The 144,179-nt window shown below is 39.5% G+C and overlaps 4 protein-coding genes and 1 non-coding gene across 7 annotated transcripts; 2 read left to right on the top strand and 3 right to left on the bottom strand.

The window, feature by feature from the left end:
• Nucleotides 1-17,109: 17,109 nt before the first annotated feature.
• On the bottom strand, nucleotides 17,110-17,216 carry LOC115810996 (U6 spliceosomal RNA). The gene has a single exon (XR_004025257.1). It is a non-coding gene; the product is annotated as a U6 spliceosomal RNA (small nuclear RNA).
• A 57,059-nt stretch (nucleotides 17,217-74,275) lies between these two features.
• Nucleotides 74,276-79,688, top strand: erlec1 (endoplasmic reticulum lectin 1). 3 transcript variants are annotated; one of them, XM_030771688.1, is made up of 14 exons: nucleotides 74,276-74,561; nucleotides 74,841-74,945; nucleotides 75,053-75,133; nucleotides 75,372-75,449; nucleotides 76,048-76,111; nucleotides 76,221-76,253; nucleotides 76,388-76,619; nucleotides 76,961-77,099; nucleotides 77,409-77,570; nucleotides 77,664-77,723; nucleotides 77,861-77,985; nucleotides 78,266-78,343; nucleotides 78,452-78,527; nucleotides 78,658-79,688. In XM_030771688.1, exons 1-14 carry the CDS (start codon nucleotides 74,418-74,420, stop codon nucleotides 78,727-78,729), a joined length of 1,449 nt encoding a protein of 482 aa, XP_030627548.1. In that variant the 5' UTR covers nucleotides 74,276-74,417; the 3' UTR covers nucleotides 78,730-79,688. The 3 variants fall into 3 exon arrangements, with proteins under 3 accessions (XP_030627548.1, XP_030627547.1, XP_030627546.1); XM_030771687.1 differs by having other exon boundaries at nucleotides 76,215-76,252; nucleotides 76,396-76,619; XM_030771686.1 differs by having other exon boundaries at nucleotides 76,215-76,273; nucleotides 76,396-76,619; nucleotides 78,658-79,687.
• An 853-nt stretch (nucleotides 79,689-80,541) lies between these two features.
• Nucleotides 80,542-82,200, bottom strand: gpr75 (G protein-coupled receptor 75). The gene has a single exon (XM_030773063.1). The coding sequence runs from the start codon at nucleotides 82,198-82,200 to the stop codon at nucleotides 80,542-80,544; it is 1,659 nt and encodes a 552-aa protein (XP_030628923.1).
• A 3,209-nt stretch (nucleotides 82,201-85,409) lies between these two features.
• psme4a (proteasome activator subunit 4a) lies at nucleotides 85,410-108,157 on the bottom strand. The gene is made up of 47 exons (XM_030771750.1): nucleotides 107,961-108,157; nucleotides 105,927-106,067; nucleotides 105,235-105,351; nucleotides 103,382-103,426; nucleotides 101,961-102,110; nucleotides 101,752-101,815; nucleotides 101,535-101,609; nucleotides 101,058-101,180; nucleotides 100,849-100,941; nucleotides 99,299-99,564; nucleotides 98,851-99,037; nucleotides 98,464-98,553; nucleotides 98,258-98,322; nucleotides 97,934-98,084; nucleotides 97,702-97,800; nucleotides 97,524-97,593; nucleotides 97,369-97,436; nucleotides 97,059-97,274; nucleotides 96,009-96,166; nucleotides 95,559-95,654; nucleotides 95,317-95,372; nucleotides 95,068-95,124; nucleotides 94,888-94,943; nucleotides 94,521-94,619; nucleotides 94,346-94,408; nucleotides 94,143-94,238; nucleotides 93,708-93,839; nucleotides 93,194-93,403; nucleotides 92,944-93,080; nucleotides 92,721-92,774; nucleotides 92,454-92,583; nucleotides 92,209-92,290; nucleotides 91,796-91,949; nucleotides 91,264-91,333; nucleotides 90,907-91,032; nucleotides 90,488-90,640; nucleotides 90,235-90,339; nucleotides 89,924-90,015; nucleotides 89,649-89,780; nucleotides 89,211-89,419; nucleotides 88,996-89,081; nucleotides 88,721-88,849; nucleotides 88,343-88,498; nucleotides 86,285-86,447; nucleotides 86,005-86,138; nucleotides 85,751-85,899; nucleotides 85,410-85,586 (listed from the first exon to the last, which is right to left on the bottom strand). The coding sequence occupies exons 1-46, from the start codon at nucleotides 108,155-108,157 to the stop codon at nucleotides 85,765-85,767; spliced, it is 5,487 nt and encodes a 1,828-aa protein (XP_030627610.1). The 3' UTR covers nucleotides 85,410-85,586; nucleotides 85,751-85,764.
• Nucleotides 108,158-109,978: 1,821 nt separating this feature from the next.
• Nucleotides 109,979-142,646, top strand: wdr27 (WD repeat domain 27). Its single transcript, XM_030772262.1, has 23 exons — nucleotides 109,979-110,170; nucleotides 110,266-110,410; nucleotides 110,706-110,830; nucleotides 111,135-111,248; nucleotides 111,666-111,717; nucleotides 111,808-111,878; nucleotides 111,993-112,119; nucleotides 113,776-113,862; nucleotides 113,981-114,045; nucleotides 114,573-114,706; nucleotides 115,265-115,338; nucleotides 120,333-120,417; nucleotides 120,984-121,055; nucleotides 121,161-121,270; nucleotides 121,599-121,688; nucleotides 122,950-123,071; nucleotides 124,389-124,522; nucleotides 125,639-125,736; nucleotides 126,567-126,688; nucleotides 130,967-131,064; nucleotides 138,576-138,678; nucleotides 142,118-142,216; nucleotides 142,629-142,646. The coding sequence occupies exons 1-23, from the start codon at nucleotides 109,979-109,981 to the stop codon at nucleotides 142,644-142,646; spliced, it is 2,337 nt and encodes a 778-aa protein (XP_030628122.1).
• The last annotated feature ends 1,533 nt before the right edge of the window (nucleotides 142,647-144,179 follow it).

The following is a 144,179-nucleotide window of genomic DNA, read 5'->3' as shown; positions in this document are numbered from 1 at the left end:
ATCCTCTTTCTGATGAACACTACACTATGTCCATAGCCTAGAGCTCCTTCATTTTCATCTGTCTTTATGTAAGAAACTCTTTTATCTTTTACAGACCTGAAATATTTAACAATGTTCATCTTGGGTTAGATTACGAACCTCTCTGCATCAGTGCTATCGCAGAAACATTAAGTATTCATTAAGCCACGTCTGCAGGAGGCAGCCTCAGTTCGATTGTTTAAGGAGAAAACAGAGCAGAAAATATCAGAGGTTTATGGTCCATCGTTGTGTTATAGTGGCTCTGTCACTTACATTGTGTTCTGCCCTCTGCTTTCTTTTCCCGTTATGGCTTGAATGATCAGTTAAAGCTCAATTTCTATGATCTTGGTATTACAAAATTGCAAGTGAACCCCATGCGATAGCAAAAAGTCAGTTGTTCTGAATGCTTCAGAAATATGTACGTCATCTTCAATGCAAACATAGTCTTTAAACTAATGGTCATAAAATGATTTCAGTTTATGCAAGACGATAATGTCTTTCAATGTAAGGTCATATTGCATTCCACAAACACACAATTCACTGAGAAAGAAAATTGTATTTGTTTCAAATGTACTGGAGAATTTTTAAGAATTTTAAGACTGCACTTAGGATTTATACCTGGATTTGAAAATGTTCTGTAGCAATTTCATATTTCAAGAATGTGAACCAATAAGACAGTAGCACTCTTCACACAGCTATTTGATTCAATCTCTTTACCTTGCAGGACCTTACACAGCACCACACACATTCTATTAGTTAGTCATGACATAAAACAACTTGGGTAGCTATCTTGGCAGCCCTCTTCTGTAAGTTATGTTGCCCTTCGCTCCACAAAGATAGCTTCAGGAGGTATTAAAGAAAGATAGATATGTTGGAATGGGGAGCAGTATTTCACAGGAAGACTTTGGGAGCCATGCGTGAGAGAGGAAAGCGCTTGAAGAGGGACCTCGCACTTTGGATTGTTTCAAATGGGCAGAGGGCTGCAATCCATCCTCTGAATGTTCTTCTCCCTGCACACATATGCCAAGTGAGGGCTTGAGTGATGACCCTGGCTCTGACAGTTAAGTGCCTGTAAGGTATAGCCTGGTGGAGCTTCCATGGATGACAAACAAAGGCAAGTTGCTTTAGGTTGTGGGCTAAGGAATGAGTGACAGAGGTTGACTCCTCACTCTTAAAGACTCTGGGGCAACTCAAAGCAACAAAACTGTTGTTAAAATCTTCTTTTTTTCATACACACATATACAGTACAAAATAGAAGGTGCTACTCATGGACAGGTATATACACTCAAAAAAAAGAAACACTGACTTTAATTAAATTTATTTTGTCAACCGGTTCCATAAAATTGTATTAGGTTAGTTAACAGCAAATGTTGAGGTCATCTAACTTAATGAACTTGCATTACAGTAACACAATGATTTTGAATTGAGCCACTACAAAAAAATTAATTCTGATCAACAAGAGATATTTAAGCTTACCCAAATGAAGTCAGTTATGTTATATGGACTTAAAGAATATATTTACAGGCTACATATTTAACATTTAACAAAACGAAGACCAACAGCAACTTTCATTCATTTTCAAAGCCACTCAACCTGATTAGGGTCACGGGGTGCTGGAGCCTATCCCAGTGTTCATTGGGCAAAAGGTGGGGAAACACCCTGGACAGGTCACCAGTCCATCACAGGTCAGATGCACAGACAAACACAGGGGTGAGTTAGTATCTCCAATTCACCTGACTTAAATGTCTTTGAGGGGAAACCAGAGCTCCTTGAGGAAACCCACACAGACTCAACACAGTAATAACCCTGGCCCCATGGCATGGAATTGAACCCAGGATCTTCTTGCTGTGAGGCAACCGCACTAACCACTGCACCGTTGCATGCCCCTGACAATGTCTTGTCCGGCAAATTTACTCAGGGAAAATTTGGCGGGAAGCAATCAAGTGGCCTTGCGCATGTGCAATCTCAAGCGTTGCATTACTGCCACTGGATGTAAGAAGTATCTCAATCCTAATTCACTTAACTTACATGTTTTGTCATTAAACAACACATTCATATTTTGTACAGAAAACAAGAGAAACAATTACACGTACTTCATTAGAAAACAATATTTTAACTTAACAAATGCATGTATTTTAGGTAAACTGAAACTAAAAAAAATTATATAAAATGCACAATCCACCTCATTCACTCTTTTGAGTGCTGCAAATGTTAATGTCAGTCTGGAAGGGGAAGCTGTCAGGCTATTAAATGGAGTATGGCAGATACTGTGGATGTAGGAAGCGTCTCTGATGAGCGCTTTGAATTCATTTTTAATCAAACTTTTGAGGCTTGGTAGCTGCACAGGACACAAACTGAGTTGATATGAGGTAGGCGCTGTCACTGTGCTCAGGCTAAGGGTGCTGAAAGCTGTCCTTTAGATGATAAAGAGAGAGAGCTGCTTTGCACACAGGCAAGATTACTCTCAAGGACAGAGATTAAACCGAAGCCTGTGTCACTGAGATCAGAAAATTGGTTGGGAGGGGAATGCATCCACATGCACACAGCCTACATTCACACACATATAGTCAAATATATCAACAGCTTTACACACAAAAAAAAACACCAACTATTTTTATGAATGATAATAGTTTGTATATTTCACAACCTCGGTATATCCATGCACCACAGAACTGATTATCGCTATAAGGGTCCAAGTGACACAGCTGCTGAGACTCTAATGACAGTGATCTATTGTGACTGTTGATCATTCAAAGTTTCATTTGTTTGTTTGTCTCTTTCTGTTGGCTAAAACTGTTGGGAGCTATAAAATTTGGCAGATATGTTTAAAATCTGTCCCCTTCAAATGAAACCAACTGCTGGCACAAAATTTAATTTTCCTTAGTTTCTAATTCATGAATCATGGTATTTTGTTCATCACATTATGTGTCTTCAGACATGTTCATCCTTGAAATCCAGTGAACTCCTTATTATGAAAATGTCTATAAAGCTTTGGTCATTTGTTCAATGAATTTCACATTTTGCACTGTGGTATGCATGCCTCTAACATAGCCTGGAAACATTGTCATCACAGATATGTGAACTGACAGTTGAAAATTCCAAAACTGGCATGAATCTGTTGGGCCTTTTGAAGAAGAAGAAGAAGAAGAAGAAGAAGAAATGTAAACATCAAAATCATCGTCATAGTGTTGTTGTTCCTGCAGGACAATATAACCAAACTTTCTTTTTTCCTCACGTCAACACATTTCCGCTCATTGAGAACATCCTGAGCACCTGACAGTGACAGAGGACATAGAGAGAACAACAGCATTCCTCTAACCCGCATTCCACTCGAGGCTCCCCATTGTCTCCTCTTCTCCTGACAGTAGAACTGCTATGTTACACAGTTCTTTTAGATACCTGAGATTAAAACAGATCGCTATATTGTCATGTGTTGCTATGTAAACTTAATCATGCTGTTTTCATCAGAAATGTTTCAAAGAAAGCACATATTGCTTTTTTTTTTTTTTACATTATTACCTTTAATAAATCACTAGTTTCCTTTTGTCATTGTCCAGAGCAGCCAAACAAAGAAGCTCCAATCAAGCCAGATGAATCAGTATTCTGTGTACATGCACCATGTTGAGTGAGTTTTCCCACTGGAGGAAGTCAACAATTAAACTTACTTGTTTGATTTGTTCCACTACCTTCCTCCTCTCATTCTATTGGTATCTATCAGAGCAGAAACCTTTAATTAATTTATGGTTGACTGCTTTGTTACAGCCATGCTGACAAGTTGAGACAAAAAGAGTTTTGATGTTGAATATGTAAACAGAAGCAGAACTAAGATTTTTTCAAAGAAAAAAATGCAAACAGAGTAAACAAATTAAGGTGGGCAAATGCTAGCTTTGACATCTGGCAGAGGGGGCCTGTATGAATGTGAAATAAGAATATCCAGAGGAATTATTCCATCTGTATTCCTGGGAGGGAGCAGGAGTCCTTGTATTAAATCAGAGGTTCTGGCTGAGGACAGATCTCCAGGCATTAGAAGCATTGTAAACAAAAAATATAATAGTCGTTTACTCCAACTTGGCTATACCTGCAACACTACTCTTCCCTAGGGGGCCACCCAAACTTTCAGTTATGTTCTATGAGTTCACTCACAAAAATCACTGTGGTTTGATAATATCCATTTTGATCTGTTTTGAGAAATACAACATATTTGTGGGTATTTTCTGTTGATTTGGCTGGGTGAAATAGCTGCATGTACAGTGAAATATAGTAAAAGCTTATGTGTTCCATCTTTATTAGGTTGAAACAAATCATTAGCCAAGACTTAACAAGTTTTGGAGTGATCACAGAAATGTGCATTATCGGTTGGTGCACAACTAGCTTGAGTTCTTCAGCCTTTGAAGAGAAAACACACAGCTTTGAGTAAGAGTGACATTCCAATCTTTTTCTTGCCACTTAACAGTGGTAAGTGGTAGGCCTGTAATATTTCCCATGATAATTATTGTATAAGTGACCTGAACATACCTTTTCTGTCTGACATGTTTACTACAGCTGGTAAAAAGAGAGAAAGAGAGCAACGTTTGTTGTTTTATTGAAATTACATTTTCATTAGTGGGAAGCAAAGCATTCTGTGGACCAGCCTAGAGTTTGTCTCCACAAAGGCATAGAACTTGCCTCACAAAGCAAAAATAACAGGGGAACCATTTTGATGTATTCTGTATTAATATCTACATTTGTAACTAGCCCTCAGGAAAGAAGTGTTTGTTTTGTTTGTCAGGAAATACTAATAATGCAAGGACTAGAAAGGAATTCTAGGGGGAAGGAAATAATGAGATTCATTAACGAACTTCTGTCACTCCCTCAGTTCTTCTCTTGGATTTTCATATGACTAAAATCCTTTATACAAATTTAACATTTATGAGATTTTCTAAATTCAGATTAATTTATCATAAAATCTTATTTAATTAACAAACTGAAAAAAAAGATGACAGACAATTGGTTGGTTGCCATTCCTTGGAGTAGGACCTGGCTCCGTCATCATGGTAATAGGTCCAGAGCAATACACTGTATGAGTACCTGCGTGCTTGACTGATTTCTTCTGAATGTTATGCCAAAACACACAAAAAAATAAGGTTTTAAAAAATCAAATTGTGTATCATGGAATGTACATTATTTATATGTATCTCCATTGTGGTGTATAAACTGAGTAAAATTTCAGATACATACTGAAGGCATGTTCTAAAAATACTTCTCATGACATTTTGATCAAGTTGATGGTGGGTTTATGAGCCACAAGTTTCCTACCAGGCTTTCATATGATATATAGATTCCAATTTAGCTCTTATGTTAAAGTGCTGCAGGAATGAACTGGTCTATAATTACGGTGCCATTGTATGTGAAAGAAATGACAGACAGCATTGAAGATCCAAAGCTGATGTGATATATATTGTCATGCCAATGGTATGAGGAAAATCTGGTTAATGGTTCACTGTGAATATTAGACTTAATACTAATATCACTTTGTTGTAACCATAACATTATTTTGGAACCTGAACCCAGTGAAATTACAGATATTCTGAAAAACTCTATTTATAGCTCAACACTCTGAACACTGAACCTAGAAATTATTCAGAATAACTCTTCATTAGCCGTACATATAATAAATAACATCATTAATGTAGCAAGTACAATAAAACTCTTCGAATTCAATACCGCTAGCTAACTAAGTTCCTGGACCACCACATTCAGTATGAATACGAACGTACACGATTATTACAATGATCAAATTCAAACGGTACAGAATGAATCTAATGTTGAATAAATTGGAAACCAGGTGGAACTAAGGCACATCCGCTATGCACACACATAAAACAGCATCTAAACTACTAACAAGAAGACAAACAACTAACGGTAGACAATAACAATATCCTCGTTACCTAAAGTATGTATGCATGAACAACTATGCGAATATGAGCCATTACTCACGAAGAGGCACGCTTAACCAAAAGAACTATCTGAGTGATGTTCTAGTGGAGTTACTTACACACACAAAAGTAGTGAGGGAAGGAGAGTAAGGGGATGAGGAAGAGGAAGAGCAGGCCCAGCCACGTTCAGGTAGGAGAAACCAGAGTTACCGAGGTTGGCAGTAGAAGACCGTGAGCGAGACTTCATGTCGGTGCCGGGAAAGTCTTTTAGCGTCGCAGATGTTCCGTAGTGGTGAGGCTGGGCTGATTCTTCGCGGAGACAAGCAGGACAGAAGCTGAACCTTAGCATAGTTGAACTGTAGGATAGTAGGGAGTCTGGCATTTTATTTGTTTTCCGGGGGGGGGTTTGCTGCTTTCCTTTTGGGGGTGTCTCTGCCTGAAAGGAGGAGACACTCCTTGGAATTTGGGAAGTATTAATTTGAGCTCGGTTTAAATAATTTTACATAACTTTTTCCCATTAAAGAATAGCAAAATTACATCCATATACTCGTATCTGCCGCATTTTATGCTCCCGAACAAGACCAAATATGGTTTCTTTAGCATTAAAAACAGCACAGTTACACCGATGGTCATACAATTAGCTGCTCATGACTTGGCTCCTGGCTATTTTTAAGTTTTACCGCGTATTTATGACTATACGAACAGTTATGACTCGATATGTGTATTTAATTGATAGTATCATATGGTTAGTTTCATTTTTCTTTTGTTCTACATAGTTTGTGCCCAAGTGGAGCAATGCAGATGGGGCCTGTGACATGGTCTGAATTCCATTCTCACAGGGAAACTAACCTCCCGAGGTGATCTAGTCTCCCTCGCAATTAAACGTTATTAGCATTTGACCAAATGGTCTGGACGTTGCTCTAAAACATCGAGCCTGGCGTCTGTTAGGTGTTACAGCGAGTGGTTTCTGCTTTGGTGTGCACTGGTCCTGAACACAGGGAGGCCTAGGCCATAAAGACAGAACTGGGATCAAAGGGGATAGGGATAGAGAGGCAGAGTGAGAGTGATAGAAATAGATAAGGAAGGGTGAAAAAGAGGGAGAGAGTTTATACAACTGCAACTTTAATTACTAAGGAACACTTAAGGTTAACAAATGTCCTTTTCTTTCTGAAAGCTGCACAGTGTCCGCCCAACAATATATATGTACCTGTGTGTGTATGCAAGCGGCATGTAGGGATTTTGATAGAGAAAGCCCAGCAATACTTTCCATGGTAATGACATGCAGTTATCGGTAGTGTGGTGCAAAAGTTAGGCTACGGTGATACGTTTCACCTGTTGAAATGCGGGCCAGTTCTCAAAAGGCACCAAGGCAATAGTGGCTCCGCACTGGCATCGTCATCAGCACCGGCACCAGCACCATCCTAGTGGAAAAGAGATAAGTGAGTGTTGTGTTAGCAGTTAACCATGCAGTTTTAGCATAGTATTGGGTAGAAAAAGTTCTCACTTTATTGCTGTTTTTTTGCGCTATGGCAATATCTGGTGTCTGTCTCCCTTTCTCTTCAATATGAAGTTGCTCAAATGGCAACTTAACAAAATTGTTTTGCAATGAAAAATCCATGTCTTACTACTACAGTGATCTCTGACCATCTACTCACTCTCTGGCTGAAATTCAGTTTATTAGCTGCTCATGTCAGACGGTCATGATTTGCATTTCTGATCTGATTGGTGTGAAGACAATTTACTGTATGTTTTCATGGAAGCCAAACATTCGTGGGCTTCCTCTACGCGCCAACTGGGCATTTTTTCTGTTTCACAGTCCAGTCAGAGTATTACAACACTCAATGGTGATTGGCAACCCCCCCCCCCCCAAAAAAAATGTGAGAGGAGGCCAAGTGGGCGTGAACCAAGTCTGGCTTCCCTTCGGCTGCATGAAATGTACATGCAAGCCTACTGTAAAGCGTGAAATGTACAAAGATATGACATTAAAAAGCTTTCCTGTCACCATAGTCACTATACAAATAATAGGTAGACTACATAATAAATTGGAATATAATCACATGAAAAGTTTCATTAAAATTTATTTCACTTGTTTTTATTGTTATAGAGATTTTCATGTCTCAAGTCATTTAATCCTGAGTAAGCCTGGCTTCCCCTGGCTTCCGCTAGGAGTTGCGACTGTCTGTGTGTGTGTCTGTGTGTGTACATGTCTGTGTGTGTGTGTGTGTCTGCATGTGCATGTGTTCATGCATATGTGCATGCATTGTTTTAATTCTATTTTTTCCCTGTTTCTCACCAGTTTAAAATGGTTCCGTTATCTATGGTCTCTAGTGGGTCTCACACACATCTGACAGCCAGCTCAGTCAAGGTGAGTCACACTATCACATGTTTCCTCCAACACAGGTAAAACATACCATGTTGTCTTTTCACACTGTGACCTGTCTGAAAGTATGAAACCATGTGACCTGTTAGGAGGACAGTGCTTTTCAGTCAATGATGTCCATAACCACACAGGCATCAGGCTGCTACTGACGGTCAGTGAGCAGAGAGTTAGAGGGAGAGTGAACCAAAACATACACACCCCAGCCTGGAGTGTACCCTTGGATGTATTAAACACATAAACAAGGTAGAAGAGATGTTTCCCTGTTTGACGATTAGAAAACATGAATGATTAAGATACAGTTTGGACTGTTGATTGAACTGTAATTGTAGTTGTTCTGTGTTCATTTATGACACTCCACAGTGTTACCAAGCAAATCCTTTTCAAATCCTTCAGGTCCTGTGTCAGAGCACAACTCTAATGACATTTGACAAACACGTCTAAGGAACCTGACTGTAATCAAGGTTTACACGGAGAGGAATTAGTTTTAAAACATTGACATGCATATCGTTACTCAGGCTGGACACCAGATGACCTGGAATGACAGAAAAAATCAAGAAGCTTCATATGTTTCATGGTTTGATTTGAACTAAAAATGCTTTTATGGGTTGTTGACCTAGTTTCTCTGTATTAACACAACCTGCTCAGATCAGTTATGTACTGAAACCTAAAATACTATGCTCTTGTTACAAGTAAGAAGCAACACCATATGTTCTTTACTTTGCAAAAAATAAAAAATAAAATAAAGGACTCATACATTGAGTTAGGAGAACAGTATTATAAACAGGAACATGTTTACCTTTAATTAAGACACTTAAGTCCAGACTGTTCTCCTCTCCTACATGCTGTTAACCAAACACACAATTCTCCTTATTATTTTCATCTTTTCTTTTTAAAAAATCTTATTTATTTTAATAAGGCTAAAAATAGCTCATTTTATATGACCTGATATAAAACTTATGTTATATCTTAAAACAAACCTTAGAAGGCATAGGATGTTCTTTCATTAAGCATAGTCATTAGTTCTCTAAGGGGGATAAAAAAAAAAACTTTTGGAATTATTCATGAGCGACACAATATGCTACCATATGAACTGTCTGTGCCAGGCAAACTGAGCAACACAGCAGTATTTGTCTTTGAGTTCTGTAAAACAAAGTGTGATACTACACTAGACAAGTGTAGGAGTAAAAATGTTGTGTTGTGCATTATGATTTGATGCCCTTGGTGTACGATAGCATGGTATGACACGGTTTGACAATAATAATATCAGTGATGACAACAACAACCTTCAAAGTCTTCAAGTTTAATTCGACAAGGATTAAGACTAGTCTTGTACTAAATAAAATTTTCAATCTCTGAATAGAATGCAGTTTATAGAATGAACAGAATGCAGCTCTTTGTTACTCTCTCTACAGCTATTTTTATGCATTTGTTTTCATTTTAATTTGTTTTGTTTTCCTACGAGTATACCAAGTACGAGTACAGCTGTTTTGTTTTCTACGAGTATAGCAAACAAAGTTCACCAAACACAAGTATTTGTCATGATTGTGTCTGAGTGCAGAAAACAAACCTTGGAGAGCATTGTGGAGGGTTTAAACTGAAAGAGAGTGAAACTTCAACAGAGGACAGATTGTCTTACAGTATTCAGCACTTTTGGGCCTCTCAGAGCACACAAGCTAACACCACTTTAGACAGCCTGCTGGGAACCAGCATCACAGAGGCTTCTGCCCTTCCATTCAGACACTGTGTTTCCCAACTGTGTTTGCAGTTTGGATTTAGACAATACTGCAAGCCTCGTGTGTTATGGGAATCCCTTGGATATGAATTCCGTCATTAGAGTTGGTTTACAAAAGGACCTCATGCGGAGAGAACGGGAATAGAGGCGACGTCTTGGAGAAGGACCTTGAAACTGACAGTTATCGTCACGGCTCCTGTATGCTCTCTCCCATGCCGTCTTTAAAAACTCGATCTGTATGCAGGTGGCCGTGTGCGTCCTCAGAATAATCAAAGACCACAGAGGACTGAGGGGGTCACTCAGAGACCTAACTCAGACAGGAGAAAAATGAAAGGTATGGAAATGCACTTACACTGAGAGCGGAATGTAAAATTTACACAGAATTACACCATGGTATCTCAGCATAGCAATACTCTCTATTGGAGAATTCAATAATCATTTTCAGCTAAGATTCATTCATTTTCTAAAAATGAATGCCTATCTGGAGCCTATTCCAGTGTTCATTGCGCAAAAGGCAGGGAAACACCCTGGAAAGGTCGTCAGTCCATCGCAGGGCAGACACACAGACAAACACATTCACACACAAGGGCAAGTTAGTATCTCCAATTCCCCTGACTTAAATGTCTTTGGACTGTGGGAGGAAACCAAAGCTCTCCAGAGGAAACATACATAGACATGGGGAGAAACTCCACACAGAAAGGACCCTGACTGCCCAAACCCAGGACCTTCTTTCTGCAGGGCGACAGTGCTACCCATTGCGCCAAGGTGCTGCCCATTTTCAGCTACGATGAACAATATAATTATTATGAATTCATTTGAGGTTAATGATGAATGTTAAGATGTGTCTATAGACATATCCGGTAGAAGAGAGTTGTTGGCTTTTAAATGGACAATTCTCAGTGAGTATTTCGCTGCGAAGTTTCATTGATACTGTAAGCTGTAGACAAGACACAATGTATAACCACAGGTCAGGTTACAGTGTCACTCCTGCTGTTAAGCTACTGCTGTTGTTTAATGACATTAAAGGAGCAGCAAGGAAAACATTTGCAGATTCACATTTCCAGAAAGGTCATTCAGCCCCACGGAACCTGCAAAGCCAAGCACATACAGAGCCCTGCTGTCAGAAGAGAGAGAGAGAGAGAGACGGAGAGGGGGAGAGAGACAGTCAGAGAGGGAGAGAGAGAGAGAGAGATAGAGAGAGACATGCCATGTGAAGAGTTAGTGACTATTGCAGACTTTTATATTCATCAGTCTTTAATGATGTCATTGAGGAATCATCCAATGTGGTTAATGTCATTACTTTCTGAGAAGGGCAAAGTTGAACCACTGGTGAATGTTAATATTGTGACATCTAGTGGTAAGCGGTTGATGGACAGCCTATCACTGCACATCATATGCTTCGATGACTTTCAAGGTTTCTCCTCAGTTTTCTGTTTTCATGATCATCAAAGCTCAAACCTAAGCGATATGATGGCTCAGAAATGGAATTTGTCTCCCTTGTACAGGTTTTGTTCAAATTCACATGCTGACTTCTGTTTAGAGACCTATACTTTTTCTGAGATTGCCTGATTTTTTCATGAAAACCGCTCATCGCCCATTAAATTTAATAAGCGCTCGGTAACCAGACAAAAAAAAACACCTACTGACTTTTTTAACAAAGTGAATTGACATGAGAGAGATAATGAGGTCTAGTGACCACGCCAAAAGCCGCCTCTTTCTTCAGTCAGAGCCATTGTTCTTTCCGTCTCTCTCCCTCTCCGTCTCCGTCTCCCTCTCTTTCTCTTTCTGTCTCTCTCTCTCTCTCTCTCTCTCTCTCTCGCTCTCTCTCTTTCTGTCTCTCTCTCTGACTGCCTCATCAGACCTTTATCATTTGTCAATTATACATCAATTAGGTTTTATTGTATCATAAATGTTTAAATAGCAGCTCTGTGAATGTCTCGAAATGCCACAAATGCACAAACGGACTGAGACAATACAGGGCAATAACTACTCCGTCAGCGGAACTGAATTAGGGGGAAAAATGTGTAAGATCCTCCGGGGATTACTTTTACAAGCATGCCATCACCATTCTCCCTTCTTTGTAAAGGCTTTAAGGATGTCATCTCCCAAAGGACATTTTCTTGCGCAGAAACTCTGTTTTAATCACAAAGGCTTGCAGTGAAAGTTTATGAGGGGGAGAAAATGAATAATTAACATTTAAATGCACTGATGAGCTTCTGTGTCTTCTCTCCCAAAGCTTTTTTTTCTCTCTGTGGTCTTGTTCCAGAAGCTCTGAGAGAGCCACCTCTCCAGACACAAGCTGATCCGACTGCTGCGTCTCCAGGTGATCTCAGACCAGCCTGTCACTGGGTGATGTGTCATAACGGTTCACGTTTAGTCCATTTTTTTTTTTTTCATAATCTGGAAACACAAACACGGCGTTTATATAACGCTGAAGAGTCTTGCTGAGTCTTGTGCTGTGAATTGTGCTGTAAAATGTGAAAACAAGGTCACCTGAAATTAGATCAGTGCATACTGGAGTTCGGAGCCACAGGAAGACTTGACAAAGCCTGGAGCAACAATCCACCACTCATACAGAGCTTCATTTCTTTTTCCTTTAGCTCTCTATAATAGAGCAATATCTTCTGGAGAGCCCTTTATTGTCTGTGTGTGTGGTTATTTTTATTTTTTATTTTTTTGGTTTGTTTGTTTTTTGTTTTTGTTTATTTATTTATTTATTTTTGATTTCACTCCTGCTAGCATTTTGAGTGGATGCTCATGAGAACCAAATTGCCAGGTCTTGTTTTGCTGTTTAATCTGCATACAACGTAATCACTCTTTCCGTGCTACATCTCTCATTTCTTTAACACTATTAAAAACCATCTGTGCAATTTTACTGAGGCACAAGTGAGCAATTACTTTTCTCCTGGGCTGAAAGTCTAATGAATTACTCTTCATCGGGGTTATTTTCACTCTTCATTCTTCTTTAGATCTTTATTTCTCGCTGGAGTCAAATACGCAGGGTTTTTCTGCATTCAAGCGGAGCTGCATATACCGTTCCCACCCCCATCATCAAAGCCACGGGGTATCTTCAACCCTCGAACCAGAAAAAAAGCCCACCATCCGTGTGTCTACCCCTCAGGCTCCTGCTCTGACAGCCAGAGAGGTGAACCAAGCATCGCTCTAATTGTCTCCATCTATTTTTTTTTTTCATCCTCATATTACTGTATATTAATTAGGCAAGTCTGGCCTCATTTATAGAAAGGTTATCATCTGAAAAACAGTAACTTAATTAGCTAATGAAAACATCTAGGCATTTGAGAAGTTTTATGTTACCATTCCAGGTTATTGGAAAGTGAAATGAGGAGACATGCAGCAGCATTTGTGCAGATGATGTAGTGTGTCACAGGCATGCTGTAAGCTAGAGCTGACTCTAAACACCAAGTAAGAACAATTCATGTTGTTTTAGGACAAAACAGCTTTTTTTTTTTTTGGCTGTTAAAACTGTTAAACTGGTAAAACATATTAGTAAATGCAATTCTCAATGTGTGTGTGTGTGTGTGTGTGTGTGTCTGTGTGTGTGTGTGTGTGTGTATGTGCGTGTGTACATGTGCATATATGCATACATTGTGTGTGTGTGTGAATGAGTGAGGTTTGTACTTATTTTTGCTACTTCATGAGGACATTTTATAGAGAGCACATCATTCTGGGGGCTACGCTACACCGGGAACAGTTTGTCTAACTGAGGTCAAAATTATGGTCTTTAGTATTGTTTTTGTTTGTTTGTTTGTTTGTTTGTTTTCTATTGTATTGCATTGCATTTTATTATTGCATTGTTTTTTTTATTTCTATTTATATTGTTGTAAAACTAAATGCATGAAAGTGTTTTTGGTTAGGTTAGGGTTAGGGTCAGTGTTTAGGATTAAGTTGTTATTCTTTACTTTTGTTATAATGGAAGTCAATGGAGGGTCCCCCAGAAATTAGAATTCAAGATGTGCCTGCATGTGTGTGTGTGTGTGTGTGTGTGTATGAGCACTCTATGAATTGCACTGTCAGTCCATTATACTGTCTGCACTCCACAGAAATTGGAGAGATTGAATGAGTCTGCTGAAGAGGTCGTTTGCCCCAGTGCTGACTATCTTGAGCAAAGAAGAGAAGAATGCTAATTTGCACTTTTTTTTGGCAGGGCATCTTCAGTGTAAAGTGTTATGCTTTTCATTGATGCCCATAAACTGCATGGCTCATTGTCTGAGCCTTGGGGAGTGCTCCGGGAGGAGCAGGGTACTGAATCTGCTATGGAGTGATGAGAGGCAGATTAATTCTTTATGTTCCTCCTCAAGATTGGCCAGGGGGAGTCCAGGAGGACAGCCCTAGTTTACATGGTGTTATATTGAAGCGCACACAGTCAGAAGAAGGAGTCACAAATAACCCCCTAAACCATACAATATTCAGTTGTGTTACTTCAGGAGACATGCTAACATCTTTTTGAAAGACATAAATGCCAGTTTTTTTTGTGGGTAGTGGGTAAACTCCACACCCCATGACAGATTAGCTGACAGATTTTGATGTGCTGTGTATAGAGAAATATAGGAGAAGCGGAGGGAGAAGGGATAGTAAGAGGAGGAGAAGGAGGACTGAGAATAGTGCGCAGAGGGGGCAACAGAGGTGATGGTGCAGGAGACGTATTTTTAGAGCCTGCAGTCCTGAGGCGCGAGCCGTTCCATGACAGAATCCGGGGCGTCTGGGAAGGAAGAGCCAAAGAAGGAGAGCCACGTCCACAGACCTTTGGTCATCCCTCTTGATGAGACCTGACACCTGCTGTCTGCAGGGGAGTTTCACACAGGACACAAGTCGAGAGGAGCAGGTCAGAGCCTCACCCGTCGACGGAAAATAGGAGGATATTGGTGTGGGTGTATTATGGGAAAGGGTACACTGAATACAGTAGTTTAAGACTGTGATAGAGAGATTTGGAGAAAGAGAGAGAGAGAGTATGAGAGAGAGAGAGAGAGGGAGAGAGAGAGAGTATGAGAGAGAGAGAGAGAGAGAGAGAGAGAGAGGGGGGAAAACAGAGGCACCAGAATCCTGCGTGGGAATGTTCCACCTCACAGAGAGAGATCACTAGGGGCTAGGAGACTGCCTGCAGAACCTACTGTTACTATGACAACATCAGAGGATGGTTAATCTCCCTCCAACCCTTATCTGCTTTCTCCTGTCACACCAAATATCAATAATGTAATATCTCTTTGAAATATTCCAGTCTGAGTTCAATAGCAGGATCTCTTCAATAAAACCGCACCTTTATACTTAAGTAACTGAGAAAACGTCAGACGATAATTTATCTCGACATGGCTACTTGACTGACCCAGGGGTTCATGTGGTAGTTTAGTCAAAGTCGTCAGCAAACGATAAATCTTTTATCACTTTACTTTGGCTGAATCACCAGACAAAATTTGTTTCATTCTAATTTATTGTTTAATCTAAATAATATAACACATTGGAGGTGTTACCACTTGGGGGTGTTACCAGCAGTCATGTCATGTGACACATGCTCAGTCATTTTTCTAAGAAATGCAGTACTTAAAGTTAATGGTGAAAGGTAGGGGAGACAAAACAGGTTGTATTAAATGCATTAGGCAGTGGGGATGATGTAAACTTGTGCTGTGGTGTAAAAAGATATTTTTAACTCTGGAATTGGTGACCATCTGTTCACATTCCCTTAGCACTGTGGGAGAGCTATGAGGTGGCAAGAATTGGGGTGAGAGAGAGAGAAAGAGAGAGAGAGAGAGAGAGAGGGGGAGAGAGAGAGAAACAGAGCAGCGACATTATTTCATAAACAGATATTTTATAGACTTCACATTTATCCACAATTTTTCGTACTTTGTTTACGGAAATGCCTCATATTATAATAATAATGTGTCAACATTTTGGTACAGATAAACTTCTTATATTATTTTCCGTCAAGTCCACAAAAATTGAAAAATTAGGCTTGAAATGTCAACAGGTATAGAAAATCAGGAGGGATTTTTTTTTCTCTCTCTGGTTTCATGGGGTCTGTGCACCACAGCCTGTAGGTGCACTGACCCCGGGGAACAGAGATTCTGGTGGTAATTTCATACCAGTGAAAATGAACAAATCAGTGTGCCTTTGTTTAAGTTGAATATGCCTCACTTATTACATTCAGGGTATCGAATTGTACAAGTTCTTTCCATGCTAGCTGTTAGAGTGGCTTATTATGCGGTAATTATGCATGGACTACAGATGGACTCAAACAACACACTGGCATTTTTTCAGTGATCCTGATCAAATCGATTTTTCTTGATGGTCAGCAGTTTCCATTTCAACTATGTTTTACTCAGAGGTAGGCAAGATAGATTACTGCTTGATCAAGACTGATATTCCAGAAATCATACTGACCTCTCTCTCTCTCTCTCTCTCTCTCTCTCTCTCTCTCTCCTCTCTCTCTTTTTTACTCTCTCTCTTTCTCTTTCTCCCTCTCCCGCTCCCTCTCTCTCGTTCTCTCTCTCTCTCTCTCCCTCCCTCTCTCTCTTTCTCTTTCTCTCTCTTTGTCTCTCTCGTTTAGAGGGGTTTTTTTCTTTTTTCATGCAACATAGATTCTTGTAGAGTAGTCTGAGGTGAAGGAGTACACATCAACAATTTAGATTTATGATGCATATGGACAAATTTTAATCCTGCTCATGAAAAAGTCTTCATTGTGACAGGGGATTAGTTAGTAACTGATGATCAGCAGTCAGAGAGCACAACAAAAGCAGACACTGAGCTGGACTGCACACAAAGGGTTAAGAAGTCTTGTGGTTGTGAAGATTCAATTCAGTAAATCAGTAAATGTGCAAAACAACTAAACAAAACAATGACTTAGCTCTGTACAATTTTTAATGAGCAATTATCTCCTCAGTTGCTCCTGGATAGACTGTTGCTAAGCAAACTCAAGGACATTTAAAATAGCACAGAATACACTAGGTTTTGTCCAGTCAATATTTTCTTTTCTTTTTTTTATAACTTTATTTTTATTAAATTAACAATCAATAATAATCCATCCCATACATTACGTTTACCAAAAAAAAAAAAAAAATGAGGAACGCTTCATGAATTTGCGTGTCATCCTTGCGCAGAGGCCATGCTAATCTTCTCTGTATCTTTCCAATTATAGTATATGTGCAGCCAAAGCGAGCACCCAATCATTATTTTCTGATGGGAATACATACTGAGGAAACGTCTAGGAAAGAATACAAGCTAATTGTCAGGCCCCACTAACACATGAAATACAAAGTTTATATTACTGCTAAACAAAACATATCACGTAAAGAACATGGTACTGATTGATCGAAAGTTAATGTAATATAGCCGCACATAAGACCAAAATGTTGTATTGTAACTCATTCATGACAAATATCCAGAAAACCAGAAGTAAATGTTTTAAATGAATGAACCATTCCTATTTTGACTGCTTGATGATAATAAGCAGAAATGAATTTTTCTCTCAGCACACTCAAGGCCATCCGCCTTGTGCCGTGATGTCATTTTCTGTTTGACAGTTTGCGGTGAACTCCTCGTGGGTTTGAAATTACATCGTGCGAGGCGATGCGAGCCACAAGAATATTGCTTAATTGTATTAGAAAATGATATCCTTAGGAGCGGGTGACGTCAGTTTGAGTGGTCATTTATCGAGTACGACCATCTGGAGCCCAATGATTAGTGCATCATAACCTCAGAAGAGATTCTCAGCAATCGTGGCCAATTAGGCCTCTCGGGACGTGTTATGCTGCACCAGAAGCACAGTGCCAGCTGAGCCTCCAGTGAGCCCGGATCAATACCAGACAAACACCACAAATTATGTTTTGATTGAGAGACTTTTGTCACCGTCCTCTCTGCTTTTCTGACTCCTACGCACCAATCCTTGTTATAGTGCCAACAACAGTATAAAACTAAAAATCTGAACTTTTTATTGTTGGTGTTGGTGTTTTTTCTTTGCCAAAAAACTATACTTCTTTCTGCCTTTTTTTATGAAGATTTGAAAAGATTTTTGTACCAGATGTCCAAAGAAACACAGGACCAAGATAGCTCCATGCTCAAGGAGCTGCATATATATATAGATATATATATATGATATTCCAACAGTGTAGCCTGTAATAAAGTTGTTATCATTTATTTGTTTTCTATATTAAGCCTTCAGGGTAAATATCCTATCTGTCTATTTCAGAAGAATCCAAAGTAGTACATTACTGAGAGGAATTCTGTGGAAGTCAGGCATCATATGCAAGACATTCTTCAAACAACTGTTCATTTTAAAAGAGTTCTCATCTCACCTCAGCTAAAAAAGATGCACAAACGAAATATTTAATTTAATAGCTTACAGGGCTATGCTTTGCCTAGCCGTTGACATTTTTGCTGCAGAGAAGTTCAAATTGATTTAGGGAAACCATCTAAGAGACTTGTTTAATGTCAGTGAGGGAAAAATAAACAAATGAAATGAGCAGCAGACCCAACGTCATGATACACTTTCTGTCTTCTTGCAATCTTCCTCCGCGTCTCTTTAATGTCAAATGTCAGCCTTGTAAAACACATACAGATATATAACTAAGTGCTTAACTCTTGACCAGGACTTCTCTTTGGCTGAGAAGGATGCTATAATGTCCCCACGATATCAATGAACTTAGAGACACATATTTGGAGTGCGTGATCTATGGGCATCAACAATGCCGAGTCAGTTTTATTGCTCTTACACACTAGATAACAGCGTTCGAGGACAAACAGCGGCTCCTCTCTAATAGCATGTACATATGCATCAAATGCTCTGCTGGAAGGCAGCCCGTCGGCTAAAGGAGGAACATTAATCTTGGTTAAATTCCCCGTGAAGGACCAGGCTAGGCTGTCCTCACACTTTCTGCTCAGACTGCAGACCTTGGAGGGAAGGGGGGCTTTGCATCCCACCCCCACCCCCCCCGTGATTTAAGCCTTTGGTTTTTTGTTTGTTTGTTTGTTTGTTTGTTTGTTTGTTTGGCCCGGTCTATTTCTCATTTGCACAGTCAAGTTTTCACTTATTTGTTTATTGACATAAGAGTCTGTTCTAGATCAGACTACAAGGAATACAAGACTAGTCTATTATCTTAAAGCCACCATACACTGAATCAATAATTTAGATCGATATATGGACCTCTTTGTGAAAGTGGGGAGTACGATATTGAAAATTATGCGTAAACATACAACCTTGTGCTATGCATACACAATCTACATTGGTTATCCTGAGAAGAGAAGAAAGTGCCTTTGGTGATTCTAGTAATTATGTTATAATTACAAATTCATTTTGAAAGTAGAAATCAATAAGAACATATACTAAGACACCATACAACAGTAGTTGGCCTTGCTCATCATTTTCACATATTTAATACAATTAGCATCATGAGTCAAAATGTTTGTGTACTGAAATTATTTTAATGGGTTTTTCTAGAATCTTGGTTTCGCTGGCCTACAGGGTAATCCTCACAATTATGTGCACCCTTGGCATTTTAATATGGGGTCTAGGTATTGTCGAAAGGACGGTAACTATTTTTGAGTTCCGGCCAAAATCAGTAATATGGATTACTTCATCACATGACTAGGTTTCTTCTGATGTATGATTGCTGTTTATTGATGCAAGCTGTTTCCCCTGCTATGTCTTGTCTAGACACTGAGAATTGGGCTTATTAAAACAGAATTTATGAGATGCTCTACACACACACACAGCGTAATCAGCATTAAAGCAGATTTTGAACATGTTCTTGGTTAAATAATGTGTAAAGAGACGTGAGATTCACAACACTTTGATGTAGGGACTATTACATCTCTTTCATCTTTTGTGTGTAATGATGAAAAACAGAGAGAAAATAACTTCTCAACACCTCTATACAACAACAGAAAGCAAACATCAGAGAGCAAGTGAGTGGTAAGATTTTCATTGGGAATGACACCATCATATAAATACAGTGTCGAATCAGAAATTAAGATGAAAAAGTATGGATGGAAATACAGCAAAGGCACCTGAACAGTTTGTCACACAGAAACACCCCCCCCTCCCCACCACCACCACAACCACCACCACACACACGTGCACACAGATACACATGTACGCACACACAGACACACACTCATACACACACGTGTCCCATGACTCACACACACATACCCACACACTCATACATGCACATATATGCACACACACGCACACATACATGCACATGAGCACACACCCTGTGGTAGAATGGTAAAAGCTAAGAGAGAACCTTTTAGGGTTAACCTGGAGAAATGATGGACATGTGTAACAGGGCTGTAAATTTGCCAGCTTGTGTCTCTGATAAATAATTCTTGCATGAGAGAGTTCTCCTAAAGCAGGCACAGACTATATTACTCTGCTATTCCCCAAAGCCCCTGCTCAGGAGGGGCTCTCTATCAAAACACACCACACATTCCTCTCACACCTTGTTAGTTTTCATTTGCATAACGTGGTTGCTGTAATTAATAAAACATTTGTGCAATTGCTCCAGTAATTCTGTCTCACAACATCACGCTAATGATGGATGCCCCTGCTAATGGCACTTGTAATTTATATAGCAATCACTATTGTCATGTTTTTAATCTTTCCTGTCTAGAGAATCTGTTCTCTTTCCTGAGAGATTAAAATAATATTTGATCTCTGGGCTACAAAGTTTTTTTTTTTTTGTTTGTTTGTTTGTTTTAAGACACAATTTTTATTTCCTATACAAAAATCTGGAAACATGAATTCTACCATTAATATCTTTGATGACATTTCTAGATGCAGCTCTAGTAAGCAGTTCTTCATAGCATTGCCCAACCACTGTTGGGGTGGACAGCATTACTATAAGATCATTTACTGGATAAATATGCTCATTTTAATACAGTACTGTGAAGTAATGAATTAGGTCATTTGCTTTCTGTGAGAATATTGCTCAGTTCTCTCGAAAGGTTTTTCTGGTAAATATGTTTAAAACAGGAAACAAATGTTGGTCATATCACTCTATTCATTATCAAAATGCAGATTACTATAACTGAACCAAGGGTCTAATTCAATCAAACTGACATAAAAGTGCTGCACTGACGAAAGTAAGTAAGCTTATACAACAGTTACGGCAAATTTAAAAAAAAAAAAAGAGGTTTGATTTTCCCATTTCACAATGTTTTCCAAAGATGAAGTAAGCAAATTTTGACCACTTCTTAATGCTAAAGTCATTGAACAATGATGCTTAATGGCTTATTATTATGTTCTGGGCTCTATAGCAGCTTGTTTGAGTATGGGACTACAGGCAATTGAGTCAGCAAAGAAAGGTACTTCCCTTCTTATTGTAGGTACGTCAGGATGATCTAAATAAATAAATAAAATCACCATACTCCCCTCTGTAAAATGATCATCCCATTACATCTTGTGCCTTTCCAAAACCATACTCACATTTCACGTCAGTGTTCTTAGTCGATATATTCAGCACTGTTTAAATATTGGAAGGTACGTGAACCGAGAATGTGTAAATGTTTCAGAAGCATAGTTGTTCTCTACTGAAAAAAAAGACTTTTTACATTCTTGTCTTACTATGTGTCCTGACCCATTAAAGACAGCAGCGACTGTTGGTTAATGAAGTGTTGTCGTGTCTGAGGCTCTGGGTGAAATATTCACCTAAAAACAGAGATGGATTTGTCAATCTTAGTTTAAGGTGATCTCTAGCTCAAATTAGCAGACTCCCTCTTCATCTCCACAGAAAATGAGACATCTGTAAGGTTTGATTCCACTGCCACTTCTCCTCAGGTTACAAAATGTCCCTTCTCGTACAGAATTGTGGACTATTTTGAATATTACTCTATATTTATGTGTAAACAGAGGTGTTTACAAAAAGGACAGAGTTTAGGACTTATGCAAAATTTCGAGAAATTATGCAAAGAAAAGCTCTGATCACCATGGAAAATGGTTGACTACAGTAGTTATCAGTCACAGGTTTCTAGCACAAGCGTTGTCACAGGGGCATGTGCATTCTTAAAGCTATGGTCTTTGTATAGTACAGGCATATGGTCAACACAGGTCCTTCCTGACACTTAGTAGCTGAAATGACAGAGTTTGAGAGGACTTCTGACATGTTTGTGTTTGCCAGCTGTCAGGGGTTTTTTTTCTCTCTCTCTTTCTTTTTTACAGGCAAATCTGCATAAATATGATTTTGGATTAGATCTGATTATGGTAGATTAGCACACTTTATCATGGTGAAAGAGCCCAGGATTAATACATACAATAGTTGTCTACATATGCTGAATGCAAAAAGAGAGAAAAATACCAGAAGATACAATTCAAGTAAAATAATCAGCTCATGAAAGTGATTGTGCAGGAGGGGACTGCTTTTTGTATGAATTCGTTTGGATGTGTTTGACCAGTGAAGAGGCAAATCACACTGCCTCTTTGAATTTCTAATGACTGTAATGGATTGGTATGAAAAGAATTATATGAGTGTTTCACCACAACCATTCCTCAACAGCTAATTCAAATTCTGTGGGAGTCAAAGTATTGCTTGCATTTAAATAAATGACTCAAATTCCAAAGTCATACATATTTTTATTCCTTTTGATTTGGTTACACAAGCAATGTTTTCTTGAGTCAAGATTGAATCACTGGACAAATGAACTTATTCATCAAAAGAGGGATATAATATGTTTAAATGCTGCCTTATCATCATTTTGTTGTTAAAATCAGGAGACAAAATTCTGCATCAAACAATTTCCTCAGGCTCTCAGTTGGGAGGTTTTGTTGTTAATGTTTGATTCTGTTTTAAAATATCACTTTCAAACTTGTTGCTGAGTATAAGTACAAGGTCTGACATATTCTCTCATTGCTTTAAATGTGTAAAGAAATCATACATGTTATACACTCACTAATTGTTTGATATAAACCTCTTAAAACTAAATATAAAAGTGTCAGGGAACCATTCAAAACTAGGAACCTACAGTTAAGTAGTCATGTCTTTGTAACAGTCGCTGTTCCTGCTTTTGTTTCTATCGCAACAAAAGTTAGAGGTACTTTCACACCTTGTATCTTTGAGTAATGAAATGTTCCTTTTTTACTGCAGATGTTTGGAGTTGAGGGTATGCATGGAGTGTTCATTGCTATTCAAGAGAATTTTGCTGAGTGAAGTAGCACAGCATAACAATGAGACCAATTAAGCTGCCATGTTTGGGCTAATCAACCCAAATGCAAGTCAAGAGTATCGTTCTCTCTTGACTACAGCAAAGTTGTTGACTGGACACTTAAGTTGGTACTTTCTTTGGAGACTTAATGTACAATTTCAGAGGAAGACAAGAAAAAGTATGAGGAGTTCATTTTCCCCCAATACCCTACATTATCATCACAAAACTATTTCATAAAATGTGGATTATTTTAAAGATGTTTAAAATCAGGCATTTTGTTGGTGCTATGAAAGTTACAGTCCCTTAGTATTTCAAAATCCTTATAGTTCACCTTATTTGATGTGACATTTTAATGGTTATTTTTCCTAAAATGTATTTATATGATTAGGAATGATATCTATAACTTAATTACATGTAATTACACAGTAACAACCTAGTAATAATCCATGGCGCTTGATGGTCCTTGTGCTAGGTCCCAGTTGAGCTCTGGTCTGTAAAGTCTGGGTACACAAATGAGGCTTTTTTAAATATGTTCGTTATTGCTGGAATATTCCATATTGGGTTATTTCAAGTGTAAAAATATGGACTACAAAGAGGTATCTATATGCAGAAATTTTTTTTTTTTTTTCTGAACATAAATAGGACACAGTAAATGATAGTTCAGAGATTACACAACATAAAATCCTCTATTACTTTTCTTTTGTTTGTCTTCTAGTGACCTTTTTACTATCCATTTGTGTTATTCAGTCAACCATGCAAATTCTATACTTCGAGTGTAATGTGCACCATTCATGATCATTATCAGGATATTGATGTGCCTAGGTTGTGCCGGGTTGCTGGATTTTGTGTGTATGTAAGTGCATGCATGCATGTGTGTGTGTGTGTGTGTGTGTGTTTGAGAGTAGTTGTGTATGGAATTGTGTGTACACATAACTCTGTGTGTGTGCGTGTGTGTGTGTGTGTGTGTGTGTGTGTGAAATGAAAATGATGTTTGCTCCTTTATAGAGGTAACACATGGATTTGAGTTTGTGTGGTGGTATGGACAGTGGAGAGATTATTAGTTTGAAGCTCAGATCATCAAGCTACATAGAGATTTCAGAATATTGTACAAGAGACATAGAAATTTATTTAAGTTCAGTGGTTCAGGGAGGCAAACATACTGTAGCTCTAACAGGCACTTCAATCATAAAAGTATGTTACTACATGTCATTTCAATGAGCCTGAGGAAAAAAGAAAACTATAAAGGTCACTGCTTCTAAAAAGCAGTCTAACAGAAGGAGAGAGAGAGAGAGAGAGAGAGAGAGAGAGAGAGAGAGAGAGTTTGAATAGATTGGCTGGTAGTTTTAGCTTTGACAGAAGCATGCTGGCCTGCCATTTAAAAGCCAATGAGCTTGGCCGGTAATCCCTGTGAAAGCTTTGCGTCTGATCCCTTGGCTGCGGCCACTATTGATTCCCTGTTTTATTGTTCTTTGATTTCCATTTTGGTTATTTAACGAGAGGATGATGGATTGGTGACCTTCAGCAGCATGCTTGCCACTGCTTTGGCATTTTCCAGAATCCTGAGTGTGAGGGCCAGACCTCCGCTGTCCGGAGGCTCCATTCAATTTCTGTCATCTAAATATAGAGAATGAAACTCTGAATCCTGAGAAACCCAGTTACCGTTCACATGCCTACACGTAAAAAGACGAGAACTCATCCCAAATTACCAGCGCCACCTTTTAATACACTATCAAGTTTTAGAAGGACCAGCTGACATGGGCTTGTGTTGTAACTCTAAAGAGATTTATTAACTCGAGGGGTTCAGATTCCTATTGGCCTTATGTCCTTTCCTCCAGGAAAGCAATTAACTTTTTCATAAGTGTGACAAATTATGCATCACCATAGTGAAAATACTGGCCTGTCTGAGGGAACAACCTCACTGGACCGAAGATAGTTATTTTAATTAAAAGGCCTGCCAACATGCTACATCAATCTGCACCTACTCCCGGTACGTCTCTAATGGTGAAGATTTGTCATGTGATTGGTGAGGAACACCTATCAATAAAATATTTGTTTAAGAATGTATTGACGTAGATATTTATCAAACCAATAATAAAATATAGTATATCAAAGGGATGCGATTGTCAATGCACTTGTAATTTTGACCAAAAAGAATGGACATAGCTGGTGGATAAATGTTAATGAAGTGTTTCTTCTAGTTATGTATGTGCTCTCTTATGTAAAGGAATGAGTTTTTTTTTTCTATTGAACACTCATCAGACAAACAGAGTGATAAACGAATGACTTGCCTAGCATGATACACAGAGTGATACACAAACGATGAACAAATGATATGGCCAGAGTGATAAACAGATTGACAAACGAATGAAATGACCAGAGTGATAAAAAGAGTGATACACTAATGATATGACCAGGCCCATGATTTGTTTACCAGATTATCTATATCCATAGAGCCTCTGGAGCTGCTTCGTTAAGGGTAAAGGGAGAAAAATGAGTCGTGAGTACCTGCGTGAAAGGTCTAATAAAGAAGGGATGATTAGAAAAATGTTACGCTCTAGCAGTTTTCCCACTGAATTAGGACCCTGGAGCATAAGGACTAATCCAGGAGGTTCAGAGGGTATGAGCAAAGAGATTAGTTAGACAGGGGGGCACATCCCCCCCTCCATGTTTGATATTCCTGTCTTGTTGCGTTGCAGTGTCTTGAAGAGTCAGCAACAATGTTTCAGGTTTAATCGAGAAAGATAATGGAAGAAATGTGCCTCGGTCCAACAGTTTGGTAACAAACTGTCCCTGCGTTGGCCAGCAGTCTGGTATTAATAATTTCAACCAGTGGGTGATTACTCTTCTGCCCAGGGAAACAATTTTCTGCTCAAAGGCACGTGTTGGAATGGCATGTACTGATGTGCTATTAGAAGTGCATTATGGAACAGACAGTCATGACAAATATGTGGCACAGACGTGAGTTTAGATCATTCAAATTTTTTTTCTTTCTCCTACAGTACCACTGAAACTAAAATAATCATTTATACTCAAGGGTAATAAGTAACAGTGATATCTAGTCAGAGAAGTGATTTCTTGTCATTGTCCACCATCAAATGGAAGACTATGAGATACAGATTGGAATGGGGACAAAGAAATATATTAACGTCAACAAACACCCAAAAGATCATATGTTTGGTGTGTTCTTTGTCAGCCTTTCTGTGTTTCAGGACTTTTAATATGTCATATTGTGAAGAGTGAGCATGTTCATGTGATCATCAGTCAAATCTTCACAGTATGCAGTTTTTTAACTTTAATCATCAAACGCCTGTATGTTGATAAATGCACATCATCATCCTCTCTTCTTGTAGAATGTCAGTTGAAGGGTAGATATTACAGTTTTTTAATGCTAAACCATGCCTTTATTTCCTCACTGATTGTTCCCTGTGCTTGAATACACCTAAAGATACAGATCCAGTAGACAGTAGATCCATTGGATACTTTGAAAGTCAGCGATGATAAGACCAACCATAGATCTACAGAGAAATGAGTGACACACACTTTGAGGAAATGAACAGGACTGAATATCTCCATACGGAATCCGTTCCCAGTGGATGCAGAAGAGCAAGGGCCTTTTTTAAACTCAAATAAATGTAGGTTAGGTAAAATGGAAAGTACACGACAAAGATTCTTCGCTTTCCTTCCAGATCACATGGTTGAAAGTTTTATAAGTGCAGACAGAGAAAGAAAAAAAAAAAAGAGGACAAAATTTAGCGAAGGAAAGCAATTTAAATTTCATTTATAGAGATTCCAGAGTCTATACACAGTAAATCTCTTCATTTGGCATGCATATGTAAAATGCTTTTAGACCATCACCGCTCTATTTCCCTTACTAAAGCTGAGACAGGGGAAAAATGTGCTGTCAATCTTCAGACTTTATGCCAGTGTGATGATGGTGACTCAAAGCTCCATCGCTTTGCTCCTCAAAGACTCCTTTCATATGGCAGTTTTCAAAGTTCTCATCTTCTCCAAAACAGCAGAGAGAGAGAATGTCAAATGCATTAAACATACACCTTTCAAGTTACAAAGTCAAAGGTAAAGTGAGATATCAAGCAAATTCAAAGCTATTTCTCTATATGATTTTATAGGCATCTGCAAACTGTAATCACACAGATAACCCCACAAAGTCTTGATCGACATCCATCTTACAGGACAGGTCAGATGAAGTTTTAAAGCTTTTGACGAGGATTGGAAATATGGACTTCAATGCAATTCATCACACACCAAAGGCGAGAGAAGATTCCTTTGGTTGCGTTTCAGTTGATGAATTAATTACTCCTTGTCAAATTGGCAGACTTAAATCTGTGTTCAACCCAATCAGAATTTAAGATTGTCATCCAATGACTGCAGGGCTGATTTTGCCGGTAAAGATGCTTTGGAAAGATACATTTTAGAGCCAAGTTTGTGTAGCCAGCAAAACAGTTTTACCATAGTCACTAAAAGATTCGACCAAATGTTTAGAATTCATCTTCTGAGAGTCCGAGCAAAACTTATCTTTTCATTTTTCATGTTCACTTTATACTCTCTACCTTCTGAGTGCTTTTACCCTATGCACCTTTGGAGAGCATCACAGTGTGTACTCTGTCACATTTGATTACCACTGAGAAGAGAAAGAGCAACAACATACGAACCCTATAAGTAACGGATGATTGAGATGTTCAAAGGACCATTCTGCCTCACAGCTTCCTGTTTTGACCTGCCAACTGATGAAAGAGATCCAAAACACAGAGGTATATCATGGGTCTCTTCTCTCCACAAGCCTGCTGATTAGCTGAAACAGTAGCATCATCACTCTTTCAGGATAAAGTGACCTGAGAGCAAGCAGAACACACTCTCAGTGTTATACACAGCAACAGTCCCTTGAAGAAAGTTTTGAAATGTTTTAAGTTTTAAATGTGGTTCAATGTTTTTTTGTTTTTTTTTAACATTTTGAAACAAATTTGGGTGTTGATCACTGTCCCATGTGTATATATATATATATATATATATATATATATATATATATATATATATATATATATATATATATTCTATACTTGGTACTTTGTCTTTTTTTCTCTTTTGTTTCCTTTTTTGTTTGTTTCTTTTGTTTTGTTTTGTTTAGATTTATTTACTAATGTATTATTATTGTTAATAGGGAGACATTTCATCAGTCTTTGTCTTTTATAAATCATAATACAACGTAACTAAGATTATTTCTCATTTAGCCCTTTGTTTTATATATAGAACTTTCCAGATTTCACCACAGTGATTTAACATTAACTTGACATACGGATAAAGCCAGTTAAAAGGACAGTCTTTTATGAGAAAGCTGTCGGTGGTCTCCATCTAATGTTGAAATTACATATTTGAAGTATTCAACTTTTGATTAAGTCATAGAACGTCATTTTAATAATCTCTCTTTCTCTCTTTTTCCACACTATACACTTGACCCCTGCATGTGGCGCACAGGAAAATTGCAGCAATAGCTGCTCCTATAAAATTGCTATGTACATGACACTGGTTCTACCCAAACGTGTGCGATGTGCGATTTCTCACAGATTTCTCCAAAGCACCGGTATGGGGGTTCTGACTGGAAAAAAGAGGGGTTACTTGTTCTAATTGCATTTCAGATATTATAGAATGAGATAGAAACTGTAACGTAAGGAAAATTATAACTCCAGTGTTAAACAGTGCAGAAGTGCTCTTGAGAAAACCCTTACCTCAATAATTTGTTCAACCCATACTGGTACAGAGTACCTAAGATGTTCTTGGAGTGTTCTTACAAAAGAGAAATTGGTTCCCAGTGGGTCTTCCTTGGTTAAATTAAGGTTAAAAAAGAACAAAATGAAGCTGTTTTGACATCTTGCAGAGCTCTATTGTCAGTCGTGTTACCACAACGATGCCACTCTGGGTTTCATTAAGCTGTCAAGCGTTACTGCCTTAATTACTCAGTGGGGATTTTCAGATATTACTCTGAAAACGTGGCTACTTTTGTTAAGGATGAGTTCATGTGTCCACGTATGGTGTTGATCATCCTCGTTCAAAAATGAGCACACATTTCTTTTTTTTCCACATAAATTTCAAATGCAGAGTATAGTAATGTGAATATATCTCTTGTCTTGTACAGTGGTCCTCATTCTGTTACTAACCCAGTGGTGTCTAAATGCCCAATGTCTAAAAAAAAAAACCAACACTGGACTTTCAGACAGGACCTTTTCTCTCATGTTCGTTTTGCACAGCATCAGTGTCAGAGCCTAATGCCAACAAGTAACGTTTAGTACCTCTGGCATCTCTTTATTCCGCGTGGCCGCGTGCACAGCCCTCCTGCATGTTTCTCCGCTGCCCTGACTTGGCCAGGCCTGCATTGGCTGTAAAAGCTGGTCTTTGCCAGTGGCACTCTCTCTTCATGTCACTCCACTTAAACAGATAAAGGTTAGCAGTGTGCAAAGAAGCATCCACAAAGACGTTTTGTACACGTATAGGGCAGCTGCAGCAGCCTCAGGATCTGACAGGAGAAGAAAAAAATTAATATGAAAAAATTGACTGGGAGGGGGTTTTTTTTCCCCTCATTTTGACTATATTAATGTGGTCTCTAACATGCAGAGTAAAAACAAGTTGAAACCTTGCACAAATTAAACAAGGACTCAAGGCTCTCTTGGAATGGTTTAAGAATGAAGTCTTATTTTGTCAATGGTGGCAGTCGCATATTATAGTTTTTTTCCAGCGTTACAACTCTTTTGTTTTAATCATACTCACAGAACCCAGTACAACTCCAGGAGGTTATTGCTCTCTGCCTTTAGAGCACATGTGGTAACAATGTCAGTCAATGCAACAGTTTATGACAGCAGCTTCAGCAAAGTACAGCAGGTTAAAGACATGTCACATGTAGACTTCACATCACATCTTTTGTTCTTTTTTTTCCCATTTTCAGTAAGATCAAAAGATCTCTCTCTCTCTCTCTCTCTCTCTCTCTCTCTCTCTCTCTGTAGCGTGCATTCAAGACTTGAAATATTGTGAAACGTGAAATATCTTAACTTATTGTATAGCTGTCTTAACAAAAAAAAAAAAAATAGATAGATCATATTTCAATATCTTGATATATTTTTATTTTCTCAAATTGATCCTGGACTCAAAATAGAATTTTATTTTTCTGGATTTCACTTTTGCAAGATTTGGTTAAGTTTACTTTTAGTAAATCAGATCAGATGCTTAGAAAAGACAACCTAAGTTATGGCACGGTCTAGTAATAGAGTAACAGGACATTTTGGTTGACATAATACTTTAGGGTAAAATTTAGGTCTGTTCATTTCTCTGAATGAGCAAGGTCTTTTAAAGGGCTAAGATGTGCACTGGCCATGAAGCTGCTGTTTTGTTTCTAGTCACCAGGACTCTCACTTTCAGGTGGTCCTCTAACGGAGGGTCAGAGTAGCATTTGTTGTCCTTCTCCTCATTCCTAGTCCCTCATGTCTCCTCTCTTGGCTCTACCAGCTCAAAGTTTTGAAAAGCTCTCAGAGCCCCAGCCTTACTGGGGCCTTCATGGCACAAATAAAAAAAGGAAATAATATATATGAACACATATACACAGACGGATTGGGGACCTCCCAGTCTTCCACACACGTTGAATACAGAGGCTAACCTAACTGCCTGGAAAATATCCTCTATGTAAATGTTTTGTCACTTTTATATCTGAACACTTGATTGAGACTACTTTATTTATTTATCTTTGTATGTATTCATTTATTTATTTTTCTTCCCACTGTTATGAGCAGAGTGAAATTCTGTTTTAGGACAGAACCTCACAAGGAGCACAATTTTAAAGGTCTCATAAATACAAAATATGAGTGCATGTATGTGACTGTGTGCATGTTTGTGTGTGTGTGTGTGTGTGCGTGTCTATGTATATGTATGTGTTTTACAGTAAAAGACTCAATCTACTGACTACCCTGGCTCCTTACAGTCTCATTACATGAGGGTTCATAGCTGATAGCCTCCATGTCTGCTGTTTAAGTGTAAGTCGGGACAAACTGGCCAGACTGCTGCTGTCTCAGCTACTCAGACCGAGCCTCTGGTCTGAGTCAGGGAACTATCTGTGCTGATCCTCTGTGTTATCCACGCTTTCACCAAAACCCTAGTCAAAAACATGCCTCGGACAAGACATGAGAAAAGGAATCAAATCCATGTTGCTCAGTTAAAAAACTCTTGCTCATTCTTTTAGACAACAGGCTATATGAAGTAATCCTTTTCAGATCTGTTGGAGACAGTCTGTCTGTGTGTGCTGTGACGCAGTGTTGTAAACGAAGTGCCGCAAAAAAAAAAAAAGGGTGCAGCAATGACGACAAATTTAAATTTAAAAAGCTCTCAAAATACATTCAGATTGAGAAAATATCCACAAATTTCAAGCAAACCTGCACAAATCATACAGATGGAATGACCTGCATGGACACATTAGATCACAAAAGAGCAGGGATATTAGATTTGGGATATTTGCATTTGCTATTAAATCAACTATAGTGCGGATTTGACTTAGCAGGAAATATTTTATAACATCAACTTCTGAAAACTAATCTGTGTTTATATTTTTCCTTGCTGCACAGAAATACCAAAATACCCCACTGACACAGGAAATCTATGATAACTAAGCTTCCAGTTCCTGTAAATATCCTGTGCTTAGAGTCCATTATATATACATCTTTTTCATTTAAAGATTAATGCTAATGATGATGAGATCGAGAAGTGGGGTAAGAACGAGTCATTTAGATGGGGCTTAGGCTGAATGTACTGACAGGCAATAAACGACAGATCTTCATTTTGTGGGAAGGTGTCTTTAGCTCTGAAAAGTGTTAAAGCTTGTGTGCAGGTGTCACCTGCAACACACAAGTTTAACTGGGCTCCCAATTAAACACAGCACTAACACAATAAAAACGCTGTTCCAATTAAAGTGAACAATCTCTCTCCCTGCTTGAAGTTTTGATGACTTTGCAAGAATTTGGAAGCAAATGAACAAAGAAGAGTGTATGAATTATTTTTGTGCTTTCTTTAACTTTCTGTAACTTTGTAAGAAGAAGAAGAAGAATAGATTTTCACTGAACCCCTGTGACCCAGATTTCACTTTACCACAGAGTATATTGATACAATTAAAACACACATTAAAAATAAAGCAGTAGTTTTAAAGCCAAATTAAGTACACAGTTATTATACCTCTCTGCTTTCTTCAGTGGATTCACTACAGCAATATTACTCTTAACCATTTTCTACCTTTTTAAAATACATATTTACAATCAGTTAAATATTCAGAATCACTTGATGGTTCATTTAACATGTTACAATTGTATGTACAGAATGCATTTGAAAAAAAAAAACAAAAAAAGATCACACACACAATTTGTTTTATAATTCTCAGCGCGTCTGAGAGAATCCAAGAAAACAAAAAAAGAATTCAGAAAAACATCAGTGAAAATGAGATGGCTGGTGTTGTTTGGGTAATGAAGTTTGTGTTTGTGGTTAACAAAGCAGTCAGACCTGTCAGATGGTTGGCCCACATACATGGGTATACTCCCCTGGATGTTGCGTAAGGTATGCCTGAACCAGCATTGTGTCTGATTAGGTCTCGCTGTGGTTCAATGCCAACTGACAGCAGTCCTAGGGGGTGGCTCCACACCCTTCCTTCTTTTTTATGGATGTGGCCAGCGGAGCTGGGCTGCTTTCATCATCCATGCTCTTCACATCTACCATCTCTGCACATTAGGATCAAGTTCAGGAGCACCTCTAGCTGTGTAGCCGTTTGCTCTCTGAATGTCAGATCTCAAGCAGAGAGAGAGAGAGAGAGAGAGAGAGAGAGGCAAAGGTAGAGAAATACAGGGAGAGACACAGAGAGATACAAAGAGATGTTCAAAGAGATGTTTCAGTTTAAGTAGTTTTCCTTTAATTAATCCATGTGTTGGTTTCAGATACAACATATATTATATATAACGAGCGTTTTGCCATGTAGTAAGATTGTCCTACAAAGTAATTGCGAAGTGATATACAAATTATGATACAATACAGAAAGAAATCATTAAATGTCAATAAGACACCTAATACATATACATCATATACATGCATATGAGATCCAGGTAATAAGTAAGCCATTGGACAATAAGAAAGAAGTAATGGGCCCTTCAGAGTTTTCCCAAACAAGAAAAAAAGCACCTCCACCTTAGTCTTTCTCCATCACATGGCTCACAGTGACACCAGGCCCTGCTGGGAGCATTAGTGGGCAACCCTAAAGGACCCCATGGGGTGTATAACAAACATTCCTGATTTATTCCTGATTGCCAATCAGAACGCCTCTGCCATCTCTGCTTTATCGGCCAAGGTAGAGAGCTCAGAGCCTGCTGTTCTGAGCTGCCTGCACACCACCAGGACACTGTGCTCATATGATTATGCGTCCACACTTATTTCCACGGTAACAGAAGTCAGACAGGTAATGTCATTAGCAACCAATTGTGTAGGGAAGTAGCACATCAAGATTTTTGTCGAGCCATGCCAATGAGACGGTTCATTTTCACAAATCATCATGGATTCTCTCTCTTTTTTTTTTTTTTTGAACGACAGTCTAAGGTAATTCTGATTAAAGTTGCTACGCCACTCAGGCATTCCTTTGTTTCCTCTTTTCTTTCTTCTCTCAGTTCTTCATTTGGTCGTGATAGTATATTGTTCAGTGTGAGCTATTGTGAAGGTGCTGCAGATTCAGGGAGAGGCATTTACTCACTAATTATGTCCTCCCACATGTTGGTGCAGCATAGAGCAACCTGTCTGTCATATCCCCACCTGTTATGGCAGAGGAGATCGCTGGCATTTATGCTCGTGCTCAGCTCATTAGTTTGTCCAGTAGATTTGTATCTGTTAGTAGCTGTTTCAAAACATCATACGTATACACACAAAGTGGCTAAAACATCACACTCATACACACACACACTTCCTTTTTTCAGAAAGTTCTTAATCTATTTTAAATTTTGAACATCAGATTAGTCACAAAATATCTCAGACTCTAACAAATCTTTTGGATCACCCAAGCACAAATTCGTTTTTGTATCACAATTAGTCAATCAGCTTTTTTTTTCCTTCGATCTATCTGTTGATACATCATAAATGTTCTGAGCTCAATTATAGATATAGTTTAATTTTCCACATAAAAGGATTAAATTATGCTTTCCCATACAGGCCTCTGCATGAAAGATTGTGAACTCGTTTATTCAAGCAGTTTCTCCCACTGAACACAAATATGTGGATTCTCTCAGCACAAACAGGCTGCGAAAGAGCCAAAATCTGTCTAAAATTATGGATAAACTCATTCAGTGAGAAGGGATTATTTTAAACAATGAACAGTGAACAGAGTAAAATCTTAACAGAATTACTGGACTTTGAAACAGCAAAGGATCCTATTTTAGTAAATCACTAACAAAACAACAATTAGCAATTAAATTATTTGCTCATGTATTTCAATGACAGAGTGATGCTGGCAGTCTGAGGTTGTACTGAAACAATGAAAGAGCAGAGAAATACTATGATCTCTCTCTGTTTCTCTCTCTCTCTCTCTCTCTCTCTCTCTGTCTCAACCTCCTTTCTTTCTTTCTTCTCTTACTTTCACAGTCTGCTGAGATCAGAACTCATCCTCTTATCTATGTTATCATTCAAAAAACGTATCCAGCGAAAGGAATATACGTTATTCCTCTTCACACAGGGGGGCTCTGTAAAAAAAAAACTCCATTGTCCATAAACAGCATAGTGTGCATAGTGTAGTATCCAGCTATATATTTTCTTCTGCAGTGCTGATCAGTGGGAATCTTGGAAAAGGGCATGTTACTTCACACCAACACATGTGAGGCAAACATATATCTAACTACATTAAAAGGTGCAGAATGTTTACACCTTGACAGTAGATACCATAGATTACACAACACTATAAATAATGGACCATAGAGAGACCACTAACCACTTGTGGAAAATATCTAGGAACTGGTCTGTTTGAGATTGTGTTGCATATCAGAGAAATAAAAAGATTCGATCAAAATAAGTCCCATGGAAATCTTTTTCACTGCTGATATTTCTGTACCTCCACACACAGCAGTTTCCCAAAAAATGTGTCCTGGTGCTACTGAAGTAGACTGAAGCCATGAGGGGGAGAGGTAGGGGAGACGTGTGCGTAAAAGCAGACCAAAGTACATATGCCTTCATTTACTTGGTACTATACATTTATGACTTAGTTGTGACATATTTGTGATTCAAACATGACATACTTATAACCAGCTGGCTCAACAGAAACATGAAATGTGGAATGCAGAGGCCAAAGAGTAACCAGTCTATACCTTTGGAGACAATCAGAACTGTTACATAAAATGAATTATACAACAATACTGCCTATGAAAAGAATAAAGAGGAAGAACTCATACACATTGTAATGTGAAGCATGGTGCTGCTTTACTTTGACCAATCATGGTCTTGTTGAGTTAGTTTTGAAATTACTGTTAATTTTATAGACTGATCATTATTTCTGTGCATATCTCAACAAATGATAAAAAATTATCTTCACTTTATCTTCATGTTTAAAAAACTAAAAATTCTAAATCAAAATTGCTGCACTGGGCACTAAGCTCCATCAGTAAAACTTAAGTGATGACTAGCCTCAAAATTCAACAGCTCCTGCAGTATACTGATCTCTAATTGTGCCCAGAATTAGTCCTCTCTATGCCAAATGGTCCATCCACTAGATGATTAGACTAGATGTTTAGGAAACACTAGCAACTGATAAGCCTAAATACACAAGGAAATTTCAGGAAAAAGCTGGGGCTTTGCACTTCAAAATCTTTATAAATCTTACAGTGTTACCAACCTCTGTTCTAGGAATTCACCATCTGGTATTCATTATGGGTTCCTTTAATCCATTACAATTAGAGTAGCATTTTCACACTACAGTGGAACTTTACAATTCACATCATATGAGCACTCTAATAGGTCATTTAGGGATGTACTACCTTGGCCCCACAGTAGCCAGTTACAGATCTCAGATCTCAAAAATTCAGAAATGTGCTGCAGAGCAGAATCAGCATTTGAACAAAAGCCATACTTGGACCTGTGCTGGGGTGGTGGAGGCCTCTTGCAACATATGTTTTTTGTAGATGATTCATTCTAAGATTTGTATGTCATGTATTTGCAGGTTTTGACTTTAAATAAGATGATTCTAGCTTGCAAATGTGTTAAGTACTATGCTCAAATGTATCGAAGATGTAATTGAAGGCCTATATGTCTGATGAATGTAGCTTTTAGTAACTTTGTAATTATGTAATTTAGTCTCTGTGAATTTAGTCTTTGTGAAAAGAGGATTTCGGTGTGAAAGAAGGTAGTCACAGGAGGCAGCCATGAGAACAATAATGTCAAAGGAAGTGTGAATGCATGAAGTCATGTGAACTACAATGTCAGAAAAATTCGGATGTAGTCATGAGAACAATGACGTCTTGTAGAATGACCAGAGCAAACTGGTTATTATTCACCTCGGGTTATAATTCACCTCGGGGAGCTTCAATTTCTGAAAAATAAAACCAACATTTTCAAATCCATTTTTTCTCACATTTTGAGTGAACACGTGTACCTTCAGTGTCAATAAGCCAGATATGACTGCTAACAACCTGTCTGATTATGCTGAATTTTCACCACCTCCTCTGGCTTGGACACTTGGTCTACAACTTTGTCATAAAGGGCCTGGGTTTTCTGTCATATGACTTCAGGGCAGATTCACACCATTAGCCAGAACCCCAGGTCCCTGCCCAAACATTACTAAGTCCCCCACTCTGCTTGTGTGGAGTCCTCCCCGCTGGCGAAAACAGGAGGGTGTCCTTCCTTCTCAGCCTCATTGAGTCCTCAGCTTTTCCATCAATCAGATGTTGGTAATAAACTTTTCAACCTCACTGGGTCCAATATCAGGAAACAAACAGCAGATGGTGAAAGGAAATCCCCAGTGCTCTCATTCCTGCCCCAGTCTTTTTATATACACACTCAAGTACACTCAGATACACTTAGAGCTCGGCTGGCAGGACCTGCTTATATATGCTGAACTGTACACATGAGTACAAACTCTCTTCTGCTATGACCACATAAATACCAATAAGGTCAGTATTTTAAGGGGATGTTCAATGAGCTTGTTTCATTTTCAAATTTTAGCACCACTTACAACCACAATGATACTGTATTGTGCTAATATGTTGTCATGAACTGAAAGGAGACTTTATGCAAGTGCAGCCAATCTTTATTGTCATCCATATCATTTTCCAAATATGTGGTTCCTAAACAGGCAAGGTCTGATACACAATAAACTTGCTACTGAGGGCTAGGCAAAGTCGAGAATAAGCGAAGGTCGATACACTGCAGAGCTAACAGAATGAACAGGGCTAACAGGGTAATGAGGAACAAGGCTAACAGGAAACAAGGCTAACAAGGACCGAGGACTGAGGACCAAGGAAAACTAAGCAACAAGGAAGAAGAGGCGAGGAACAAGAAGCATGGCATGGTATGGCTCAGTACGCACAGCTAGTGTAAGACTTCACCAAGGAACAAAGGAAAACACAGGGGTATATATACACACACACACAACAAGGGAACAAAACTGGGGGTACTGCACACAATAATGAACCTACAAGGTGGTCAGGCCATCAGATCCAACTTGGTCCTGATTTGCCAGGAGACAGGGAAGTGGAGATAGAGACCTGACTTATGTGAAGTTGTGCATGTTAAAAAAAAAAGATGGAATAACATAATATTCTTCAAGTGAACTTGCTGTTAATCTGAATTCACCTCATTCAGGGTGTGACTCTGTGTGGGGTAGATGTTTTATCTACTAGATGTATTATCTGTTTTAAGATAAAGATTTGACTCAATTTCTATGCATGTCAATTTCTTACAATTGCCTAGTAACATGAATGATGAAATTCACTATTACCTTTATCTGTGTCATCACCATTCCAAAGAGATCATGAATCGATATAATGTTCAACATTAGGCGATTATTGCTCATTTCTATAGCCAGAGATCATTCTAAAAAGGTACCATCAGTTGAAAACATATTAGTTTACGTCTTAAACATAGTAGTTTAAGATTAGCATGAACGATTTCAGTTGTACTTTTGGTACTATTTATGTTGTATTTATATTGTCAGACATGTCTAAACTCTCTCTTTTGACAATGCAGGTTTAAATACCTCAGCTCAATCTAACTTTCTTTCCTCGATTAATTCTTACTGCCTATAAAACCCTACATTCTGCTGTCATTTCCCATATGGTAAAAAGAATAACAGAGAAAGCCATTAGATTTGATAGACTAAGGAGAAATGAGACATTTTGGGAGATTTTGCAACTACTTATAAGGGACAGTTAGCAGACCGCTGTGAGCAGTTACTTTCATTAACCACTCATTAAGAAGAATAAAAGCACTGGAACCAATAGTAACCAACGCCGTAACAGTAGTGCTACCTCTGACATTTGATTTAACAAAGAATTTCAATGTTGTCAGTACCTTATCATGTTAGAGTACTATAGAATACTATAAGCAGGTTTTTAGTTTTGTTAATGTAAGATTGTAAGACTGTTGTTGACAGCGTCAGCTTGTAAGTGAACAGTATATGTTGTTTTCTTATGAATGTATTCAATTCATAAATTATGCAGCATATCTTCTTGGAGGCCATGTGTGTTCACATATTTCTACCAACATAGGACTTCATTGGCCCAGTGCATTATCATACATTTTGATAACGAAGGATTTTCCATCTGTTAATCTATTGCACTGTATTGTACAGGGATATGGAGGCTTCTCACATAATAACAACATTCGTGTGACTATGTTGGAACTAAGCGCTGTCCATCTGAAGATTACTGTATTGTACATGGACCCAACATTCGCAGCAGCTTGTCCATGTCTGGCAAAAGCACATTCAAAGTGATGAATTATTCATTTAGGTGGACAAATATGTCATCCTGACAAGAGCTTGTAGGGGAAATATCATGTAAAACTCAACAGTGCTGATATGTGTTCCCCTGATATGCACACAGAAAAAAAGAAGGGAAAAACACCTGACAATCTGTTGTATGGAGACTGTATGGAGACCGTATGGCAACATTGTCAATATGATCCTTCATCCCTATACAACAGTGGAGAAAGATTAAAAAAAAAATTCCCTAACGAAGTCCAACATCTGGCGTAACATGACAACAACATGTATAGGTCCGAGTGAAGGAATTATGCACTCATAACCGAAACTGTCAAGCTTTTTTGAATATGAGCGAAAAAAACGTCTTTTGAAGGAAAATCCTCATGTGTGTATTGTTGTGGGAAAAAAAAAACCCTTGATTAGTGATTGACTGACTGTATGAATATAACAACAAGACATCTCAGGATATGAAAGCATCTGGCCAGGCAATGTGTTTATCTGGAAATAGGCCCATGGCACTGACTTCATATTCATCTCCCCAAGTGAAGCTGGTTTACTGGAGCGCTAGAGTCAGAAATATGGACACAACATTGAAACACTTATTCATGGAAGAGTGGTCTCATCTCTTCAGTAACAGCACATTCAGTGTAAAATCTATACAGTAAAAATTACAGTCAGTCTATCCAATATATTGGTTCTACTTTAAGATTCTTTTGATTCTTTTTTCTTTTATTTGTTAGGTTTCAATTCAGAGTATTTTAGGTAATTGGTTGACATAATGTAAAATTACTAATTAAATCTAAACATAGCTACAGACTCACTTCAGGTCAACATAGATTACTTTTAAGTAAGATGACATATAATTTAAACTAACAATCATGTTTCAATTTGGATTTGACAAAGGCAAATTGTACCACCATGTCTTCACACTATAATTTTAAGCATGCTTGAAAAATAAGGCTCCAGTTTCCTTATTAATAAATCTTATTAATAAAATGGGTGTCAGTGTTGGGGTAATTACTCAAAAAAAGTAATTAGTTACAAGTACCAATTACTTTTTTAAATTGTAATGGGATTACTTGTTACTCTTTTTGAAAAGTAATTACACTACTCATTACTTTACTTTTGAGTTACTCTCTAAAACTACAAATTCCCCAATTTACCACATAAAAATACAAGGACAAACATCATAGTCCTTTCATTATTTTCAATGCAACAGCCTAGTGCAAAGTATGAACACAGTTTAGGCATGTCTTACCAGCCTACACAGTAAAAATGATTCATTGTATACAGTGGATAACTACCAGTAGTTTCCACCAGTAGAAGTGTAAATTTCATTAAATATTTACCGATTATAGATCAGAGCAACATATTCTATGGGCAAATGCCGTAAATAGTGCCCAATTCATTCATTTTCCCAGTAGGGTACCGGAGCCCATCCCAGCGCTCATTGGGCAAAGGCAGGGAAACACCCTGGACAGGTCACTTGTCCATCACAGACAAACACATTCACACCTAGGAGCAATTTAGTATCTCCAATTCATCTAACTTACATGTCTTTAGACTGTGGAATCAAACCCAAGACCTTGCTGCTGTGAGGCAACAGCGCTACCCACTGTGCCACTGATTGTGCACAATGTTTGTGAAATCTTTTTTCTCAAATCTTTCAGTGCAGAAAATAGACAGATTTCTCAGCAAACCAAACATTAACAAACATGAATTACAGTACATAATTATAGCTTTACCTGACACTCCTGCTTTGAATGTATCATTAATATATACAAAATATTTAAATATCTAATTACATGTTAAATGCACAGTTTAGCAACATAAGAGCATACAGCTCAAAAACATGTTTTTCAGTGATTATTGAGCTGAACAGCCGATATCAGACAACCATTCGACCGACAGCATACACCTTACACTGTCTTAACCTTTTCCTTAAGAAGGGATCCACCTAAAATGCCACTCTGAACAACTGATTTCAGCGCCCATTCTGGTCTTTTCTCCTCTGCATCATCTTTTCCGTGCGCACTCTCAGCCTACCAATGGACTAACTCTGCCTGACTTCACCTTATTCATCTTATGGCATTCATGAGCACTTAGTCTAGCAAGCTGGACAATAGATTCTGCATGGGCCAAGTTCATTTATCAGGAAGCTATTTGGTTATTATGAGAATCAATAAGAGAATGATTCCTGACTGTTTGAATAGTCTCCTGTCACTAATGGGATCTGTGAAGAACACACATCCAAAGCCGATTGGCCCTTGTGCTAACATCCCTGGCATCACCGCATTTAAAGATTCACCCATATCCCCATGAACTAGCTTTTAAGTGTGAACTGCAAAGCTATACAGGCATACAGATTTTTTTTTCCTGTGGAAGTGGGGAGGTTTTAAGATGACTAAGCATGCACTCCAGAGTTTGCAGTAAGACTGACACCACTGTCAACATGCTCTGTAGGGCGTCACTGGGACTACTGAATAATGAAATGCCCAGGCCTGAGGACACAGACATGCAGTAATCCTGCCATACCTCATGTTCATAAAAACCCCAGCGTGCAATACAAATCCAGGCCTGTATTCATCCAGAGTTACTCCCCGCCTCCGCACTGAAAGTGAGGCTTCAAAGTAAAATCGCTACCAACTCAAGGTAGGTTTTAAGAGTTCTTAAAGCATTTTATGCCCACTTTGAATGTGCAGCAAAATTTGCAGTTTTTCTAAATAAATGTCTTCAATATCTTAATCTTTACTTTTTTCTCAGATAGGATATTCAAAGCTCTGAAATCGGCTTTTGGCATTGACAAATTTCACATGTTTTGTCCAAATATTAAGACGTTACATTGACAGGACAGAGATCCAGTTTTTTTTTCTTTCTTTCTTTTTTGTCCCACTGCCAGTAATCACTACATAAGCTTGGAGCTTGGTAGAGAGTTGATTTTCTGGATGTTGATGAAGGTCTGTTCTCTCTAATTAAATATATCACAAATTGTCCACCTTCTCTGTCGGATCTATAGTTTTCAAATAATGGCCTATCATTGTATAACTGAGAGGAGTCTTGCCCTTAATCAGAGTGCTTAGAGATTGCCATCTCCCAGCCACTAGGCCAATACTCAAGTACATAGAATGCATTGTGAGGTATCCTGTGTGTGTGTGTGTGTTGAATTTATATTTTGAATTTTTACCTATTTTCACTCAGCTTTCTATGTCCAGTTTCATGTACTATCCTAAGTCCGTGCAGTTGCACAGCCCCTGTGCTAATTAAGGAGGGTGAGGACTAGCACATGTGTCCTCTGATACCTGTGAAGCGAGCCACGCCTCTTTTTCACCCACCAGTTTACACGTCTCACCTGGAGGACCTATAAAAGTACAGACAATTAGACACTCCAAATTAGCCAAAAAAGAGTTAAAACAATACAAGACAAATCATAATGTTTATGAATAGCTTTTATCCCAAATGTAAAAGCAGGCGCAAGAAATTGTGTTATTCTCAGCATATGCAAATTTTGCTACATTCCGGACAGATTTCTTACATCGATCAGTGAACAAACATATAGATCATCCAGAGGCAGTCATCTTTTTTAAAGTGTGGAGCTTGTGAAACTACTTTGTCAGATCCTTGTGTTGGGAAACAGATGACTCAGGGAGTCCCTGGAGAGATGCAGCAGTGAACAGCATGAAAAAAGATGCAACATTAACCCCTCCACATGGACAGGTCTGAGAGACATGATGGATGTAGGCCCAGGGTCTTTTCCACAGTTGGGCTGCACAACACCTACTCAATGATGGTACCACTGACAGGACTACTACACACATCTTTGTTCTTCCAGATCAGCATTTCCCAAAACAGCAGAGAGAGCAGTCATACAGTGACAATGCACTATACTATGACAAGATGAAAAGATGCTGTAGGTTTTATAAAATAAACTAATGCTTTATCACCAAAACCAAAGACAACATAAAGATTTCATGCAACCTCAGCTTTTCGCAGGCAACTCTTTAACACTGCAAACAAAGTACTACTGAAACAAAAAGATGAATTGCATCTGTTGCATATCATGTACCGTTAAAACTGAAAAAGGTAACAGAAAGCTAGCTGCCCTATGTTCTGAAAGCACTCACTGCTTTGCTACACAAGTATTACGTTATTGTGTATCATCATTAGGGTTGATGGAAAAGTTGTGAGGAGGGTCTTGCCATGTAGTTTTGTATGGAGAGTAAAAATAGCTCACTCTCATGAACTGATTTTGCTGCTGACAGTGAGCTAAAAACACAGTGCCTCTCTAACACCTCTCTGTTCTTGGGAGAGATGTCATTTCTGTGCCATTTCTGTGTCATTTCCCAGTTCTCTGAAGTCTCTCTGTACTTGTGACATTGTGAAAACTTGACCAGTATTGATTCTGCGTCCCATTCTGTGTTTCACTCTGTCACATGAACATACCATGGCCCTCCAGGGCCATAGCTCTGTGGGGTTTTTTTCCCCCTTTCTTTCTTTTGTGTACTGTTTTGTTTTATATTTGCAAATATGGGTGAAAGTGGCAGAATTAAAAAGAGGACATAGACCTCTCACTTGAGTGAAAACTTCTGCCTACTTAGTCGTGTGGCTGAAAACTGGCAGAGTACTGTGCACTGAAAAAATATTTAAGTAAATTTACAGTGAAATTCATACAGAAATCAGCTGTCTTGCTTAAACATAGTAGATTGCTGGAATATGGGAGAACAAGATCAAGCTCATTGTCAAAGTAGTTAAAACATGTTTTCATAGTAATGTACTGTTATTAGCAGAGCATATTGGGAAATCTAAGAGTGATTTACTAACCACACAAGCTTTAAGAACATACCGTGGTGCAGCCGAAAAGACACTAACCCACCACCACAGAAACCAGGGATTGAATCTCGGTTGCAGTGCTTCTGCTCGATCACAGAGAGATGGTGCTGGGAGCACAGCATGAAGCTCCCCAGAAAAGGCCTCTGCGTTCTAGGGAAAAGACTTGGTGGGTGACCCCACATGAATCAAAGGTGACAACGACTACATAAGGCCTACATGTGGTAATCTACAAGCTCACCAATCATCTTGAGGATTGTGTAAATGACAAGGAATAGTAAAACAAGGGATTTGGCCACAACTACATGGACAAAAATAAAATTTTGCATTAACATGGGGGACTGTTATACTTCAATGATACATCAAAAGAACGGAAACAAATACAGTAATTAGCTGTACTGTACAAATACAGTAATGTATTGTAATTTTATGACACAGAACAAAAACTGTAAATAACCAATATGTTGCTGTCAAAAGTGCTGCTAGTAAATTAATACTGTTTTTACAGTGTTATTTTTTACAGTGCATATTTCAACTCTATCATATAATTTTGGTTCTGTGTGAATCTAACTTTATAAATAAATGTTGGGGGTGTCACGTGAGAATACTGGCACTTGCAGTGAGCCTGTGGTGTCTTCTGTAGCGTTAAAAGCCTCTATACTGGATCAGACAGGATCCCTGACTACCAGACTTTCTCTCTGAGGAGTAACATAGTTGCTTATCTATTCCTGTGTTTTCCAAAGTTCAGTCACTTCATGTTTTATTAGCAGGCGAGATAAGGCAATGTCTCGATCGGTCCTGACAGCCCTGTGATCGGGATCCAGCAGTCTGCTTTTTCCAGAAGTAGACATAGCTTCCAGCGTCTGGAGTTAGGAAGACTTACAACAGAGTTTCCTCTCTCTATTTTTTCCTCTCTCTCTCTCTCTCTCTCTCTCTCACACACACACACACACACAGAGTCCCTTTCTTTCTCTCCCGCAACCTGTTTTTCAATCTCCCTGACCTCCTGCCAATGGCATGTTTTATTTATTCTAACCAGGTTTTCTCTCTCTTGTCTTAGTTTCAAAAAAGCAGTGCTTTCAGTGTATCTTTCTTTTTATAACTGGCATGGGTAAACTTTCCTGAAAAAATGTACTATTGTACTGCTGTTGCATTGATTTTTGAGGTTGTTGATCTGGCTGTTTACTAGCTTGATATGTTTTGTGTTGTTTTTTAGCACTGGAAAAACAAACCTTAAAAACTTTTCTGCAGTCACCAGAGGTCTTTGTCTTCCTGATTGTAGTCTTTCAGAAGATGGTGATTCATAATGGTCATCCCCTGGTAGGACACCTCAATTTTCACTCCAGCTTTCTCTTATATGAACCTCTTGTATGCAGGGGTTTAACAACACATGGAAAAAAAAACACTTTAACCTGAAATATTAATCAGGAAAAAATAGTGACTGAGTTCAGAATGTCACCAAGGAGTGAAAATTTCTTATCACACGATGCCATTGTGTATTATTTTGCTTTTGCAGGTTTGGAGGGCTCTCACGCTGTTCTCATAAGAATAAGAAAAGGAGCAAAATAAGACCAATGAAAGTCCCTCTGTGAAGATGAATTCGGTTGTGGAACCTTCATTAATTCATGAAAGGTGAGTGATCGATCACTTGTGTCATTGATGAATATTGTCAACCAAATGGTCCCTCTCTTAATGACTCCTACTCATGTATGTTTTAAGTTAAAAAGAAAATCAGAAACACAGCTGTGGTTATGTACACTCACAGAGAGTGGTCAAGGGAAAATAATAACACTTTTTAAATTAAATCAATAAACTGCAACATAAAACTAAAACAACAAATAGCAGATGAGTTTAGAACAAAGAAATTTCACATAATCTGAAAGCATTGTGGGAACAGAGATTAGTATTTAGTTTATCCAAGTCATGAGATCTGATGCCGTGCTATAGCAGCGGCCAGCTGGATAGAAAAACCTGTTCTCTGATATAAACTCTTAGTTCTCTTGGTTCATTTAATGTGTTGATAGATGTTATGGACTGTCTAATAACCGCTTATGAAATCTAATATGACTAGCAGCAGACAATGTAATGTCGCTACATAGATGAGTTTTTAACGTGATTTCTTATTGTTTTAAATTAATCATTTTTAGCGATGTTTTCATATCCAAGAGACAGACGCTTTTAAAAATGGGTACAGAAACAACACAATCAGGAAAGCAGGAATGTTTGACTCATTTTATAACTGTGTTATGTGGAGGCATCATCTCTCTCCCCCTTTTGCAGCGCAAACACTGCAACCATTGTATATTCATAGTCTCTCTTTATTCAATCTCCTCCAGGACACAGAGCAGAGAAAAGTTCAAGTCAAAATCAGATAGAGAGGGAATGAATTTATTTGTTTGCCAGGCTCAGTGTGATTTACAATATAAGCGTCTTGCTGTGGAATTGATAGTGGAGATGCGAATGCATAGACAAAGGGGACGAGATAAGTCCCTGAGAAGAATTTATGATAAATTGGCGCCAGTCGGGAAAAGGGAAAGTCTCAATCAAATATATAACCACGCTCCCTCTTCAGGGCCAGAGGCTTGCAGTCAGTCAAGGATAAGACACTGCCATAACTTTTTTGTTTATACACTGGCCTTGGCAGCCGGTCAGTTGTTTAAAATCAATTGGATATGGGAAGGAGAAGCAAAAGACAAACATTATGATCCTCAGTAGATAAATCAGTTCCTCAAAAATTGGTGCTCATTATGTCTAATTTATTTTTGCACGTCAAGACGCAAAGAAGTAAGCAGCACTTTCTATCTTTTGGGTTTTGGTTCGTGGTCACATAGAGGTTTAAAAGTGAATAATTTAGTGGTGACATTGTTTGTATTTGGAGTCCAAAGCTGATGCTTTAGCATCAGAGGGGTAGAGCAAGTCTCGGTACCCAGTCAGTCTAGCCATTGTTGCCCGAGGCCTGCTATCATTGACTGATGATGGATTTGCACTGATACATTGATTACTGCTCTGCACTTGCTGCCTGGTACTACAGAGGGTACAAGATGGACTCTGAAAATAGGAAAATACTTTGTGAAAGTTTAAAGGAATACTTTCTGGAGGAAGTCACATGTATGGCCTTTAGAGGACACATGGAAAGTTTCACACCCTTAATACTTTTTTGCCCCCTTTTTCTTTCTCTACATCTCTCTCTCTCTCTCTCTCTCTCTCTCTGGACTCCCACTGGACTGCCTTTGTTACATCCTAAGGCAGACCAACATATTGACAAAGGCTTGTTGAGCACAGGTTAGGTCAAAGAGGCAAAGGACTGCTTCTTTCTCTTTTAAAACTGTTGGCAATTCAGATATGATTCTTGAACTTTGAAACTGTTGGTTAAGCAAGTATTGAAGACATGACATCACTTCAGTGGAAAAATGAATGCAGATTTGCATTAACATTAATATTTGGAAAATTAAAACAAGAAAGTATGACAATAATTATACAGAGACAAAGCTTAAGTCAACTCTGACTAAAATTCCAAACATATTAGAGGCGTTACTTTTAGGTAGAATAAGATCATTTGATAATCTTTTTATTCTTTTCCAACTAAAACTTAACCCAGCATAATGCAACAAAATTTAACATGTGGTGTTTTAAAAGGGCATAGCTACAGACTGTGGCCTGTGGCTTGTGTCTTGATACAGTCTCAGTAAAGATCTTGAGCAATTGTTTGTCTAATGCTCCTGACTGACCATATTTCATGAGGTTTAGGTCAAGGTAATTTGTCCTGAACCATTGTACTAATGTATTGTGTGGTGGATGTTATTGGATTTGGTGGCTTTCAGGGCTCTGTAATGTTATTCTCTTGGTGTATAGGGTCACCAGTTTAGCTGATGTGGTCTTTTTTTGCCTCTACAGGTTCATTCATCTTCTTCTGATATCTCTCGCTCCACTCTCTTCCTCTCCTTTCACCAGCTTCATCTACAACATATGATCAACTTACCGTCTCTCCTAGAACACCTTTACCCAGCATGTAACTCATGTCCTTTTGTGCTTTCCTTTGGAAATGCAGCTCTTTTTCGTGTATTTATTTATTTATTTTTTACTTGATGTAAATAAGTTGGTTGTGGTGTGGTGTGGTTTTGACTTCATCTAGCTTTTGCCACAGTTTAATATGTAGCTAAAATGTCGGCAGTGTGGACATTTTTTAAATTGGGAAACGAAAACAGTCGAGCATTTTGCGAGGCGGTAGTAACAGGACTGCGTTCAATAGGCTATAACCACTTTGATATGGCACCTAAAAAATAAACACTCAGCGGAATACAGTGAGCTCACTCGGGTAACTCAGGCAAAGGCTGCTCCGAAGCAACATACATGGGAGGATACTTTTAAAAGGAGAGAAATTTCTCATACAGCGACGAGGTCGAAAAGATTACCGAAAGGGTAACTGAATTTATCGTTTTGTATCACCAGCCCATCGCTGTGGTAGCGAATACAGAGATGAGTTCAAATTCGGCAAACTCAGGGCATTGGGCTTTCTTTTCATTTTTTAATTTGAGCGTTTTTAGGTCAGCATACTCCGACGACACTAATCCTCAAGGCTACTAATAACAACCAAGGTATCATTTCAAAATTTAAACATCTAATGCTGTATGTGATGTATGCGAGTTAGCCTAAACTAACAACCACAGAGAGCACAGTCGCTTAAGTAACGCAAAGGATTGATAAGCATACAAGAAAGAGACTTTCAGAAAAGGTATCAAAGAAACTGACGGACAAGTTAACCACTTGAATTATTGTAAGAAGATTAAATAAAAACACTTACATATATTTTCTGGAATAACTCCCTGGGCACACATCTTCCTTAGTCCAGCGTCCATGTTTATTTGCCGAGACCTCCTCAGTCCATTTGTGTGTGTTCGCAAACGTTTGCAGTGAACTCAAAGCAAACGTAAAACTGTTTGAAAATGTTCGCGAACGTTTGCCTTTCTTTGCTAATTTGAACGCAGCTCAGCTTTTTGCGGTCTTTTTTGGATCTTTTGGAGCCACAGTGCGCCTTATCCTCTCGACATTTCAGACACTTCTCTACCGGAGCTTTACAAAAAGTTTTGTTATTTTGTTAAAAAAAAAAAAAAAAACTCGGTTGTCGAGTATACACAATTAATTGATTTTAATAACTTTTATGTACGTGAAGTGTTCACTGTGCGGCTGTATTATCTAGGAAAATGCAAGTATCAGATCGGGACTTAGTATCGGCAGATACTCAATATTAAACGACTCGGATCGGGATGGGGGGCATCCCTAATACACACACACACACACACACACACACACACACACACATATATAGTATGTTCCTGAAATCAGTGTAAAACGATTCATTGCCGCTGCATTTACAGTGATCAAAAATGGCTTTGCTTGACTGTAGGAGTGAAACAGTTTTTTTTTAGCTTCTGTCGGTTGGATGATATCTAATTAAGTCATGAACGTTTAGAGATGGTTTAAGTTGATCGGGGCGTGGTATTGATTTGAGCTGGACGTTGACAAATTGATTGTATTTTGGTGATGTCAAGAGTGAATTGTGCACTATTGAAGAGATGGTGAGGTAGATTTCCCCTGCAAGACTCTGAAACTGAGAAGGCAAAATTTCTTGATGAGTAAAGTATGGACTGGTGGAGGGTTTGATGAGAATTGAATTCTAATGCTGTCATATTTCATTTTAGAAATTAATCAGTAGTCTCGTACTGAAAGTATTTTATTCACTACAGGCACTGGATCAATGAGAAATAAAAACAGCAAAGATTCAACTATCTCAAGGACAAAGCATTAGTTATGAATCTCCTCTGCTACATTCTCTGGGCAGGGTCGTCTCTTGTGAATACAATGATAGTTCAAAGTTAGGCTGTCATTTTATTCAGTGATTCAGCATATGGGTGCTGTAGCCGGCGGTGAGGGTAAGACTTCTTTTCGTATCCCCTCATACAGGTTTAGGTTGAAACAAAGGTTGCTTCATGCCGCGTTGGGTTCAGGAACTGAGCAATACCATAAACTAACATGAGAAGTGACCAACCACCTCTGTTTTTGTAAAGGCAAAACATAATCCGTCTCACTGACCTTTACATTCTATTACACCCCACACACACAGTGCCAAAGGGCAAGGGATCTAAAAGACCCAGCCATAGGATTTCATTAGGGAGTTAATGATAATCTGTCATGGTCTGTGGGGCAAATCCATAATCTGGAGACTGATAAACGTGTCTTCGACCACTACGATGATTGCCATAAAGAAATTTCAGTAATCTTAGTTGGCTGAAATATTTAGGCACATTATAATGGTAAATTTGGCTGAAGTAATACTATTACTAAAAGATAAATTCAGTAGTACAAGTGTGAAAAATGTATTACTGTTTTGAGGATAGTAATAGTAGTTCTCATTTTACATTTATTTACTCTTCATTAATGATACAACATTTAAGTTATGCATTGGGGTTATGTGTTAGGTTACCGTGTGCATCTCACCTGAGTCACTCCGCCTTTTTTTCACATGGTAGCTAAATGAAAATGTGAGTGTTGGTCCAAACGTTCATGATAGGTTTGCAGTCATTATGTGAGGTCAGCATTTGCCTCACGTACCTGACCATGGAGCTCACACAAGCTTGGAACGTGATTAGCCTAAGTACAAAGGCTGCTGTGCACACGCAGCCCAATATAGAGTAAAGGAGAAAAGCCAGGCCGGCATGTCTATGTGCCATACTGACACAAAACTGATACAGATGTACTGCCTGAGCTTCTCAGTACTAGCACTGTTCATATCACACTTAACACAGACAATGAAAAGTACCTGTGACATCAATGCTCAGTTTGGGAAGCCCAATTTGAATAATTTTGTGTGATTTTAAATCGTCTTTTTGATTCATCCTTAACTTTTTGACATAGTGTCTATTCTCAGATAAATTAAACGTGCTGTAGAAAGAGTGTTGATAGATATAGGATCAGGTCCTCATGTGTTCTCATGAATTAGACAAGGAAGAAGTCATTATCTCCATCAATATGAAATCATTTGAGGACTTCCCTTTCTGACTAAGCGTAGGTATGAGCATTAGGCATTTGATAAGGTGCAGATTTTTGTTCACCTGGGAGTGGTGGTAATCATTGGCTGCAAACTAGCTTTAGAGGGTTTGAATCATCCTTTGTTACTGATTCGACTAAACTGAAAGCGTGCAAGTTGGTTTCTAGAAATTTCTGCATGACTAGATTGTTTTTATTACGTTCTTGTTTGTGTACTGCGAAAGCAGTGAATGTGGGCTATTACCATCCCCCTACTAAAAGCCCCTTCAGTAAGGACATGAAATGAAATGCCATGCAGGGTACTTGAGATAAGCTCTTGAAAATAATGATATCTGTCAAGAACCCGGACAATAAGCCACTGGCTCAGGCTTTCAGCAGTAAGAGAAAACACAAGACAGTTAACACTGCAGATAGCTGATTATTATTTTTTTTGCAAGAGAACGGTCCTATCAAGAACAGCAGTTGCTACGTATGCAGATGTCAGTGCAGGTACAAAATAATGTCTGTCCAAATCTCGACAGTGTTTACAATATACCTAACATTTAGACCAGGGAGAGCAGGAAAAGTAGTATAAATGGAACATGAAATTGAAGATGACAGCAAATGTTTATTTTACATTGACTCCAGTCCTGGGATTTCTCTGACCCCACAATAGATACTGCCCCAATTTCCTGAAGTTCCCAAACAAATAAACTTTTCCTTGGATTTTCATCTGAGAGCATATTTGTGATGTACACTACATTTGGAATGCTCTGAGGTAGTTCAGTCTGCTTAATCCAGTTTGCATATTTTAAAACCAAGTCTTATTGACTGGATAACCCAATCTATGTGAACACACAAATGTAATGTGCATAATAGAGAAATGTGTGATCCACATTTAAGATGAATTATCTTGAGAAGCATTTACTAATAGTTCTGTTTGATTTGCTGAATGGCTTTGCATCAAACCATTAATTTGCAATGTTTAGGTCACACTAAAAAAAAAATAAAAAATTATACAAAGGGTTTCTACTGTATTAATCACACTTTTAACATTTTGAAAACCTAGATTCATTGGCTGTGTCTCCTCCTGTTATACGGTACAAATGGATTTAAATAAATAAATGAATAAATTAAATATAAAAAAATAAAAAGTTATGAGCGCTACGGTTTCATTTGTGATACCAAGCAGTTGTTTGTTTTGTCTCTCTATTTCAGTTCTAAGGCATGTCATTAGGGAAACTTATGTCAAATGTAGATGCAGCCTATTGATTTTTCAGTTATGCAATGTTTATTTTGCTTATGCAACATGCTGGAGGTGGACTTAATGAAAGTGCACACTGAAAGACTCAGTAATCAGTTTTAAACACCAGGAATGAATAGTGGCACCTCTAAAACCTACTGACCCATCAGAAACTAAACAGGTATTTACATGTTGAGCGTGTTGTGTGTCTAGTGCTTTTTCTGAAATAAGAACACCACAGTTGAGCTGTCTTGAGGACCTCAGCGGGATAGCTTAGCTACAGCAGTGACTCACAGACATTAGTCTGCACAACCATCTATTCTACTGACGGCCCACCTCTCTCTCTCTCTCTCTCTCTCTCTCTCTCTCTCTTTCTTTCTCTGTCTCTATCTCTCTCCCCCTATCTCTGTCTGTCTCTCCATTCTATTTAATCTCATACACCTTGTCTATATTACAGTGTGTAAGGGCCCTCTGCTGCACACACACATTCCATCACAAAGCTGCATATCAGACATCAGCTCTATAAGACACTCCAGCAACACAATAACCATAACACTGCCATAAATTCACCAAACTGATAGTTTTCTGAGTAGAGGTTCCACACTGTTACAGGCTCACTTGGCATATATCTGTCACGAGACACCTCTTTAGTAGGGAAGGAAATAGGAAAGGATAGCAGCCTATTCTTACCAGCGCTTTGACAACATGATTAAACAGAAAGAGAAAGCATACCTCAGGGTAGCATTTAGAGGAGCTATCTCCCATCATGCATTAGGAAGCATTAAATGCTGCATGCTAATGATGTCATTTGTCAGGAAATGATGATTGCTTGGGATGCCTGAGGACACCAGCAGATGTTGACTGGGTTTGTGGCAGCAGGTGAGAGATGCTCAGATACGCTACACAAAGGTTCTTTCTCCTCGTTTCAGCTCACAATCCAAAATAAGAATTGCTAGATAATTAAAGGCAAGCACAAGCTTTAAGAGCCAACAACTATATGAAGTTCTTGCATTTTCATTTGCAGTTTTGACATTTATTTCTGTCTTTTTTTTTTTTAGAAGCTGCAAAAATCTTTTGCTCTAATATCGCTATATGTGTGTGTGTGTGTGTGTGGGTGTGTGTGTGTTTGTAACTTTGATCTACCATGTGATCTACAGGATAAGCCAGCTCAAATTAAAGAGGAGCATCAGCCTGTGTCATTTATGGAAGGGGCTTTGTTTCATGTGATACCTCATTAAAAGAATGGTTGATTTATAAAATCAACTTCTATGAAACCTACAGAAACACCATACCTCCACAACTACATTTGGTGTGAATGTATTTTAAGGTTACAGCAAAGCGGAAACTTGAATTTGCAAGTCAAAATAAGAACTCAAAATTTGAACTTAGCGCCAGTGGGGCATTTTTTATGCACTTTTCAATCACCACACAAAAAGTGCCATTCAAAGAGTTTTAAACCATAAACACTGAGGTATAAAGCAATGCCAAAGAAACCTATTAGATAAAATTGTGTCTGTCCATAATCCCTTTTCCTTGCTTTTCTGTTGTATTGCTTTCTTAGTGAGGCTGTGACCTTAAAAGTCGTCTTTCACTTTTTTTGTTCTGTACCATTCTCAAGATGTATGATGAGCTCTCCATTTAATAGATTCTGTTTTGAAGGGCACCTGAGTTAAAAATGTGAATATAGTCCATTGAGGAAAGAAGGACATATGGAGACTTAAGGTGCAAATGAGATGAATTCTTTGGAACTTAGAGAGAGAGACACAGAGAGGTATATTCATGAAATGTACATCAATTATTTATAGATTTCTAATGTCAGGGCAGTGTTCAGTATGGGTAGAGAGGGTATTTGAATTTTTACCAAAGGGACACTGCAGTCCCTCTCTGGTGTTTCTGACTTATCTGTCCACTATGTTGTTCACTTTTCATATGAGTTTAAAGACAAGACACAAAAAGTTGGATATTAAAGGGACAAGAGGCAGACTTGAATTTAAAAATTAATATATAAATGAAAAAAAAGAAACATTTCAAAAGTGATTTGTTTGAGAGGATAAATATTTACTCTTGGCCGGACCATTTCTTGTAGAGGCTCAATAGCTTTTTTTTTCTTTAGGGACAAATGTCTGTGATGCACAGTCTGAATTATCATTGCTTCATCTTACAGCTTTGTTCATTTTTCAACAATATGGCTCAGATGGTCAAACAGAGAGCTATGAAGATTTGTTCATATCAGAGGCTTCCCTGCATGTCACTCACTCACAAGATTCGTCCATTTTACCTGGCAAGGCTAAGAAACTATTTCCTAAATTGAAAGCTGAAACCAATGAGCTGGGAAAAGTAGATCACCACTGAAGTGTTTGAATTACTTTGCCTGGTCTAATAAAAGCATCTTGCAAGCAGAGTAAATTTAATTATGTCAGTCAGAGTGGACCAATGAATTCTGCAAGGAAATTACTGAAATCCTAGGGTGAGGAATGGACTACCGAATGCTTTTGAAGATTATAAAGAGTATTTTCCCCTACGTGTATTTTGCTATTTCTATCACTAGTGTTTCAACAGTTACCTCTCCTATTAATAGAACTGTATTTAGTTGGCAAAATGATCTCAAAGGTTGGAGGTCTACAAACCTCTGTGAAGGATAATCCTACGGCACCTTTAACCGCGGTGGGCCTCACAGAGTGGTAGGGGAATGCTGGAATTTTGTCAGTGGACAGGTTCAGAGACATATTCCCTGCAAAGGCTTTCTATGTAAAATGACTGAAAATAGGAGTCAAGGATTAGACATGATTGAGAAATATCTGAACTGACTACACTTGTACTTTTACCCATTTTATTTTACACCTTTGTCACCAAGCTCCAAGTCCCTTTTGTCAATATAGTACGCTACATGTTCCCTTAACAAAGTTATTCACTTCCCACACACTGCCTGGAGACACATTTGTTCACATTCTTGAAGGACAATATTCTCAGCCCTCTGAGCACCATGTCGTGACGTTGGTGAATGAAACGCCGTAAGAATACCTTCCATCTCTCTACCTTAACAGATCTTTTTTATTGAATTTCTGATTTCATCCAACAATCTGGAAATTGTCTTGAGAGAATCAAAAGGACTTTCCAGCCACTTTCCATTGTGAACCCATAAAAGTAGTTCAGTGTTGTGAGGAGTCCATAGAATAATCTTAATTTTATCAGTGCTTTCAAAATAGGGAAAAAAAAAAAACCACATTCATGTCTCGATATGCAGAGATACGTTTCTGACAGCCGGCATCCATCAAAAGGTCACCTTTTGCTGGCTTTAATAAATTGCTTTGTCCTCATATTTTTGTTGTGGTTGCTTTTGGGTGGATTGTGTTCTCTTTCACTGGTCACCTCTAACAGAAGTTTCAGAATGGCTAAAGATGATTTCATAAACCTCATACACACTCAAATTATATGCTTTAAAAGCACATTTATTAGGTACGTATGACAATTCTTAAGTTCTTAAGTATTAAGAATGATAGGGGATGTTAATGCAGGTAACTGTTTGTTATTGCAAAATATGACTCACAATTATATCTTTAAATCAAATAGTTAGCAGAATGCGCCTTCACATTACTTAATCCTACAAACTTGATCTTTTGTTTCCTCTTCTCATAGGACTCTCTGTGTCTTCTGACCAGGAACACTTTAATGTTCAAAGTCTTTATTTGGCTGTCTGCTTCTCCTGGACACAAAATGATTTTTGGAGATGACATGTGGGATACAGTTAAAATGCGTTTACAGTGTGCATGGCCGGAGACTGCCAAATCATAAAAGAAAACAGCTAGCCTACTGTCACGCTGGTGGTGTGGTGCAGGACCCAAGTGCAAAGACACGATGATGGTGACAAAACGGAGGACTTTACTGACAAAATAATGAAAATACAAGTGCAAAACAGAAACTCAACCGATAACAAAAAGGTGCAGCATAACAGTGTGCTCAAAACACAAACAACGATAGACCAGAGACAAGGGAAACACAAGGGCTTAAATACAAGAGGAAAACTAAACAGGGCAAACATGATTGGATAAAATTAACAAGGGGGGGACGAGGTTAATAATGAGACAAACAGGAACAGGTGACAGACACAGAACAGGCACACAAAGACATGTCAAACTAAAAGTCCAAAATGGAGGCGCAGGCTGTGACACCTACATGTGTTTCTCAAGTTGGAAAATTTCTCAAAATGCAAAAAATCTCAGAGTGAAAGAAAACACAGTGCTTCCAGTAAGAGAAATAGTACCTGCAGTTAATTTACTGAACACGAAGTCTCTCTTTAAGGTCCATAGTGTTTCTACGGTCATTATTTTACGAATAAGATAATAACAAAGTGTCATGTTTAAAGCATAGCCTGTAATTCCAAAATCAGATACTACTTTGTAGTTTGGATATAGAATCTATGTAAGAAAAAACACGGTAACAAAATGTGTGATGAAACTTGGGAAGGGTGCTTGAGTGCAGGGAGCAGATGCCAGTGTTGTATGGACCAATAATGGTTGCCCAGTGCACTCTTTTTCTCATATTTTCTCCCAAAGACAGTGTGACTCCAATTTCACCATCTCAGTCTCTCTTTGACTTTTACAGTTGTAAATGTACTTTAGATTGACGTGCCTAGCAACCTGAGACCCACAATCCAATTGAACAGAATACAAAAATGGTCATAAATAATGTACTGGATCCAATTCTAAAACTGAGGATCATTTGCAATGGTGCCATCACTTTGTTGCAGATGCTCTGTCAATCATTTGATATAGTCATCTCAGTGAAGACAGGGGTTTGTTTTTTTCCCCCTTCCTTGCTGGCCTCACCCTCATCTCTCAGGACTTTTGATGAGGATGAATCGTCTGTCACCCAATCTTAATTGACAATTTATTCTATTTTCCAGCTTGAGGTAAACAAATCAAGCACGTCAGTCAATGCCTCCTCATTTGACAGATGTCAAACGTTAAAACATAAGACAGGAATCATTTCCACCAATCCTTTCTTTGACACAGCGGTTGTCAGTTTTGTCCTTCCATTTCACCCATCCTAGGTGAATTTGAAATCACTTAAAGAAGGACAATTGCATGGAAAAGAATGATGTTTTAACGGGTTTATCCATCCTCTGTCCGAGACATATGTTCACCTTAAACATCCAATACAAATAGCTGAGCCCATCAAACATGTTTAGCAGCCGTTAGCTCTGTCCACAGCGGTCTCCCTCATGCTGTGCCGTACCATGTGGCTCTGGCCTGCTGACAGCTGGTAGCCTGAGGAAGAGCATTCAGTGATTGTCATTACTAAGCCTAAGTTTCCAGCCCTGTCCATACCAGATTTAAAGAGCCAGCACCTTCCTCTCATAAATCTACAGGAAACTTCCCAGTCCCAGAGACAAAAGGAAATGCTGTTGAGATAAAACCAAACCAATCAAATATTGACTACTCATTCATCATAATAACAGCCAGTGATTACAGTGTAATAGTCCAATAAGAGAAAAAGGAAAGAGTATTGTACAACGTGGTGAAGTGATTAGACAGGAAGTGGAAAACCTGTATCTGCAAAGATTTGCCATATCTACTTCACTGAAAACATAGCAGAAAAGTAATTCTATACAAGTGTGAATATGCTATCGGTTTTTTTTATATATATAAAAAGCTATGTTTAAATTTTTGGACATATTTGCTGACACTTTTTACTTTGTTTCAACATTATATGGGCTAATTTGCTAGCTGTAGGACCACTGTATAACTAATCAAGATGAAAGTTCTGAGTGCAAGTTCATTCCGTTTCAAAGGCTCTCACTCATCCCTGCCGCACTGTCCTATGTTCACCAGGTGGCTATTTCTGTGACACAGGGTACCACATAGCCAGGTGAGAGGGCTTAGGCTGAAGAGTGGGTTTATTCTTCTCATTAACTAACTCAACCAGGGTTTTCATATCTGTGTCTGATATTCAAATGCTCATTAGGGCCTTCATAAGCTCAATTAGGTATGTTTGAGTAATGTTAAAGCAAAACCCAGTGTCTTCATAGAATATCATCCACCATTATTTAGGGAAGGACAGTGTACAAAGTCTCAGTACTCATCAGCTGCATCCCTGGCTGGTTCTCCCATAAATTTAATGAAAAACTCTAATGAAGTCAGAATCAGAGAGGTTTGTAGAAAGGTTATTGATGACAGATTGCTGAAACAGCAGTTTGTTGATCTTCATCTCTCTTCACTCTTTGAGTTATCAATGCCTCTGAAGCCTCTTTAGAGACAATGTATGGACAAAACTTGTCTGATTACATATCTGACTGATGTACATTAATGATTAATTCACCTGCAGCTTCCTGGAAGTCCCTTGAAGTCATAGTTGAGTCATGGTGCTTAAAATGCACCTGAGAATAAAAATCTACAAGTTATTGCATACAGACACTTCTTTCAAAGAGCTGTGCATCTAACTGATGTACGAGGCAATGAACTGACTGAACCTGGGGAAATTTTGTTTCTCTTTTGTTTCCCCAGTGAGGACAGCAGTGCCATCCATAGGAAAACTGATAAGGTTGCCATGCAGAACTTGATCAGTGCTTTCCAAAAGTTCTCTTTCAGTGACTTGTACAAGGCTTGTGAATCCAGTTCAACAAAGTCTGACACCATATTGACTATATGCATGTACAAGCCCGTAGTGTGATCTTCTCAATAAAGATGATAATACATGAGCTGAAGAATTTGAAAATAGATATGAATTTGGCTTTCTTTTCTTTAGCAAACTGACACAATCTGAAATCACAACTGGACAGATCTGTTTAAAGAGCCAACTGTTGCAGGATTTCAGTCATTAAGTTTAATCAGGGAAGTCATCTCGCTAAAAGCTAACCTTTCCTTTGTTACAGTGCATGCCTCTTTAAATGGGCTGTATCTCGATGAAGATTAGCAGTCATTTCTACAGTCCTTTTAGGGAAGTGCTTGACTCCTTTTCATCCTCCCTACTTCACCAGCCCTATTTTGCGCTAGGCTGATGCAATACTTATAAATCTTATTCTGCATTTTCTTTTGAACTTGCCAACTTACAGCTAAATGAACTGGTGCCTTTTGAGAAAGCAGGAGATACTTTGCAGGAGATACTCTTTGCAGATGAGAGCTCTTGCACTCTTTCCACTCTCCCAGTTGATTATGTGTTCAATTTGTTGGATGATTTGTTGCCACTGCATTGACTTCATGCCCCTGGCCTTGGTCCTTGGTCATCCAAGTCCATCTTTGTCCCACACAGCAGCAGGTCCGGCACCAGCAGTTAACATTGAATTGACTTGGTCAGAGGAAAAATTCAAATACGACGCACTGCTAGAAGTAGCAGAACTAATATTGGTATCATTTTAAACTTTAAAATGAAAAATCATTTCTTTTTTTTTTTGTAAACAAATGGAATGTTAAGTTTGCTTTGCCGTTTTATATAAACCAGCTCCTGCTGAGAAAAAGATCAAGATCAAAGCAAAGACTTGACTGATTCTTCCCTCTCAATTTCACAAATTTTCAACAAGCTGAAATAGCGTCTTGCTTAACCCCCTGGAGGAGCTGTACAAAATGTATGTTAAATAAACAGGGGAAATGGTTAGTTTCCAACAGTCAATCCAGAGTTTGACTTTTGTTGCATTGGGCGCTGCCCAGTGGGGGTTGGGTGGTGGCAGAGTCCCCTCAAACACCCATAGTTCAAACCATGGGTTAGGATATAGCTCATTTGTTTAAATAAATCTAGTGACCAGCATTGAGAGATTCCTAATGCTAAGCCCTTTTCATAATTCAGCAGGAAGTGACAGAGCAACAGCCTGACATGAAAGGGGTGTTGAAACGGAGTGCTCCTCTTCAGCTCTAAGAAAAACAGCTGTGTTTCACATTATTGATATGTCTCCAGGATGTACTTTCAGTATTGCCAGGGAGGTTAATACCATCTTCTGTACCATCACAAATTAGTGGAAACATTAGTGATGGTACAGAGGATTGCTTTGGTATTGCTAAGGGATCTTTTGGCTTTTTCACTTACTCTCATCTTCATATTTATGCCTCCATTATGCATGCACCCCAAAGTAAGTACAACTGAAATATTTAAAAAAATACAGAAACCATGTAAATATTTCAATACATTTATGTTTAATTTCCAAAATTAATTTTTAAAGAATTTTACTATTTAAATTTTTTAAACACTTTCAATATTGTAAACTCTCTCTCTCTGCTCACACACACACAAACACACACACCTGGCCTCGTGGAGATCCATATCTAGATACTCAACCAGAGTTAGATAGCAGTCAAAGAGATTTAGATGTATTCAGTGCACATTTCGATTTCTGACATATCACTGTTTTTAGATTTAGAGACATAGCTTCGTGTTCTCAGACCTGAGGTCATGCATTTATTTTTAGAAAATATATATCTTCTCTTGGCATCAGAACCTTATTTTCTGTTTTTGTTTGTTGTTATTCAGATGTTATTTTGAACATTACAAAAAGTGTTATATCAATGCAGGGGTCTGTTATGTGGATGCCGACAGGTTGCAAGTGTTCATATGTGTGTATGTTTGTTCTCTGTGTGTGTGTGTGTGTGTGTGTGTGTGTGTGTGTGTGTGTGTGTTTGTGTACATCTCTATACTTTCATGTGTAAACTGGTCAGAGTGTGTTTTGGGAGGGGTTAATGATGAAAGCGTTGAATCAGCAGATCACTGGTTAGGACAGGAGGGCCAGCTGGCATGTATGGGGCTGCCAGGCTCCACACGTGCAGATTCCACACAGCTCCCCTGCTGCTTCTGCTTTCAGCTCTAAGGTACAGGGTCAGGGAGTGGACCAGATCCACTGGTGCCTACTTCTCCATGCCAGCAGCCTCCCGGCTCCACGGACAGCCGGATGGGAGGAGTAGTTTGATGGTGCACTCATCTGAGTCCCCATGCTGGACTGTAGAAGGACAACATGGCTAAAAATATGAACGGTCCTGTTTTGAGCATTGAGACAGCATTTGGTTTTATGAAAAATATGATTTCTTCTGTTTTTCCCATTTACAATAGCCATGTGGATAGATAGAACTCAGCTATTCTTGCAGCAAAAATTACAAGTTATGCCAGAATAACAATTTAGAAAGAGCTAATTGTCTGGGAGATACACTATACTTTACCAGACATACACAAGGTGCAACTCTTGAATTTCTGCTTCTGTAGTATAATGCCCACTAATATTTATTTCTATACCTTATTAATCCTTTCCTTTAAGGTAAGACCTATTCCTTTATTAATAGGGTAAGACCTGTATTAATAAGGTAAGACCTATTTTTAGCTGGATAGAGAAATGCTCTCTACTTTATTTAATTAATTAAATTGACTAATTTTGTGCAAGAGACCACAGAGAGGCATGCAGGGATGGTGCAGTGCCCCTCAGTCACCTCTGGTGTGGAGGTAAAAGGTCCTGCAGCCAGCACATTTGCTCTCCATCCCAACAGTGCCAGGGCAAAGGGGACAGGCTGGCCCATCAGTGCCGTGAGGAAAGGGGGAGGGGGGGGATTCACCCATGCATGGTTAATTACCTCAGTTTTTTATCATAAGCCAAGATGACCAAACTATTCTCATACCCACCTTTGCCCTTTCCCCTAACTCCCCTAACTTTCTCTTTACCTCTGCTGCCACTGTTGGCATGTGTTGGCATGGGATGGAGAGCAGCTCGGATACTGCCAATCAAAAATGGCCCAGCAGGCAACACTGTCGGGCCCGCCAGGACCGGCTGGCAGATGGCCACTGCAGGATAATGACCGAGTGACATCTGCAGAATGAGCAGGCCGTCAGGCTAACAGATCTACCTGAGCCCACGAGGGACGCTAACAAACCCCTTGTCCTCCTTCAGCCAAGGCATGAGGACCCACAGGTTAAAATGAAGTCTATTGATTAATTGAGTTTCTCTTGTTAAGAGGAAAAAAAACTTCACAAAGTCATCCATAAACCAAACGAATTTTAGTGGTTCTGCATGTTTGTGCTGTTGTTGTTGTTGTTGTTGTTGTTTTTTCTCTTTTTTTTTTTTTTTTACTGAAACTGAAACGTCTTTTATTGAAAGGCGTTCCACTCTATAAACATTGGCAGTATAACTGATCTGGTGCCATTCAGTTGTGACAATGTGGTCACTTACTGAAGCTGCTAATTTGGTAAGTTGGAAAAGCCTCACAATCTTGAGATTTATAAGCGGGTGACATTTTGTGTTAATAAATGATATACGCACGCTCAAACAGTTTCACACTGAAAAGGATTGGGCAGATTAGTCCACTAAACATATCCAGGCTTTATAGAACTAAGTTCAGGATAAACTCCTTGGTGATCCTGCTTAATCCATTCAATCTGTAACTTCTCTTACGCACACTGCATTTTAGGAAGCTTGGATAGTGATAAGACTTGCTGCAAGTGCCATCTTTTAACTTCCTTTTACTTTATATTCCTTTGGCAGTCACCCTGCTCAAAAAACTGCTGCCGTGATAAAACGGAAAATAATGAAAAATGGACAGGAAAATTCAAAGGTATGCAGAAGGTTTTAAATAATGGTTGGGGTTATCTGGTGGCACTGGAGATACAGTAGGTGGCAAACGGATGAAGGTGGAAGTATAGAATTTAAAATAAAGCAGAGGACGTGAAAAAGCGAGAGATCTAGGTTATCAATCCCAGCTGGCTACTGCACAAGGTAAATGTGGAAGAGAAGGTAATGTGGGATATATCTTTTAATACTTAAAGAAGGAGCCCTGGGTTTCAGTACACTCCACTGGGGCATACTGCAAGGACAAGATGGTCACTCTGTGTTTGTGTGCGTGTGTGTGTGCGTGTGTGTGTGTGTGTGTTTGTGTGTGTGTGTTAGTTTAGGAGGTTAGTTCACCATCCTCAGGTGTCATGATGGGCAGGAGTGACTGCACCCTGTGGGTGAGTCTCCAAAATATTGAAAGATAGATTGCCAAACAGACACAGTAGTAAAACATGTATGACCATGCTGTGTAAATATGAATAACACTAAATACGCTTTTGTATCTTATGATGTAATGACTAAAAACCATCATAAATGAATGCCTGTGTTCTCTGTATTGCACTTTAGTATGCTGATACATCTGTCAAACCATAGCCAAGCTGTCAGCAAGGCTATGAAACACCAAATATCAACCCAGCCTCATTTACAAGAGTCAACGAGCCAATCATCATAATTATGGGAGTATCTTAGGAAATTTCAACATGTGAGATTGGTCAAGCTGAAGCTCATATGCAAATAACTACTAACTTTGTTCATGATAAGTCTAAACTCTACTGTAATTATCAAGCAAGCTTCCAAGCATATGTAGTGTGTACAGTAATATCCCAAAGGTGATTACTGGAATTTAAAATAAACGAATAATGAATAATGTATTTTATTTGAATGTTACTCTTTAAATGTTTCTGCATTTTTATGTAGTGAGGATCACAGCTATGTGCACTGGTAATTGAGTTGCATCATCTGGATTATGTTATATACATTTTTACATTTTTTTATATACATATGATTAATGTGAATGCAGAATAAAAATCCCTCAATAGCCTCATTCTTAGATTAGATAAGTATATGGAGGTGGTGAAAGACACAGCATGATTAATGATTAGTTTAAACATGTGAAATATCAAACTGAATAAATTTAGCTGAATTAACGAAACAGTGATTGATTAACAATTTTTAACATTTTTTGAAATTCAAGCCTTTTAGGAGTGGTTCCTTTAAAATGAATTGTCATTTATTTTTCTATAAAGTATCTCCAGCTCGTTGAAACATTTAAAAGTAAATGCAAATGTTTATGTATAGTGGAATCCAGCATTACTTTACACACCATTTGAAAGCTTTAGAATACATGGACAGTTTAATCTAATGGCTACTGCAGTGGTCAGACATACATAATTCCAAGGCCTCACTCGGCAGTTACAGGGCAGAATATCTCATGTCAGCATACGTAATTGGCTGCAATCTCTCAAAATTTCAACCAAGGCTTTTTATGAAATCAAAGCCTCCTGTGCCTACTCTGGAAATTGTTTAGAGTGTTCTCTGAAAGTGGCCTGAATATCTATCCTTGTCTGAGTGAAGAATGGGATGAATGAGGAAAAAGATCATCACAGCCACGCTCAACAGAACGATACATTCCTAAAGCACTGTATTGAATGGTGATGCCGGAAACATCATGTGTGCAATGTGAAACGGGCTACTTCATCAAAATGTCTTACCAGGAAATACAATGCGGGCAAAGCCTAATCCCGAAGCTTTTAATGTAGTTTTTCTTTTTCTTTTTTTTTTTTTACTGAGATGTAGTATGCACAGTAGCCAAAAATACAACACTTTTGAGTCAAGAGATGAACGGATGCGCTCCTATACGCAGAACTGAGAACAGACATAGCCCTACCTAAAGTCCCATGCTTCTCACAGATGCCTGAGAGATGTGCATGAAAAAGCTTTAGAACTTCCGCTGCAAAACAGTACATAACACCAGCAATATGTAGCACTTATTGTATTACCTGACAGAAAAGTGAAACTAGAAAACTCTGAGGGAAAAATTCAGTTGGTTTGCTCTGGGCAAAGTTAGCATCTTTAAAACAGTAGTACTAGAACCACTTGTTTGAGAGTTAAAGTTGTATTTTACTATTTTTAACATTCTGCCATTAATGCTTGAATGAATAATTTTAATTTTTAATCTAATTTTTAATCTAATTTGATTTAAAGCAGCTAGATTAAATTAGTTAAGAAACACAAGCAACAAAACTCAGAGCTGGACGACAAAAAAAACATTAAGAAATAGTAATGGGAACAGTAAATTTATCTTTACTTTCGTCAAACCCAGTCAGTTATCAAATGGCAAGCGGCTGTGTTTTATCTTTACCCAAGAAGCATGTTAGTTACACGCCCTGTGGCTTGAGTTTTAACTGGAAACAAGTGATGTAGGAAATTGGACATGGAGTTGAGTGGGGCGGTACAGTCAAAAATCTACTGTCTGATGTTGGACATAACATTTGTATTGCCTCCTTATGAGGGTTCACTGCATAAAGTCACATTGTTTGTAGCCAAAGACATCTGTGCGCAATAGTCAGGGCTGCCAGCACATTCTGGAATCTTGCCTGGAATCCTGGAAATTTGCCAAAATGAACATGGTGGGTTACAGCTAAGTTAACTCAAGTTAATGTTCATAATACAGATGGTTGAAAAATCTATTCTAGATAAAACTCTAACTCTGTATGCCTCAAGTTGGACTAGCCAATTAGCATCTGTGGGCAAACTTAGGCTATGGGCTAACAGAACCATTAATGCTTATTAGTATATAAATATTTAGTAGTGTTTTCAGAATATTTATTAGTGTTTTCAAGTGCAGTGGCTTGTAATTTACTCGTTGAATGTGCATATTTACAAAGCCACAGTTTAGCTTACTGTACAGTGAAGTGTTTCAAATGATTTTTTTATTGAGCTTTTTATCTCTTTATGCATGTCCAAACATGGCATCAAATGGTACAACGTATTCCTGATCTTCAGTAAAGGTAGGTTGACAGGTTTTGAAAACTGAGAACTCCATCTAAAACTGAAAATGATTAGCCTCTTTGGTGGTGGGAGATAGCATATTCAAAGCCATTGGAGTTCTGCTTTGAACTGTGACATTTTAATAAACAATTAATTCATAATACATTATAAAGTAGTAAGATATCTTTACTGTCCCAGTTTGCAACTTCTCATTTACCTGTCTGTGACATACTTTGGGTTGCAACCTGTAAGAAAATCTTGGATAGGGCACTTCAACCTAACAACCATTTCTTCTTTGGCCAGACTGAAAACGAACTCATATTGTTCTGTTGTTTTTGTTACCAGTGTCTGATGTTTTACCATTGCTATGTAAATATTCTGGAGCTGTTTAGACAGTATTTTTATGTAATTACAGTTTTTAGCACTGTATGTCTGAATAGATGCTATGTGTGAATTGGCCTTTTGCTGTCAAAAGCAAAGAGCTCCATTTTTGAAAGCTGTTGCATCAGTTTGCCATCTTACCAAGAAAGCACAATCCACGTTAGCACTCCTGTCATAAGAATTGTTATATATCACAGAAATTGGACTTTTTTTCATGGTATAGAAGCAGTTATAATGGAAGATGTCTTTCACTGTTGCGACTGGTGATTTCTAGCAGCGGCCCTGAAAAATAGTTCTGCCATCAACGATCCAAGGAGCTGCTTCCTGCACCTGAAAATAACCACAATAATCGTATGGGACCGTCACTCATGTCATAGCCCAGACGGTAAATTTCTTGGACAAGGAAAGGATTTAGGGAGTAAAAATAATAACTAAGACGTTGTTTCACGGTAAAGAAGTCTTATGATTGTACACGCTCATTCGGACATGGAATTATTTCTGGTCTTATTACAGTCTTCGCATTGCTTTGAAATTGTATAGGACTATATGTGTGTGTGTGTGTGTGTGTGTGTGTGTGTGTGTATATCCTGCATTTATCCTGGATACAGCTCTAATGACACACAGGAACCAAAAAAATTCATTTAATTCATTTGTTGAAAATTCATCCACGTACTGAGATATGATTCACTTAATTAAAGGCAGTTTTATACACTCACACACACACACACGTTATAGACATAAACATATAAACAATGATCTGTTACAAAAATGTGATTCATGTTAAACATGTATTAATAATTTATAGCACCGTTGCGATCATATCACGTCTGAGTGAGACACCTAACTTATGCATCACTAAATTTAAGTGCAACATTTTCATGTGAAATGTGATTTTCCATTCTCCAAATGGCAGTGCAGAAGGGAAACAGCTCGGCAAGAGGTGCCATCACAGATGACAGCAGAGCGGCCTAATGTGTTCCCGCACCACTTCCTGCATCTCACGTTCTCTTAATATCTTTCATCTTTTCCCTCTCTAATTAGCAGGTATTAGTTATGCATGGTCAGCGCCAGAGAGTCAAGATCTACACACAAGTCTACAGTTTTAATTAGGAACCGCACTGTATCATTTCAAGAAGGAAGCCTCATCCTTCAGGAGCATAGGAACAGAGAAAGAGAGAAAATTGCTCTCATTTTGAGCATAAATTTTCACTTTTTTCCCGTTATTCATGTATTAACTGACACACACCTGTAATCTCTTTATTTATTCTCCTCAAGGAGCTCTGAGGGTAAGGGAAAAAAAAAATAGGACAATTCTCCATTAAACTGTGTTTCTTGTTTAACACTTTAGAGGGCTAATTTTGTGCTATCAAAGTAATTCTGCTCAAATGCCACCTGTCATTTACAGTCGGAAGGAAATCTCATTTGTTGTGGAAGGCTTTACCCTGCTGCTTACTCTGAATGTCACAGTTAATATCAGCAAAACTGGCAAAACCAATTGCTCTTTTCCACTTCTGTCCATATTTTCACTCTCAGTTCAACATGGCTGAGCACGGTTGTGAAAAAGCTATCCTGCTCCTTATGCAGAGTGCTTCCCACACCAGGTGGATAATTGGCTGATGGGTCACTCACACATGAAGTGGATGAAACAGCCACATTTTTCCGCATGCTAGCCAGCCGATTAAAGTTAGCAGCAGCTCTAATTAAACTCTGTGAGGCCCCACGGCAAACAAAGTGGATCCGTACGGCAGAATTCCGGAATGGAATCTTTGGCATCATAAACGTGTGTGTTTTCAACCACCTCCATCAGCTGACAGCATCAGGACTCGCTAAACGACTGTCATAGACACCACTTAAAAAAGAGAAAGTGTTTAACTTCTCAAATCCTAAATATGCTTTTTTTTTTTAATGTACATTACTCTTTAACTTAATGCTCATACCTACAGTGCTTCTGACAGTGCATGTGTACAAATATTTGATGATGCTCTGCACACCATGGATAATTTACAGTAGCTCCATGCACTATGAAAATCAGTAACAATACAAAAGTCAGAGGGCTAGGGGTCTGCAATTACACGAATTGTTTGGTATTCTTTTGACTCTTGCCAGAAACGGCCAACAGTTTTTCCTCGCTCTGTGCCAGATGACATCTTTGTTTGTCCTACAGAAACTCTTGCATAGATGCTGCAGTTATATCATTCAAAATATTTTGTCTTAACACGAATACTACCTCAGCAATTCAGCAACTCACTTTTTGTGCAATGAAACACAGAATGAGTTTCACCCCCAAATCTCTTCTGTCTCTCTAAGCTCCTCTGCCTCTTGCACACTGCTTAGACTGCATTTTCACATGACTAACCCACATTCCACAAAAGCTCATGGACTAAATGCACTTCTGGGGATTCTATGATTTTTCACGCACATGTAACTGAACTGTATAACTTCTTCTCTGGCACGACAGAAGAATCTCTCTGTTTCTCCTTCCCTCTCTCTCTCACACACACACACAGTCTATGTGTGTGTGTGTGTGTGTGTGTGCTTGGGCATGTGTAAGTGTATGTGTTCATCAGCATGTTTGCATCTTGTTGCTAAATTTAATATTGCTAATTAATTTTGAAGCATTTCTTTAAATATTGTCATAGAAAATTACAGAGGACAACAGTTGGTCCCGACACCTGGGCAGCATTTAGTGGTATTTTCTTGACAGTAACCATAGACCATTCTATTTACAAATTACATGCTTCCATTGATATTGAATTGTATTTTTTCTGCATAGTATTTTATGTAGATAGATAGTATTTTTGTGTGGGCAAATCTTCAATGTGTGCACATTGAAGATTTGTGTCCAAATAATTTAATACAGAGTTAATACAGAACTCAAAATCTGAGGGTACAGCCTCTACAGCAGTGTTTCGATACAAGCATTGTAAGCAAAAGTGGCTTGGCTAATGTGTAGCATTAATAAGACTAAACCTTGTCTTAGGATCTATAGGATAGAAATATTATACACCTTCTGCTTTATCTGTTCTCTCATTACCACCTATTTTGACTTCTGAAGAAAGAAATTCATACGATTGTACCCTTCTAGGAGCTGTCCCCTGAAAAACTCTGATCCCCTGATAGACTCCAACATTGCAGCCCCAAAATAACTTGATCCCGATCTCATCTTTGAGGCTGACTGCAAGCCCATATCTCTCTCTCTGAGATTTCTCTTTTAAAGCCCAAAACAAGTTTCACCTTTCATCAAAGCTGTGATGACGGAGTTAGTCAGCAAACCAGTCTTACAAAAGGATTTCATAGTTCCCGAAAACAAGTACACGGTTCAAAGAAACCGTTAATGGTACAGAAATCACACACACACACACACACACACACACACTCAGATCTCTTTCTCTGCATGACATGACAAATTTGAATATTTTTTTTATCACTATTATCATTTAATATGTTTACATTTTACTTATGCAGTCATGTTGGATGTCCTTCTATTGCATCATCTGTGATCATGATGCACAGCCCTCAAGAATGGCTGTGGGTCTCCTGTTCTCCCGCAGAGGGGTCTGGATTCATTGAGAATATTGGACTGAACAGTGCTCTCTGCATCTGGAGCCGATCCAGAGCTCCTTAAACAAAAGCACTCTCATTTCTCTCTCAGTGGGAATGAGTAAAGCTACAACATCAAATTGCCAGGCAAAACTTCTCTTAATCCCCGCTCCTTTCATCTAAATAGCACACTGATTAGTTGTTGGTTTTTTTGTTTTTGTTTTTTAGATTATTTGCTTTTTAGTTTTCTTTGGGGTTTTTTTCCTTCACTTAATGTTAACACATATTGAAGCAATGCAACACAGTATGACAGAAAGAGAAATGGAAAGGAATGCCAAATTTGACCACAATTGCAAAATGTAAAAAGCAATGACAGTCTGTTTCTGAACGTACAGAATTTGAATTTAAGAGAAAACAGATGACAGATGGGATATTCTGTAGGTGCAAAACAGAAATCCAACTCACTGATCTTGTCATTATCATCTTGTATTGATTCCCATTCCCGTTTAGATCTATTATTCACACCAGAAGGTTGAATGGAAAAACAATGCACTCAAAATTACTGTATATGTTCATAAATTATTGATTTAATAGAAGGAGTTCAAGAATGTCAAGCCAAGAAATATGATGCAAGCGTAAGAGAGTCAGCACTAATTCATCCAATGCATGACCCTCAATTAAGAATTAGTTAATGACTTTGTACGGCTGAGTGAATCGTTCAGTGCTGAACAACCCAATTCTTTCTTAAGGACATTAATGTAATTATAAAATCATAAGTTATTTGGATTTCAGCGCAATTTATGATCAAATTTTACCTGAGCTTAGGCTCACACTTGTCAGACTGCCTAGGAAAACTGTTTTTTTTTAAATATAGTTTTCAACAAAATGTGTGCAAATTATCATCTCAATGCATGCGTGCAATAATCAGAGGCATTTAAGTGAGAGTGCTACAATGTGTCTGCATATGCAAGGTGGCAAGCTGGTGAATGTCTCACAATAATAGAAGGAGCTAGAGCTAGACATTCAATCTGATCTCGCTCTCACATTTCCAATTTCTCTCGGTGCACTGGTTGGAAGCAATCAGAAAATCTCTCCAGAGCTCTGGAGAGAAACGTTGCTCCTTTCCACCCACTTTGTCTACTCAAAATAAATGAGAGAACAGCCAAAGACTTCCAAACAAGATCGTCAAAAATAAATTATCACACAGTGGTTGAATTGCAGCGCTGTTACCATGGAAACATCTTGGAAAGAAAAAAAAAAGTTTAATGTAATTACCATACTTCTTTAAAGAGTGAGACCACAAAATAAAAGGAGATACTGAATTGCAATTGGAAAAGGCTTGAGGCAAGAAGAGATAAGAGAAAGAAATGTTTTATTTCATCCAGTTTTGTTGATTCCAGAGTCAAATCTTTGAGAATACACTACTATTTTCAGATACAAGGCACAAGAATGGCATGACTAATGAATGATGTATGAAGAAAACTGTTTTAAAGGATGAATAATTTGTCTTTTTTGCTTGTTTTTCTGAAGAGATGTACCTACATAGCTTTGGCTTGACAGAGAATGCACTGAAAATACTGACAAAATGTATGGAGACATCATAACTCAAGGAACAGCTGCTGTTCCAAATCTAATTAGCTAAGATAAGTGTTTGGTTTTCATCTCTGATTTACTGATATGTCATCTTCAAAATATTATCTAATGTCCAAATTCCGTGGAAGTAGCAAGATTAATGTGTTAATTTTGTGGAAATAACTGGTAAATTTGTTTTCTTAGTATTAAAGTCAGTGGAAATTACCAACTTGCAGGACATGATAGAATTAACTTCATGTAGCATTAGGCTAACGGGATGTGTATTGTAGAAGACTGCAAAGAATGTAGAAGAATGAATAAGGAGCGTGCAAGGTGGAAACAGAAAGTGTCTTCACAGTATTATGATTGTGTTTTCTGCCATATGGAGAGGAATTTTATTAACACGAGTCTGTTTTGGTCAGGAATTATGAGTGTTTTCTCTTGTTCATCTGTTTCCTTGTTGTGTTATCTATCGTTTAGTATCTCCCTTTTTCCGGGCCAACTTGCTTCTTTCTCTCTTTGAAGCCTTGCCTCAGTCTGAAGCCTGTGTCCAAAAACCTAGTTTTCTTCCCTGTATCAACATCTCCTCCATGTGGACAAGTAAAGAACTTTTTTTTTTTCTGCTGAATTTCTGTTTCAACGCCCTTGGGTAGTCATGACAGGAACACATTGCAAATCTACATGACTCAAAGTAATGGTGTATGTAGTCTCTGTTTCAAGAACATTTTGCACTCTTGTTTATTAAAAACACTGATTTTTTTTGCAATAAAAACCACAATATCAGCACACACTGCCATAATAAAGAAAACCATCATCCTACCATCTTCCTTCCCCAGGCTTTCAGCCTACCATATGTCTCACTAATGTGAATGGCATTTCCACCATCTTCAGCTGTGCTCCAAATCAGACACTAAAAATGATTCAGGATGTACACAAATTTGTCCTGAAAAAAAAAAAAAAATTACTAAGAGTTTAAATAGTGAATGGGTATATTCTGACATTTTTGTACTATGGAAATTACAACGTTTAAACTGAAGAATTTTTTTTTTTTTTAATGTTCTAACATACTTACGGTATATGCTGCTGCATATCCAGGTTACTTTTAGATGAATAGGCACATGAGGGAGCTCTACACAGGAGCTTTGTTTGACTGAGTACTTTTGTTGTATCTCTCACTGTCATGTGTGAGGGGGCAAGCCTTCTCTCCATAGCTAATAAAACATGCAGACCCTAGCCACATGGCCCGCGGCACACTACACGCATTGTGTTTGTACAGGAAAAATAGACTGATGAATTAATTAGTACCCTGGTGCTACTATATGACTGTCTTTCCCAGGATTGTACAAAAATAGTTTCAGAGACTGTAAATCACAGTGTGTGACTCAAAACAATCCTCTAGTTTGATCTACAGTCCTCAGTTTCTGCGTACGCTGAGGGGTACTATAAATATTTAGCTGTGGATGGAACTTTTGTTACCCAATTCATTTTTTTTTTTCATGATAATTAAAAATTTCTATGCTAAATTAGAAAGAAAAAAAAGGCAAGAGAAACAAATACAAAAATAAATGGGAACTGTAGAATTGGAGATTGTTATTACAGAATCAAATAATTCAACAATGCTCATGATGCATTAACTTGTTAAAACAAACAAAACAACAAAACTTTTTTCATGTTTAATTAATAGGCTACAAAACAAAACAGCCGGAGGTCCAAGAGTTGGGAGTGCTATTGTATTGTCCTGTGGGTGTTTAGAAAAAAAAAAAAAAAAAAAAAAAAAAAACATGCCTACAGCATTTTCTCTGTATTCTCGTTCTTTTAGATACTAAGCCCAGTGATGTTCTGTTGTGGAACAGTCGGAGACAACAGCATTTTTTCTGTGGCTTTAATAGCTTGTACATGATAATGAACATGCCAGGAAATAAATCAAAGAACACCCCTAACAATACAGCTTCACAGAACAGCCTTTTAGCCGAGCCTTTCTCAGCCTGTTCAATGCACTGTCTCTATTGCTCCTAGGACATCTTCCTATTAAAGTGTCCAAGCAACAGACAGACTGTGTTGTGAGCCTGCTGCTCGTGTCCCATGGGGAAAACAGCCTATCCGGGCAGAATTCTAATAAGCACACCTGCCTCTGAACAGTGCACGTTACTGAATACATTTCACCACAGCAATTTAAAAAAAAAAAAAAAAATTCAACCACAGTGAAAATAAAAATGAAAAAGAAAATGGTGCGTTGAAAGACAGGCCAAAGTAGATCCCTAACCGTGATGCCGTAACTGAACACTTTTGTATTGTTGTATATAATAAATATAACATACATGGATACATTTCAAAAGCAGTACAAGTAACCAGAGAGCATATATGTTAGAAAATAAAATGTGATCTTAACTAGTCACTGCAGTACTGAGTCAGGTTGTAGAAAAACATGATAAACATTTTTGTGCTGTTATTTTGATTCAAACAAATGTGCTGTACACAAATAGAGATAGAGGTACATTTGACCTTTAAGGTATTCATTTAACTGCACATTCATGTTACTCGTTAGTCTCTTGTTGAGTGCTATTTTGTGAAAAAGAGGTATTATTGGACACTTGGGTAAATTTACAATTCATCAATTTCTGAGCCTAAGGGATTCCGTTTGAATGTCACGAATATACTTAGTTTGTTATAACTGTATGTAAGACCTACCGCCTTAAAAAGAAGAAAAAAAACCTTTCATATCTGAACAGTACTGGCTCAAAGGCTCCTTTATTTAAAAAAAAAAATGTGTATACATTAACTGCCTATTCATATTCATTCGTCGGTTTAATTTTGCTAGAACAAAGTATCAGTCGTTGATTGTTGCCTTTTCTTCTTCCTCTTCTTTTTAGCTGCTTGTCTCTTTTAGAATTTGTCGTTTTAAAAATCCATGCGTCTCGTACTCATTGGTTTAAGTGACACGGAAGTCAATGAAAGAAATACGTCATGTTTATACCGGAAAGGGACGTGGCAACCTCGTAGTGCAGTTCCTGTTGGAACTGTTGTCAAATGTCTAACTGCTGGCTAAGAGAGCTGTATCACACTGTGTTTTGAAGTAGACAACACAGCTGTCTAGCTGCATAGTACTCTCATGCCGCGGTAGCAGAGCAGATGTTCCACCTGGGAAGGAAAAGACGTGGAGATGTACTCTAGCCGTCTGCTTTTCGTGATTCTCGGTGTACTGCTGAGGATTTGCTTCGGAGTTTCTGCAAACCGTGGAGGCTCCCAGTTATTTACCGATGAAATCCCATTCAAAATCAACTGGCCGGGGGCAGATTTCATTCTTGTAAGTAGCCTGATGTGCGAATACACGATCACAAGCATGGTTTATTAAAGTCATGTTTCGTTCGCCAGTGAGGAAAGCCTCTGTTGTAGCGTAGCTAACTAAATTGTAGAGAGAGACAGAAGTCCTCTTCGTACGCTTACTACGGTGAGCGAATACTCTTGTAATTAGTTATATCGCGAGTGCACCTGCTACAAACAACACTCATTGAGATCTTTTTTCATGGAATGATCAGACCTGATCAGATCATACGTTTGTAAAATTATGTCTTTTCTCTCTCAGCCAACCTCTGGAGCCCTGTACAAAGAAGATGACTATGTCATCATGACAACTGCAGAGAAAGAAAAATACAAATGCCTCTTGCCTTCTTTGTCCAGTGGAGACGAGGTAGGGGAACACAGTATGCATTCCTAAATGTTAGCCATGTAATCTATTACAGCTCAATATTTATCTCTTGATATGTTCCTTACTATTTCTCTCTGTTTTACACAAAGGATGAGGAGAAAGAGTACCACGGGCCCAGTCCAGACATGCTACTTGAGCCATTATTCAAACAGAGCAGCTGCTCCTACAGAGTTAGTTTGCACAAAGTTTCACTTCTTATTCTCTTTCCATTTATGCACATCCTGAGTGTCTTGTTACCCTTCACTATTTTCAGAAAGCTCCACACTCATTACTCACTGATCCACTAAGTCTAATTCTTTACTAATACTAATCACAATAATGTCTATACATTAGAAAACACTTCTTTGTTTGATGATATCACATATAACTTCTCCGTGTGTATTAAAAGTCAGTGTTTGTGCCTTGCAGATTGAGTCCTATTGGACATATGAAGTGTGTCATGGGAAGCACGTAAGACAGTATCATGAGGAGAAGGAGACAGGACAGGTCAGTTAGTTTCTATATATGATTATAAGACCCATTAGGGATGCATAATTTGAATTGCCAAATACACTTTCAGATCATGGGAGTACTCATCTACTGATATAGTGGACATTTGAGGAAGAAGTGAGAATTAGTGGTGCTGTTCTTTTAGTTGATGCCAAGGCTATCGTTGTACACATGATCTCAGTTGTGTTTGCACTGTGAAATTTCAAATTAAGTGTCAATCATGCAGTGAAATAAGAATTCAGCACCAAAAAGACAAAGCCTTTTTATGCCTTCTTTTGCTGTATGTAATATTGCAACTTGTAATGTATAATGAATAGAATGTGTGGCTGGCTTCAAGATGCGGACCCCAGAAGGGCATTGTTTCTCACTGAGTTAAAGAAGGTGTAGTTAAGCAAAATTATGCTGTTAGTCTTGTCGAGTGAAGGATGTAAGAGTTAGAGGGACTTCGATCCTCATTCAGTTTAAATTTACAGATTATGTTTTTCCTGTTAAATGAAAATCTACAGTTCATTTGTTGTTAGCATAGATTGGTATACTTTGTCGAAGTAGAGTAGATGCGAAAATAATTGCTGTTCATGTTTGTGTGAGTCTACAGAAGATCAGCATCCAAGAGTATTACCTTGGAAACATGTTTCAAAAGAGCAATGACCCATTGAAAGGTAAGAGCTTAGACATGCACAAATGCATGTAACATTTTCTTCTCTGTAATGTAACGTTTACTCCTGCTGGGAAGATGCACTGAATATATACTTTTTCCTTTAGAGTCAGATGCTGAGAAGGGGGAAGATTTGGAATCTGATGCATCACAGACTACTAAAGAAGTATGTAAAACAATACAAAAAACAAAACATTTTTGATTGGAAAATCAGCATTATTACCTCTGTATGTCTGTTCAATCTTTCACTTGACTTTTCCTAATTTCTGAATTTTTATGTAATTTAAGGTGCCCACAAAAAATATTGAGGGCCAGTTGACACCCTATTACCCAGTGGAGATGGGGAACGGGACGCCGTGTATTCTGAAGCAGAACCAGCCCCGTGCCACCACTGTGCTTTATGTGTGTCATCCAGAGGCCAAACACGAAATCCTCTCCATCGCTGAGGTCACCACCTGCGAGTATGAGGTGGTGGTGCTGACGCCACTGCTGTGTGCACATCCCAAATACAGGTATGATTTAAAATACAGCCGACAGCAGTCACTGGCCAAGTCTGAGGTTCATGTGCCGCATTGACCCGACGCGCTAGTCATCTTTACCTGAACTAAAATTTTTAAAAATCGTATTTCCTCCTGAGAGAGATGATCATACTGGTCTCTTTGTTAACTAAACACTTGATTCTCAATGAATTAAAATCCTATTAAAATTCTATTATTATGTGAGGAATAGCTTTTGAATAATTTTTCACCCGTTCTAATTTCAATTCCATGCATGATACCCTGAAGTATTACATGTCTTGAGACCAGTGATATCAGAAACCTGTCTTGTTTTTTTTTTTTGTTTTTTTTCTCAGGTTTAAAACCTCTCCAGTGAATGCTATCTTCTGCCAGGCACTCAGTGGTTCACCCCTGAGGCCTCAGAGCCTAGCCCGGCTGGACCGGGAGCAGGAAGAGCTTCTTAAACCACCCTTCAGCTCAGCCTCAGACAAGGAGGTGAGACGTGGCAAGATCAGATTACAGTGCAAACAAAACCTGTATTAGTCACTGTGACTGAACTAACATTCATTTTTGCATTGATAAATTGTCATTCGGGACAGGCAGTAGGTATAAAGAGGTAATTAATTCATCCTTCAGTTCTGCAAGCTAGAAATGAAGAATACATAGAGTGAGGTATAGCTATTTTGAAAAGATGGAGAAGTGGCTTGATATGCAAATTATGGTAGATTATATATAGAGGGATATGTAAAGATGACTATACGGACAAAATTTTATTACTTCCTGTTTGATTACTGTATGTTGCAGGAGGATGTGTCACCAGTGAGGGAGGAGGCGTTTACCAGTACCCATAAACCAATGACAGTTGGTGGGCAAGCTCAAGTCGCAGTTGGCACCACACACATTTCCCGTTTGACTGACGAACAGTTGATCAAGGAGTTTCTCAGCGGCTCATATTGTCTGCACGGGGTGAGGCCAAACTTCTGATTGGGTACCTCTGACTAAGTGTACATCAGTGAAGTTAAAAACAGGCTTGCTGAACCTCAGTATCTCTCATTGCAGGGGGTGGGTTGGTGGAAGTATGAGTTCTGTTATGGGAAACACGTCCATCAGTACCATGAGGTAAGGCACGAGATAGCTTTGCCAATTACTGACTTCTGGTCACAAATAAATGTAATCTTACATTTCTTTAACTGTCTGGCTGTAAGTCTTTTGATGTCTAAATGGGCTTTGGTGTGTATGAATATGTATTTAAACAGGACAGAGAACAGGGGAAGAATATAGTGGTTGTGGGAAACTGGAACCAGGAGGAGCATCTGGAGTGGGCTAAGAAGAATGTAGCACGTTCATATCAGCTGAAGGAAGATGGTGTACAGAAAGTAAAGTATGTCAACTCTCCTTTTCCTCTTATTCCAGCCTCTCAATTTATTGAAAACATTTTTAGAGCGCTTCTAGAACTTATTCCATCCTCCCCATTTAGTTGGAGTCTTTGCTAGAACTTCCCATAACTATGTAAACCAAGTTTCATGGTCTTCTTGAATTGTTGATTCATGGCCATTTTGCCTGATCATTCTACATGATGACCCCTCCGTTGTAAATACCTGGAGTGACCAGGAAAGTTACCTGAGTAGATGTTTATTGTTCCTCTTACTGCATCTCACCAGGGTTGTGTCCCACTTTTATGGCCATGGAGACGTGTGTGACCTCACAGGGAGGCCAAGACAGGTTATTGTGAAGCTCAAGTAAGTGACTATGCTCTCTCCTGTGTAATATAATGAATGAGTTATACCAAGTGAGCACCATGAGGTAACTACTGTGTTTTCTCTCTCTCTCTCTCTCTCTCTTTTTAGATGCAAGGAGTCTGAGTCCCCACATGCTGTAACTGTTTACATGTTGGAACCCCAGACGTGCCAATACATGCTAGGGGTGAGAGCCAAAAACACCCATTACAACTCACACATTAATCTATGCATGTAGCATAAAATATTGATTTGACTGACTTTCAGAATAATGGTGGGAAGATATGTTTTGTTATTTATCGATTTTTTTACCTTAGGTTGAGTCTCCGGTGATTTGTAAGATCCTAGACACAGCCGATGAGAACGGCCTTCTGTCTGTTCCAAGCTAATGTGACAGGACGGACAGAAAAGCAAAGGAACGAGAAAACGTTGGCAAATGGTGGACAGGAGGAGGGAGATGAAGGAGTTGTATTAACGGACAAACATATGGTCAGAGGATGACAAGGATCTGGATTAAGACAGAGAAAAGGAGGTGTTGACCACACAAAACCAGTCTTAGTTGAACCCAGGACTTCTAGCCCTCTGTGAAGATGGAGAACTCACTCATAGACTGAGCTTCATTTGCACTCATTGAGAAGCTGAGCTCAGACAGACACATCCCAAAAAAACAGTAAAGAGTTTCAGTTCTGAAAGTTATTTAACAGGATCTTTCACTGTCAGAACTGCTGGAGAGAAGTTAGTAGAGTCTCTATTTTTTCTTTCTCTTAGTTACGGCACATTATGCTTGTTTTTTTTTTGGGTTTTTTTTGGCCGTAAACCAGTGAGGGACAAGGAACAAATGTAAAAGTTCATGGAATTACCTGTTAATCCATAAGGGGAATACATTGCAGGCTGTTTCTATTTTTAATTGTTCAATATTTATTTCGCAAAATTTTTCTCTGCTATTTTTTTCTCTGGCATCAATGTTTTTGCACTTTGAAGGTCTTAAACATTTAGATGAAGACTAAATTCAAGGAGTGATAAAAACAGAAGTGTGTTTAAAATGTTAGTTAAGCTGTTTTACAGTACACAAGAGAATGATTATGACTGATTTTACTTGTACAGCAAACGAAATCCAGGGAATTTGGCATGGGTTTGATTTTTATATCAGGTATAGCTCTTTACAGGCTTCCATTCTGATTTGACCACTCACTTTAGCTGCAGTGGTGCTAACACTGGGGTTGTTATGTTCCCACTGCTGGGTTACACACTGGTAATCAGTTCTTACACATGCTGAGTTGAATAAAGTGTATAATTGATTGCCATGTTGTTTGGGTTACAAGGACATATGACAAATGTCATTCACACTTCCATTCTTCTCATATTTAAATATTTTTCATTTCTTATATAACCAGCACACCACAGTTCACATTTTTAGTCCATCTAAATAGACTTTACCCCTCTAGTCTAGAGTTCTGTAATGATTTGTGAGTTCTGTAAACAGATGATTGAGGAAAAATCACACCTACAGATTTTGTCTTGGCTGCGATATCTCTTACTCTCCACAAGATGGTGCCATCCAAATTAAAGTGTTTTATGCAGATATCTGCTTACACCAGATGAGAATTACTAGAATAGCCCAGACTTAATGAGCTCCATGTGATGTTATCAGGTGATGGGCAAAAATAAATTCTATAAATAATTTCAACATTAATGTTTACATGTGTGCTAAGGCTATAACTGATAAAAACAAGCCATCATAAAACTAAAAAACTATCACCACCTGACATAATCAACTTGACACGTAGAGGTAAACAGTAGAAAATAGAAATGGGCGCTTGCAAAACATTTAATAAGTTAATATAAAATGTATGACACATTCACAAATACAGTATCTTAACGAAGAAAGGGACTACCTATTACATTATGAATGCCATGTTAATGTAAAAATAGAATATCCTTCAGTCCAGGAACATCAATATCACTCGGGGATTAGTCATGGAATACTCACGTAGATTGTTCAGGTCTCAAATCATCTCAACCTTTTAGGAAGTCTTTCATCTTTTTTTTTTCTTTTTAACCGCTCTGAAATGCACAATGTCTCTTTTGAAAACACAATCACAAGCAAACATTGTTAATGCCTCCCCATTGCAAACCATAAGCAAATACTGTGTTAGCTTAAAGCTCCTGCGCTCTGAATAGTAGCTGACTATGGCTAGTGCTCAGACGGAGGGAATAGGAATCTGATGGGCAGAGGTACTGTCAAAGTCTTGCAGAGCTTCTTGGTGAGTGTGGTAGTGCATGGCCACATAGCTTTTGGCAAACCCTGTGGTCTGGGAGTTGACTGGCTGGAGGCTGTTGGGGGAGCTAGGACCAGCCGAGGGGCTGCTGTTGTAGATGCTGTAATAAGGCTCGATCCGGGTGTTGATCGGCGTCGAGGTGCTGGGGGGTCGGGGTTTACGCCCACCAGTGACCCTGGGACTCGGGAAGCTGTCGCGGGAATGGCTGGGCCCGCACGCTTGGTCCACCAACCTTCGCTGGGGCTTGGGTGAAAGTACATAGGCTGAGTTAGTCTCGTGATGGGAGGACTTGTTTCGGTTGACCTCCAGGCTCCCTTTGCCCATGGCATGCAGTCGAGTCTTGTGCTTGCAGCAGAGGAAGCCTAGTGCCACCCACTGGAGGCAGCAGAGGACACGACGCCGCAGGCCCGCACTGTTACGCGAGTAGACAAACGGGTTGATGCCGGACTTGAGGAAGATGAGCGCGAAGCCACACAGCTCAAATTGGTAGTGGACAAAACTGCTCTCCGGGGACAAAACATCCTGTGCCAGAGATACACCCATGGGTAAGCAGCACAGTAGGACAGAAAATACGATGACCACACATGTCACCACTGCCTTAGAATCCTTCGCAGTGGCCAGGTTAACTGTGGAGACCAACTGGCAGCACGTTGCTCCTGCTGCAGCTCCTGGCACCAGACCTTGGCTGTTCCTTTTGGTGAAAGGATGAGTCTGCACATGCTGAAGCTTGTTGTAGGTCTGGTTCCGGTAAAGAGAGGGCACTGGGACTGCACACTGCATGCCCTCAAAGCCAGCAGCGATGAAGGGAGGTGGAGGGGGTGGTGGACGAGTGGCATCCACAGTGATGATAGGACACTTCCTTACCTGTGCATTCTTCCTCAGGGCCTGTGCAATCATTACATAGGAGACAGACACCACAGCTACACAAAAGGCAAAATCTGCTAGGTACACATATAAGACCACCTTGGCCGTGTTGCCCGTAAGGCCAAAATGGGGCAGGCAGGGTCCAGAGGTTCTGGGATAGGCTCGCATGGTGATCAGAGCTGCCAGAGTGAAACTGGAACTCCACAGCAGAGCTGTGAGGGCGAGGGTGCATGGAAAAGAGGCTGTGCGATTAGGCTGCTGTCCCAGAACCATGCGAAGGCGATGGAGGGCGATCACCGCCACAGTCTCCAGGGACATGATGATGAAGCCTGAGCTGGTGAGGTGGAAAGCAAAGCAAAAGCCCTTAGATACGCCTCCCCCGCCCTCGCCAGCATCAAGAAAGAGCACTAGTGCAAACATGGGTGCAGTTACACAGCAAATGAACAAGTCACAGAAGGACAGGTTGAGGATCATGAAGTCAAAGTTGGTGCGGAACTTCCTGAACGCGGGGTCGAAGAAGGAGAGGAAAACCACTAGGTTGCCATAGGAGCCCAGACAGAAGATGAGGATGAGAAGTAAAGAGCAGGAGGCCAGTGTGGCTGTGTGGATCAAAGCCCAGCTGTTGGAGGATGCATGTGTCAGAGTGCCATTGTAGGGCTGGTGTCTTGCAATGTCTGCCAGGTCCAAGGGCCAGGCAGTGCTGTTCATTGTACACATAAGGATGCACAAGATCACAGCCTCACTATTTTTCCCACTGTGTCAATGAATCGCCTATGTTTCTCATAGCTCCCGTTACCCTGTTTGTTCATGACTGATCTCCTGATCTGTGAAATTAAAGGACAACAGATAAACGTGAGTACAATATGAAACATACGTTAAAATCTGTAAATAAATGAATGAAAATGTACACAGCCAAAGAACAAAATAGAATTTTAAGAAAGGACCATCTCATTTCTTTGGTTTATAAAAGGCATACAATATTGTGGGGATAAACAACCTTCACGCGACCATATTTAGCAGTGTAAAAACTGCCCACGTAACATGAAATTTGTTGTTTTCGTTCATATATTGCAAACACTTTAAACGTGCAGTTTATCATGAACCCCTGCGCGCTCTCGATACCCATCTCATATTTGATCATTACAGGAACGCGCTTATGGTAGCAGTATATCACCTAAGCTTTATGTCATAACATCTAATCAAACCATAATGACTTATTTTGACTAATTTGGGAGCAGTGTGTGATTTTTTGTCGATAGAAACAGTTCTTCGAAAATACGCAAATGTGGCTCTTCAGATAAATCAGTTTGGTAGAGAGCCAGGCTCTCAACCCGCCTCCATTTCAGAAAATACAAGTAATTAGACAAAATACGTCTGAAAACATGCACTTGAAGTAGCCTACACAATACTAATCGCCCATAAGATAAATAGACGATAAAGCTATTTTGCCTTTCACATTTCGATTGCAAAATACTAAAAATTAACTGACATTCAAATATTATATAATGTAGTCTCCATAGCCTCATACAATTTTTATCAGTACTACAAAGGAAATGTCCTTACCATCCGCATCCGTATCTTGTTTAGTGAACCTGTTAAATGTCATGTAAGAGTATTTTCCCAATTTGTAAACGTTGCATGCATCGTTTTTTTTTTGAGTAGACCGCAAAGACTACAAGATGTGGATGGGGAAAACAAGAGTGAAGTCACCGCCGACTTGCGGGTGCAGGTTCGCCTCGAATATAGCTTAAGCTTATGTTCTGTGCAATACCGCGAGGAGACATCGTGCGCGTACTCGTTAGGTGAAGCAGGGTAGAGGGGAGCTATGAGAAAGGGAGGTGCTGATCCAAACAGATCGCATCAGAATGATTTACTCTCTAACGTCTAACGGTTAAGTGATATTGTGTATAATCTGAGGTGGAAAAAGTGGACCAAAGTAACAGTGTAATTATTTGTGCAGACGATAAACAGACAAAATATGACTAAAACATAATCTGCTGGCCTGACGTTGAAAATACCTCTTCTATATGAATATTTTTTATTTAAGTTCAGTGATGTTCACCCCAGTGTATTAGCAGTAGCATGGGAGCATGGGGATATTGGGACAATAATTGCACTGGAAAGTGAAGTGTTAAACCTGATTGTCACTGATATTAAAAAAAAAAAAAATAATTATAAAAAAAAATTTAAAAACCCTGGCATAAAAACAAACAAACAAAAAACATATTCTATTATCATCAGAGAGTAGAGGGATAATGACCCCTTTTCTTTGGTCGATATAACCATATGCAGGGTGACAGCTGTCATCCATGACATCCATTCTAAATAATAACTGGGTAAGATAAAACAATAGGCTTAAAAAGACTGCACTAAACAAAAATTAAAATTACAGTTCCCAGTCTTTCAAACTGTACTAGACTGAGGAAACTCGTAAGAGATTATATGAGTAGAGTATATTATCTGGAGTTATAGAATGTCTTACATATTTCTTTTTATAGACAATTTAACACTGTTTTATTTTAAACTTATTGTACTTACAGCTTATTTTAAAAATACAGAGGTATTTTTCTGAGTCGCAGTAACTTTTTGAAGAAGTAAAAAAAATGGACACATAACATTAACCAGCATCAAACACTTTATTATAAACAACACTTCTTGGCTTAACCCCTGAGAAATACAATAAGCAAGGGGTAGATCTAAAATAATAATAATAATAAAACAAAAACAAAAAAGCCTCATTCACTACAGGTTGGCACTACACTATACAGCTGTGAGGCCCTACTCTGAAGGAAATCTTAGTGGGTCTACTGAAATGTACTTTTCAGCTGGTTGCTTGCATGGCATTATTTCCCTCAGGCATTCATATATGGGGTTCTGTTAATTGGCATTATATCTGACCAGTCATCCTGGCCGCAGACATTTGGGCTACTGAAGTGACAGCACTGTAATATGGGATTAAGATCCATCAAAATTGAGACTGTACCGCTACACTTGTAACACAGTGTACACTCTGAAATGCCAAAACCCTGCTCAAAAGATACACAGCAAATCGATCCAGTGCAGCTGTTTCATACAAGTTCAGATGAAAAATAAATAAATAAATAAATCATGTCTATTATTAAAAAAAAGAAAGATAAACCACAAGCTGTGCAGGAGAAGAGAGGAGGAAGAGAGAGAGAGAGAGAGAGAGAGAGAGGAGGGGTATTAAAGAGGTGACACACAGAAAGTTGCGTTGGTTTTTCATGAGGTTTAAAAGGGCATTTACCTCACTGCATCCGTTATAGCGTGGCCGTCAAACTCACAGCACACATTCACGTAATTACACTGCATCAAGATAAAACACACTCACACGGCCACTTCTCCCCCTGTCTAAAACAAACTCTTATTCCTCCATGCAAGGACAGTAAATCGACAGAAAACGGTTGCTATAGCTAAAGGCCAAAGCCCAGTCACAGAGCAAATATTACACAGCAATTCTCCCTAAGAGAAGTATTGCACTTAAGATAATTAAATAGATATGTTGGTGCATTTATACTGCATGCATACATAATATTACAAATATTACATATGCTTACATTATGAACAGACCAAGACATTCACAATACATTAATTATACAATGCTTCTGCAGGTCCATGCAGAAAACTGTATCTAAAATCTGCTATAACTTCTGTAGCAAGCACACATGCACACACGCACGCGCACACACACGCACACCCACACACACACACACAGACACACGCACACACACGCATACACACGCACACACACACACACGCAGAGACAGAAAATAAAATAGTAAAACTGTACAGTAATGTTACAGATCGCAGGCACGTGATCCCTGCAGTGGTTTAACCTTAAATATTAAGTATAAAAGAAATTAAAACATATTGCTAAATAAATACGAGTCTTGACTCGCGGAGTGCCTCCTGCTCTGCTGCTCTCCTGAAGTTTGCTTCTGGCTGACTGCTGCTGTAATTTAGTCTGTATTCAGCCTTAGATGACCCCGGACGCCATGAGCACATTCAGCAGCAGAACATCCTCAGAAGAGAAAACAATTCCTCTTCAGGGGAGGGAGAAAAGCTCCAGGGAACTCCATCACACCCTGAGAAGATAAATGAGACAGATAAGTTCAGGTTTTCACATCACAAAGGCTTTATGGAGAACTGAAACTTGAAATATAACTGGTCAAGTTTTGGTTGTGATTCATTTGGTAAATCATAACTAAATCACATATGGTGAGATGGAATTTAAAGCGAGATGACCTACAGGAATACCAGACTCTATGCATAGTAACAGGGAGAGACCAGCAGGTCGGTCAGCACCAGCAGCTGGTCATCGGTGAATTGCTGTTTGTGCTCCTGCCAGTTGTCATGGTGAGTACGGCGGAAGTCGGAGAGGGTTTTCTTCACCGTCATCTGTCATAAGACACATACACATCCACAGGTAAGAGACAGAGACAGGTGGAGTGGGGCGGTCCTGGTTAGAGATGTAGACTGGCTGTGATATGTCTGTTCTCTGACCTCTATGGGCTGTGTGTCGTTAAGATGGGCACTGAGGTCCATCAGGATCTGGGGCATCCAGGTGGGCACATCATACGGGCTGGAGAGGATGCATGCACTCAGACCCAGAACTCCAGCATGGCGCCGAACAAGGTCTGTTAACACGCATACACGTGAATATTCCCAAGATGTTAAAGTATAAGTGTTTATAAAGCTAGAGGTATGACAATGATGGCGAATATGTGCATGTGTTTGGCGTGTGTGTGTGTGTGTGTGTGTGTGTGTGTGTGTGTACAACTACCAGAAGAGGGAATGGTGTCCACCACTGAGCCCAGTTCTCTCCTCCTCTTCTTAGGCAGGCGAGTCTTACAGAGGGCCTCAAAATGAGCCTGCATTGGTGCATCCATAGTCAGGAAGTTACACTGCAGAAAGCCACTGAGAGTGGTGGCTGCCATCTCTCTCACCTAATAAACAGGCAAAGAAAAGGGGAAGAGAAATTTTAGAGAGAGAGAGAGAGAGACATAGAGAGGAAATGGGTTTTCATCCTTTTAAAAACTTGCTAAAAGATATTTTGTTGAATTTTCATGCATATCTACAAATTCCTTGGATATCATAGAAAGAGGCAGGATAACAAAGGCGAAGTAGTGGCAGGGGGTGAAAATTCCTGGCTAGCCCTGATGCTAACGCTAACCCCATGCCTAAGCCTGCTCCACTCGCCTACAGTCATCTCCCCCAACTACTGCCCATAACACTACTGATGCAGCTGATACAACCACTGCCCATACACCACTGATGCAATGTGAGCTTCAGCTGAGAGACTGGAGAGACTGTGAGCAGTGTGTGATGTAAGCTAAACCTTGAGCCCACAGTAGCTCAGACAATTCGTCTCTCTCCGATAAGTGGGAGGAGGTGGGAGATTGGTGAAGCCGCTGCAGCCCGCTCCTTTTGTGTGGCAACTCTCTTTTCAAACTAATAAATGGTGCTGGGAGAAATGATATTTTACGTAACGCAGCATCTCCTGATGAATTATGTCAGAGAACAGAGTGTTCCACGGGAAAGCATGAGCCAACATAGACAGTGAGTTCACAAACATGCTGCCTAGTACAAAAAAAGTCTGTTGCCTAATTCTCAATACATGCTGTATTCATAGTCCACCAATGTCCTCTCTCCTGTACCCACACACATACTCCACAAGAATAATTCTGCTGACTCAACAGTCAGATCCAATGAATATGTTATTGATCAGCCTGACGCTGCCTACCATGATGACACAGGATGAGTGTGTATGTGTGTGTGTGTGTGTGTAATGTGTTGAGAACAAGGCTTTGAGCAGAGCTGACCTTCTACAGCGAGACTTTTACACAACAGCATTACCTCAAATCCCATCAGACTTGCCTGTCACTCCTAAACATAGCTGTTAGCCCTGCCCTCAGCCCGTTCTCATTAACACTGTCACACTGGCATCCTCATTGGCCTGCATTGATTGTCTTACTGACGTGCACTGTGAGGAGGCTGCGTCAGTTACGCTGAATGACATATATATCAGGGTAATTAGGGGCATTCTGACTTGACAAAGAAAGAAAAAGGGGGCTACTTTCACCCACTCCCAGCCTGCCCGTTTTCCCTTTACTACATCCCTATTCATTCTCTTCTCCTACAGAAATCTGAACATCTATCGCCATGGAAACAGAATACCCCTGCAGCCAGGTGTTGCCATGGCAACAAGCACAGCAGCTGAGACAGAGTGAGAGAGACAGAGGGAAAGAAGAACATGGGAGAGGAGGAGTGCTGAATCACTGAAAAGGCAGATGGAAGAAAGAGTAAAAAGATTCATACAACCATAAATAGACACGCACATCCACCTCTTTCACTGGCTGGTTTATCCTGTTACATAAGTGGCTAACTCCGCAATTAGACAAAATACATACACTCATTTTATATAAAAACCACTTCGTAGTAACCTTTCATTTGCATACACTCTGACCCAGTCAATGGCATCAATGGCTTCTATGGTAGTCAATACACTATGGCTTCTAGTTCCCTCTCTTCTGTATTCTCGCAAAAAATCTCAATATTCTAAACACAATTACATGAGGCTTCCTAAGGTGTAAACGAATGCTTTTCTCTGCCCAAATTCAGGACAATTAGTGTGAATTACGTGGAGTCTATTGTTGTTCAATGTACAAATATATGTATATATATATATATATATATATATATATATATATATATATATATATCTACCCTATACAGCTGTACCAGTCTCTCTGCTCACGCTGCATCCCTATAGACAGCCTGTCTGTACGTGCTTGGACTAAGCCTGCCTAAGTGTGTGTGTGAGACAAACACATGTCTTCACCTCCAGCTGCTCATCCTCCAGTAGGCGCAAGACGAGTGCTCTCACATCGTTGACAGACTTTGGGTCGCTCCTGAAGGTGAACAGATTGTAAAACACCATGATCTGGAGGTATGTGAGCACGGTGTAACGTGCATGCCACGAACTGCTTCCCGCAATCTGCAACACACAGCACCATCTCATGTTCAGCAGTTGCCTAGCACATTCCCTCCACTGAACAAAAGCACTTCATTCAGCTTTATGGACAGGTATGCTTGAAAAACAATGTATCTTCCTCTGAAAAAGAGCTGAGAGGATGCCTGGGATACTGATCGTGTTCTTCCCTGTGGTGTTTGGGGAGGGGAGTGTATGTGGTAGGAGGGGAAAGTGAAGAAAACTGACCTCCTGTAGAGTGCTCAGAACCTGTGGGATCTGATCTGGGTAAAGCAGGCCCTGGGACATGAGTGACAGGCATGTCTTAGCATCCTGCTTAAGCTCATCATAGCTGTCATCATTTTCAACTGGAGCAATCTGCAAGAGATATAGAGAGAGAGAGAGAGAGAGAGAGAGAGAGAGACAGAGAGAGAGTGAGAGAGAGGGTTAGATGACTAATAGATGTGCAGTGAGACAGACACAGACAGACAGGTGTGGACTGAAGGAAAACCAAGGCTACTCACTTTAAAGAGCAGAGGCAGCAGCTGGAGCTGCTCAGGAACAGCAGAGGAGAAGGAGCGTCCAGCACTAGTCATCAGCCATTTCAACACTGCAACATATGCCACACATACTGCTGTTAAACACACACAACTCCTCTGCTTACACAGAGCATAGCCATCCCCATACACACACACACACACACACACACACACACACACACACACAGAGAGCTCCTGACCAGTTTTGAGCAGTTTGATAGCCTGTGTCCTCTCGTCTTGGTCTCCCTCTGTGTTGTCTTCCAAGACGTGGTTCTGGATCTCCTCGTCCCCCTCGATGAGCGGTTTGAGGCGGGCCAGGATACGCTCGGTGAACTCTGATATGCGTGGGGACGTGGTGGGCTGAGTGTGTGGTAGGTTCACATCGATCATGAAGATGTAGGTGAGCACACTGTCCAGCAGAGACCACACCACAGTGACCAGTCACACATGCAGGCAAGATCAATCACAGACAAGAGGCAAGGTCAATTAGGTGGAGAATGTTTGTTGTTGGCATTTTAACAGAAATTACTATAAATGAATAAATAAATAAATTTTGCTAGATTTTATTATGCAGCAGGGACTGTAAGGTTTGTCGAATAAAGAGTGTTTAAAAGCTACTATGCTACTGTGAGTTTTACCTGCCAATGCGCTCACGCACGTTCTTATAGACCTGAGTGAGTTTAGGCTCCAGGTACTGCAGGAGTCGGTGCAGGAGTTCTGGAACTCTCCACTCCTGCTGAGCAAGGCCTCCCTGAAGGACATAGAGTCGACTAGAGAGAGAGGGAGAGAAACTCATATTTTACCAGGGTCCAGACCGACAACATCAAAGTCAGACTTAGCATGTGTAATGTCCTTTAAGTTTTTCTAAAGAGTCTGAAAACCTGTCCACTGTTTGGTGTGACAGATGTCTTACCAGGCATCCACAAATGAGCCCCCTTCCCCATTAACTGGAGACTCCATTAACATCTCAAACAGCCAGTGCAGCTTGCGTGGGTCTCTGCTCTCCTATACATGACCAAGTACAAACATATACATTAATCAGCAAAGAGGCAAAAGACAATCCCACAGATTACAGGCATACAATAAAATCAATGAAATAGTTTTTGGTAAAAAATTCCCCAGAGTACGTCTGGTTTAACAATCAGGAGGAGAAATATGAGAGAAAAAAGTGCTTTTGAGAAATAAAGGAAGAAGAAACATCAACGTTACAGTAGAATTACATACACAGGCAGTGGCGATGCATGTGCCCCAGTCAGCGTAGGTTTCCACAGTGATGTTTGAGAGAGCAGTGCGCAGCAGAGGACAAAGCAGAGCCCAAAGTTTCTCGACCTATAAGAACACACGCAATCACACCACAGAAGAACAGCTCTCAGACTCCCAGCCACGTGCCGTAAGCATGGGAAAAACAGACAGTACCACATGCATGTGTGTGTGTGTGTGCGTTTGTGTGTTTATAAGTGTTTCTGCCTTTCTGTACCTTGCTGTAGCTCCAGTGCTTGGAGCCCCTGATGAGTCCGGAGATAATCTCAGCCACACAGCGCTGCGTGCTCTCGTGCGAGTCCCTCGCTAAACGCTCCATGTGTGGACGCAGCATGGGCAGAAAGGCATCGTCAAAGTTCCGGAAAAGGCCCTGTCAAAGGTCAAAAAGCACAGACCAGTAAATGGTCGGACGCTGTTTGTTTGTGCTAATATGGTCGGATTGCTGGAAATGGTTTGCTCTCGAAATAAATGTTTTGCCATTGAAAACTTTTGCAGTTAAAGAAGCAAAAAATTCAGAAAGACTAGAAAAGGCAACATAGTGCATCAAACCATTCAAGGAATCAAGATATAAAAAAACCTAGAGTACACAGAGTGTGTAATCTCATAGGCCACAGACGTGTCAGTTAATTTCGTCACCTTGAAGAGGCAGAAGCGGCGTGGGCTAAACTTGTCCTTGCCCTTTCTGTCCTCTAGCGAGAGAAACTGGATGAGCTGGTCAATAAAGACTGGGTCAGAGAAATGGTCATAGATAATCCGCTCCCTCTGCAACAGGACACACAGACACACTTAATCTAGACACACAGACACACTTAATCTAGACACACAGACACAATTAATCTAGACAAGGCCAACACCATCACCCGCACTACAAAACTGACGTTTCCCTGTAACTGTAATCCCAGTTCTCGACTGCTCTCTGAGGAGCTGATGAATAAGAAAACTGGCCTGTAGTTTCACTGATACACAGGAGAATGTATGTGTGTGTTTCAGTACCTCAGTCATTTCCTCTCTGCTTAAGCCTTGTTTGGGTTGTTCTTCAGGGGGCGCATAGAGCATTAGTTTCCTGGAGACAGCAGAAAGAAAAAAAAAAAGAATCAGATTGTGCGTCACAGTCCCAGCATGCCTGACAGGGCTGTGAGAGAAGCACTTGAGCCAGCTCTGACCTTGTGACGGCAAACTGACAGCCTGTAATGACAGCAGCAGGGAGCTAGTTTCACTGGACCCCTCACTCGCTCACACACTCATTCACACACACACGCACACTCACACTGTCAGACATGCTTTATATGAACAAGAATGTGAGACTGAACCACTGTGGGAAGTGAGACACGTTAAGCTGCTGGAGATTCAGTTGGCTGCTTACAGAGGATAGAGAATGAGGGAATACCACAGACAGTTAGCTCTCATAATTTTCTTTTACCTTTCACCATTTGACTGTACAGCTACCTTAAGGAAGCTAATGTTAGCATTAATGTTAATGTGGAGGAGAATGGAAATATAGATGATACAGTGAATGGGGCTGTACCTTGGCCATGTGTAGTAACCCCAGTGGGTTTTCTCAATGAAGCAGCACTCCTCCCAATCCTGCTGAGAGCGTGGCAGTCGACGGCTGTCGTACTGAAGCCACTGGTTGTCAGGTCTGTCCCCCGCCAGCAAAACATCCACTTTTTTATCACCATCTTAAACACATGGAGGGAAAGGTCGAGTTTTTTTTTTTTTTCCCCATTACTGTCTGTTAATTATTTGTAGCTTAAAATCAGACTGGAATGCATATTTTTGAACAAATTGAATATCGAGTCTCATACTATCATGTTATCACTAACAGAGCTACGCCAAATCCAAATCGCATAAAGATTGTACTTTTTATGTCTTTCTAATGTTCATGTCACACTGTTAGAGTAGATGACTTACATGATGCCAGTGAGGATTTCAGTTCACAGATATCATACGGGCTGACTGGGACTTTCTTATGGGGTCTCTTCAGCTGCTTCAGAATACCAGCTACAGCTGATATGGCAACCTAGTTAGGAACAGAGAACTGGTTACACTGCAGCACAGTGTGTGTGTGTGTGTGTGTGTGTGTGTGTGAGAGAGAGCGAGAGTGTGTGTATGTGTGTGTTTGCGTGTGTGTGTGTGTATAAAACAGAATTTGGCTTAAGAGGATTGCCAGAGTGAGTAGTCACCTTGCGGACTGAGAGAGAGTCATGGTTAAGACTCTCCACGAAGAATTGGACAGAAGGGGCAGGGAGGGGGTGGTCATCCCTCAGCATTAGAGACAGAAACCCAATGGCAATGTGTTCAAACTTCCACGGCCTGCAACAAAGCATCAGACAACAGGCGAGTTGGGTGCTGCCCTTTCACCCAGAAAAAATATGACCCATGTAAGTCTCACACACACACACACACACACACACATACACACACACACACACACACACACACACACTCACATGTTACTATTGTAGATGCAATCCAAAAGGTCCTGAACCAACTTCTCATAGTTCCTGGTGACAAGAGGATAATTTTTTACTAAATGGTAAAGATGAAGTTATATAATGAAAACATACAAAAACACACAGAAAGACTTTGTAGACTTAGTTAACTGTAGTATAATAGTTTTATGTGTGGCGCTCTACAGCAGTAAGCCTTTTATCAAGAGGCGTGTGTACTCACTGCACGGAGGCCTGGTTCTTCTCCTCTTGTCTTTGAATGCCCTCCTGCTCCTCCTCTTGAGAGGCAGGAGTGAGGCATGGCACAGGGTCACTGGAGTTCAATATCTCCAGCGCCACAGCCAGACAGCTCTCTGGGATCTGCACATCACAGAGTCAAAAAGACACACAATTACATTCACAGGAATAAGAGTAGTCCACCTCTAACAGCCCAAGACACCATACCACTAACAGCAGTGACTTGAGATCCTTACGGTGAAGTCAATCCCAATGGTTTCATACTGCCGGTGGATCTTATCAGCGAGGTCATCAAAGAGACGGACCACGGAGGGTTTCTCCAGGGACATGGAGGGACTGAGGCCGGAGCGTACGATGGCAGGCCAAGTCAGGGCAATGCAGTCCCAGTACTGCAGGTTGGCCAGACATACCCCAATGTGGTTCCCCAACAGACAGTACAAGGCACCCTGAACCACGCAACCATGGCATGAGGTAAGAGAAGGGTATGGAAGAGGAATAAAGGGAGAAATGATGTTTTAATTTGTGGAAAGCAAGAATAAACATGAAACGTCAGGCATGGTACATGATGGCGAAAAGTAAACCTTCTAATTTTCATATGTTGCTTATTTCAGATTGCTTTTAAAAAGCATAGAAATAAATAAACCAAGTACTGCTCAGGTATTCTAATGAGAAAGGTCCAGTATAACTCAGTGAGTGACTGGTATTATGAGGAGACAGAAAGTGTGAAAGCGAGCTCAGTGATTTTCATACTTTGAATTGCTGCTGTGTGACGTCGCTACGGCTTGGCTCCAGGAACTCCAGCACTCGAGGAATCAGGTCTCGGCAGCAGAAGTTGTAAGTACTCAGAGCAGAGAACAGTACGCTCTGAGCTTTGCTCCTCACCTGAGTAAGACAAAAAAAAAAAAAAGCATGCACACAGCGATGAGACAAACTTGAGGAAAATCAAGACACACAATGTCCTCATACATGTTTTAAAATGTATCTGTTATGGCAAAATTAGCTAGTGTCTGGGATCGCTATCAGGGTCAGAACCTGCATAATGTTTATGATCGGCACAGAACTGGAAGGCTATATCAGTGTGTGAGTGTGACAGAGAGAGAAAGAGGGAGAGAGATACAAAGAGAAAAGAGAGGGGGGGGGGGAGAGAAGGAGAGAGAGAGATAAAGAGAGAGAGAGCTGCCAGACCTGGCTGTATGTACTGGTAGACAGTCGGAGCAGATCCCTCATCAAGTCCTGGTGCACATTCAAATAATCACAGCCCTCCACAGTCAAGTTCCTCAGCTAATACACAAAGAGGAAACGCAGCATGTCAGGAGCGAGGTATTAATCAGGCGTATTCCATTTAATGTAGGAGAGAAGAGTTTAGAGCAAGAGAGCAGTGCTCCTACCTCATGCTGTAGCATTACTCTGTCAATGAGCAGAGCTCGAATGTGTTGCTTACTGCCAAGGAGCTGGCGAGAGAAGCAGATTTAGATTTACACTCTATTTACAAGACTGTCACTGAAAAAATGCTAAAACATTCAGTTGCTGAGGGAACACAGCAATGTAACCAGGTCAACTCACCCTGTTTTCCATAGACTTTTTGACCAGGCTGAAACTCTTCCAGCGAGAGTCAAATTCATGCTTGTGCGAGCCTTTGAAATGCAGCAAGTCATTGATGATCTAGAGAAGAGTGACATGCTATTAACAATCACACACATACATGCATGCATACACACACAGAAATAAACAGACAAAGACACAACACGCTAATCTCTTTTGCCCTAAATACCAAACCTGACCCATTTCAGGCTGAGTTGACTGCCCAGCAACAGAAATCCATGAATTTTTAGCAAGCTGACTGATAGGGGCAACAGAATAATACAAACCTACATTCAGCCCTGGGTTGTGAGGACACACTGCTCTTTAATATGAATGTTACAGTACTGACCTTTATGATTGAGAAGAGTGACTTTGTGTCATCCTCTGAGTGTTCCAGAGTGTGATCTAGGGAAACAAACAAAAACAAGTGAACTAGGAGCAGGTTAAATATCAAATAAAAATAGCTTCCAGCAGAGTTGGCCAAGCCTGTCCAGCTCTGTGTTTATGAAGACACTGAGGTATCACTTACGCAGTAGCATTCTCATCACTCTGCAGATGGCCTCTCTGTAGTTCTCTCTCGATAAATCTGACAAAACAGGGACAACCAAGAGGGAATGAGACAGGACAAATAGCACTCTTTACAGCAGAGTTGTATTACATTAAGTTACATTGTAACTATTTATTAAAAACATAAATCTCATCTTTAAAGTGAGATGACATCTAAACCCTGTACAAGTAATTTATACAGATACAAATAAACCCAGTGAACTACTCTTACCATAGTCCACTCCTGTGTACAGATTAGTCTCATGGAGCTGTACCATGCTATGCACCCTGAGAGAGAAAAACAAAAACAAAAAAAAAAACAGAGAAAAAAAAGTGGCTCAAAAAAGCAGCTAATCTACTGACATCACACAGATATGCGCCTATTCAAAACAAAAGCTGAGATAACCGCTGAAAAAACTGACAAATTTGCTAAGCTTGCATTTTTGTGTGTGTGTGTGTGTGCGTGTTACTCACAGCTCTGACACTGGCTCGCCACATAATGGCGGCATGAGGTTTCCTGCGCCCAGAAGGCAGTGGTGGACAATGGATAAACTTTGCAGGACATCATCCCTATAGAGAAAAAAAAAAAACACAAACATGGCTATTTTTCTTCATTAATATTAAGGAAAGGCAGAGAAAAATATTTTCTTAATTAGTATATCTATGCAATGATAATTTCATAGTAGTTTAACTTTCTTGTGGCATGAATAAATAAAACTAAAATTTAAAGAAAAATAAAAAAACAAAAATAATTTGTCTCATTTTCTCTTGCTGCACTAGAGTATTCCTCTGCACTCTTGCTGACTGGATCAGCAGTCTGTCCCCCCCAGGCTGTGGCCATGGTCTATTTTTTCCTACGCTCCTAAAACAATGGGAGAATGTGATTCTGGCTCGTGGCCTGCTGCCGGCTGCCAGGAGCCTGACCTGCTCATGTCTTGCTCCCCCTGTGCATATCTCTGCAGTTTTTGGAGCTCTGGCTGTAGCAGCAAGTCCAAAACGTAGAACACAAAGGCCGTCTCCTCCCCGTCGGGCACGTGCCACTGGATCTTGAGATTCCACAGGTCTCCTGGACGACCCCAGTCCTACACGAGAGAGGAAAAAAAAATCTCTGAGCTTCCCCAGAAAAGCTTTAGATATACCTGCCAACAAGCAGACACGAATCTGTCAGACAGGCAGGATCTCAGAATCGAAAATTCTATACTCTCTAGTGTTTAGAAATACATTTTTATTCTTTAGTTATGGGGAACATTCTGGAAAACTCTGTCACTGCTCTTTAATAGGAAAGAGGAGAGGTCAAGAGAGTGATAATGTCTGTGCCCGTATTAAACCCTACACTGTATTAATTGCTAAGGACTGTGGTTATGAGGGTAAACAGCAACACTAATACAACATGGCATAAACTGGACAGGACCATTCTAAGAATACAGCCTGAACTGGAACAGACACCTTGCAGACCAAAGAAAGCTAGGCCGATTCTGAGAACGGCTGGTAAGGCACCGTGTCTGAGAGAGACAGAGAGAGAGGCTAATGAATCCTCTCTGCCGTGGTAAAGCCCTCTTCCACAGAGAGGAGAGTAACTAGTTTTCAGCCATACTGTGCCAGGCTTTCTCCCCAGTGGAACACACTGACCGGACAGGAGGCGACACTGTGACTGTCTGGGGCATGGCTCACTATCTCTCTAACCCCGTTTATTTTTCACACTCTAGGTCACATATCTCAAAGTCAACATCAAATGTCTGACCAGGGAGCGAAAAAACACAGCGCGGCTGCATGCAAAACTCTATCCATGGTAAGGTAGAAATGGAGGGAGGCTTTCAAGTCATATACTTAAATTATTAATACAACTCCATTTGACCAGTTATCAGAAATCACATTTAGGGAATGGGAGTAAACAAACGGGGAGGAGGCTTAAACAACAATGGATGGGTTTTGGTGCACTGTGAATGGCGTAAAGGTTTGAGGTTTGAAGCTGACCTTGATAGGCAGGTAGTCTTGCACAGGTTCCTGGAACCCCCCCGGCACGCTGCAGTACTCTTTGGGGTAGATGAGGGCACTGGACCGCAGCGTGTGGTAGAGCAGATTACAAGCCAGGCTGTAACCCTGCTTACACTTCAGGTGGAGAGTCAGCTGGAGAATCTGGACTAACTGGGTGCTGTAGCGCAGTAACTGATCCCCATCCACACGTGTTACCTATCACAACACAGAGAGACATGTTATGAGTGCGTGTCATGTTTCCATGCCTGCTGGGAGCAGAGCACTTTTTGTTTTTTTTAGGATCCCTCACCTCAGACAGCAGCTGAAGATTCCAGAGTAATTCCTTATCAAGTTCCTCTTCATTCAACACTTCCTCGTCTGAGAAACACGCAGGATATCAGAAAAAGAAACAGACCACACCCTCACCCCCCCACATACATTCTTTCATTTATTAAGAATACTCACTGGCCATGAGCTGTGTTATGGCGTTACAGCAGTGTGGCACGAAAAGCTTGAGGGACTCCTCTGCATGACACTGGCAAAGCAACAACAACAAAAAAAAAAGAGACAACAGCAGTGGAATTCAGAACCGTTCGGATCTCTAATGAACAAAGAAAGACAAGGTCAAATCCAGGACACTCACTTTAGCAGCAGCCCTGCACATGTCCGCTACCATTCTCCCAGCTACGCGAGTCTCAAAGATGTTTGTGGTAGCATAGATGAAGACCTTCTCCAGAGCCACCTGATCAACAAAATATGACCCAAGAGTAACAAATATCAGGTTTACATACATTTTATGTATGTGCAAGTGAGTATGTGTGTCTGTGTGTGTGTGTATCTGCGTGTGTGTGTGTGCGTCTGTGTCTATGTCTGACCTGAAAGATCTCCTTGGAGCACTGTGTGAGGATGGTGCTAAAGGTGGAGGATAATCCCAGCTCCACCAGGCTCTCCAAATGAGTCATTTTTTCAGTCTCCATCTCCTCTCGGGTCTGCTCCAGAGTGCTGCTGTCAATCAAGGCAAAGCACCTACAAAGAACCAAAGCCAAATCACCTTAGATCAATAACTTGTTTTACGGCTTTGTTTGCATCAGGATTCGCAAGACTGCTTTCTTTAGACAGCAAGAGTGTGTGAGAGAGGTAAAGAGACGCATCTTTCTTTTAACAGAGTAGAAGAGTCAATTCAATGTTTCATAAAGTACCTATCCATGAACTGAAGAACAAAGTCCTCAAACTCTGCAGAGGCCGAACATAACTCCCTTTCCACCTAAGAAAAGACAAGAGACAGGCGAAATGAAAGAAGAAACAGTGCGAAAATCATATATAATTAAATATTAAGAGTGTAAATAAGCATGAGGAAATGAACTCAGAAGTGTGAAGGATGTGCCTGAGGTGTGAAAAAACGCACCTCTGTCAAGTCATTCCTCTCATGAACAACAGATGAGCAATCTACCAAAGGCACAAGAGTCACAAATGTAGCTATGAATTGGAATGTTATCTGCAAGAGAGGAGAAAAAAAGAACCAAACACTAAAATTATGTGACACACATTCATGGACATCTGTTCAGCATTTAGCAATGCATACTTAACAATTCATCCATTTGATTGTTGGATTTAGCTTGCTCTGTTTTTTCTCATTTTTAAAATGCTGATTAAATTTAAGCAAAAGTCACCCTTGAGGAAAAAAATTAGATAGATAGATAGATAGATAGATAGATAGATAGATAGATAGATAGATAGATAGATAGATAGATAGATAGATAGATAGATAGATATCCTGACCAGTATTTCTCACCATGCACTTGCTGAAGTCATTGGGATCGACACCCGGCAGTGCTCTCATGAGGAGGGGAAGGACATGGGTGGGGCCTTCAGCAAAGCCCTGCCCACCAGTCACCAGACTTCGTGCCACGCCTATCATACAGCTCAGAGTGGCCGTCAGCTGGTGGGGCTCTGTCAGAGTCTCCAGGGCGGGGTACGTCCTGCACAGGACCCAGGAGGAGAGAAGGAAAAGGTTAACGTTGTGACACGCTTAGAAAACTGAGAGAGTCTCAGGACTACCACTCATATAAAGTCTCATACATATGCACTCATCTGGCACTAACATAATTAGGAAATGGAACAGGGCAAATGTAACAGGCAGTGTCGTACAAACTGTAAATTATATGTTTTTGACAAATGCAATCTTGGACCAAGAGTCACTAGTTCCAACTCCCACCCCCCCCCAACTCCCACGCACTCACTTCTCCAGGACTGGAGGGATAACTAGATCAGGCCTGAGCAGAGCCAGGTTCTGCAGGGCTTGGGCCGCGTCCAGGCTGCCAGTCTTGCTGAACATGGCCAGGAGCACAGGCTGCTTCATGCTTTCCACAAAGTCTGCGATGTCCTGTTCGGTCAGTCTGTGGCTTTCTGGCACCGGGGCTAACCACGTTGGCTTCCTGTAACGCTCCCGATGGAGCCGGCGCACCACACTGGCTGGCAGCCTTTGCAAAAGCTTCATTAGCTTCATCTGGAAGGATTATTCGACAGCCAGCGGCAGACAAGAAAGTACAGACAGATGAATTAAGGATTAATTCAGGATTATTGGAGAAAAAAAGGAAGAGAGGCCTAAGGCTAAACACCAAAGCCAAATAGAACTCTACAATTTCTACAAGAACTCCACAAGTTTTGAATGATATGAAAAGATCCAGAGTGAGGGATTTCTATAAAAAACACATTACTAATAAGTGAAATGTACAAGTGTATTGTTGACAGATCAGGCATTACAAATATGATTCAAAAAATTATGTGCAATGTAAAATAAGGAGCCAATATTATTATGATGTAATACTGAATCAAAGAACAATAGGCCCATATATATGCTGGCCTCTTAAATTACCGCTGCCAACACATTCATAACTCATTTTTACAATGGGCCTTAAACTTTAGTGGAGGGGGCCGCCACAGTTGTTAGTATTTAGCTTTAGCAGTCTGAGTCATTGTGTGAAAAATCCAGTTATGTAAGCAGATGATGTTTCAAATGGATGCAGTGGCAAATGGCATTGCTCTAACTCTACCACTAAAACTCTCTGTGTTCATTCTGTGGGCATTCAGCTGGTAAAGACACACATCCTCAAAATTTAAAAACACTAACAGAGAGAGTCAGTTCTGTTTTTTTCCGGAGAACAAAATCGGCTAACGTTATTGCAGTACCTGGACACAACACGACCATGTATCTACCCAACAACAGAAGAAAAGCAGCACACAATGAGAGTGTGAGGACATGGAAACAAAGCACAAAGCTTTTTACAGGTTTTTTAACTCTCGGTAAAAATGGGGCTAAACAAATGTGTGTATGCACAGACAGACAGGGTGCCTGATCATAGCTGTATGACGTGGTGCTTCTGGAAAAAGACCGGCATGTGCTATTGATAACACACCACTGTTCTCAACACTGCTGCAGGCTTGCACAGGTGTTATTACAGCGCCGCAAGAGTATACACAGAGTCACACACGCATACACACGGACACACACAGTCCGCTTTTCTCCGCCTCAGCGAGCAGAGCAGTGTGGACAGGATTATGACAGGGGAAGTTCCCAGTTCATTTATTCTAAACCACTCAGGAGGGTCCGTCTGATGTTGCTCCAAAATAACTTGGATGGAAGTTTTGCCTTAAAATAATGATGACCACATGCATCCTGTTCTGTCGTGTTTGTGCCAAAGGAAAAAGTAGTGAAGTTGAAGGCGTTTGAGGGTTACGGTGCTATTAAGCAGTAAAGCAGGACGTGAAAACTGAGCTGGGGGTGACTCACCAGCCAGCGGCCGTGGTTAGAGGGATGGAAGAAAGAGGTGATGCTGTTGAAAAGGCCACTCAGCTGAGTCTGGGCCTGCTTACTGGGTCCTCCCTAGGAAACAGACACACACACACACACAGAAAGACATACACACACATTTAGTCTTTTCATTTTTGCTCTTTATGGAAAAATACCAAATGAGAAGCAAAACCTTGACAGGCACTGACCAGCATCGCCGTAACCCAGGTGACCACGTGATTTACGTCATAAGCATTCGTCACATATCTGGAGACCAGTATCTGACTGGAACCTACTGGAAGGTTGAAGCTTCGTAGGATCCTTGTGAATATCTGTGACAGAGGACAGAGATGCCAAAATGATGTATTTCTTTACGTATTGTCAATGGACAATTCATGTAATTTTAAAAACTGCAAATCAGACTAGCAAGTCTGGGATATTATTATGTAGTATTCAGTTTATGGAAGCTGAGTCTTAAAGGTAAAGTCATACATGGCAGAGGGAATGGAGAGCATATGACTGTCATTAGCAAAGGGACAAGAAATTTGAGAATGCTGAAAACAGCCCTTTGAAAGTTTCCATGAGGAGGTTCTAAACAGTTCAAATATCAAAACACATCAGAGTATTGCAACACAAGTAAACAGGAAATTTCTACATAGCTCCAGACATTAGAGCCACAGTCTCACCTTGGGTATGTAAGGGTCCCAGTCTATGTAACCAATGTTGTCATTGGCCAAGCGGGCAAACAGGCTGACGAGATGCTGACAAAACGTAACAAACAATGCCATTAATATTGCAATGGCACTAAATGTTTCAGTTTCAAAACAGACACATATTGAAATAGCAATACAAAATGATATATTACATATGTTATTACAATGATATAATACATAAAAAACTCACCACTTCCCATGAGGGGAGGTTCTGCACTGACACCCATAAACTAATGAGCTCATCAAACCACAACCTTAAAACACACATGAAAGTATGTCAAGTCACAAAACTTTCGCATGCTCCGTATCATGTAAAACCAGCTCAGTCAAGAACAATTTAAGGATTGAGAAAAAAAGCCGCCAGGGCGCGTAGTGTGTAGGAGAGGAGAGGGCACTCACTTAAAGCCCTTGTGATGGAGCTCCGGGGGCAGAGTGGTGGGCAGAAACAGCTCAAAGTACCCGATGGCCTTCTGCATGGTCACGTCAAATGGACACAGCAGTGGCCTCCACTCATCCAGCATCTCCTGAGTGGCTGACTCAGGGAAATACCTACAAACACAGAGAGCATGCAAAAAATGTAACCCCTAAGCATTATTGGCATAATTTATCCTTCCATCTTCAAATTCACTGTCAGCGCTCATACCAACTTTTATCTTTTAACCAATGCGCAAACCAAAGCAGACTATTATGTGTCACTCACTAATACAGTTATAACAAACTCTTGCAGCTAAGAATGCATATGTAAGGTGATCAGCCCAACACTTCACACATGACTGGATCATTGGTTTAACTATGGGGTCTCTGTAAAGATAAGCTGTCTTCAGATAAGCAAACTACATGTAATGCTTTAGCTATAAATGGAGACACTTAGGGTATATGTCGACAGGTTTCTTCAGCAAATCACAGGCTGTTCCTCCCACTTAAGCTCTGTAAAGCGCAGCTAACAGTCAGGCAATTATGACACTGACCTGATTGACCTATGTTATAATCAGTCATTCAAGTCAGTCAGGGTGATCAATAGCATGTTTACCCATTAGATAACTTTGACAGGGTTAAGAGATGGTCCTTTTTTTGGAAATATGTGTGTTTGTGTGAACCAGACAAAATAACGGTATTCAGATTCCATTTCTGATACTAATCTCTTTAAAATCACAGTCATAGATGTGTTCAAACAAAATATCTTAGAGTGAAAAAAAAGACTGTAATCACAAGAAACTAGCAAAGGTAGGAGTAGCAAAGAGACAATTTTCCTGTTATTTCACTTCCTGATAAAAGACTTGTTTTGGATTTTGGGAATCACTTTCTTCTAGACATTCTATCATTCTCACCCCAAATCACTCTACTCTCAGAGTAAGAGGAACCTCTCACACAGGCCAGAATTAGATGGGATTTTAATAGGATTAGCAGCCTTAGGAGAAACTGAGCAGCTATTCAGAGCACTACACGGTTGTGTCCTGGTGCTGGAACTACTCAAGAGCAGGTGAATATATTGTATTCGTCTACTCCGAGTCACAGTCAGCTCTTGTTGTTAGATCCCAATGAAAATGAAAGTTAGAGTGAGGTCTTAAGCCTGAGTTTTCAGTAGCAACAATATTACAAACAAGCTCAACACATTACATCATTTTGGCAACTTTGGCATTGTTTGAGTTAGAAGTAGAAGTTTGAGTTAAGTCCCCCAAAACACAAGTTGATGCAGAGGAAGTAAAAGTTTGTTTCAACTATACTTATATGACAACTTGATAATTATTGATATTTTGGCAAGTCTATGATATGTGACTGAGTGGGATCATTAAAGTCAGATAAAATCAACATGTACTCACGGCCTGCAGCTTTTCACCAGTGTCCTCAGCACATTCTCCACTGAACTGAAAACAGACAGACAGAGAAACAGATCAAATTCACACTTATGGGATACATGCTACTAGTTGAGGGGGGTGGCGATTTTCCCACAATCAGCAAGCTTCAAAACACAGATGCAATTAGACACAACCTGGCAGCACTGTACATACAGAAACTTATCCATCAAGATGTGACAGGAGAGGTCTATGGTTAAAAAAAAAAAAAAGATTTACAAACCTGTTCTGTCACTTGATTAAAAGGAACCCTTACCTCATGGTAAAGACCTAAGTTGTTAAGTTGACCTCACTGATGAACTGAACATGTTTATTGTTATAAAGATTCATAGATTGAACACTGACATGTTTTATGATATTGTGACCTCATTGATCATCTGTCTGAAAATGACCTGCCAACTTCATCCTGTCATTCTGAAACCAACTGTCTCTGCTGTGCCTCATTTCTGTTAATGACAGTGCAGTTTTTGCAAATCTTACTCTGAGTATAATAAATGTAGTACTGATTACATCAGCACATAAACTTCACCAGTCATGCATGGCAAACAGATGTCAAACAGATATTAATAAAGGCTGTGAGCATGAGAGGGGTAAACGTGCAGTGACACTTGAAACCCTATTGGGGTCCAAACTTCCTGACCTTTATTTTGAAATAGGTCAAAGAGCATATTCACCCTTCTGCAAATCACAAGAGGGTAAATGCAACCCCAACGCTTTACTATTGCAATCACAGTGTGTCAAGTAAAAGGTCCATCAGGGGTATCAGGTGTCTACAGTGAAGACCATGGGAGAAAACAGGTGCTGTTAGTGAGACCAATCACACACAGGCAAAATGCCATAATAAAAATAAACAAACAAAAAAAACCATTCTGGATGGACAGATTTGCTTTTGTAAATGGTACAGGAATACATCTGGAAAAGCTGTTAGCAGCAGTGTGCCACTCTTCATGGTCAGTGAGTTGTTGCTTTGTGTTTTTTCCCCCCACCTAAATCCAACAAGCTACACAGGGTTGTGAGTTTTACACTCTGAAATGCAATGAGAAAAGTGCCTAAAAGAAAGCAGATCACAACTGAGTACACAGAAGTATGGTCCTTACCACCTCTGAAAAAGTTTAATCATAATGTGCTTAGTAGAAGAGTGTGGCCGCAGAGAGCTGAATGCAAAGGAGAGATAAAGGCAAACACAGGACATTTACCATCTAACCGCTAAACAAACACATCATACCTTCACACATTCGCATATGTTTTCAATAAATGATCTTCCACAGTAAATGATTTAACATTTGGTGATGACAACAAGGTTATTTGATAATAAATTCCTGAACTTTTACAGCTCATCTTCTTTGGGATGTGTTAATGTGTGAACTAATTGGTATGAGCTTTAATAAGGGGTACAGCGTTCTCTCAGCTTCATATGAGAGCATTTGGCACTGCATGCTAGGAGAGAGAGACAGGTTTAATCAGGGAAAGCCGGCAGCTGTGAATGTGCTTTTTCTTTTCTTTTCTTTTTTATTCTGAGTTTAACAAAGGAAAATGCAGATCAAAGGGTGGAAGGCAACCTTGTTTAGAGCAAATCTTCAACATGGGCGTGTGAGTTAAAAATATTCCGGAAAAAAAAATGGTTTACTATTTCATCTTGGAGAGTGTATAATGGCATCAGTCCTATAAACCTATTGAAGAGGTTTGAAAACGTAGGAAAACACTGAGATGACGGGCGATGAGAGTGAGTTTAAGTGCTGAATGCATTTGTTCTCTTTTTCTCTTCCGCTTCTTTTAGAATTTTCAGCCTTATAAAACAGGGCACAAAAAGACTCATTTACCTGGGGAACCAGTTGAGACCGAGGTGCTCTGTCTTAGAGTACAGGATCCTGTCCTGCAGCTCATACAGAGGCCGCCAGGGTAACTCCAAATCATCCCTTGAAAGCAGCTCTTTCTTCCTAGATCAAAAACAAAATACACAAGAAGTCTGTCACTTTCACAGCCTGGACCTGAGAATATGAATGTTCATCTTAAAAGTGCAAAACAGTAATCACAGTTCATTGACATTTGACATTACATAAATTAAAATTTTTGTTTCAGAAATAAAGTGTCAACAGACTAACATCACTGTACCAGGGTCTCAGAAAAACAAAGAAGCACTTTCTCTAAAGAATTCTTAGGAAAACCTGCAGTCATGTCAAAGAATTTTCTGTCTCCGGTTGGGTGCGAGTTCTGGATTAACCTCTGACCATCAAACATACAATTCAAAAACCCTTAATTCATTTTGTCTTAAAAAACTTTACAAACCTTTTTTATATACATATATACCAGACCTTAGGTATAATGTGTTGTAGGAAAAAAAAAAGTGTGCATGAAAAAGAAAGAGAAAAAAAGAACGTGCCATTGAGCATATAAGCAGGTTTCACTTCATTTTCACTTCATGTCATGTTTCACTTCCAGCACAAAATACCCTAAATAGCAAACTAATCTCTTCAACCCACTGTGTGGGGTGCATTTCATAAACCGCACTTACTTCAACAAACTGATGAGGAGTCGGGCAAAGCCCTGCATCATACTAATCTCCAGTCTGGGGATGGTAACCAGCTCATAGAGCAATTTGATGAACAGAACATGATCCTCTTTGCTGAACTTTCTGCCGTACAGTCGGATATACCTGCAGGAGGAAGGGGAACATTTTTATGATGGGAACAATAGATGCCACAACACTTGTGTAGTCAGATCTAAGCCTGTACCAAAAAAAAAAGTGTTTATACGTGACGACAGAACAATGACGTGGACATAATAACAACATTCAGTATGAAGCCCTAAATCTTATCAAATGCTTATCGAATATTCAAGAGAAGAGATTAAAATGTGATGTTTTTTAATTCAAAAACATTAGCTCTGGGGAGAGGTGACACCATACCCAGGCAGAATCTAGGTTAGACCTTGACAACATAATTTCCATCCCTGAGCCGGCAGTGCCGAAACCTTGCCAATGAGGCATTAGTCCATTCCCAGTAAAAGTGGCCTGTGGAGGGGAAGCGGTGTCCCTGACACGACTTACACTGACTAACTCTGCACACTTAAATAGAACAGCTTGGACAGAGTATAACCTGACGGAGTGTCCCAAAGAGAAAACACTAATGAACTGGATGTGATTAACACAAGGAATGCTCAAAATGACATAAAAACCAGCAATCAAGATCCTAAATCTTAAAACTGAATAAAACAAAAAAGAGGAAGAAGACATAAGAAACAGGGGGACAATTATGACCTGTGTGTACATGTGTCACTCATGACTCAGGCCTTCAGACTTAACTTACAAAGGGTTGGTACTTTGGCCTGGGCCACTCTACACATGCACAGACCGTCAGGCTTATTTCAAAGCAAACTCCTTCTGCAGCCCACAAGAATAATATTTTGTACGAGAACTCACGCTGGACACGTGGGTCTAATATTAACCGGCTGAGTGGCTCAGATAACAGCCATATCATCTTTGATTGTGTAATGTGACTGTTTACTGTTGACAACTCTCTTCTTCATATTTCATAGAAAGAGTCACACGTCGCTTGTGTTCACTGTCTGTACTTGTGGATGCTTCAAACACTAAAATAGATCCCTAAAGCCTTAAAAGCATGCAGCCTGATTGTATTAAAAGCCTGACCAATAAACTTAAAACTTCGCATATTAGTTTTATAATCACTAACAAATAAGACTGATGGCCGAAGAGAGTTTGTTTGTTTACTGCACAGGCTACTGTCAGTACTCATACGAAATTTAAGATGACGTTACATTTCTCAGCATAAACGAAAACTCTCCTTATTTACGTTTTGGTGCTCTTCTTTCTTTATTACTTTTACTATTACTTTATTACTTTATTTGTTACTAAGTTACTAAGTTGTTACCATCAGAGTGCACGCAATGACACATGAAGTTCCGGAGGTTAATGATTCTCTTAAAAAGTCGACTTCACCCTGCGCTTCCAAACTTGGTTTACCCTTCGTAACTGTTGACAATACTTCATATATTACCTGTGACTAAAAACGGGCTACCTATCAACATTTTCAGATAACACATGCTCAACCAGGCACCTATCAAAGTTTTTTTTTGCACGTGGTCTTACCACACCTCTAAGAGAACTTATGACATGTGAAAATAAAAGATTAGCTATCCCTCCGTGAAACCAGCTAGGCGCAAGAAACCGGGGACCTTACATTGTCAGGCTAACTGGCGCTCACTGAATTACCGGGCTAGCTATTTTAAACGAGAGGTATTTATACCTTTAGCCTGGTTTATCCTGCTAAATGCAAAAGGCCCATTGAGCGCTGCCCCCTAAATTGACTTTAAATAGGTCTAGCTTTATGGCTAGCTCGCTGGCAACCTTTAACCAAATTGGCTAATATTAGCCTGCAAAGTGCAGGTGATTTATCAAAATAAGTACCTGGCCAGCAAATTTCTCAAGAAGAAGAGAATGAGCAAGGTTAGCTAACTAAACTTTTGGCTCTGAGGGCTAGGTGACATTAACTAGCTAATGCTGGCTAACCAGCGTATACCAGTTACTTACGTGGAAAGTTTCCTGGTCCAAAACAAGACTCCTGGCCAGATCTCTCTGAGCTGAACCGCCCGACCCAGGTTCCCTTTAATTTGTGCCAAAATGCCATTGGACTCCTCGTCTAATTTGTCCTCGTAAGGCAGAAGTTTATTGTAAACGATGTCTTTTTGAGGGACAAAACCTAATGTTGAAGATGCCTCTTTTTTCATATTACAGTTATCCAAATGTTTTTGTCTTCTTTGCAGGTACGAAGAACAGGATATATTCCACGAACGTCACGATAAATCAAGCTTTTGAGATGCCAGACGACTTGCCATCCAATTAAAAAAAATTATGTCCCATTACAAATACTAAAAAGACCAATGTCGTTAGAGATTCGCCCGCTAAGTTCCTCTTTCGAAGGGTGCTTGTAACCGTATGTGTTTCTCTGACCTTTCCGTAAATATAACTAATAATCTTATCTTGCCAGTCCTATCATTCACTGAGCTTGTCCTTCGTCCTCTTATCTGTGTTGTCTACTCATTTTCATTCAACGCTCACCAACCGACCAACCAAATGCACAACTAACATACACAAAACAACTAAACTCCTCCCACTCCAGCGTAATCGTCATTTCCGATAGGATTTGACAGATCTGGATCTGTCGCGCTTGACGGTGTACACTGAACAGCTGCAGTACTGACATCAAACCAGTGTTTGAGGTAGTTTGCGTTGATAGCTCAGTAACAATCGCTTGGTGCGCTTCCGCTTTAAGGAGTTAGAGAGTGATTACTCGACCACATTGTAACTCCTGATCCTGAAAGATAATATTAACATGAACGAATGACATCACGAATTTAAAAGATATCAGTGAATAAGAGTGCGCCGATTCTTTTCTTTTTATTTAAACCAAAGGCGGGGTTTATTATCATCATCATCATCATCGTCATCATCATCATCACCACTATTATTATTATTATTATTATTATTATATCAATAATAATAATAATTTTAATTAACATTATGTCGTTAGGGTCGGTCATTGTCTCGAGTCAAGTGAGATGACGTCCCCGGTCCAAAACTGTGTTAGAAACGTACATTTTAAAAATACACACTGCTGAAACAAAATGAAAAATTAATTAAAACATGTAAATATTAGGTAACCTCTCAGAAATACAGTCACGGATATATTCACATTTCGACGTGGCGGGCAACAACTTTTTTGGTTGTGTTTAGAGCGACTCTCAGGTGTTTTCTGAGAATGGCTCTGATCATACTGTGTTCGAATACGTCGTATTCAGATACAAACTCTTAGAGCATCACAAGATTGCCCAACAGCTTGTTTACTTCTGTAAACTAACAAGCTCCTCACATGACACATTTCCAGACGCTTCTGCCACTGCATTCTGTACAGTCTGTAAAGTGACTGCTGTTTACTAACATTGTGTTTTCGGCCTGCTGAGAAGTTACGACTGTAAACTAATCTTTCTGAAAGGGCAATAGAGTGAACATTGATAAAACTTTGCACTCATCCACCTCGCCGTCTGCAGGAAAGGAGGACAACTACGCCCTCTGCAGGACTTTTGTGGAGGAATAATTTGAGAGGTCCACCCATGTGACCTCCCTGAATTTGGGCTCCTCTTGATGTTCCGTGATTGTTGTCATCTGTATCCAGGCAACAGATAGATTGGATTAAGTCCGTCTAGGAGAAAGGCTGTAGATGTAGTTTAAATATCCGTTGTCGTAGCGTTAGTCAGAGCAGTTTAGTAGTTCGTAATTTTAACATTGTTAAAGTCAAGTGAAGGTCTTTGGTGCCCGCCAGACTTACACCAGTTAGATAACCAACGTTTGCTAACTCAACTGCTACTAGCTAATCAGTCAGCTTTAGCGGGAACAACCAGCTGTATGTAATGTCAACAAATGGTCGCCCTGGCCTATTTTTAAATGTATAACTGTAATTACAGTTCCTCTGACCATTTACTTCTTATGGATATAAGTTACATACCTGTGTACATAATTTCCTGTGTCGCAGATATCTAAATTATTGCAGTATGTCAGGGATTCATGAAGGACGTGTGGGTTTACATCATTCCAGTCGAAGGAATAGCATTGCTGAAATATTTTCAGTGATCTGTGAAAAACCTCTGTCCCACGTGCAGCTTGCCTGCAACAGCTCCCACTTTGCTCTGCCTTGCCAGGGCAAGAATCTACTTATATACAATATCACAGACTTGTACAATAAGGTAAGTTTAAGACATATGCTTTTGTCACATACTTTTACAAGTCACATACTTGTAAAAACTGCTGTTTTATTTATTTGGTTTATTGTTTACTACAGCCACCCCTCCAGCTTGTGGGTCATCATGGTGACGTTTCCGCTATAGTATATGGGACAGGTATAGCTCCTCTCCTCCTCTGCTCTGCCTCTGAAGATTATGTTATTGTCTGGGACATTGACTCCTGCTACAGGAAAGCAAGAGAGGGTAATGGATTCTCACTGATTTTAAACTCACAGAAATATTAGTCTGAGTTGCAATATGCCATGGACATTAATGCAGTCTCACATAACACAATAATCTATTACGAGGGACCATTCAATTTATAATGGAGCTGAATATTGCCCTCTAGTGGAAAATTTTCTTTTTTTCTTTTCACATATTTTGTTCCCTTCTATTTGATGGTTTGATTTACTCCTACTATTTAAAAATATAATCATTTTAATAAGAAAAATGTTTAATCATTCACACACAGACATCTCTTTCTGAAATATGTCCACAGGTGCAGTGCCCTCTGGTACAGTTGTGGGGACCCGACTAGGTAAGGTGGTGCACTTGTCAATGTGTCCCACAGACAGGAGGGTGGCAGTGAGCTCTGGCTCCAAAATCTATGTCCTAAAAACTGAGGTGAGGACTAAGAAAATACAACAGTAAAAACACATGTCATGCAAGGCATCGGCATTCCATTTTTACCACTTGCAACTAGTTTAAAAGGTTTATCTACTTTGACCTAGTACAGTCAGGGTATTTTTTGTTTGTAAAACTTATGTTTGTTTTTCTGTTATTTCCAAAAAATGTAAGTGTGGGAGGTAGTTACAGAACGGTGCCTTTTGCATACTTTCGTAAATAATGCTGGTGATTGTGGTAGCCATAAATACACATTGGCTGAGGTAAGTTATGTCAATGTTTCGCATACTTCTCATCCATACAGAAAGAGGAAGTGCTGGCCATGCTGACTGGACATTTGGGGCCATTAACTGCCTCAGAGTTCTGCCCATGGGACCCTGGCATGCTTGTTTCCATCTCTGAAGACAGGACTTTTAAGGTGCTCTGTCTCTGTGCAACCAAGACTTGTTATATTTCATGTGAAACACCAAGTATTTTGTGTAAAAACTTAATATTTGGTTAAAATGTTGGCTGATGTTCTGGGAGGGATAGTTTTTCTCCCTGCCACTCGGTTTAAGTGAATGTTCGTGTCAATGAGGCACGTCATGTGCTGTGTCTCCATGGAGATGCTTGTAAACCGAATAGGTGAAAAGAGGCAGTCAGCTGACTTGGCATGTTTTGGAGGATGCATGTGCTAGTTTTGCATGTTCTAGCATTAACTCAGGGACTGTGCAATGATGGGGATCCATGATGGCAAAAGGAGCCAGTGATCCAAAATGTGAAAAAGATTAAAACAATGCACCGTGGAAATAAAAAATTGTAATGATTCTGCAAATTGTTTACTCTCTTTTATTAGATTTGGAATGTGGCAAAGGCAGAGGTGTTATTTCAGTCAGCGGTGCTGTCAGGTATGTCACTGTAAGCAATAGAGATTGCAACTGGTGCACGTGCTTGAGTGTATTTTTGCTGATAAAAATAAAGAACTTTCTTTGTTGCAGGAAGCCCTTTGCTTAGTATTGTTCTCTTGGATCAGAGCCGACAGCTAGTAACAGGATCTGCAGATGGACAGGTAGGGGACACACACACAAACACACTTGCACTTGCACACACGCACACCCACACACAAGTGCACACGCATGCAAGTGTTCTTACAGTGTTGTTTGTTCCTGTTTTTTTATACAAGGTTTGGAGTTACACTCTCCCTGATGATCAAAAGTGTCACCTTGTGGCCAAGCTGGACCTTCACAAGGTCCAACAGAAATATGACAAAAACCTGAATGGTAGAGATCCACCAACAGGAGGAGCAACAGGTTAGAAAAACTTGTACTGAGATATTCAAGTTTATAGCTAGCCTACCTGGTGTGTTTCATAATATCCTGCTTGCTGTGATGCTGCACATGGGAGTGCTCAGTGCTGGTACACCCAATAAATTACTGAGGTTTCTAATTTCTTTTCCCTGCTAAGGAAGCTATACATCTGGGCTAAGTGAAAAAGCATCCACTGAACTTTCTTTCTAGGAAATCTGCATGAGGAACAGCGAGGAGCAGTGGAGATGACAAAACCAATTTTGAGAATCTGGGGTCAAACACCATGGCCTGACTCTGATCTCAGAGGCCAAAGGTAGACATTTTTCTCGTGCGTTTCTCAGCTTTCAGAAAAAAACAAGTAGAATAGTCGTTCAGTCGTAAGAAGCACAGAGGTGGCGTGGTTTAGTATATTTCTATGTCAAGTAACTATTTCATATCTCATAACTGCTCTCTTTAAAGCTTTTGTCATTATTCCACCGGTTGACCCTAACAGAATTTTTTTTTTAGATTTCTTGATTCTCCTCAGCTGCTGCTTGTTTTTTGAAGGTGTGTGGATACAGGTGTTTGCATCGTTGCCACACATGTATCCAGCACAAATGTCTGGACACTACACCAAACGCAAAGTATATGTCACACCTTTAATTTTACAAACTATCAGGTTTCCATGGTGACGGCAGGAAGCTTCAAACTTAAAGGACCATTTAAGTGACATTAACAGACCCAGGCTGTGAAAACAGCAGTTGTTGCTATGGTGAGCAGGTCACGGGATTACTCAGCCACTGGCCTCTCAGGCCCCTTATGGTTTGCTGGAGGGCTGACTGAAGCAGAGAAAGTTTGACATTCATTTCAAATAAACAAGACCAGTTCCATGTGTCGGCTGTTAGCCTCGTGTCCCAGAAGGAAACCACATACTGTTTGTAAACATATGAGCCACTGAATGATGTGTTTGCAGTTTGAAACTCTGTTCTGAGCAGTTTCAGTCTCACAGCATTGCTCAAAAACATACTCCACTCTCTCCTTCAGTTTCCAATTAATATTGTATATTCCATGCTAACTGTCCTTTGAGAAAAGGTAAGTCAATCAGTGAACAGGAGGTGAGTAAACCCAAATATGTAAGGATAATCTGCTTTAAACTGGGGCGTGAAATATGAAAATAAATCTTAGGTTTGCTGAGCCTTGTTGAGCTCTTTTTCTTCAATGCTCCTTTTCTTTGTGACTTTGTGCTCTTATTTAACAAAATATGATAACTGATTTCAAGAAAACCCTGTAAGATATTCATGTGATGTTTATTTTGTATTGGTTCAGTATATTCAGATCGGTTGGTATTTTAGCAGTTTAATGTTTAATAGAAGAGGACACAAGTTAAAAGATTCACATGAGAGTTTTTGACAGGGCCCAGAAATTGAAATACTGGAATACGCATTTAAGATGGGAATGGACTATGATGTACAGTCTGAGAAAATGAGCTGACTGCAGACTGTGTGATGACTCGGTATTAGTGGAATGGAGAAATCAGGCCGAAAGTGAACTACAAAGTCACGATGACTTTGTGAGCCTTATTCTATAGTGTCTGTATCTTGAATCAGTACTGTTTTCAGCTGATATCTATTTCAGATCAATGCTTATGCTAGATTTTGTTTTTCATTTTTGTCTGCAGAGACAGTTATGTCTGGATAGGCAGCTCTGATGGGCTCTATCTGATTGACCTTGCTACATCAGAACTTGAAATGGCCCTCCCTTTAAGAGGTACCATGTGCATGCATGCATGTGCTTGTATGTACGCGCGCATGTGTAGCACATTTAATGTAGATTAGAGTCCAGTCTTTATTTTTCATCTCTAATGAAGATGTACCTCTTGTTTAAGACAGTCCTCATCTGAGTTTCTCCGTGTCTGGGTCATGGGCTCCATCCCAGGGGCAAAATAACAAGGTGAGTGATACACCCGATTTACAGGAAAAGCAGACCTCATACTGGCACACGGAGCTGTGTCCAAATTCTTTTGGTCTTATTCTACATTTTTCTCCTCATTTATTCTATCTTAACACATTCATAACTTGTGGTTTCCATCACAATAGTACTTATTTCTCAATTTTCATATATCCATTAGATTTTTATGGTTGATAAATTACTCTTCAGTAAAATCTTATGAATACAATATGTATATATACATGATTTTTTTTTTTTTTAAGTTAATCTTGAAAGCTATGGAAGAGTTCACATGTACAGCACCTCTGGTATTTTTATAGCTCTGCAATTAGCAGTTTATGGTTTCATTGGGCCAGGATTATTTGAGATGTAAAGCTTTTACAAGCTTTGGCTACAGTTTGCATCCTGGAGGAAAGTGGCTCGCTCTGTTCCGACTGAGAGACAATTACATGTTATAACGCAGTATGAGGGCTACCCCCAGTCTCTCTCTCCTTCACTCTCTCTCTCTCTCTCTATCTCTCCATGAACAGATGCACTGTTTGGTCACCTCTTTGTTCGAGCCCAGAGTCGCCCTGTTGGATGTTGATGTTATAACATTAGGCAATCTCTGTTCCTACTGGGAGACTGCTTTATCTGGGCTGGAGAGTCTGTCTGTCGTGCCCAGGTAACTATTCATATCTACTTCTGTTCCCTTTCACTCTCTTTTGGTACCATATACAGTATCAACCATTACTCTTGATGGAATGCTCTGACCTCTCGTTACAAGCCATTACTGCCTGTCATCTGACCCCACAGCAGATTAAGTCTCCTCTTCCATGAAGTCCAGGTCCACTCATCCTACACATAACCCCAAGAGATTTGACATTTGTGTTGATGTATTTGCCGCTCACTTTAGGAGTAATGTGGGAATGGTGATAATACTCCTCATTTTCCTGCACGCCAGTTCGCCCTCAGATGCCTAGTTCTCAACCAGCACATGGCACGTGGGCACTGTTGGGTGCTTTGCAGCAGGCCATGGCTGGAAACTATGTGCCCTCATTCTCTGTGTCTTGTTTTTCTTTTAAATTAGACCTTTAAATGTAGACCTCTTTCTTCATGAGTCAGCTTTATCATTGTGCAGAAAAGTGAACATTGCTCATCTTAAAACCATGGAAAATTTACAGCTCTTTTATTTTCGGTAATGGAACAGTTCTCTGGTTTCCTCTCTCTTTTTTTTTTCCAGCTCCCCTCTGATGCCCATATCCCCTCTGAATGCTGAACTTCCTAAAAGGGACACGAAAGCTCTGAAAAAAACAGGTCAGCAGCCACAAACCCACATGCTCTCCACTTTTGTGTGCTCTTCCTCTCTCCTCTATGCACGCACCGATAGAAAGGGATCTAAATATTTATTCAGGACAAATCACAGCTGTTAGAACAACTTGCATTTGAAAGGTCTGAGCAGGGTATTTGTGAAGATCACCTATGTCACTAATCCTGTTTGCTTTAACGATACTCTTTCCTTCTCTCTGGGGTTTTCATAAAGAGTTATCATTTGATGCTGAGGACCTTCGTGTGCTGTAAATTTGAGGGATTATAGTAGGTCTGAATGGGGATTTTCCCAAACAGACCCCTGCTTTCTCCAACCTTTTTTGGTCTTCACTTTGAATTTTCCATTGTTATGATCACAGTTCCAGGAATGCATATTTTATCAATTTAATTGTGTCCTGCCTGGAACTGGTGATTCACAGAAGTCAAATACAACTTGTTCCACCAGTATCGTAAGGCCTATCGAGACTCCAAACCACTTCTTATATCAGGCCTCTATTGTGAAGAATTCAGTAATTAGCAGAGATTTCTTTAATGTCTCATTAATTGTTGGCAGATCTGTACTGCTCTGCTGGAGAGTAGTGCAGACAGCCAGACAGTGGTTTACATGCAGCCATTACAAACAGTTGAGGTTTGGAAATGTGCTGGTTGGGAGAACTCCCCAGAAAATGTAGGGTTGCGGGAGTTTGAACGAGTCACAGCATGGAGGGGGTGTTTTTGGAACTGGTGCATGACTTTAACATGCAACCAAGAAGCCACAAATATTTACATTGCTACCTCTTTTCCTGCACATGCCACCATCATCTGTTTTACCTGGTACCTACATAAATTTCATTTCATAGTGATATGATTTACATAATTGGAACCTTCTCTGTTTTCTGTCAGACCATTAGTTTGATTGCTTAATGCTATTCAGGAGAGCAGCATGGGTAGGGGCAGTCCTCAGCAATTTGACTCCCAATTTAAATCAATGGTTTGCTGCCATAATCCCATGAAAGCATCTCTGGCGTTCCTCCTCATATGGGAGAAGCCTGCCTTGCCAGTTGGCTTGGGCTGAATATGTGGAATATTGTTACACCACAAACTGGAACAGTAGAGGAATCGAGCATACCTCCAGACCAAATCCAAATCCCAAGGCTTCAGCCATCCTCCTGTCTTATGGAAGCGTGTTAAATTTATAACAGATCCAGTCTGGGTTTTAATGAACCAAGTGCATTGGTAAGGAGACCACTGACAACACATCACATCAGACCCTGGCGTGTACTAAAATTTATGACATGATGATAATAATTACATTTTCCCCCCATAAAATGGGGTCAGCTAGCATTAGGCGCTCTTAAAATGTAGTTAAAAGTCAACTATTGCTTCCTGCCAAAATGTACCAGACTGTCAGCTAATCTATCCCTTTTCTAATCTTTTCTTGTGTGCCATCTACAAGCCATACAAAGACAATTCAAAGACTCTTTGAGAGTTTGATCTCAGAACTAGCTGGCGTCTCAATATGATTGGAAGGAATATGCTATTTTCAAAACTGCTCACAGAAATGAAGTATTTGCTACTACCTTGATTCAAATGTAAGTTTCCGTAGATATTTCTAGAAAAAACAGAGTAGAGACTTCAGATTTAAAGAAAGGGTGCAGCTTTGTTAAAGATCCAGCACCGGACAACATCACTGTCACTGACTTGGCTAGTATGTCCCAAAGGTGTTTCTAATTAAACCTTCAATTGTGCCGAGTCTCACTGTATTTTTTTGGTTGTGTGTTAGTTATATCCAACATCAAGCTGCCAAAATTAGTTGAGCTGAACTTGGACTGTGATGACATCTGCTTCCTCTGGTCTGCTCTGCCTTGTCTAAGCTGCTTCAGTTGTCCTGTCTCATTATCTCTGGCCAAGTGACCTCCCTTTGATTGACTTCAAAACAGCATGAGTTTAGATATCTCCCACACAGCTTTTCTCTCTTTCTTCTTAACCAGTCATCCATTCTAAACTTTATGCTAGTCTGTGCTGTGTATTTCATACATCGTATAATTATCGCTAAGTCTTGTCCTCTCCACTTTAAATCCATTTTGATTTTCTTTTCCCCACAAAGATTTGTCAGAGGTGTCTCCTACATTCTCTCTCTCTCTCTCTCTCTCTCTCCCGCTCTCTTTCTGTCGAGCCCCCAGGCCTCTCGCTATGTCTCTCTCTCCTCTGGTCAGTGGCAGCAGCAGGCAAACTAGTCTGTCAGTCTGCCTTCTGCTATTCCACATTCTCGGAGGCTGGAATTGTATCCACTGGTTTGTCTTGGGCCAGAATCCTAACTGGGACCCATCCAAGCACTGCTGAGTTTTGCCCTAGATCCCTGACATAGCTTAAAGCCAACGGTTCAGTCCCGGTCATGCTCCTGTTATCACTCTAGCTGTTAACTCCTTTTTACTCTTACCAAAGAAACAAATGTTTGAATTTGTGTATACAATAATACAGTTTTATTTTGTTTAAGTTGAACTTGAGTTTGCATTTGAGTTGAGTTTGGGATGAAATTCAGCTCCCAGGCTAAAAGACATCAACCATTAATACAGTACTTAGAACAGTTGCATGTGAATCTGTGGACTAGACCAACAATTGAGAAGACCTGATGCAAGCTGACTATGCCAGTTTGGAGAAAACTCTGAGTATTTGTTGATTCATACAGTTTACTTGCAGAACATTGTCAGTAAATATGTATTATTAGGTTAACCAATGTAAATGAATACATATCCAAAAGTTAATCTTTGCCATTTCATATGATGAAGATTACTTTTACTTGATAGATGACCAAGGACCTAGGCAAAAAACCTGCCTTATACATGTAAATAACACAAACATTAACAGTTCTCCACTGTTACAAGTGAGAGTAAATATTTTTATAGCTCTCTGAGTAAGTTTATGCACCCTTTATATTATGGTTAAGCAATGGTCGAGGACAGTTATTTGTCCATCACAGCTGAAGTGATGAAACAGCTTTAGGGCAAGAAAAGTTTAGCTAAACTGTTTCCATTATGTTGAGCATGCATAGATGTCAATAACAAAAATCAATCAGGAGTGACAGAAAGGTCAGTGTAAGGCCTCCATGGTTTCCACCCAATCCACATCACTGCTCGTGCACTGTAGTCAAGATGAACTTCACACTTAGCACTGTGTTATGGAATGCTTCACTAGCACAGAAGGACACATGATTCTTGCACGTTGCGGTGTGAATACACTACTTGAAATTTTATTGAATTGAATTTTGTTTGAATGTGTTTTTTTGGGGGGGTGGGGGGGGTGTTGTTTTTTAATTTTTTTTTTTCAGCATTGATTTGGCTCTGGGATTAATTAAATTAATAGAATGTCTCAAAGTTCTTTTTTTCACATGCCAAATTGTATGTGTCATTGATATATCTTAAATAACACAATAGGGATTTTACAGCAATTGCTGAAGTGATTACCAGATACTGATTACTTGGAATCTACTCTGTTGAATTAAGGTCAAGTTTGTGAATGTATGATCTGTTATCTTTAATGTTAATCTGTTTTGGACTCAGAATGAGCATTCAACTTAATTACGTGACCATACAAAAAAGAGGACAGCAACTACAAAAAAGTACATTTGATTATGATATACAAGTAAAATTAGATTATATGCGAACAAATCTAATGCCAGATGATGGGGATTTTTTAGCATTTGGGAATGTGATGTTCTTAACAATCAGCTGCTTTTATGAGATTAATTCACTTTCTCCTCATTCTCTGCATAGCCAACAGGAGGAGTGCTTTTTTGGAAAACCACACACAAAACTTTAATGGATGTGGAAAAAGTGACCTCACTCGAGTGAAGTGAGGGTTCTAACAGCGGAGAGCACTCAGCTGTATCACTCAAACCTATGTGCAGATCTGAGTTATGATATTCTGTATTCCATATGCCTAAGCTATATGGGAAATGCATGGGAGTCATGGATGTGTCTGAATGTGCATCCCCATGAGGCATATTCAGCTGATATTAAAGAATATTCTAGTACTAACTAAGCATATTGAAACTTATAGGTCCAGTTATTCAGTGTTCCCTCTCCTCTCATATTTATGCAGTTCAGCTGCATACAACACACTGCTTCACATTACGTTGACGTATATTATACTGCCGTAGTTAAGCGATATATATGTGTCTGTATGTGTATGTGTGTGTGTATATACATATATAGATGTGTGCGTGTGTGTGTGTATACACACACACACACACACGTATGTAAAATATATATATATATATACATACACATTTTTTTTTAAATAAACTGTCCTTTTACTTATTTATGCCAAAATGCATTTGTTAAGCTATCCAGCAGTTCTCCAGCAGACTTAGTAATGCTTTCTCAGTGCCTGTACACTGTGTATGTATTGTGGGTTTTTTGGACACTTTAAATAAATGTTGTAATTGTAATTTCTATAGACAGAACAGGACTGTATATAGTATGTGTCTGTAGATATAACAGACCCTGTATATAGTATGTGTTTGTAGATATAACAGGCCCTGTATGTAGTATGTGTTTGTAGATATAACAGGCCCTGTATGTAGTATGTGTCTGTAGATATAACAGGTCCTGTATGTAGTACGTGTCTGTAGATGTAACAGGCCGTATATATAGTATGTGTTTGTAGATATAATGGCCCTGTATCTAGTATGTGTCTGTAGATATAACAGGCCCTGTATGTAGTATGTGTCTGTAGATATAATATGTCCTGTATGTAGTATGTGTCTGTACATATAACAGGCCCCGTATGTAGTATGTGTCTGTAGATATAACATGTCCTGTATGTAGTATGTGTCTGTACATATAACAGGCCCTGTATCTCGTATGTGTCTGTAGATATAACAGGCCCTGTATCTTGTATGTGTCTGTAGATATAACAGGCCATGTATGTAGTATGTGTCTGTAGACGTAGCAGGCCCTGTATGTATCTTGCATTCCCAGGCCTGTCTGTCTGTTTCTTAGGCCAGAGCAGCCAGGGTGGTGTGAAGGATCAGGCTCTTGTTTTCCATACGCAGGTCAAGTCCTCTGGATACACTGTTCCTCCACGGTACGTTTCTTTTAAAATTCCTATTTTAGAAGATGTTTTTTTGTATCAGTAAGCCTTTGTGTCCTTTTCGACCCATAAACATAGAGTAATATTTTGGTTTTTACAAAGAAGACCAATTGTGATGAGGGATGTTAAAACTTGGAAGTTTTAGAAATGTGGTTTTCCTTGAATTACACTTCTGAATTATACTTAATTTCTTCCATGTTTCCAAATTTATTGGCAGAATGAGAATCGTCACATGCTTATGACAAAGGGCATTTAAACTGCAGTCACAATCAGTAAGCAGTAGTGGTGTGTGTTTACATAGGTTCCTGGCATATGGGCTTTTAAAGACTGTTGTGATGGCACACAGTTTAATCCCAGACTTCTTTCCTTCTGCTCCTACTGAACACTTTATATGGTCCTGTGTAATGAAATTGCTATAAGTTGTTTTGTTGAAACTGAAATTACGGAAATTGTTTTTTTTTTTTTTTTGCTCTAAGAAGACATCCATTGAAGAGATGGTTTCTTTTATTAGAAACATCTTTATGATGTCTGAAAAGTCGTAGCCTCTGCCCCATTTACAGGAGTACAATGTTCACGCCTAAAACCAACACAAAGAAGAAAAGCAGTACACCTTCAAAGACGAGCAAAAACACGTGAGTCACTCTGGACCCATTCATGTGAGCTCTGTTCTGCCGGAAATGTGAAATGCAAGTGCAGTGTACGAGCATTTAACTCTCTTGCTGTCATGTTTTCCCTAGTGGAAGCCTCATAATTGAATACCCATCCGATTCTGCAGCTCCCAGTGTACCACACATTCAGCAGTCTGTATCCACCCTCCCCACACCCATTCACAGTCTCCAATACTCAGGTTAGTGACAAGCCCAAAGTCCGCCTCGTTCTCATGCCGCTGTGTGCGTGTTAGTCGAGGTCAGCGTTTCACACTGCGTGTAGGCAGTCACATGAATGAGGTCTTTATTTGGTTCACATTGTTTTGTCTTCCCCCTGACTCTCTTGAGTCAAATGAGTGCAAGGCTAGCACAATGTAAAGCTTACTTTACTTTACTTCAGGTTAAATGCGGTCAGGCTTTTATGGATGTGAGTTTCTGCGCACGCTAATAGTTGTTATTTTTGGTTTGTTAATTAATGCTTCATGTGCATTATTGTTAAGGTAATGACGTCTGTATTTTGTTGTTCAGGAGATGGAAAGCAGATTCTGTGTGGTCTTGGAGACAGATCTGTATTGCTCTACAAGTCCTCCCTTGCGGGCCACCCAGCTGTCTACACCGGTAGTGGGCAAGAATTCTCAGATTTATATCTTACGGGTTGTGTTTATTTTAGTGTGTGTGCTGTGTGTTTTTGTTCTTCTGATGGTCCTTGTTCTCTTTCAGATGTTGAATGTCTCATTGTAACATGCATTGTTTATTGATCTGCTGTTTTCTGTTGCTGTGTCCTGTCAGTCATTTTAGAGAATGTAACCCAATGTGACCCTGAGGGAGATCTTGATCCATTGGGAAGGAATGAGATGTTTTTGTCTGAATGTGTGAGTGCGTGCGCTCACGTGTGCACGTGTGTGTCCGTCTAAGGGGAAAAGCGAGTCTTCTTCAGTCTTTCACCTTTAAATCTGTGAATCTCATTTCTGTTAATACTGTCATTAATGTACTTTTGTACTTGTCTATTCTTAAAGATTCCCAGTCATCAACTTTTATGAAATCATAAGAAACTGCTATGCAACATCACAAGTGTAAATATTATATATATTTTTTAAGAACAACAACGCTAAAGCCATGTCCTTGCAAATCAAGGACATAAACTGAGGTAAGAAAGCAGTGCACAGTTAAATATATATATAATATATATATATACATACACACACACACACATATATGTATATATATATATATATATATATATATATATATATATATATATATATATTAGGGAAAGAGAACTATTTTATTGTCCCTATCATGTGTATTTATTGTCTTGTGATGTATTTTGATATACTTTCTCAGCATATTTGCTTGCTTTGTCAAAGTATGTCTTAACAGTTTCTTGACACACATTACCCTGCAACCTTGAAACCTATCCTCTCTACCTTCTGTAATAAATCCAATGCAGTGTAACACAGCTAATTTGTTAGCTATGGAATTGTACTGATTTTAAATGATTGTCTTTAAAGAAAATGACAGCTCTGGCCACAGACCTGTATTCAAAGACCTACACGTAAATTATGCCCACAATTCAAATGAAAGGCTCCTGATATATATGCATACCATGAACATAAGACGTCTGTCTTCTCAAGTACCTATGGATTACGACTGTCTGTGTGATACAGCCCACAAGGGGGCAGTAGAGGGGAGAGGACAGACAGTTTGTCTGGGGTCATGTCTCCCACTTATCTGTTTCCCGAAGCTGTCGGTACTTTTCTGCAGATGTGTCTTTCTCAACTTGGATTTGATCTTTAGATGACTGGTAAGAGGTATAAACTCCCTCCGTTTAGCAATTTATATTGACTTAACTAAATTAGCACACTTTTTTTGATTGCAGGACACAATAAAGCAGTGAGCACAGTGTGCTGGAGTCACTGCAGGCGATGGTTTCTGAGTGTGGCTGATGACCAAACCCTTTTCATCTGGCCCACAGTGGGCTCTGAGCCTGCCTTAACCATGGTAATCCCTCTGTAAAACTGGAATTAACTTATGCTCTGACAAGATGGCTAATTGACTGGACAGAAAAGAAAACTGTTTTTTTCTTACTCAGTACTCTTAAATAAGATATGCTAAACGAGACAGAAGACCTCTCAGACATGAGAGATTAATCGATACTGGTTCACATGTAATTAACAATAAATCAGTTTTAACAAGCTTGCATTAAGTCGCTTTTTTAGAATGAATGAACAAAAGATGTTAATGATTTTGATGACATATGTTCCACTTGGCTGCATACCACTCACAGAAAACATCTGCAGCAGTCCTCCATCAGTGCCTAGTTCCTCGGTGTGATGGGCTTGTGCAGAACCTTTCTCATTTCCCTATTGGAATTCACACTTTCCCACATCTCCCACTGCAACTCATTTAAAGGCCTGAGACTCTCAAGCCTGGCCAAGTCGGAGCAAGCACTCCCTTCAGTGTCCCATAACCGCCGCAACTTATCTCTGCCGAGGGAAGGGAGAGTCAGCCCATCCAACATATGGCATAAACAAAAGCATTTCGGTATTTGTGGTGTATTAAAGTAATTTAAAAGTTTTTGGCAAGAATAAAGGGTAATTTGATGAGAGGAAAAATAAACAAAGGCAGGATAAAACAGATGGCCCGGGGGTTGTGTTCAATTAAAATTCAAAGTTCTTTTTTAGAAACTTTTGGTGCCGTGGGTGTTTGCCTGTACGAATGCGTGTCTGTTTTCTCAAGATACCCAATGGGACATAGAACACTTTTATTCTGTCCTGAGTGGTGGAATAAAATCGTTTTGATAAATTTAACTATGTAGTATTGATGGTTTAAGAGGGGAGTCCAGAAAGTCGTTAGATCGATCTGTCTTTAGTCTTGTGAATGCTTTGTCCCTGACCGTTTAGTTAAAAAGGAACACATCTCTGTTCCAAAACAGCCCCGCAGTCGAGTACACTTCACTCTCACACTCAACTCTCAGATTCTATTTCATGAGTCCCTTTTTCCAAGTGGAAAATAGAAAATTCTTTAGCTCCATGCAAACACTATGCTAGCCATTTTTGGAGAGAGAGAGAGAAAGAGAGAGGGGGGGCATTTTACCCAAGCCTTCAAAATGATGAAGAATGGGACCTACTTACATTGTTTTTCCTTTGCTCCAGACTACTGGTCACTAAGATGTTGAGAATTAAAAATGACAGCACAGTCATTGTCTCTTTTGAATGCAGTTGAGTCCTTTTCCCCTTTCTTGGTCACTAATTTTCAATTATGTGTACTGTTTTTGTTTGTTTTGTTTTGTTTTGTTTTTTCTCTTTGACACTCCAGGGGACTGAGAAATGCTCTAAGTCAGTGCGGTTGGCTCAATTCTATTACCTGGACAAGTTTTTGCTGCTGGCCTCTGGGTCCTCTCTACACCTGTACCTCCATCACATGGACACAAGTAGGGATGACATTAAGAGGTACTGAGCATACAAACGCCCCCTGCCCTCTGTTACCTCCCAGCAAGATCTTGTGTCATGTACCTCATACATCTCTTTCTTAGAATCACAGGTTTCTCTCTTTTAATGATGAATTTAACATAGAATGATTTTAGAGCACTTTTCATTCATTTAACTGAACATTGCATACTATATAAAACCATTTTCCTAAGCATTTGTTGTTGCAGAATGGGTATGCTTTTAGCACGTATCTACAACATACATCCATGTCTGCAACAGAAGGGCGGAGCAAATAAACACTTGCATATCTCTGATACACCATAGCTGTTACTTGGAACTCAGGCTCAGTCTTGAAGTAATGACACTGAGTCAGCAACCAGCAGCCTTATAGAATGTAAACATTATTACAGAGGAATGCTTTAACGGGAGCCAAAAGAGATCCCACTCATAAGGTCCTGTTTAAGAAAGCATAAACAAGTTGGACACTAAATTGGGTTCCTGCAAAATTCATGTGAACATGCATTCATCTCTCTTAGCATTTATGTTTTCAAAGCAACAAAAATACTGCTTTGGCTCACTTGAGATATCCTGCCTGTGAATATTTTTGTTAAAAAACTGTTACTCTCTATGAATAACATGTGACGCAGTGGGCTTTGTTACAAACTCATTTGCTTTTGGATCAGTCTGATTGGTATCTGTTTCCACTCAGCCTCCGTCACAAGAATAAAGCTGACATTCTGCGTCAACCAAAGCTCCTCTCTCTTGTACTCCGTTGGCTATCACAGATCTTTTTTGGTGCCTCCATGACTCTGGCACTATTGTTTAGGCCTTTATACCTTTTCATATTTAAAGCTGCCTGTCTCATTTTTTTCTCACAAAGAGATCACATGGTACCATGGGAAGAAAAAAACTGTAGTTAATGACAGTTGTACCAGTTTCAACTGTCAGTGTGAAACAAGCAGTCGGTTTTAATTTGTACATGGGGGCTCTGCTTGTTTTCACCTCTTAGTAATAGTTTTAAGGTGAGACTAACATGCAGAGAATTTGAAAAACCTTTCCTGTTACAGCATCTTTGCAAACTCAATATGTGCTAAGATGACTCTAACACCAAAAAGTATACCTGTCTTCAAATTCCAGATATGAACAGAAGAGCATGTCCAAACTCACACAGAGTCTTTCCATGAGGTCAGGAACAGACATCACTGCCCTGTCAGCTATCAATGACTTCTTCTCCTGTATCCTTCAGAAATGCAGTGCACGCCATATCCAGACACAGTGTTTTTGAGATGTCACATGAATTATAGTGGAGGTTGTTGTCAGTGGCAATGGCCTAAGCTGTGGAGAATTTTACTGTATTTTCAATCTCATGTATGACCTCGGTTAGATTAGCCTGGATCAGGGAAGTCCGATTAGCACAGGAAGGTCTGTTTTGTTTTTTTTTAACGGCCCTTCCAGTGCACACACATCTGTCTCAGGTAAACTTTGGTAAATCCTGGTGATGGATTGAGGAGTAAAGTTGTCTACACCCTTCCTGTTCAGTGTTTACAGAAAAGAGGAGTATCACTGCACTAAATCTGTACACTGTCTTCTTTCATAAAGGCCTCACGTGTAACCGCTGGGGTGCAATAACTGATTTGAGCCATAAATCATCTCCATAGCAGTAACTTTTAGGAATGTCTCCATCCTCACTCTTGATTAAAACATTACAATACGTTTATTCAGTAATACATCAAACAAATCTGGAAGTTCTTTATCTGTGTTTTTGCTCAAGTTCATTTTTTTTTCTTTTTTTCCTGAGGTAATCCTAAGGACTGGGGTTTGGCCACAGATGTAGTGGAAAACTGCAGTCAGATTATCACTCAGATTTTCCATATTCCATAAGAGTATCCATATTGTTGTACTGTTCCTTTCAGCACTTTGCTTATGTAACATAGCTTGTGTCTGTATACTGTCTGAATCATTCTGTTTGACTGTATGGTGATATTTTAATCACCATCACTGTGCTGTATGATAAAAAAAAGATTCCTGAGAGATGCTCTGAGAGTCCTTTAGCTGTTTTATTTAGATATCGTTCTGGCCTGTGGAGCTGATCGGTCCATCCAGGTGTTTGACATGAACAGAGGTTGCATTGCTGCAGAGATCTCAGATGCTCACACTAGAGCTGTCCATCACATCACACAGAACAAGGTACGTGGACTAACCCATTCTGTAATATGATATAAAGATGCTGCCATTCAGGTGCCATTGTGGCCTGTACTCTCAAAGAATCTGAAAGCACTCTTCAGAATTTCCCTAGACTTTGTGTAGGAGTTTTACTCAAGGAGGCATTCAAATTTTGAGTCAAGAAATAGGTCAAACTCTTAGGGGGAAAAAAAGGAGAAAACCACACATTTAGAGAAAAAAATGCTTGATCGTGAATGCAGATCCCCGATTTGTGTGCAGAGGAATTAATGACAGCTGTAGTGTAGTATCAGTTGTATTATACCCATTCACATCCCATCAGTGAGTAAATATCCTCTAACCAGTGGTGTTGTGCTAAGGGCATTTTGAGAAAATTGTACCACCAACTGTGCAGTGGTTGAGTAATAATTTCACATATGTTGCTACATCCCCAGATGTTGTTTGTGGACAATGAAAAAAAAGTTGTGCTGATCCTCTGATCTTTCTGATCCTGAGTAAAAAAATTCCCCCTTACCAGTGTCACATTATTTTTGAAAATAAGAGCCTTAAGAATTGTCAAAATTTTCCTGCTTGGCCAAATATCATGCAGTGCCAATTTCAAAGCTCAAGAGCATAGGTGTACTTAAAGCTCGTTTGAAATCCAAACCTTTCCAATTTAAAACTTGTCCTGATTTTGTTGTACTCTTAATGCTTAACATGCTTTGTGAGGAATAATAGGGCAAAATCTTACTTTTTGGATGAATTGCAGAAATCTACGTAAAATTCTAAGTTATCCTGAGACCTAAAATGCTATGTGAATATGGGAAGTTGTTCTCTCTACATTACTCTTTTGTGAAGTTTCCAAAAAATCCATACAGGAGTGATGAAGTGCCTCTTTGTGTGACCTCAGGGCAGTTATGCAATAGGACAGGAACATTAAAAACCTACCCTTCAACATGTAACAGTTTGTGGGAAGAGGCAGGGGGGGGGGGCGATGGGATGCACAGTTGACATGGATTTGCTGCTCATGGAAATGTCGGTATGTCACTGGATAGGACCAGCTTTGAAATGGATTTATAAGGTTGAGGTGATCTCACTGAGATCTGAGATCATGTCAAGATGGCATGACTAAATAATAAAAATCCTACACACTAGTAAGTCTATGAATACTCATGGTCAGTGCACTCCACTGAGATTACATCTTCTCTTGGACTCGTGCCTCGACCCTGCAACCTGAAAACCATGTTGGGTTCCTCGAAAGATGGGAGTTTTATTGTCTATTAAAGTCACTTTGAATCATTAAAAACGTACTTTTTCTCAGTTTATAAATTTTTGTTACATGTTTGATATGAATTCAAAATGTTTGGCAAGCAAACAAGTACATATAAAATATAAATTTATAAGTGTGCTGTGTTAAACACAAGGGTTTTGCCGTGTTGAAACTGTTATGGGACCTGGTCCCTGTCTGATGTAACGGCCATTGTGCTGCACTAAATAGAACATTCCGTGTTGGGTTGACTGTTGAGACTATGTTGTATGGAGATGTAGAAAAGTCATAGAGCAAATGTTTTATCTCATCTTAACATCTTTAGTGGGTAGAGATCTGTGTCTGAATGTTATACATGTGAAAAATAAAAGAGATCAGCTTCTTCCCTGTGTGTCACAGTTAGATGCTGTTATGAATAAATCAACATTGTTATGATTAATAGCTAACTTGCCACTACATTTTCCATCATAGTTGCAGAGTAACATAGCTTCAATTTGTGTGGATGCCCAAGCCTTGTCTTAGAAAGTAAATCATCCAAAATGGTTTGAGTTACATCATTTCACCAATGGAAAGTAGTTTAGGGTAAAAATGAAGGGATAGAGGTTTTAAAACTATTATTTTCTAAGCTATGTGCAAGAATCTGTCAAATCTGTAAAATTAATTGTTTTTCACTTTGGTTTTATAAAGTGAAAAATTGGAATCTCATGTCTCAACAGAGTTTGGTACTGAGAAAATATACAGCATTCTTTGTTTAACCACACAATTGATGCTACCACTTTATTGTTTTCTTTATCCTCTTATTTTGATGGTCATTAACCAGTGCTCTATGTGTCTTACTAGCAGTAAACCTAACTCTAATACCAGTTATGGTAACATGAAAGTGACATTGGCATTGTGCTCATAGCTTGTTGATTTCTTGATTTCTTATGATGATTATTTGATAAGTGCTTGGGTGCTAGTTCTCTTGTAAAGTGGTACATAGTCACTTATGGAAGCAACTTTATTTGACCCCGTATGCACCTGTGGAAGACAAAGAGGAAGAAGAATAGGAGACCAAGCATAGCAGAGGGAACATGTCACAAAACTCACTCTCCAGCATTTAAAAACTCATCCATTTGGCGAGCCATTTGATGGATTATATAAGACCTTAGAGATTGTTACATAACGAAGCTTCTTCCTCTTCTGTGGAGCTAAATGTGTGGTTTGGTGTGAAGATACCTTGATGACATTTCCAAGGCTGGCCTGATAGCTGTTCCCTCACCAGACCCATTCATCTTGGAGTCTCTGAACGTAAATCGCAAGAGCCCCTAGATTAAGACTGACGTGTGAAATAAGTGACAAAGAATTCAGCTTGAATAAAGTGTTTTGTAAGTGCATTCCTTACATTTAGGACTATGTGTGATGAGTATGTGTTTATACACCTCCTGTCAAAATGTCATAGACCAATCCGGTGTCTGTAAACAATCCAACTAAACTTGTCTGTGTGTAACAGATATATTGAATTCATAAACTATACAGCCGTTATGGGACGAAGTGGAAATATATGAAACACAGTGCGGGAAACCATATGAAATTTCATGACTGAATATATATTCTCTGAATTACACATAACCTTGGATTGCCCATTTTGTCCACATCTGTACAAAATCAGGCCTTGTACAATACCATACTCATTTTAATTTTCTTTATCGTGTAGTTTCTAAAAATCATACATGATTTATGTTAATTTATATGGAATTTCAGCAAACACTTTTAGAGGTAGTAGTGAGGTTGTCTGAGACCACAGGAGAATGGACTCATTGACCCTAAATGTGTAAGCTGCCCCTCTGCTGTGCGGGAAAGTAATGGCCCCTGATTAATGACCATACGTTGATGACCCAGCACCATCCAGACCATCGCAGAGTGGAGGCAGCTTGGATTAGCTAGGTACACTTCTCTCAGTGGCCTGGATTAAGTGGTCTAACACAGCCCACAAACTAGCCTGTCTACCTCGCAAGACGCCTGCTTCCAGTCACGCTACTCATTGTGTGGTGTGCTTTGTGGGCACCTATCAGCATGTCTACTCAGCCTGGGCGTTGCGTCAATGAGGCGACCCCCAGTTGGAGGCCCATGGGGCTGGGAGGCTGGGGGGATAAAGTTTGATGATCATGGGGAATTCCTGCCTCTGGAAACCGACTGCATAACAAACCCCCCACCCACCCTCCCCTGTAGCAGTTATCCCCCACCTTAAGCTCCCATCCACTGGGTTGACCAAACACGTGACGGACTCTACCCCTCCCCTACCCTCTCCCTATCCCCTCCGAGTCAACTTTCCATTCAGCTCTCGGCAAAAGATCACCTGGAACCCGTCATAGCTGTGCACCACAGGGAACCTGGAGGGGGTGATTCTCTTCAAGTTTCATTTTCCCACACTCTCACTGGAAAACTAAAATCTACTCCTCACTCCTAGTCTTAAGCCTAAGTCCACAATACCTAATAATTTCAGGAATACGCAAAAGCTGTAAATTTCGTCTCTGAGTAAACATGCAAAGCACATTTGAAAGTATGAATTTGTTTTAAGGGTTTAAAGAAACAAAAAGCTGTCCTGTCTACCTTTTATACAATATGATTGTGGTTACGTGGAGACTGAAAAGAATGATGAATATTTTTCCATTCTGTTGACTCGGCTTTTGGGAGTTCTTTAATAGTGGAAACTCCACAGGCAGTGAGGGTTATGTCCAACTGCTCGAGAACTCCTCATATTCACCTTGATCCTATCTCCTCACGTCCCGTACATTGGAGCCGAAACACCTTGGGGTGGCCTTGATTGATCTGATGCTCAGAAGCTGTTATCCTGCAGATGATCTGAAAAATGAATTCATGGCCATTTTATTTTGCAATTGTTAACAAATCTGTTTCGCATTTGGTAAATTCCTAACTACTGTATGAGACATCTTTTTTCAACTTTGCTTTGAATACTCAGTTTAATCAGTTTAATTATTTGTTTCCATGTGTATGTTTGTTTGAGTGTGTAACTGATGATCTGGTCCTTCCCATAGGGTTCCATGTTCAGCACACAGACCCCCGACTCCTACAACCTGTTTCTGAGCAGTGCAGTTTCAGATGGTGTTAAACTGTGGGACTTGCGTACTGCAAGGTAGGTCTCATGGATTTCATCCTCTTTCAGAAACAAAACGTACATTTTCCATGAGGTTAAGACCTTCCTGCTGAAGTTGGAAATGTCGTAAGAAAAGACATGACAACTGTCCTCAAATTTACAGCTTTGTTCAGCATGAAATTAGAAGACATTACAGAATGTCTTCATCGTGATGTGAGGAATGTTGCCTCTTGCTGTTTGCTGATATCATACAAATGGCAGATAAAGTACAAAACCACCACTCATGTCAGCTTAGGGCATTTTACACTTTCAAGATATGACCATATGTCATAGTTGGATCAAGTATTTTCACAATTAAAGGTTAGACCATTAGGATGGTAAATGTGTACCGTATGTTCTCCTATGACTTTAGAAATGTGGAAAGAATGACACTGAATGGATAAATACTGCTAACTGTCAAGTTGCTTCTCTGCGGTGCTGATGTCATAATCTATCAGCACTTCAGATCAAAGAGAATTCACACAGGCTGCCTTCTCTGCACATGAGTGTAGAAGCTTTCACCTTTTAACATCCCTTCCCTGACATTCACTGTCAAACCCACAGCCCAGCTTTGTTTGTACATGGGTAACATACACTCAGACTAACTCTGGAGCCCAAGTGAGAAAGGTGAAGGCCAGGTCATTGACTAATACTGTCCAAGAGACATGAATCAGAATGTCACGGCTATTTGAAAAGGCATCTCATATGGAGTATATATATATATATATATATATATGTATAGATGTATGAGAGGTGATTTTTTGAAAAACTTCCAGCTTATTTTTTTTCTAGGTTCAACCGCATGTTTTACAGCCGTTGCATAATCCAGTTAGGTACATTAGGGGAGGAGAGTAAGGACTGGTTGGGCGTTCATAAAGTGTTTCCAAGTCACTCTCCAAAATTGTGGAAAAAAACAGGTTTTATAGTAACATTTCTCCTACCGTAGAGTAGAACATAGAGGGTTTTTGTAAAATATTTCATTTTTTCTTTAAAGAAGGAGAAAGATATCCTTTAACAATGTTTCTCAGCTAAGTTTAAGATATTGTAAGTGGTGAAAAGACCATCAGTGTTGATATTTTTCAGTCACATTTCCAAAATAATGTAACATCATGTTAAAAGAGTGTCCACCTTCCTTGACATGGTAAATATTTGAGCCTTGTCTCCAGGTCTAATTCTAACTCAAATTCAAATTCAAACATCCTTGTTTGAGGGGGAAAAACACACACAAGTGACTTGTAGGCTTCATTTTCCTGTTGTCTGACTTTTTGTCTAAAATTTTATGTAATTAATTAAAAGGCTGTTGAGAGAATTTCCTAAACATCAGCAAAACAAATTACAGCAAATTAAGGTAGCCATTTGAAGTCTTTAACACAGGTGTATGGTGGTATTCACACTAATGGTGATTGAGACTTATTTGGTGATTCCCCAGTTGTGCAAGACTTCAGTAACTTATTGCGTAAGAAGTGTTTAGGGATAATCAAAAGTTAAACTGATATGTGCATTGAAAAACAATAAGGAAGAAGAGGCGTCTTTTCTGTCTAACATGTTAACTTTGGACTTTCTCAGCTTACTTTGGAACTGTATAGGTCTTTTGCAGAAGTTCTCTCTTGCAAAACTTGTCCCTAGATCAAAAATTGTATGCTCACTTCATTACTGAAAGATGGAACTCTTACAAAGCAGCAGCAAATACAAACCATGGATTTTGGAGGGAGAGGTAGTTGATGGGAAACGACTTGTCCTCTCAAGTCCTGGTGAAGCCAGCATTCCATCTTTGATAGGGCTCACAGGATTTTCAGTCTCTCCTGGTGGGAAGCTGATTACCAGATTTGCTGAGCTGTGTCCAAAATGCTTTTGACCAAACTTGTTTTCAAAAATCACACAGCTTTTTCAAATACATCATTTGGTGTTGATTTTAAGTGATAATTAAAAAGACGTTCCTTTTTAGGGTCCAGTGCTCTGCCATTGTATTTGTTTCTCCTTGAATGGTTGAGTAAATGCCAAGGAAATATCAGGGCATGTAGTTGTAGTCTTTTATGTAATGAGAAGCAAGCAAACCTGGGTTCTGGTGAAAATGAATGCAAGAATCACCGAATCAACAACAAAAAAAAACTTACGAGGAAATTTTCAAGTAGCCAGAAAAAGATCTGAACAACCCAGCAAGTAAACAGTGAAAACAGAACCCCAGGCAAACTCATGCTAAACAGTTTTCGTTGTCAAATTTATTTTGACCTTTTCATTAATATCTCCTGATCTGTTTGGCTGGGAGAGTGCCACTTAAGAAACCAAAAAAAAAAAAAAAAAGTAGAATGCTATGCCTCATCATTAAAGTGGTTAATGTATTATGTTATTGTGCTGCTCCCTAGTAAAATGCTGTACTTGATATTAGACCAGTTTATATGACAATACTCTTTTGTATGTATTTTTTTGATGGATATTAGATGCATTTTGTTATGGAGTAATGTTTCTATTACACAAAATTGTAGATTAGAGATGTTTGATTATTTATTTATTTACTATTTATTTGTTTTGTTTATTTATTGTGTCTCTTATTAGTTTTTTTTAATATTCCTGATTAAACCCTGAATCTACTGAGGAGCAGTTGATAGCCACATCTTGTACCCCTGCATGACCACTGGTTTCTCTTCTGACTTTATATTAGTGGCTATGCATGTGGCCTCGCTGCATATCAGTACAGCGAACAAATCAGACCAACACAAATTACTCCAATGACTGGTACAGTTGCAGCACCACTTCAGATATTCCAACTAGGCAAGTATATATCCCAAGCACAGTCTCTCTCTTCTAAACGCTTCAATCTTGTACTATGTTTATGAGAAATTACCTTGGAACACGGGCATCTTTACACTTCCCTATCAAAGTGCATATCATGCTGTATCACACATGCCCTATAAACAACATGCACCAACACTGCTCTAGTAAAACATCTGGCAGTTGCCACTGACCCACCCAGACAGTTGATGGGTTCTGTGTAGCCAGTATATGAACCCACTATGACCAGCTGGGAACCAAAGCCCAACCAACCCTCTCCACCCATCCATCCATGTGAGAGATTTTAATTGTGACCAGTCAGATTGGAGATAGACCAGAGATACTCAGAGCAAAATTGGTATGAAGAAATCCTTAGAGACTGGGTACCCAGAAGTAACCTGGTGCTCATATATGGTCCACCCCAAAGTACCAATCACTCTCCTCTTAATGAAGTCTCTGTCCAACCGTAGCTACACCTCTATTCAACAGTTAAGGCTTTCAATTGGTAAAAATAGCAAAGCAGCTGTAATGGACGGAGTTAGACAACACAGACAGCAAGCAAACAAAAAAGAAAAGAAAAGACTTCAGCTCGGATCCCTTTGTGGTTACAGATCTTCAGAAGATTTTTATGAACCTGAAATATTTCAAGACAGCTGGAGAAGTGGATGGCTGGATACAACATTGAATTGCTGCAGGGCAACTAAAATTATGGACATTCTACCGAGGAATCAACGATTCAGAATAAAGATTGTAAAGTTGAAAAGCTACTGGAAAAGATGGGAACAATGGGCTCCCTCAGGGTTTTGGCTCCAACCCTTTTCTCTTTGTACACAAATGACCATCTTAGGACAAATTTTGGATAATTCACACACACATATGATAGCTGTGTAGCTTCACAAGCTTCTAGTATCTGTACTTTGGTCTAGAAAGGATATATCAGAATTCAAATAGAGCTGTAGCACATGGTGGCTGAAATCAAGTCCTATAAAAACACTGTCTTCTCCACAATGCAAAAACCAACAGAGAGCTCAGAACACATATTAATAGCCAGAAGCTTTAGCAAGACCCCAAAACATATTTTGGCAGGACACTGACCATCCAGGAACATCTGAGGGAAATGGGAGCCAAGGTTATATCAAGAAAAAACCTGATCTATAAACTGTCTTAACTTGGAGGACCACTCTCTGGACCTCATGACAGGTCCTTTCCGTCTCTGTAACACAAGACTTGCTGCCTGCTGCTGCCTGGTCATGATCATCGCACATTGTTCCAACCTCAAAGGTACAGCTTTGGACTAAGGGAAGTAACACAGTGAACCAGCACGAAAGGGAGGACAGGGAAACAAAGTTCTGTATGAAAATGATGAAATACAAGTTCTGTTGAACAGAATGTAAAGTCCATGTTCAAAATGGCAGGAGCTATTTACAAAGGTTGGAGCTATACTAAACAGGACAAATTGTGAACTAGCAAGGGCACTCACACAAAAAAAAAAAAAAGAAGACAAAAAAGTTTTCAGTTCAAGTGAACTGCTGCTAATGACTCCTATGCTACCAACTAACTTAAAACCCAGAAAAAACAAAGGGGAAATAAGACAATGTCTTCTGGAAACCTATCTAAATTCTCTAAAACTAAACAGTTATCAAAACAAAATGTAAAAGACAGCTGTCATCTCTAGACAGTGCTTAATAATATCCAAAACCACAACACACAATAGGACAAGTGGCCAAAGTGAAGCACATTCGGGGAGGAGCGTTTTTATATGCAAATATCCCTCATTTGGTAGTTTGTCTATCTGGTGACTTGCTACTAGATCTTGTTAATGATGTGCAAGTAGTAGCTCAACAATCCATCTAATCCAGCACTACCCACACCCAGTGGAGCAAGCCGACACATACACAGACACACAGAAAAAAACCTGAGGGCCATAACACACATACACTGAGATTTGACACTCAGCTAAATGTCACTACCGAGATCAGCCTCATTTCCATGGCCCACTCCTATGTCTATGCTTCAAGCTCTTAAGGAAGTGGCAGAGGATCAGACAGGACCCATGCCTTGCCATTCTCTTCAGATACAGCACTAGTGCTTGCAGCCTGTGTACCTGTGGTATGGAGCAGGCTACACCTCATAGAAAACTGAAGGCTTCCTTAACCTCAGTTCTGTAGGAGCAGAAGCAACTGCTTGGTTCAAGGACTTTTCAGTAATGTAGCCCTATGGTAAAACTAGATTGTAGATGGAGCCAAAGGGGCAAGTTTAAGATTCTTTAAACACATTTGAACTTTCTTGTACCTATGATTACATTTAATATCTGACAGTCTGTTTTTGGTTGTCAGCAAAATCTGTCCCAGATCTGTGGAAAGCATCATAGACCCAGCATGAACTTTAACAGAACTGTGTAATTTAGAGTAGAAGTATTGTTAGATATATGGTTTGTATTTTCTACTACCTCAGAAGAGAACCTGTCCTTCTTGCAAAATCGCGTCATATTTCAAGTTCATCTATGAATGCACACGGGAGAAGTGGAGAGAGAAGTGAATACATTGTTCTCACTGATGTCTCTCTGAAAATTCAATTAAAGTTCCAGGAAAATGAGATGGAAAACCTCATTACAACAGTCACTGGAAGAATTAGGTTAAGTCAGAAAACATCTGTAGGCATATATTTACTACATTTCTTTCTGTTTAAACATAATTAGCCTCATGATTATTTTGATAAGTGACTCAATGAACTTTAGGTAGAAAGGCATTTTTTTTTTTTGGGCTGTGGCAGCTTCATTGTGCCTGCAACATTAATCTTGGCTGACTGTCAACAAGGAGAGCGCTGGGACCTTCCCCCTGGCCAGAGTTCAGCCTTAAACACAGTATTCAATCAAAACACTGTAGTCACCATACATTGACCCACATTTGGACTGGACTTCTGTCCGTCTGTTATCTGTTTCAACTTGATTTGGTCTGGCACTTTCAATGTTTGCTCAAATGGATCCCAAATTGCTATGGAGCTGATTTCTGTACAAACCACCCTTGTTTTCCCCAGCCCTTTGGATTGAGATGAAAGCTGGGGCTTGAGAGCCTCTGACTTACTAATGTCATCATTATTTTCAGTGTGCATCCCCATAGGGAAAAAGGTTCAACCTTGGAGAATTGTGTATCTTACCTCCGAATTTTTACAGAATAACATCAAAAGCAGTTTAGTTGTTTTTGACTCCACCTTTCATTTAATGGAAACTTCTTGGTAATTTATGCTGTAGTCTAAATTTTGTCGAACTAACAGATGTGTTCTAGCATCTGTTCCGAAATATGTGAATGGACTCTAGTATTGATAACCACTATACAGCCATAGCACAGTTTGTCTAAAAGACAAACTTTCTGATATGACGACTGATTATCAATTTATCCATATCCCATACCAGAACTCCTAGAACTTTCTATATCATAAATCTTTTGTACTATATATATATATAGTATAGTTTATATATATATAATAAATTATATACTGTAAATAATTTCTGAGGCCATTGAATCTGGTAACCCTGGACTCCTATACTGTAAAAAGCTTTAGGCCTAGTTTATGTGCTGGCCAGAGGAGGATGGGCTCACCCTTTTGAGTCTTGGTTTTTCTTCATCTATTCACTTCATTTTAGAGAGTTTTGCTTGCGACTGTTGCCTTGGGCTTGCTCGCTGGGGGTTTAAGGCACTGATCTTTGTAAAGCTGCTTTGAGACAATTTTTAACTGCAAAAAGCAAAATACAATTAAAGTGTAGCTTGATTATACCTTGAACTTGATTCTAGTATGTTAAGCAAATGCCCTGTAACATCCCAAAGCTTGTTAGATGAGCAGCAGTTAGTCCAGCAAAGTGTGAGAAAGTCATTAAAATGGTGAGGACTGAAATAGATGAGCACGGGGAATGAGGTTAGTCCACAGCTCTTGTGAGTTTTTCTCTTGATTTTCTCCTGCAGTAATTCACAGGTCTCCTCAGTGACATCCTGGAGCCTGATGAAAGGTACCTGCTTTTAGACAGCAAAATGCTCCAAGATGAGTCCCCATAGATTGCAAGGCACTATGCAGTTTTGACACTGCGTTATGCAGAAATTATGTCCAGATGTGTTGCCATAAAACACACATTCAGTTTGAACTTTTGATGACTACTTTATAAATGTCACACAAAAGTGTACTCCTGCATTGCACATATCCCATGATGCACATGTTAATGTCAAAAAGTTTTTTGTCCCAATAGCATTCTATTCATATGCCCTTTGTCTTTAGTGTCTAACTAAGCTTTTTGCAAAGCATGGGTTGGTTTTATTGTTAAGGTTAATTATGCTGACTTATGTTAGCAGTGAAATCTAGCACTCTATTAATCTAGCACTGAAAGAAGAAGGTAAAGGAAGATAAGTGACCTTAGATCAAAAAGTCTGTAATGCCCTGATATTAAACAGCCCTTTCTTGGGGATTAAAGAAGATGGATCAAGTCTCTTTCTTCCTAAGCCCCTCTTTTGTTCTCCTGTTAGTGGCATGAGTTCATGGAATAATGTTTTAGATTCCAAGCATTCATAAAATACAGGTGAGCTGGATGGCTCTATGTTAGTGTGTCTGCCTCTTATGTAAGCGATCTTACACACATGTTCTGTAGTCATCTATCAGGTCATAATAAAACATATCTTTGTTTTGACTGATCAGCTTTGCTGGTTTTGTTATTCAAAAATACTTTTATTCCATCTCTCTGTTGCCTGTGTTGATAGGTGCGTGCGTCGATTCGGGAGCAGTCTTAATCGATGTCATCGATGCTCTGCGGCCATGTCACCCTGTGGACAATACATTGCAACTGGCTCTGAAGATTACTGTGTGAGTGGACCATCCACCTTTATTGCACAATATATTTTTATCAAAGGGTACTCCCACTGTGCTCCTCTCCCCCTTCCTGTAGCAATGTTTCCTTTTGCATGTGCTTGTCTTTGATAGTAAATTTGCTTTCCAAACACAGTTCAATGTCATGTAGAGTCTCAGGGAATATATGAAAATACAGGTTTTACAAAAACCTGTTCATCTCCGCTGTATGTTCACATAGATTTATTAAACTGTCTAAAGATAATTAAGTGTGACCGCAGAGTGAAATTCTCATGACATGATTGAAAGCAGTTGATTGACAATAATCACATCCTAAAGATCATATTTGTTATATCCTAAAGAATTTCTTTAATTCTTTTTTTTCCACCTCTTGATGAAAGTTTTGGCTAAAGTGTAGCTACATGTTTGTGCTTTGATAGGATGACCGGCCATTTTTGAGTTTTTTTCCGCGAGAGTGTACCATGACCTTATATGATTTACATCCATACCCTTCCCTTTCATCTCTGAGTCAGATAAGCAAAAAGAATGTTCTCTCTGTGTAAAATCCAGGCAGCATTTCAGGTCATGGTCTAAGTTTGAAATATTTATTACTCATGTAATGCCTCCATTATTGGTGACCTTTATGTTTAAACCAATACACATGCTCGTTTGCTCGTAACAGAAATTAAAAAAAAAAATCATTCTGCTATCCAGACATTTGGATAGATTGAGGGATGGAAACATGGAAGAGGGAAAGAACTTCAAAGATCAGAGGTATCAACATGCATCAAATTCTTACCACAATTGTTGAGTGCAGGGCGAGGTTACTCGTGAGTACAGCAAAGAGGTTCCAAACCAGTCCCTCTTTTTTTGTCCACTTTCTCTAGTAAATTTGTCCTTCTCTCTTTGAGTGAATCTTATCTCATCGTGCAGCTGCTTCATATTTAGTACTGAGCTTCTCCCCAGCTTTTGCTTCATGCCAGGGCAGTTAAAATTTATTCAGAATAGGACAGCAATGGAACCTCCAAATTCTCCTTATTTATTCATGTTGAAAGAAAGAATTCTGTTTTCCTACATAGCGAGTGATCTCCAAGCCCCAAACTTTTTTTTGGTCAAGACATACTTTCATGAACTCTGGCTCAAAGTCGCAGAATATCTACTTGGTCTGTACCAAGAATTCTGCAGCAAAGTTATGTTGCTTTAATATGTGAAAGCGATAAAGTTGTCAAAAATATTCGCATATAAATTTCTTTCTTTGCTCTGTTTGAATTCTTAATATATTAAAAATCAGGCTACTTGAGTCTGAGGACATCTGAGGATCTAGTCTGAAGTATTTTGCACAAAATCCCCTGATTTATTAGAATTCAGACTAAGGCTAAATCCAAAAAGTATTCCATGTTAGACCTCAACTCAAAGTAGTCTTTTAAAATCATTTAATGAGAACAATAAATTGTGTATCTTAAGTAAATAATAGGGATTCATACTGATAGAGTGGTCCTAGTCATTGAGGGTCTTGTGATTACCCAGCAGTTGGCAGATATTCACCTGTCTGTTCTCATTAAGTAGAACATTACAACTTAGCGTCATAACTCAAATGCAACCCTTGAATTTTGAATGGTCCATATCGTATAACTATATCGAATACAGTACCTTATAACTCCCCTACAAAGGTTTTGCAGCCCTTGTGATGTCTTATTTACCAAGCAGGGTTGTAGCCAGTCTGACACAAAAAAGGGTTTTTGCGTGTTATACTGTTGAGCTAATCCACAGGGTCATCTCAGTGATGTTGCTCTTGGCTCTGTAGACTGTCTGTGATACTGGCCTGCTTAAGGGTCTATATGAAGAGGCAGACATAGATCTGTCACAATAGAGCCTCACCTTTGTTTGACTTATATCAAATTTGCTGCAATTGGAGCCCAAATTAGATTCCACCATAGGGCTCTGTTTTTATTAGAACCTCAGAAAACCTCAGGTCTGTCTCTACATTCTTAAATTCATTTGGAGTCCTGTGCAGTTTGCCTATAGCAAAATGTATTTATATTAGAATAGAGGTGACACTTTCACTGAAAATTACTTTCCCAGATTACTTTACCAGGATATGGATGATATGTAAAATTGCCTCATCTCCCTTCATCTCTGTCCTTTCTGTGTTTGTATGTTTTTGTGCGTGTGTGCGTCTGTGTATGTGCACACACGCATGCAAGTACTAGAGGCAGTGGAATAATGTATTCATGCTGATAGTTTGTTATTAATAGCTGGGTCCAGCCAGAGCAGCAAGTTTTGAGAAGCAGCTTCAAGGAAAGAGCCCTTGGCTGCAGCATTTTCTGGAACCCGATAGAGTGAACGGTAGTGAGCTACTCCTCTGTTATTTGTGGCCGCCCCAAAAGTTCCATAAGCCAGAAGCATTTGTACTTGTCTTAATATTTCACAAGATAATCGTAAAAAATGATCTCCCAGAAAGCTCCTGAAAATAAATAAATAAATAAATAAAGATTTCTAGATCAGTTTTCATTATTTCAAATCTTTCAGGAAACAACAAATTCAGGCAAGATGTGGTACAGTGCTATGGGACAGAAATACAGATTCTGTGAGTGTTTGCAATCCGTCAGAGCAAAAGAAAATTAATGTTGTGTGTTTCTCATTAATGCTGCCTGGGATAGATTCTGTCTATTGTTCTACAAAATGTTTTTGAAATTATGATTTTTGAAAGCAGTTTGGTGTGTCTGGGTGATTATCTACTATGGAAATGGATAAAGAAGTAGGCTAAAGAAAGTATGTGTTAGTGCTGAAAGAGATGCTTAGTGCCATGTGACCTGTTTTTGACTCGATCCTGTATGAGATAGTGGAATATGAACCTCAGTACAGGGATGTCAAACTAATGCTGCTCCACAAGGAGTGAGCAGAGACTTTGAAGAAGAACCCTATGCCGGTCCATAACTCTTCTATGACTCAGAGTCCTCCTAGCTACCTCAGGACTCTGACGATCAGTGAGACTTTGGCCTTCCAGAGAGCACGCTCCGTGCCTTTCCAGAAAAGTCTAATAGGAAACATCTGTAGGAATCTGACGAGTTGCTGTCTGGTAACAAACATCTCCACATCTGGTTTTATCTGTGCTAATGGCAGATGGCTCCTTACTCACTTTATGCATTTAGCCCCCTTTCTTTTTCACTGTCTCTCTCTCTTGCTTTCTCTTTCTGTCTCTCTCTTATTTCTTTGCTTTAACATAAAGTCAAATTTATGTTTTTTTCCCCTTATAGTCAGTGTTTCTTTCACTACACATTTAGTACTGACCGGTTTACTGCCTGTTTGTTTCCAGGACCAGCAGAAATGACAGAGTTCCTAAGTTCCAGATTGCTCCAGAATTTCCGGAGTTACATCTAAGAGAAAGAAGCATTTCTTGTATCTTGATATGTTGTTGTATGTGTGAGACCATCCTCACCTTTGACATCTTTTGCAGGCGTATGTATATGACATTCGAAGCAGCACCTTCGTTCACAAGCTCAAGAGGCAATCTGACACAGTCTTGAATGTGGCCTTCAACCCTGCCACTCCTGAGGTGGGAATTTTTTTCTTTTTGTTTCATCCACACATCTCCTTTTTAAATTTATCTGCAGCTCTGTTTTCTTCGTAGTGTTTTTTATTGAAAGCATTCACGTGAAATGATAAAAGAAGCATTAGAAATGTATTCCTCGTCATAATGAATCAAACAGACCTTCAGATCAAACTTAAATACTGTATTTACTTTTTGTGTAGTTCCCATTTAGGGAACTTCCAGATTTTCAAGTACTCTGTGACATAGAGTACAATAACACACCAGCTTACTGTGGTTCCAGGGAAAAGCCCTTAAACTGTGGGGTGATCCAAGCAATATCAAACTCGCCACAGGGAAGAGCAGGGGTCTTTTTTTATTATTGAAACCTTTTAGGAGCAGGTTCAGTGTAACTCTGTATTCCTCATGGGTGTGCTAGCTGCTCCCAGAGCTTTGAAGTGGCCTTGCGCTCAGGGCTCTGTCTCACTTTCAAAGAGCTCAGTGGATCCACAGGGCCGATTTCCATCGGGGGTTTAAAATAGCGCTTAAAATGTTGTGTGGTGAGATCGCTTTAGGCCACGGCACGAGCAGCTTTAGCCATTATTCACTGCCTCTTAACCACCACAAGTCCCTTAATGCAACTCGACACCCCAGTCACATGCAGAAATCCCTGTTTCATCTATTATGAAACTGCTTTTAATAATTCCTCATTTAATAATTCCTCATTTCTTGCTGTTTTTTGTATTGACAGCTGCTTTAAAGGGACGCAAGTCAACTGCTTTTCAGAGCATGGAACTGTACCATTTGTTGTTGTAAATGCCAAATATTTCATTCTTGCTTTTGTATGGAGAATATTCAGATGACTTGTTTTGTCCGAGCTTAGAGTCATCTTCAGGGATCTGAGTCGGCATCCAAATTCTAACATTGACTAGCGTAAGGTTCATAAGACATAAAGTTGTCTTTAAATGCATAATTCAACAATCGTCTTTTCTTCTGCTTTAGATCACTGATGAGCACAACAGGCCAATTTTCCAGCGTTCTACAACCCACCAAGAAATGAAATATATATATACATATATACATATATATGGGCAGAACTGGGCCTTAATTTATAGTGCTGTAAAAAGTATTCTCTTCTACAGAACATGTTTGTGAGGGAAAGTGTGATTCATGTATTGCAGCTGTGGTTGATTTATAGAACACTTTTGGAACCGTTTGGAGTGTGCTATAACATTTAATTCTCTACATATACATATCTGCACCAGTAACACCACTGGTCAGACTGCATGAGGGCGGCACGGACATCTTTGACAGCTGCCTTCACGGACAAAGGTGGAAAAAGGTGTAATGTACAGCTCTTTACTGTCCTATGTACTATTTCCAGGCCAGTCTGTCTGTCAGAATGAAGAACAAAGCCTGCCGGCCTTAGTCTCCTTTCACTGTCTTCCCTAGTCACCCCCAACAAATGCATCTGTTCAAAAACAGTAATCAAGAACAGGTTACTTTCATTGATGCAAGTTTGACTTTTTCATATTAGGAATGCAAAGATAGTGAGCCACCACCACTATGTGGACTTTATGAATTTATGAATTTCTTATATTAATTTATTAGTGCCTGGATACTTTCTCTTTGGCTCCCTTTCTTTCACTGTGGTAGGGATGGCCTAGATCTCTCACTTATCTCATTCCTGGCAGGTGATATATCTTATTGTTTTCAGTGGATCTACGCACTTTAAAAAGTGAGGCAGCCACTAGGGGCTTTTCACTTTGTTTTCAGAGCGCTGATTAACAGCTGAATTATTTAAAAAAAAAAAAAAAGTCTGAGAAAAGTACAGACCTGACAGTGCTTCAGGAAAGAGATTTTCCAGCTATGGAAGATATGGTATTCATAGTCTGTCCTGCCTAAGACGGAGCTGTGATGCTTTATTATTATATCAGTATATTAATAACTAATATCATTATATTACTGATATTCCAGCTTCATCAGTAAC

The sequence above is a fragment of the Chanos chanos genome, chromosome 4 (genome assembly GCF_902362185.1).
Source record: "Chanos chanos chromosome 4, fChaCha1.1, whole genome shotgun sequence".
In the NCBI taxonomy this organism is placed as follows: domain Eukaryota; kingdom Metazoa; phylum Chordata; class Actinopteri; order Gonorynchiformes; family Chanidae; genus Chanos; species Chanos chanos.
Note: the sequence above shows the minus strand (reverse complement) of the source record. Positions and strands in the feature narration are given on the sequence as shown.

Excerpts from the sequence above, each read along its gene's own strand:
- erlec1 (XM_030771686.1), top strand. The coding sequence starts at position 74,418 with ATGTACTCTAGCCGTCTGCTTTTCGTGATTCTCGGTGTACTGCTGAGG. Across the intron at positions 75,450-76,047 it reads AGGAGAAGGAGACAGGACAG|AAGATCAGCATCCAAGAGTA; the intron begins GTCAGTTAGTTT and ends GTGAGTCTACAG. Across the intron at positions 77,100-77,408 it reads GCTCAGCCTCAGACAAGGAG|GAGGATGTGTCACCAGTGAG; the intron begins GTGAGACGTGGC and ends TGTATGTTGCAG.
- gpr75 (XM_030773063.1), bottom strand. The coding sequence starts at position 82,200 with ATGTGTACAATGAACAGCACTGCCTGGCCCTTGGACCTGGCAGACATT.
- psme4a (XM_030771750.1), bottom strand. The coding sequence starts at position 108,157 with ATGAAAAAAGAGGCATCTTCAACATTAGGTTTTGTCCCTCAAAAAGAC. Across the intron at positions 101,610-101,751 it reads ACCTCCCCTCATGGGAAGTG|CATCTCGTCAGCCTGTTTGC; the intron begins GTGAGTTTTTTA and ends ACGTTTTGTCAG. Across the intron at positions 94,239-94,345 it reads GAGTAATGCTACAGCATGAG|CTGAGGAACTTGACTGTGGA; the intron begins GTAGGAGCACTG and ends TTTGTGTATTAG.
- wdr27 (XM_030772262.1), top strand. The coding sequence starts at position 109,979 with ATGTCAGGGATTCATGAAGGACGTGTGGGTTTACATCATTCCAGTCGA. Across the intron at positions 110,411-110,705 it reads CTACAGGAAAGCAAGAGAGG|GTGCAGTGCCCTCTGGTACA; the intron begins GTAATGGATTCT and ends ATATGTCCACAG. Across the intron at positions 111,879-111,992 it reads CAGGATCTGCAGATGGACAG|GTTTGGAGTTACACTCTCCC; the intron begins GTAGGGGACACA and ends TTTTTATACAAG.